The following is a 137,284-nucleotide window of genomic DNA, read 5'->3' as shown; positions in this document are numbered from 1 at the left end:
CTTCATGGCGTCTGCCTGACTCTGCTTTCTTTCCCCCAGCATCCTGTTCTGTATACTCCACCTATCTGAATTCTGTCCTATCAAAAGCCAAGCAGTTTATTTATTAACCAATGAAAGTAACACATAGACAGATGATCCTCCTACATCAGACATCAAAATATCAAATGTTTTAATTGTAGTAGACTAGGACATCTGAGAAGGGATTGTAGATAAGGAATTCCTAGGAATAATATCTCCTCTGGGAATGGCAAGAATAGGAGAACTCAGCCTTCAGGTATATGTAGGAAGTGTGACAAAAGCTGACATTGGACCAATGAATATAGGTCAACAAAAGATAGACAAGGCAACACAATACCATTGGGAAATTCCTTGGAGGGAGCCTCTCACAGGTCCCCATGATGAACGTGGTTCAGTCATTCCCAGTTACTGTGGAAAACGTGTCTCACCAGGAAAATTAAAAAAATCCAGTGCCAGGACACAGTAAACAAGACAAAATGACAGCCTACAGAATGGGAAGAGATCTTCACTATCCCCACATGAGACAGAGGTCTGATCTCCAAAATATACAAAGAACTCAAGGAATTGGACACCAAAAGATCACATAATCCAATAAAAAAAAAATGGAGTAAAGACCTAAACAGAGAACTCTCAGCAGAGGAATCTAAAATGGCTGAAAGACACTTAAGGAAATGTTCAACATCCTTAATCATCAGTGAAATGCAAATCAAAACAACTCTGAGATTCCATCTTAACACCTGAAAGAATGGCCAAGATCAAAAACACTGGTGACAACTTATGCTGGAGAGGTTGTGGGGAAAAAGGAACACTTCTGCATTGCTGGTGGGAATGCAGGCTGATACAACCCCCTTGGATGTCAGTGTGGCGATTTCTCAGAAACTTAGGAAACAACCTTCCTCAAGACCCAGTAATTCCACTTTTGGGTATATATATCCAAAGGATGCTCAATCGTGCCACAAAGAAAGACACATGCTCAACTATGTTCATAGCAGGTTTGTTTGTCATAGCCAGAACCTGGAAACAACCTAAATGGCCCTCGACCGAAGAATGGATAAGGAAAATGTGGTACATTTACACAATGGAGTACTACACAGCAGAAAAAATAATATCAGCTTGAATTTTGCAGGAAAATGGATGGAGCTAGAAAACATTATTTTGAGTGAGGTAACCCAGACACAGAAAAACAATTATCACATGTGCTCACTCATAGGTGGTTTATAAACATAAAGCAAAGAAAGCCAGTCTACAAACCACAATCCCAGAGAACTTGACAACAATGAGGACAGTAAGAGAGACATACATAGATCTAATCTACATGTGAAGTAGAAAGTAGAAAAAGACAAGATCTCCTGAGTAAATTGGGAGCATGGGAACTTTGGGGGAGGATTGAAGAGGGAAGGGGAGAGGCAAGGAGGGAGCAGAGAAAAATTAGAGCTCAATAAATATATATAAAAAAAATCCAGTGTCAGCCTGGTCTACAAGAGCTAGTTCTAGGACAGTCTCTAAAGCTACAGAAAAACCCTGTCTCCAAAAACAAAAACAAAAACAAAACAAACCAAAAAATCTAGTGCCTACTGTAAAAAACCATACTGGTCTGGATGATGGAATAGATGTGGAAGATGAATCAAAACCTCCAGTAGGACATAGGAAACATATATTCTGGCAGACTTCTATGAATGACCAAAGCTAAGAGTGTGTATAAATGGCATTGTTATTGAAGGCTTGCTAGACACGAGTGTGGATGTATCATTACTCCTGAATCTTGGCATCCAAATCGGCCTCTTCAAGAGGCAGATGTTCAGTTCCTAGAAATTTAAACCCTTGAGATAGGGTTCCATCATTTAGGGGTTGTTGATTATTACTTGTTTAAGGTAGAGAGTTGGGGTGGAAACTATGTAGGTTCAGAGTTTAAAAAAATAAAAAGAAAAAATTGAATGGGATAATAGATAATTTAGTGTGATTAAGTTTACACTACTAATAATAGTGAGTAATAGAGTGAATACTTGTGAGCTATTATTTATGGATAATCTACATTGGTATAGTTTTTATATATTGATACAAGTTAAAATTATATTTGTTATTTCTGTTTATAATATTTTTACACCTATGCCAAGTTATTCTACCAGATTGTATACATGCATGTTTCTACCTCTGTTTAGGACATCTTGTATATTGATACAACTTTTAGGATATATATATATATATATATATATATATATATATATATATATATATATGTTTTTTGAGACAGGGTTTCTCTGTAGCTTTAGAGCCTGTCCTGGAACTAGGTCTTGTAGCCCAGGCTGGCCTCGAACTCACAGAGATCCGCCTGCCTCTGCCTCCCGAGTGCTGGGATTAAAGGCGTGTGCTACCACCACCCAGCACAGGATATATTTTCATATTGCATTATATATTATTCTTACCTCTGATCAAGATACTTATAGATTGTTTACATTTTGATGTCATTGTCCTCATTTGCTGCACATTTGTTTACAGATTATTTAATATTCTGACATGATGTCTTTAAGTGATACAGGTATTAAATATTATAGGTCAATAGTTGTTCATCTTTGTTATACATATAGTCAGATTATAGATTCTTTAGATACAGAGAGATTGTATTCTGCCTAGATAGGTAACCACTTCAAGGATCTGTAGAACATGGCATTTAAATAATTTAGGTTTCTATTGACATGAGACATGATTGCTTCTGACAGCACCAGTCTATTCCTGAGAGAATGTTGAGCACCGAAGACACTCTACTCAGAGTTTGTTTTCTTCTTGGCACAATTGGCCTTTGAGCAAGGAACTGCCCATGCATCGACCACTAACAAAGTACATAGTATCCGGACTGGACAAGCAGGATACAGGGAAAGGGACTGCCAAACCTTGCCAAGACAGGGTAAGATGGTTCTGAAAAATTCCCTGCCTTTGAAAATGGTCTGTCAGTTATTCTAGGCCTTAGCCAAAGTTGGTTGCTTCAACATTGCAAAGGAGACTTTGGGTGATTGCTCAGATAGCCAGTTGTCTCCGTCATATACAGCTCGACTCCAGTAATTTTTTTTTAATTATGTATAGTGTTCTGCCTGCATGTATGCCTGAGGGCCAGAAGAGGGAGCCAGATCTCAATACAGATGGTTGTGAGCCACCATGTAGTTGCTGGGAATTGAACTCAGGACCTCTGGAAGGGCAGCCAGTGTTCTTAACCATTGAGCCATCTCTCCAGCCCTCGACTCCAGTAATATGATCTCCCTTCTCAGGCCTTCGAAGGGGTTGAAGATTAGATAGTCATGGTTACCTTCCTCTTATGATTTAGCCAAGCCTATTTCCAATGCAGGACTTAGACTCTGGAATAGAATGTCTATTAAAACATTTGTCATGTGTTCCTTGCTTAATATTGTTCGTTTATTGTAATTTTATACTTGATATCTATTCCTACTGTATATAGGTTTGTATTGGGTTTGGATTACTCTTGTTTAGCCAAAACGGGGAGGTGATGGGGAATCTTTGTCAACCAATTATCTTTAAGAGGTAGGATAAAGTTAGTGTGTGGCTTTCTGATACCAGGAGAAAAACAGGCACGTGGCCCAGGTGCGCTCTCTCTGTATGGTTCCCTCACAACACAGCTGAGCTTGGACTTCTCATTCTTGTTTCGTGACTTTTTCCCTCATAATAAATAAAAATATAATTGTTTTATCTTTTAGCTAGCCTGGTTATTTCCCAAATCGAGCTTCAACACCTATCATGGTGGGAAGCATGGCAGTGTGAAGGCAGATGTGCCAGCTACATCTTGGTTTGTAGGGAAGAAGTTCACTGAAACACTGGGCCGTATCCTAAGCATAGGCAACCTCAAAGCCTGCCCTCAAAGCCTGCACACTTCTTCCAAAAAGCTCATACCCGTTTTAACAGAGCCACACCTCCTAATAGTGCCACTCTCCATGAGATTATGGGCACCAGTTTCATTCAGACTACTGTTGGAGGAGGCCACTTATTGGATCCTGGCTGCCCACAGTTTGTAATCCCAGCTCTTCAGAGGTGGCTGTAGAAGGTCCAGCCAGAGAGATGGCCTAGCAGTTAAGAACTCTGGCTGCTCTTCCAGAGAATTCAGGTTTGATTCCCAGCACCCAGTGGCAGCTCACAGCTGTCTGTAACTCCAGTCTCCAATTCCCTTCTCTGACCTCCATGGACAGAAGGCATGCCCGCGGCCTACAGACATTTGACTAAGATTGACTCCAATAGGCTCATATATTTATTTGAATGCTTGGTCATTATAAAGTGGCACTATTAGGAGGTGTGGCATTGTTGCTCCTTGTTGGTCACTGGGGTGAGTTTTGAGGTTTCAGATGCTCAAGCCATGCCCAGTGTATTTCTCTTCCTACTGCCTTTGGATCCTTCTCCAGCACCATATCTGCCTACATGCCACCATGCTTCATGAAATGATGATAATGGACTAAATCTTTAAATCTGTAATGTAGTTCTTTTTTTTTTAATCTTTGCTTTTTTGGGGCCCACCACCATACCCAGCTCCCAAATAAATACAAAGAGGTTTATTCTTTCTTATAAACGCCTGATCTTAGCTTGAATTCTTTCTTTCTTTCTTTCTTTCTTTCTTTCTTTCTTTCTTTCTTTCTTTTTTCTTTTTCCTTTTTGATTCTTTGAGACAGGGTTTCTCTGTAGCTTTGGAACCTGTCCTGGCATTCTCTTATAGACCAGGCTGCCCTCGAACTCACAGAGATCTGCCTGCCCCTGTCTCCCGAGTGCTGGGATTAAAGGCTGTGCCACCACCGCCTGGCATGTGCCCCCACCGCCTGGCCGCCTGACTTGTTTCTTGCCAGCTTCTCTTAACTATCCTGTTATGCCTCTTGGCTTTTACCTTTTGCTATTTGTGTGTATTTTTTTCCTTTTTATTTTATGTCTGGCTGGGTGAGTGGCCCCTGGCATCCTCCTCTCCTCCTTTCTTTCTTGCTTCTCCTTTCACAATCTTCTTCTATTTATTTATTTAAGCTAGAGGAGTTGGGGTGGGGGCTGGAGAGATGGCTCAGCAGTTAAGAGCACAGCACTTGCTGCTCTTCCAGAGGATATGGGTCCAATTCCCAGCATCCACATGACAGCTCACAGCTGTCTATAACTCCTGTTTCAGGGTATCTGATTCCCACATACAGACAAACTTGCAGGCAAAACACCAATGCATATAAAATAAAAATAAATTTTATATAAAAAAACAAAAACATGCAGCATAAACAAATGAAACACATTTTGACATTGTTAAAGTAATATTTCACAACAGCACACCCCACCAAGTGTGGCGGTGTTAAGCATTAAGCAGTTCTAGGAGTTACAAATCATGAGTTTGTTTGCTGACTTTGAGACAGGGCCTTCCAGTGTAATCCAGGCTTCCCTTGAACATGGAAAGCTTCTTCCTCAGCCTCCTGAGGGCAGGGTGACATGTGTGTGCCACCAGGAATGGCTATAGGAATTTCACTTTAGTTTTTCTTCTTTGGTACTCTTGGGGTACTTCCGTGCCTACCCAGACTGGCACTGTTCTACCACTGTACTCTTGGGGTACTTCAGTGCCTACCCAGACTGGCACTGTTCTACCACTGTACTCATCTCTGGTCCTTTTCTAATAGTCTGGCATTTAGAAACCTCTTGCCTCATTTCCTGAGGACCTTGGATTATAGAACTAAACAGCAGAGTCATCCCCAGGAGTTTGATCTTTGGAAAGGAATGGAAGTGGGGGCTGAAAACTGCTCACAGTTAAGAACACTTGCTGCTCTTGCAAAGAACTCGGTTCAGTTGCCAGCATCCACATCAGGTGGCTCACAATGGTCTGTAACTCCAATTTGTGGGATCTGACACCTTTTTCTGGACCTCCAAGGACACATTCAGGCAAAATACCTATACACATAAGATTGAAAACAAGTTTCAAAGAGTAGAAGTGGACACTGAGAATCCCGTGGCTTTAAAAACAAGGTTTAATTTATTTCCCGTGAGGACGTGTTTTGCCTCACGTACATATGTACACTGTATTCATGCCTAATGCCTTTGGAGCCAGAGAGGCTGCTGGTTCCTAGAACTGGAGTCCCTGGAGCAGCTGGTTGCTCTGGGAATTAAACGTGGGTCCTCTGCAACAGCAGCAAGTGCTGAGTGTCCCTCCAATTCCAGAATGATTTCTTTTGTGCTTCTTTCTTTTCCTTTTTCTTTTTTCCCCTTTCTTTCAAGACACGGTTTCTCTGCGTAGGCCTGGCTGTGCTGGAACTTATTATGTAGACCAGGCTGGCCTCAAACTCAGAGATCCTCCTGTCTCTGTACTGGGATTAAAGGTGTGCACCACCACTGCCCAACTCCCAGAGTGATTTCTACTTCAACCAATGAACATCTCAGTATTAACACAGAAAGTGTTTCATGACTTCCTTGTGTGTGTGTGTGTGGTGGTGGGATATTGTAAAAGAGGTTCTCACTACATAGTCCAGGCTATCCTTGTGTGTGTGTGTGTGTGGTGGGATATTGTAAAAGAGGTTCTCACTACATAGTCCAGGCTATCCTTGTGTGTGTGTGGTGGGATATTGTAAAAGAGGTTCTCACTACATAGTCCAGGCTATCCTTGTGTGTGTGGTGGGATATTGTAAAAGAGGTTCTCACTACATAGTCCAGGCTATCCTTGTGTGTGGTGGTGGGATATTGTAAAAGAGGTTCTCACTACATAGTCCAGGCTATCCTTGTGTGTGTGGTGGTGGGATATTGTAAAAGAGGTTCTCACTACATAGTCCAGGCTATCCTTGAACTTTTTTTGTTATTGTTTCTGTTTTCGAGACAGGGTTTCTCTGTGTAGCTTTTGGAGCCTGTCCTGGAACTCTGTCTGTAGCCCAGGCTGGCCTCGAGCTCACAGAGATCCGCCTGCTTCTTCCTCTGGAGTGCTGAGATTAAAGTGTGTGCCACCACTTGAACTAGTCCAGCTACCCTTGAACTTTTTTTAAAAATGTATTTATTTTATTCTTGTACATTTGTGAACTTCTGCATATTGAAGTCAGGAATCCAGGCCGGAACAAGCGCCTTTACCTACTCATACATCTCTTGGAACAGGGGCTCATGTGCTCCAGACTGGCTTTGAGTCCTCCTGGTCCTCTTGCCTCCAGTGTCCACCACCACACATGGTTGCACGCAATGCCTTACATCAAGAACCTTATTTCTTGTCAGTTGAAATAATAAGGGGGAAACACTTTATAAACTACTCATTGGAAGGTTATATTAGATACTTGAACTATTCCCAAGATTAAGCTACTAGAGGCATCTTTCTGCATTTTAAATTATGATTTATTACATCTTACTGTTTGTTACCAATATTTACTGCAGTGCTTCCAACATAGATATTCAGTAAACGTTTATTTATTGAATAAGTGAATATAAAAATAAAGATGCACTGTAGCCAAGAGTATGATGAGAACATTTATTTTAAAATGTTTTTCTTTTGAGATAGGATCTTAACATGTTGCCTAGTATGACTTCAAATTCTCCAGTTTATCTGAACCCCTGGGCTCCTTCCTGGGTCATTGCACCACCTGCATGCATGACTATGCCTGCCTTAGATTATTTAACTTTTTCACTTGATTCTGAGGATGTGGTTCCCAGCCAGGGATGTGTGTAGGGTTTATAAACCACTCACTTTCTATAGCAGAGTAACACAGCAGGGTGGATTAGAATCATTGCTTTTACAGCTGGGTGAAAACCTGTGCTTCTGGTCCAAAGATGAAAGAGAAGAACAGACAGATGGAGCGACAGTTTTTCACTGTTGCTGGAGAACAAAATTAAACCCGTGTCCTGGCAGTGAGGAACTGATGACATTTACCTTTATTGAGGATTAGACAAATGTACAGCTACAGTTTCCTAAAAGTGCCAGACATGGTCGTGGCTAATGCCTGTCATCTCAGTACCTGACTGCCTGAGACAGGGGAGTTACTGTGCATTTGGGGCCATTGCTGAGTTCAGTCTAGACGGGACTAGAGTGAGAACTTGTCACAAAAGGAAACACAGCAGACAAGGCAGTGGCTTGGCAGAATATTTCTCTTGTTTGCATGAATCCCAGGGTCTGGTCTCCAGCACCACATAAATGGGGCACGACGGCAAGCATCTAGGATCCTAGCGCTTGGAAGGCAACAACAGGGAAATGGATATTCTGCCTCTTCCAGCCTGCACTCTCTTTCTATCTCTCTCCCGAAAAGATAACTTCTCCTCTCTCTCTATTTCTTCCCCTTCCCTCCCCCTTCCTTTCCATAACCCACTGAATAAACTCTATACTCACTCTGCATGATGTATCTATCTCCCCCTGCCAAGGTGATACACCATGGCCTCAGGGGACTCGGAGGCCTTGACCTCTGGTCACCCGCAATTACCCCTCGTGGGACCAGCCTTCCCCCGCTTATAGCTTTAAAAAAGAATAACAATCCCTACATAGGGAATTTGAGATAGGCTAGAGACCCTATTTAAAAAGCAAACAAAAGTAAAGCATGAATTCTAATTGGTCTTAAATAATAAAAACCCAAAGTCAGATACAGGGGTTAGTGCTGAAAATCATAGGAACAGAGAGGCCAGCCACTAGAGAGTTCTTTTACCTCACCAATGACCAGACCAAAGGGGCGATCCTGTCCTCAGACTGCATCTGTCTCCACCAAACCTCAGGCTGCACTGAGGTTCTGTCTCCTCTCACCTCATATTCCTCTCTCCATCCAGTCCTATCACTCCTGTCTCCACCTCCCTAGTGCTGGGATTAAAGGTATGTGATTCAAAGTGCTGGGATCACCTTTGTGTGAGCTCTGTTTCTCTGCCTTGAACTAATGAAGATCCCTTTGCCTGTCTTCAGAGTCCTGGGATTAAAGGTGTGTGTCCCCATTGCCTGGCCTCTAGTAGCTTAGCTCTGCACTCTGATCTTCAGGCAAGTTTTATTTGTTAAAACATAAATGAAATATCACTACACAAAAGAGCATGAAGTTTATTCTCAATGGTAGAGTACTCGCTTTTTAGTTTCTACAAATCCCTGGTTCGATCTACAACACTAACAAAATCATTTTATAAGCAGGGCATGATGACCCCTTGTAAGTTTGGGCTGCATAGCAGGGACCCCATTTTAAAACAAAAAGGTTTTATGCTGGATTGATCAATTATCTCATGAGTCCAAATATATTGATGTGGGAAGCAGAATAGTGGTTCCTAAAGGCATCACGTCTGGGTCCCCTGTGAACAAGACTTGCAGAGCAAAAGATTCTGTATGGGGAGATGATCCTGTATTATCCAGGTGGGTCTGACACAGAGGGTCCTTGTAAGATCAAGCAAGTCCTATGGGTCAGAGTCAGAGGGAGACCATGCTGCTGGCTGTGAAGACGGAGACAAGAATGCCGTGAAGAAGAAAGGCTGTAGACTGACTCTGCTGCCTCTGGGGACACTGTGACCTTACTAATATCTTCTTGTTTGCTTGTTTGTTTTGGGATAGAATGTAACTATATAGTCCAGGCTGGCCAGGAACTAGCTGTTGTATAGACTGGAATAGCCTCCTTCCAAGTTTCAGGATTAAGGTGTGATACAGGTGTGAGTAGAACATGTGTGCAGGTTGGAGGTCACCACACCTGACCTCTTACTAATATCTTAATTTCACCAAGTAAATATTTGGATTTTGTTTCCAGAATGACAAGATAATACATTTGTGTTGGATTCTGGGTGTGGTAGCATATACCTTTAATTCCAGCACTTGGGAGGCAGAGACAGTCAGATTTCTGTGAATTCAATGCTAGCCAAATCCTGTCTTGAAAAAACAAAACAAAAAAAGCCTGTATAGGAGATAACCATTTTTCCCTTCCTCTCTTCTTTCCCACCCTTTTCCTCCCTTTGAAATAGAAACTCATTGTGGTCTCACTTTGAAGTCCAGGCTGGACTCAAATTTGAGGCAATCTTTTGCTTCGGGCTTTCTTCCAAGCAGTGGGATGACAGGAATGTGCCACATGTCCAGCTTTATGCAACATTTCAAATTGAGTACAGAAGTAGGCAAAGTGTGAGGAGGGCTGTGTGCAGGGGAGATCTGCTGCCTCTGTAGATGTGGGACCATGTGACAACAGCATGGAATGCCAGCCAACAAGACAACTGTTTAATATGTGATCTCAAGGAACCGACCAACAATCTGACTCAGATGAGGAGGCAGTCCAACCCACACATGGACTTTGGCTTTATGATGATTCCCAGGTAGATGCAGGAGGCCAGCCATTCTCTTTTGACCCCCAGAGACAGATAATAAATGGGTGTTGCTTTCAAATGTTAAATCTGTGATGATTGATTATGGCAACAATAGTAAATGGTATAATTATTAATAATACATTGGCATCATGTGCATGTCATTACAGCTGAGATTCTTGCAAAACATATATCACCCCATGAAAACAAACAAGCAAGAAATATTGGAAAAACCCCAAAGTATGAGGCATTCTACCAAATGAAGAGCAGTACTCTCCAGAGTGATGAGTTAGAAAGACAGGAAGGACTGAGTCACTGGGGCTCAGAGGACATGAGTGTGTGAGTGTGAGACTGATGACGTCCTGAACTCTTCCTCTTGCCTCCACTTGCCAAAGGCTGGGATTATGGAGACAGCTTATGTGCCCAGCAAGGTAGTTTGATTTTGGAAGAGATCAAGAATCTCCAAAATCAAGAAAAAAAAAAGAGTAAATGTTCTAATATTTGGTCATTATCCCTGGTCCCTCACAGATTTCTGAAAGCTCTTGGAATTCATGGGTCAAAGAAGTATCTTTCTAATAAGTGGCTCTTGACCTTCTCCCAAACACCTTCAGAATGAGTGGTGACCAGAAAGACCAAACCTTGGTCAGAGGCCTGAAACCATCATTGCCTACCCCATGGCCCCAGGAAAGGAAAAGGGAATTAATAATTAAGCATGTCTACGTGACTACCCTCCATTAGTACTCCACATTCCAGGATGGAGAACACAAACCGAAGCTCAGAGGGTGGTGTGTCCAGAGAAGTCATGGAAACCCTGGGCCTCCTGGGCCCTTCTGAAGTGCACTGCCCAGCTTGCTCTTGCGTCTGGTGTCCGGTACACCAGGACCGTCCCTGTCTGTATCAGTGGTTCTGGTGTCCGGTACACCAGGACCGTCCCTGTCTGTATCAGCATCAGGACTGTCCCTGTCTGTATCAGCGGTTCTGGTGTCCGGTACACCAGGACCGTCCCTGTCTGTATCAGCGGTTCTGGTGTCCGGTACACCAGGACTGTCCCTGTCTGTATCAGCGGTTCTGGTGTCCGGTACATCAGGACTGTCCCTGTCTGTATCAGCAGTTCTGGCAAATCCTCAGTCTAGAAGAAGTGGTACCCCTGACTCTGTGGCCACGAGGGACAGAAGTGTGGGTCGCCTGGGACCTGGTGCTTGTGCCTTAAGTGAGGGTTATCTTGTGGAACTGAGTCACTAAACCTGCGGGATCTGATGACAGCTTTTGGTAACTAGTGTCACAGTGTCACTTTTGAGTGAGCTGCAGGACACCATTATATCCAGAGAACTGAGAAACCAGCCCAAGTCCAGAACATGTTTACATGTTGTTACACTTGTTCTCGCCACCTCCCACTGCCACTCTGACCACAAACTCTGGGTCTTACTCTACTGTCCAGACTGACTTCAAACTTGGGTGCTAGAGAAGTTGGGACACACACACACACCAACCAACAAGCAAAGAAACAAAGAACAACAACAACAACAACAACAACAAAAAACAGAGAAAAGAATCTTTCACTTTTGTTGTTGCTTTTGTGGGAGACCCAGGTTCCTTCCCAGCACCCACATGTCTGTTTACAACTAAATAACTTTAGCCTCAGGATCCAGCTCTCTCTTCTGGTCTTTAAGGGTACCAACACTTACATACATGCAGGTAAAACAAACACATAAATATATCTTTAAAGAATCTTACATTTTTCAGCTGGGTGATGGTGGCACACACCTTTAATCCCAGTCTCAGGAGGCAGGTAGATCTTTGTGAATTCGAGGCCACCCTGGTCTACAGAGCTAGTGCCAGGACAGCCAGGGCTGTTACACAGAGAAACCCTGTCTCAAAAAAAAAAAAAAAAAACTTACATTTTTTCTCATCTCAGCTAAGATAGTTCTAGAAGCAAAAGAGAATACATATTGGAACACATATGAACTCTATGTACATATATATACACATATGAACTCTATGTACATATATATACATTTGATCAGAACAGAAACTCCTTTCTAACAAGAAAGAAAAAGAAAGAAATGAAGGAAGGAAGGAAGAATAAAAGACAAATGGCCTGAGAGAATAGTTACATGGTATTTCTTAGAATGAGTTTAAGGCCACCCTGGTCTACAGAGTGAGTTCCAGGACAGGCTCCAAAGCTACACAGAGAAACTCTGTCTCGAAAATCCAAAGGGGTGGGGGGAGAGCTGTCTCTTGAATTCTCTGCAATTCTATTTACTATCTCCCCAACGCCCCCCCCCCCCCCCAACATGGTCTGGAACACAGGCTGGCCTTAGACTTTGTAACTGAGGATGTCCTTGAACTTCTGCTCTTTCCTGCATTAGCAGCTGGGATTATAAGTGTGTACTGCTGCATACTTACTCAGTGCTGGGGACTGAACCTAGGGTTTTCTGCATGCTAGTAAACACCACCAACAGAACAGAGCATCAGCCTGCGTCGGCCTCTTTGGTCTGGGATATGCGTGTGCACTGCCATGCTTGACTGAGATAAACTAATACAGAGGTAGACACACACTTACTTATGACAGCTCATCTCACCATTGGGTGTATAAAGCACTCAGGTTCATTGCTCTTCGATTTTATTTATTTTTATTTTATGACTATGGGTATTTTGCCTATATGGATGTCTGTGTACCACATGCATGCCTGGTACCCACAAAGGCCAGAAGAGGGTTTGATCCCTGGAACTGGAATTTACAGATGGCTGTACATCACCACAGGGGTGCTGGGAATTGAATCCAGGTCTACTGGAAGAGCAGTTGGTGTTTTTAATTGCTGGGCCAACTTTTCAGCCCTGCTCTTAAATTTTAGGTAGCAGGAGCCAAAGAGATGGCTCACAGGTTAAGAGCACTGGCTGCTCTTCCAGAGGTCCTGAGTTTAAATCCCAGCAACCACATGCTGGCTCCCAACCATCTATAATGAGAGCTGGTATCCTCTTCTGGTGTGTACATATTAGTAGAACATTGTATGCATAATAAATAAATCTTTAAATAATTTTAGGTTGTTTTAGTTGGGCATAGGTGCACATGTCTCTGACTGCAGTATTAGTCAGGTTAAATTGGGAGGTTACTCTGATGTTGAGGTCAGCCTGGACTGCATAGTGTGTATGAGGCTACAGAGCAATACAGAGAATATGATCTTGTTTCATAAACAGAAACAAGTACAATTTAAGTAACAGTTCTCCCTCCCTCCTCAATATAGACAGTAATTGTGCTGATATATTTTTTATGTTTTAACAAATAAAACTTGCCTGAAGATCAGAGTGCAGAGCTAAGCTACTAGAGGCCAGGCAATAGGGACACACACCTTTAATCCCAGGACTCGGGAGACAGAGGCAGATGGATCTGTGTTAAGTTTAAGGCCACCCTGAGCTACGCAGGATTGAATCTGTCTGAAAGAGAGACAGAGCTCACACAAAGGTGATCCCAGCAGTAGGGAGGTGGAGACAGGAGTGATATGGCGCTCAGTGCAGTCTGCAGTCTGAGGACAGGGTGAGCTCTGGTGGAGGTGAGACCTCTGGGGCCAGCTGCACTGATTCTCTGACCCTCAGCTTTCACCCCCTGGTGTCTGACTCCAACTTTTTATTACTAAGAATAGTTAGAAGTCGTGTTACACACAGTGGCTACCATTTGGCTGAAGCTGCCTAACGGCCTTCCCTGACACTGATGTCAACACCATCCTGTACAGGCGACAGGAAGCATCTGCACATCTGCCCACAAACGGAGCTAATCCATTATTGCAACATTTGAAGGATAAACTCTGTTCGCATTAGTCTACATAACTGCTCTTAATACATTTAAAATAGACACACAACTTCTGTGAAAGTAGAAATGGTTTATAACTATGAGAATATTTAGTTTTTTTTTCCCCAGTTGAAAGATTGGTCGTCGTCCCCACCCCCGCCACCACAATGACTTAAAGGAAAGTTGTATAATGAAAGATATTCTTACAAATATTTTGTTAGGGTATAGAACCATCTATATTGACAGAAAAACTCAGGGAAAAAAAGAAAAAGGAAGGTTAATGTTTAAATCAATTTCCATTTATGCCATTTTTTAAAATAAACTATGTATGGGGCTGGGTGTGGTGTTGTGCCTTTAATCCCAGCACTCAGGAGGTGGAGGCAGGTGAATCTCTGTAAGTTCCAGGACAACCAGAGCTGTTACACAGAGAAACCCTGTCTGGAAAACACACACACACACACACACACACACACACACACACTGTAGGATTGGAACTTGCTGCATGAAAAATGCTTTGTTTTGGACTGGGGCTATGGCTCTGCTGGAAAAGCTCTCTTCTAGCAGTATAAGTCTTGTGTTCTGTCATCAGGCCTGTATAAACTGAGGATGCTGGTTTATGTCTGCAGTGCCAGGATGCTAGAAGTCAAGGAAAAAGGATCAAAAGTTCAAGGCTATCCTTAGCTACAAAGAGTTCTAGGCTGTCTTGGGGTGGGGTATATAAACCCCTGGCTCAAATAAAACAAAACCAAAAACTCAACACCTTTGTCCCTCTCCCCCCTCTTCCCTTGTCCTTTCTTTCTTACACCATTCTCTTTAGATCCAAATATCTTTTTGACTCACAGATAAACAACATTCAGGGAATCATAATGCAGCTGTGGTAAGACTTCCATTGAAGGGCCACATATCTGAAAGAAACAACTTAAAGGGTGGGCAGATTTATTTTGGTTTATTTATTTACTGTTTCAGAGGTTTTGAGGCCTCGGTTTGGCAGAGCATCATGGCAGACAAGTATGGCGTCAAGTTGCTTACCTTCAGACAACCAGGAAGACCGAGAAGGGCAGCTGGGGACAAGAGAGGTCTCTCAAAATGCACACCTCAGTGGCCTACTTCATTCACAAAGTCAGAGCTCCCTCAAGGATCTAACCCTTTCCTACAAGTGTAGTGCAAATTCTAATTTCAGATATTGAGGGGGGGGTGAAAGTTGAAAAATCAGAGAAGCAGAGGAGCCAGCCACTAATTCTTCCCTCTCTGAATGCTTAGACCGAATAGGCAAGATGCCGTCTCTACAAGTCCCCAGACTAAAAGCCCTGAGCTCCTGTCTCCTTCGCTTTATATCCCTCTCTGCCCAGCCATATCCCTTTCTGCTCTGCCTCCCTAGGATTAAAGGTGTGAGCCACCCTGCTTTACCCTGTTCCTCTTTTAGACTGATTAACTTGAGTGTATCCCAGAGTGGCCTTGAACTCACAGAGATCCTGCCTCTAGTTCCCCAGTGCTGGGATTAAAGGTGTGTGCCACCACTGCCTGGCTTCTATCTTCAGGCAAGCTTTATTTGTTAAAGCACAAACAAAATACCACCATCAGTTGGGAAATAAACCCTGTGTACACGATAGGGGTGGCGTTCCCATTCAAATCCTAAACCCCATTTTACTTCTTTTTCCACAAGAGAAGCCTTTGCATTGCCAGTTTTTGTTTGTTTGTTTGTTTTTTAATGACAACACAATGATCCCAAATGCATCTTGTCTGGCTCCTTTGTGTCTGCAAAGCAGGGTGACCTAAACTGCACGGACACTACATTTTCATGAGATGCTCTAGCCAGGGTGACATGTGTTAATTAGTCAACAAATTTCCCATGGATGTGTGTTTAGCTCTGCCAGTGACTGTGTGTGTGTGGGCGTGTGTGGGTGCATAATTTAAAATTGGTAATCTCAAGTTTTTCCTCAGATTCCATCATTCCTGTGTATTTAAATGTAAATCAAGAATGGGGCACATCTATCTATCCATCTACCCACCCACCTGTACCGTCCATGTTACTATGTGTACCATAGTACCATGCCTGCACTACGTGTTTGCGAGATGGGCAAGGGCCTGGAGATTTAAACACACAAAGACACAGAGACACGGGTCATCCTTGAAACAAGAATTCCCCCTTTACTGTGCTCAGGGGCAGCTTATATAGGGCTCTGGCCACGCCCCAGCTCTCGGGATCTTTTAGCTGCAGGGCCACCAGAAACCACTCCCCCGCCATCAGGGTCTCATGCTCAGAGCAGAGGAAAACAAGTTGTTTACAGGAAATTCAGGGTCTGGTGGTCCACAGTCCCCAACATCCACCCAGCTATCATCCATCCATCCATCTACCCACCCATCTATTATCTCTATCTGTTCGTCTGCCTGTCTGTCTGTCCGTCCACCCTCTATTATCTCTGTCTGTCTGTCTATCCGCCCATCCATCCACCCACCCATCTATTATCTCTGTCTGTCTGCCTGTCTGTCCACCCTCTATTATCTCTGTCTATCTGTCCATCCATCCACCCACCCATCTATTATCTCTGTCTGTCTGTCTGTCTGTCTATCTATCTATCTGTCTGTCTGTCTGTCTGTCCGTCCACCCACCCACCTTTCTTGCTCACTGTTCAGTGACAGAAGATGACATACATTCCACCTTTAAAAACACAGCAGCAGTGTTTCACTTCACGGTTTTTGGTTCCAGTCCAGGGACACACCCATACACCCATGTTATATGTTAATTTTCCCCCCCTCTAATGCTGGGGACCAAACTCTAGGCCTTGGCTATGCCAGGTGACGTTCTGCCATGGGGCCTCACACCAGAGACAAAGACACCACAATAAGGGGCAAAAAAGTGCCGGCAAATAGGAGGGCAAGGTAAATTTTACCTGCTTTTGTCTCATTCCTTTTTTTTAAATTATATTTTATTTTTATTTTATGTGCATTGGTATTTTGCCTGTATGTATGTCTGTGTGAGGACAGCAGATCTTGGAGTTACATACCATTATGAGCTGCCCTGTAGGGGAATTGAACCCAGGTCCTCTGGAAGAGCAGTCAGTACTCTTAACCACTGAGGCATCTCTCCAACCCCTGCCCACGTCTTTCTTATTCTGACTTGAAAGGGATTATTTGCTATCTGTGTGGTGGAGGAAGTGGCTGACTGTGCAGGTGTGAAGCTAGGGGAAAGCTCTGTGGAGCCCGTTCACTCCTCCTACCTCAGGGTGTGGCCCAAGGGAGAGAAGCTAGGTTACCCAGGAAGTATCTTTCTCTGCTGAGCCATGGCACTGGCCCTCCGTCTGGTTTTAAGTCTAAAACACAGTCATATATGGTGGGTAATGCCTATATCATAACACTTCAAATGCTGGGACTGAAAGATTGCCATAATTTCCCGGCCAGTCTGGTTTACACAGTTAATCCCAGGCTAGTTTGAGAGGCAGTGTCTCTCAATAGAGAAAAAACAAGAATAAAACAAAATGCAAATGTCTATAAGATCACGTGACACCCAGGAGCTGCAAAGCATACGGAGTAAAGATAAATATTCTAATTTGAGTCACAGAGTTTTCTTTTTCTTCTGCACTACAACCATTCTGTCTCTGACAGTCTTCTCCACTGAGCTTGTGCACAACCGCCCTTCTTCCTTTTATCCTGAGCGAGTGGATTTGCTCCTGCACTGTCCCCGCCTGACTCTGAACTCTGGCAGTCTATCAGAATGGCATGCTGAGGACTCAGGAGCGCAGGTCTAAACTGATTAGTGGCTGTGCTCCACAACGTCCCTAAATTACTTGTCGGCAACCCGGAACTTAGTTTCTCATGAAAATCATGATTACATTCCTAGTGGGTCTACAAAAGCTTGTTTAGCTAGGAATGCTGCAGAAATGAACACTGTCACCATGTGCTAAACCATGCTTATTATTCTGAGGTCTCAAGGGATTTCTTTCTTTACCACATTTCACTAACCATCACTTTGGGGACACTTCTTTTTCCCCATTGTAAATTACAGAAAAGGTTGAGTATCATTGCTAATTCTACCTGGATCCAATCTCTAATCCTGCTTTGAAGCTTTTTTTTTTAAACTAATGATCCCTTACATTGTGACTTGTGGTGGAGAGTTATTTTCCTGTCCCCCAATGTCTACAGTTGAGGCTACATTGTCACCTACATTCTCTGTCTGTAGCTTGAAGAGGGCCACAAAGTCTTGGCCTACTATCAGCCCAGCCACTGACTATCTGGGTCTTGAAGGGTATCTTTGGACTTTGAAACGAGACCCACAAAAAATGAACAGCCTCCTCCCTCCAGAACTCTCAAATTCCTTTCTCGATTTGTAGCATAAAACCAGTTAACAGTTCTCAGACCTGAGTGGTCCTGGGTAAGAGTTATAATTTACATTATCTAGTTAATGCTTATGTATACTTTGACCATGCTTAAATGGATATACATATATATGTATATACACATATACATGAGAGAGAGAAACACACACACACACACACACACAGAGAGAGAGACAGAGAGACAGAGAGAGACAGAGAGAGACAGAGAGTGCAAGTGAGATTCACTAAATAGTCCTGGCTGTCCTGGAACTACATAGACCAGGCTGGCCTTGAACTTGAAGAGATCTTCTTGCCTCTGCCTACCAAGTTGCTGAGATTAAAAGGCATGTGCTACCATGCCTAGCTTAAACTCATATATATATACATATATATATATATATATATATATACACACACATATATTTACAGAAATTTCACACTGAAATAATCTAAGGCTTTGTGTCTGCTCTGTACAATGGGTTATCAGACCGTTTCTTTTTCTTTCCCTGTTTACTTCTCTCATTGAGTACACACACACACACACACACACACACACACACACATCTCAAAACATAGATTGTATTTTATATTCTATATAGACTATATAACATATAGAATTATTTATTCTATATATAATATTTTGATATATATCAATGAATGAGATAGCTTCTTTCAAGACCCAGTAACCACAGTAAAACCCAGTCTTTGTTTTAGGTAGAAATATTATCAATGGCTGTTTCTAAAACAGGCTTAGAATGAAAAAAAAAAACTGCTTGTCTGTGGTCACTGTTAGGCACACTGTACCTGGCATTTACACACTCCAGGGTCTTAGGATCCGCTCCAGTAGATACTGATTATCTGCAGTAGACATTGATTATCTGCAGAAGATATTGATTATCTGCAGAAGATATTGAGGCACAGCCCCACAGCAGCTAGGAGCTGGCTCAGCTTAGTGCTGCCCAGCCTCTGCAATAACTGCAACACTGTGTTGCAACATTCATCCATGCAAGCAAGGTCTCTGGATCTGTCTGTTCATCCTCCTGCCTGGCATTAGCTCCCAAGGCAGTGTTTGGCATGGAGCCTGCCCTTAGTGTTTAAATAGGCTGGATGTGGTGTATATGTCCGTGATCCCAGCACTTCAAAGGAGGGAGGAGGAGAATCAGCTATACAGTTTGAGGCTAGCCTAGGGCACATGAGACCCTTTCTCAAAAAAAGAATAAAACCCAAGTGACCCATAAAACAAGCTCCCTCCAAATCAAACAAAAGTCTTAGCAAAACTGAGTAACAATGTCTATTGTCAGCAGATTCTTCCTTTAATGAAAAAAAAAAGAGTTGATGATTCTGTCATCAAACATTTGCCAGGGAAGGGATGGCTTTTTTATTTATGGCACACATGAATCTTTTACTTTAAATCTACAATCTCTAAATGAGATTTTTGAGACTAATTTTTAGTAAGCAAACAAAATAGTGGATATTGTTGTAGTTCCATACATATATATATATCATCATATAAAGGAGAACTTTTAAGGACAGGATATAATTGTCATTGTCTTAATAACTTCATTGTAATATTCACAATCAGGTTTATGTGTGTGTTTTGCCTGCATGTATGTAGATATACAACATGCATTTCTGATGCCCACTGAGGTCAGAAGAGAACATTGAATTCCCCAGAATTTGAGATATACATGTTTGGGGCCTACTGTATGAGTGTGAGGAACTGAACCTGGGTCCTCTGAAAGAGCAGTAGCCATCTCTTCAGCCAAGCACTCAATTTTTACAAAACTAAAATCATTAGCAGCAAAAGGCAGATCCAGCAAGATATCTTGGTGTATATAACTTTAACACTTTAGAGGCTGTGGTAAAAGGATTATGAATTCAAGACTACCTTGGGCCACAAAGGGAGTTCAAGGCCATCCTGGACTACAGGGAAAGACCCTTCCTCAAAAAGGGGAGAAGACAGTGGTATATACATTTAATTCCAGCAGGTAAAAGGGAAGTTCTGTGAATTCAAGGCCAGTGTGATCTACAGAGTGAGTTTTAGACCAGCCTGGTCTAAAACATAGTGGAACAATCTCAAACTAAACCAAACTCAAAACAGCAAATAAATAACACATACATTGAAGTGTCTAGCCAGGTGGCGGTGGTGCACGCAGATCCCAGCATTCTGGAGACAGAGGCAGGTGGATCTCTGAGTTCGAGACCAGTCTGGTCTACAGTGTGAGTTCCAGGACAGTTAGGGATACACAGAGAAACCATGTCTCGAAAAACCAGTAAAGTAAATAAACAGAAATGAAGCATCTAGAAAGGTTCCCAAGGTCTATCAGCTAAATTTGAGTAGAAGATTTCACTGGGGAAAACAAGGACTCCTCAATTGTTATAATTTGTATTTGCACCCACAGTTCCTGGGAATCACACTGGGATGCTTTTTCTACCAAACCTGATGACCTGAGTTTGATCCCTGAGATGGATCAATGGTGAAGGAGTGAAATGACTCCCACAGACTGTCTTCTGACCTCCACTTGAGGAACTCAGGGCCTCTCCACATACTAAATCTAACAAATCTTCACAACTAACTTCTCCAATAGTAGATCTAGTGGGATTTCTTCCTTCTTGGCTGAACTGTAATCCCCCAAATTTTGCCGAGCTGGGATGATGGGGTAAACATGGGTTATGACAATGTAAAGTAAAACCCGGGGCACAAAAAAGCAATGAAATCCTAAAGTCAAGCACCACGGCCTTTGCTGGTCACACAAGCGGGTCTGCGGCGACGAGAGGGCTGATTACATACTGGCTGAACACAAAGGTGCTTCAGCACATGGCATGCTAGGACCATCATCTATATAAAGTTAAGGCACACGTAGGTTTGCACACGGCCGGCAACTGTGCTTTCCAGTCCCAACTGTGGTCTCAGTTGTTGAAACTCACTATCTCGTAACAACCACTGGGCTTTGTGTCCACGTGATAAAGAACAAATACTGGGCTGGGTGGTGTGGTATGTGACTAATACTAGCGCTTGAGAGGCAGGGGGGATTGCTAGGAGTTCTATGCAGGTCTGAACTACACATTGAGTTCAGGGCCAGCTTGGGTTATACAGCAAGATCCTATCTCAAAACAAAGCAAAAGAAACAATAAAATTGTAAATATAACACAACTTCACAAGTAAGGTTTCCAAGGTGTGAGAAACTGGCAAATTGTAATGCCTATAGTCCTCCCATCAAAGGAGGGAAAACTCTCAGAAGACATCACATGCAAATTTAGAAAATAAGTTCCACAAAGAGTATCTGAATTAATCTTAAAGTGGTAACTCAAAAGTAGGCATTTTAAACTGGAGTTATCAGTTACTCCTAAATGATTTGTAATGAATTTAAATGAGAATTCCTGACTCCCTTGGAACATACGAACAGCCTGGTCATCTCCTACAGCGCTCCTCAAGCCACAACAAGTGATCCTCCACTAAGGTGGAGTAAAAGCCAGCACATGGCACCTCAACGCCACCTCCACACGGGACAGTTTAACTTTGATATTCTTTATGTACTAAAGTTTGCTCTTAAGGAAAAAGAAAAAGAAAAAGAAAAAAAAAGGAAATTCTGGGGCTGGAGAGATGACTTAGTGGTTAAGAGCACTGGCTTCTCTTCCAGAGGACCCAGGTTCAATTCCCAGTACCTACATGGCAGCTCACAGCTGTCTGTAACTCCAGTTTCAGGGGATCCCACACTTTCACACAGACACACATGCAGGTAAAACACTAATGCACGTAAAATAAAAATAAATAAATCATTTTTTTAAAAAAGCAAATTTAATCCCTGACTTCAAACTCTACTACAGAGCTACAGTACTGAAAACAGCCTGGTATTGGCATAAGAACAGACATGAGGACCAATGGAACCAAATAGAAGACCCGGATATTAATCCACACATCTTCGAACACCTTATTTTTGGCAAGGAAGTGAAAAAATATCAAATGGAAAAAAGAAAGCATATTTTAACAAGTGGTGCTGGCATAACTGGATATCAACTTGTAGAATAATGAAAATAGACCCATATCTATCACCATGCACAAAACTCAAGTCCAAATGATCAAAGACTTCAACATAATGCCAGCCACACTGAACCTTATAGAAGAGAAACTGGGAAATACACTTGAACTCATTGGCACAGGAAACCTCTTCCTAAATATAACCCCAGCAGCACAGACACTGAGAAAAACAATTAATAAATGGGACCTCCTGAAACTGAAAATCTTCAGTAAAGCAAAGGACACGGTCAACAAGACAAAATGACACCTTATAAAATGGGAAAAGATCTTTACTAACCCCACCTCAGACAGAGGTCTGACCTCCAAAATATACAAAGAACTCAAGAAACTGGACACCAAAAGATCACATAATCCAATAAAAATGGAGTACAGATCTAAACAGAGAACTCTCAACAGAGGAATCTAAAAGACACTTAAGGCAATGCTCAACATCCTTAGCCATCAGAGAGATGCAAATCAAAACAACACTGAGATTCCATCTTACACTTATAAGAATGGCTAAGATCAAAATACTGATGACAACTTATGCTGGAGAGGTTGTGGGGTAAAGGGAACACTACTGCATTGCTGGTGGGAGTGCAAGCTGGTACAGCCCCTTTGAATATCAGTGTGGCGATTTCTCAGAAAATTAGGAAACAACCTTCCTCAAGACCCAGTAATGCCACTTTTGGGTATATATCCAAAGGATGCCCAATTGTGCCACAAGGACATGTGCTCAACTATGTTCATAGCAGCTTTGTTTGTCATAGCCAGAACCTGGAAACAACTTAAATGCCTCTCGACCAAAGAATGGATAAGGAAAATGTGGTACATTTACACAATGGAGTACTACACAGCAGAAAAAAGTAACGACATCTTGAATTTTGCAGGAAAATGGATGGTGCTAGAAAACATTATTTTGAGTGAGGTAACCCAGACACAGAAAGACAGTTATCACATGTACTCACTCATAGGTGGTTTTTAAACATAAAGCAAAGAAAGCCAGCCTACAAACCACAATCCCAGAGAACCTAGACAACAAAGAGGACCCTAAGACAGACATACATAGATTTAATCTACATGGGAAGTAGAAAGTAGAAAAAGACAACAAGATCTCCTGAGTAAATTGGGAGCATGGAGACCTTGGAGGAGGAGAGGCAGGGAGGGAGCAGGGAAAAATGAAGAGCTCAATAACTATCCAAAAAAAAAAAAAAGACCTCTCTGGCCCCTGTCAGTCTGACCTAGTCATACTGTCTTTGTCATTGCCTTCCTTCCATTCCAGCTCATTGAAATCAGCAGGTCACCAGAGAGGTGGGGGTGGGAGGGTGGGGGGCCAGAGACACAGATGTTAAAATATGAAGTCAAGGACCAGGTCTACCTCATTTTGTGTTGAGTCCCAGCACCTAAAAAAAAGTAAATTAATAGCCCGGTGGTGGTGGCATAAGCCTTTAATCCCAACACTTGGAGACAGAGGTAGGCGGATCTCTGTGAGCTCGGGGTCAGCCTGGTCTACAAGAGCTAGTTCCAGGACAGGTTCCAAAGCTACAGAGAAACCCGGACTCAAAAAACCAAAAGTAAATTCATGACATCTTTGCAGCCTATAAAGTTACTCAACAGGCTGGCACTACACTTGAAGTCCTGAACATTTCAACACTAGGAAGACAAACGCACCCTTCAGTTCTGTGTTAGAGAGGCAAACAGCACTATACGTAATGCACCAAAGCCTTGAACGTTAAATTATCTATACAAACTGGAAGAAAGTAACACAAATGAAATCCTAGATGTAATTCTTAATAAATAATTTTACTTAAAGAAAATCCAAAGCGTCTTTCAATCTACTGCTAGGTTTAGTGGAGTAATCTTTCTTCTTGGGCAGACAGACCATCACAGGCGTGGTCTGCTGTAGGACGCTTTAAATACACGATACTTTTATTTGCACTGTGAAAAATAAACAGCTCTCTTAAGTCTTTCTGGACAGTCAATAGGTTTTACTTACATCGCTTTGAGAGAAGACAAAAGACACCTCTTTACAATTGACTTGCAGCACCCTCAGTTTCGTGGACACCAAGACCACAAAATCTTAACTATAACATGAAAACATAAGCAGGCATACATACAATATAAACGGGCAACAAAATAAATACGATAAAGTGGCCTTTAAGTCTCTCAGGTGTCAATTTACAGACTGACCACCACATACAGAACTCGGGCCTGCCACAGAGAAAAATCTTAATTAGTCTGAAAAAAAAATTAAGCTACTGTCACCACCAGGGAAAAAATTAAAATGGAAAACAATAATATCGTAAAACCCGCGTCTTGTAAAAATTTCTTTCCATCAGAGGTGCAGAAACATTTCCCCCCTTCCCCCAACGGAGAGAATGAACTTGCTTGTTTTCTTCCCTGCTTTTCAGACCCCTAGGCGCCGGTGTAGACCGCGAGTGTGGACTTTTTCCAGAGAGGAGAGGTAGAAATTTGTACTTTATCCGAAGACGGTGCACTTTTCCCCTTGTCTCCTCTTTGCTCTGCCTCCAAGATGGTAGGAAAGTTGTCGTTTAGGAGGGCAGAGGAGCTGCTCTGTGGTGTCATGTCCTCGCGGTGCCTGTAGTGGTGCTGTAGGAGGCTGCTGCCCCTGTCAGAGCAGGCGGGCAGCCCTGCCTTCTTGGCTGGAGAGTACATTCAGGGATTTCCCCTTAATGATCACCGACCCTGGGAGCACGTTTTAGTTTCCAAAATAAAAATATGATCCTCACCCCTCTTGTTCGACAGGGAAAGACTCTCGCTGAAGCCCAGGGAGAGAGCAGTAGCAGCCGAGCTTCCTAGTCCGCCGCCAGCGCCTCTCTGATCTGTCAGCCCAGTAGAGGGAAGGGCGGGGGAGGGAGGGGAGGAGGAGGAGAAAAAAAAAAAAAAAACAGAAAAAAAAAAAAAAGGCTGCTGAAAGGTAAGCAGAGGCGGCCCCAGGCCCGGCCCACATCCCCGGGCTCCCGTAGGGCGGCGGGCTGGGCCGCGCAGGCAGGGCGGGCGGCGGGCGCGCTTACGTGAGGCCGGGGATTCGCCGGCCCACGCCAGGCCGCGGGCGGAGAATGAAAGGGTGAGTGGGGCCGGCGCTAGGGTGGCGGGGGCCAGGGGACTGGGGGCCTCGGGGACGCCCGCAGGCAGCTACGGCGGGGGTTCCGGCGGCGGACTGAGCGCGGCCTGCGCGGGCCGGGCCTGGGGAGTGTTGCGGAGGTGGGGGGGCGCCCTAGGCCTTGGGCCCCGCGGCGGCCGCGCCCTGCCCCCGCGCCACAGGCCTCCCGCGCCCCTGGGGTCCCCCGGGGCCTCGGGACGGGCGGGCGGGCGGGCGGCGGGCTGCATCCTGCGCCGGCCCCAGGCTCTTCCGCGGGGCGGAAGGCCGGGCGGCGGGGACCCGGGCGGTGGGGCCTCGGAGCGCAGAGTGTGCGGCAGCCCCGTCCCTGAGCACTGCGCTACGGACGGGCCCGGGATTCCGGTAACTGTTGGGTTTATTTATTCCCCCGCCTCGGCGGCGCTCCGGACGGCCTGGCCGGGGCGGGGCGGGCGGCCTGGCGGGCGTAGGGTGGAGGGGCGGCGAGAAGTCAGGTGCAGCCGCGGCCCGGAAAGTTTCCTTGTAGGCCCGAATTGGGGGTTGCCTTCTCTCCGGGGAGCCCCGGTCCTAGCGCCGGGGACCCCCCGAGGGCGTGCGGGAGAGCACTCGGCTGGCTCGAAACTCTTTGCCAGTTCCTGTCCATTCAAGGTACTCCGCCCCTGCACCCCTCGCCCGCGCCCCACCCCACTCCCCGCGATCACCCTCGGGGCTGCCAACTCCCCCCCATTCCCCACGAGCTCGCAGGCCCGGGGAGAAGCCTTCTCTTCCGGTTTGGAAAAGTTTTCAAGGGGTTTTTCTTAGCGTTATTAGTTAGTGACTGGGCTTCGGGGGGTAGGAAGGGAGGAGGTAGGTTCAGGTGCTGTTTCCACTGCACAGTCTTTGCCCGTCGGCCTCCCCCACTTTTTTATATCCCGTACCCCACGGAACAGCCGTGAGGGTGTCACTTGTTCATTTATTACTCCCACCTTTTTTCCCGGACTCCTTTGGGTCTCCCAATTCCCCCGTTCTGGACAGCTCCGGGCAGAAAGATAGTAAGTAGGGGCAGAGAGCAAACTGTCAGGGCGAGGGGCAGGACCAGGCAGCCTTCTGAGCAGTCCCCGGCCCCCCAGTTGTAGGAGATTCCCCTTCTGATTTGGTCATCGTCCGGTAAAACCAACGCAGAAACTGAAGCCATGGGGGACCTCGCTGACAGACGTTGCAGAACATTCAAAATTGGGAGGAAGGAACTGCAGAGCAGGGCTGCTTTTGAAGCATGGTCTACTTGCAGTTTAAGGAGCAGTGATTGGTTTGTTCTGATAATAACCATTTAGCCTTGTGTGATACCCTTAGATGTCTGTCTAGAATTAGAGAAAAGGGGGTTTTAAGACACTGAAAGTTGTGATTGCTACAGCTCAGGGGTCTGTGGAGGAGCCCTGGGAACTGAACATAGACGTTGGCTTTGGCCTACCCTATAAACGAACTCGATTTTGGTTCTGGTTTTGGTGCCATCAACTCTGAAACTTTTTTCCCTTCTTTTTTCTTTCATGTAGTAAACTTAAATTTCAAAACCTAGATTTCCTTCTTTTCAAGGATAGGCTGGCTACAGCTGACTGCCTTCTGGTTGTTGTTTAGTGTTGGAATTGTAGTGTGCATGACCCGGCCACCTCCAGTCCCATCCCTTTTATTAGTTCTTTTTTTTCTTCTTCACTCTTCTTTTCTCAGAGATTTGGTCAGTGTGTGTGTGTGTGTGTGTGTGTGTGTTTGTTTGCATGTTGGAGATTGCTGGCAGAGGCAATCCATGTTCTGATCACTCAGTGGTAGAGAAAAACTGCCTGTCAATTGTAGAAGCACGGGGTAATCCATGACTTGGTCTGACTTCTTTCGGGCATCACAGTGAGGCTCCTTACATGGTTCTTACCAAGGATCCTTTGCTTTTGTTGGGCTAAAATAGAGCTCTGCTTTCTCACAGTGTTAGATGACCAGCCATTTAGACTTGTGCCTAAGAAAGTCTTGATATTTCTAGATGGTATGGATTTGGTATTAAAATGCAAATTACATGTAATGGTTGTTTTACATTATTGATTAATTGAAATTGCTTATTGACTATGGCATTTCATGTATGTGTATAGCAAAGCCATTATTCCTGTTATGGCCCTTACTTTTAGAGCAAACCGTATAGAAGAAAACTCATTTTCAGTCCCCCTTCCCAGGATATTTTAAAAGTTGAAGGAAATGTTAATATTTCGTAATATGTTTTTGTGTTCATTTGTTGTGTTGTTTGTTTTTCGAGACAGGGTCTCTGTTGTCCTGAGGGTCTCTTAGACCCGGCTGGCCTCAAACTGAGAGATCCTTGTATTTAATGCTTATCTTCAGCTTCGTGTTCTTTAGAGTTTCAAACACTGTATGTGTACAAATACTAAAAGTTTTATGGTTTTTTTCCTCCACATTCTGTCCCAAACATTTTAATTCCTTGTTGTAACCCATTCATGGGCTGTTTTATTCCTAAAGAAGTGGTAGATTTGTTGTCTTCAAAGTTAATTTTATTTCAAACTAATAAGAGACTTTCTGGGAACATGCTGAATTGTTTTAATTGAAAAGGACTGTCTTTTTCACTATGAGTTGTTTTGTTTAAAAAGTAGATGTTTAATTTATAACTCAACTTTTCTCTAAAAGATTTTATAAAGAAATTTGAGGAGCCCATCTCCATTTATTTTCTTTCCAGAAAATCATATTGCTGCTATTTTTAAAAGTTTATTTTATTTTTGTGTTAGGGTGTTTTGCCTGCAGGTGTGTCTGTGTACCATGTGGGTGTTGTGCTTGAGGAGGCCAGAAGAGGGTGTCAGATCCCCTGGAACTGGAGTTCCAGATACTTGTGCTGGGGATGAACCCTGGGTCACCTGACAGAGCAACCCACGCTCTTGACTTCTGAGCCCTCAGTCTGGCTTCCATGGCTGCTAAGTTTAGAGGATAGAAAATTTGTATTTAGATAGATAGTCTGAAGTGTGAGCTCTTAAAAGTGTTAGTTCAACTAAACACTTTCTTTCCCTTTCGCTAAGATCTTTTGGGCTAGCTCCCGGTATCTCAGTTTGAGGATTTTAGACAGCCTGGCCGTTTGTGTCTAAAGACAGCTTCTTTCCACACCTGATCCTTTGTGAAGCAGTAGGTGAGACTGGCTCAGGGCTGTATTGTAGGGTGAAGACAGCTGTGTTCCCAAAGTGGTCCAAGAGTCGGCCTCTCACTGCGACAGGCATGAGTGGCGTATCCCAGGGGCCCGTTAAGGCTGGCTTTAGGCAGTGCTCCTGGCCATTTTGAGATTTGGGAGAAACAGAAGTTAAAATGTTATGCCTCCTGCCCTGCTTTTCCTCCCCCGATTTCAGGTGACAGACCACTTGGTTCTAATTCTTTCACATAATGTGATTTACCTTATTTATTTATATTTATTTTGGAGACAGGGTCTCAACCTGACACTTACCACTTAGACCAGGCTGGCCGTGGCCTCACAGGTGTCTCCCTGCGTCTGAGTGCTGGCCTTCCAGATGTGTGCTACCATCCCAGCTGTGATTTGTGCTTAAAACTAACCCTTAGCCGGGGGTTGATCAGTGCAAGCCTGTGTTCCAGGACCAGAGGACCTCAGGTTCAAAGCCAGCCTGGCTATATAGCTAACAGCCCACCCCATCCCTCTTTGGAAAAACTCCTTTTTTGGTGGGCTCTGTGTATCATGCCATCATCCAGTTGTATGTGGTTGGAGCAGGCTTTGGGTTGTGCTCTGTTCTGGTCCCATTGCTTCTTAATCTTTGGTGTCTGTAACAGGACAGGGAAATAAAATTCCTTGCTATAAGGATTAGATGCTTCTTCTAACCTACCCTATGTTCTTTAGTAACACCGTCTAAGTAACATCTTGTTTGTTTGCTTTTTCCCTTACCAAAAATAGTACATACTCATACTAGATTTGGAGAGTAGCTCTATCCATCCCGCTCAGGATGGTAGCATTTTAGTGCCTTCTGGTGTTGTGTGAGGGTGCATACAGCTTAAGCTTAGACCCCTGCAGGTAATAGTTATGTACTTTTTTAAAAAAAATATTTATTTATTTATTATGTATACAATATTCTGTCTGTGTGTCTGCTGCCTGCAGGCCAGAAGAGGGCATCAGATCTCATTTCAGATGGTTGTGAGCCACCATGTGGCTGCTGGGAATTGAACTCAGGACCTTTGGAAGAGCAGGCAATGCTCTTAACCGCTGAGCCATCTCTCTAGCCCCCGTTATGTACTTTTGTATTGGCTCAAAGTTTGGGCTTTAGAATCAAATTGGTCTTTAATCCTAGTGTTATGTAACCTTACAATTAAAATGAATATTTCTAATGTAATTGTATTTTATTTGTTTGTGTGTATGTGTGCTTATGCATGTGGGGGTCAGAAGACAACTTACAGGAGTCAATCTTTCTGATTCCACAAAGTTGGTCCCACGGACTGAGCTCAGACCGTCAGGATTGGCAACAGATGCCTTCACCAGCTGAGCCATCCTGGCAACCTTTCAAACTAATCTTATTATTCAAATCAAAAGAAACACTAAGCTGGACAATGGTGGTGCACACTTTTAATCCTAGGGAGGCAGAGGCAGGTGGATCTCTGCATTTGAGCCCAGTCTAGTGTATATAGTGAGTTCTAGGGCTCCATGGGGAGAACTTTTTTTTATAATAATAATCACAACAGCAATAATTACTACTTTTATTTTAAAAGGCAAGCTGGAGAGATTGTTCAGTGTTTAAGAGCGTTTGCTGCTCTTGCAGAGAACTGTTTGGTTCCCAGCACCCACACTGGGTGGCTCCCAATGGCCTGCTGGCCTGCTGCAGGTGACCCCATGCCCTCCTGGACTCCCGAGAGTACCAACACTCAAGAGTTCGTATATCTGCACGTAGACAATCACAATAAAGCGGGGGCCACAGAGATGGCTCAGTGCTTAAGAGTGAGTGCTGCTCCTAGGGGACCCAGGTTCTAGTCTCAGCATGACATTTAATTGCTCATGACTTCAGATTCTGGGACTCAGACACTCCTGAGGTGCGCAAACCCACGCAGACCATACATACTCTCATGATTAGTAATAAAAATATTTTAAAAATTAAAAATTGATTTTATTTTTTAAATTTTATTTAGTTTTTATTTTATGTGCATATGGTGTTTTGCCTGCATGTATATGTCTGTGTGAAGGTGTCAGATCTTAGAGTTACAGGCTGTTGTGAGCTGCCATGTGGGTGCTAGGAATTGAACCTGGGACTTCTGAAAGAACAGCATGTGCTCTTAACTGCTGAGCCATCTCTCCAGCTCCCTAAAAGTGACTTTATTAATAATCTTAGCTTCAGACTGGAACTGGTAGCTTACCTGTAAACTTGAGAGGCTGAGACAGGAGGATCATGAGTTTAATGTCAGTCAGAGCTGTGTTTAGGGCCAGAGTGAGGCTTTGTCTCAGAGAAGTAAAGCTAGTCTCAATTTCTCCGTCAGTCAGCTAAGCATTGGTATCACCTGTTCTGTGTACGGCTGTGGACAACAAAGCTCTGGGCCTTAGAATGGTGAAGGAACGCGTGAGGCTGGTTTGCTTCTTTTAATTTTTTTTTTCCCAAGACAGGGTTTCACTGTAGCTTTGGCGCCTGTCCTGGAACTACAGAGCTCTATAGACCAGACTGGCCTCGAACTCACAGAGATCTGCCTGTCCCTGCTTCCCAAGTGCTGGATTAAAGGTGTGCACCACCACTGCCCGGCTAAGTTTTCATTTTCTTGTGGTACTGGCCACTGAACCCAGGGCCTTGCAGCCTCTACTACTGAAGTGAATTTGAACTTGACATCCTCCATTCCTGCCTATCCGCCCTTAAGATTTAGAGTTCCTTTAGTGACTTTGAGGGCCTGGGTAGGTTGTGGCCTTGGTAGGCTGTGCTGGAGTGACCTGAGAAGGTGACAGGAGTCACTGACTCTGTGTTCATTTATTCCTCTAACAGATCAGCTGTCTTGTGTCAGCACCTAGCCAGGCAATACAAAAACTTTTTGTTTCTTTGTTTGCTTGTTTCAGTTTAAAAAGAAAGACAGAGTCTCCTGCAGGAAGTATGACCTTGAACTTCGGAGTAGAGATTTTAGGCACATACCGTTATTTCTGAGGTGCTGTTTATTGATTATTGAACCCAGGACTTCTGGCTGTTGGTGAACAACTCTACCAAACAACCAAGCCATAGCTCTAGGTAGCTCTTCCTCCCCTCCTCCCCATCATAGAATTTTAGTCTGGTGGAGAAGAAACTTAGAAAACTGATATTTACAGCATTGAATGATACAAAATGGGTAAAACTGGAGGAAGGAAACCTATTTTTCTACTCTGGCATTGCAAGTCCCTAGGAGGGCTTTGCATCAGAGGTTTCTGCCCTAAGCAAATGGGAGCAGTTAGGTATTTCAGGAGGTGGGACCTGCAAGTATGAATAAATGCCTAGGGACAATAGAGTGTTCTGTGTTGCAAATTGTGGCTCTTTGTGGCCTTGGACCAGGGGAGTGGAGACTTAGTGGAGGCTCAAGTTCCTCAGCTGGGGTAAGGAGTATGGATTTCTTTAAAACTTAGAAGATCTCAGGGTCTTTGGTCAAGTATATTACTTAAAATATAGTAGATTGGAGTAGTATAAAGTGTAGGTAAAATAAAGGGGGGCAAGACTGTATGGAATTCCAGTAAGGCGGTTCCCCAGAAGACAGAGGGTTTGAACTAAGGTAGCTGTGAGCCAGAGAACTGACTGTGGCTAAGGCCTCTTAGAGGGTAAGAGGCCCCGGAAGTGTGGAAGTGTGGCTGCGTGGAGGCGCTGGCGGGTGGGATGGAAGGACTAGGCGGCTTTGATAGTGACTGTCGGGAATGAAATAGATTTGTGTGCATGGACGGTCTGCACACTGGTTTGAAATCCTGGAGTCAGATACACATTAAAAATGGCAGTAAGTGCCCTGAAAATGCTCTGTGTGACTTAGACTTTTGTGTGTAACTTGGTGACTTTGTAGGAACAGATTATAAGGTAATTCGGCTTTGGATGTTTAGAAATCTCAACCGGCTGCTGACCGGAAAATGTTAAATTCTGAGAGAAATCTTAAATCCTGGAAACCTGGAAGGTCTGGATGTAGGACTGGATTTCAGTTCTTAGTTTCTTTGTTGTATTAAGAAAAGGTCTCAGTTGGGCAGTGGTGGCACACACCTTTAATTCCAACACTCAGGAGGCAGAAGCAGGCGGATCTCTTGAGTTCGAGGCCAGCCTGGTGGTCTTTAGAGCGAGTTCCAGGACTGACTTCATAGCTTCTGAGAAAACTTGTCTCGAAAAATCTAAAGAAAGAAAGAAGGAAAGAAAAAAGAAAGAATTAAGGAAGGAAGGAGAACGTGTCTCCCGCAGTTCAGGGTGGCCTTGAACTGGTAGCCAGTTTCCCACCCAGCTGGTTTTCTTTTTTCAGACAGTGTTTCACACTAGTTCTAGATGACCTGGAATTCACAGACTTGAATTTACAGCAATCCTCCTGCCTCAACCTCTCTAACGTTGTAGATTACAGGTATGAGTCTCCACATCCTGTGAGGTCTGTTTTTTTGTTTTGTTTTTTTTTTTATTCAGTAACTTGCTGAAACTTGTTTGACTTTGAGCCTTCAGAAGAGCAGTTTGCTGAAGTCTGCTTGTAGCCCATGTCTGCCCCCATAGGCCTTTCATCAAGGGCCATATACAAAGAAGCTTGGCCCGCAGTGCCTGCTGGGCGGGAAGGCAGGGGGCACAGACTGCTGAGGCCAGGAGAGAGAGGTTTCCAAGAAACAGTGGGCTCGAGTGTCACGTGCTCCAGAGAATTCTAGTAGAGAAGGAAGGGAGAGTGGATGGACTCGGTAGTGGAAGAGCCATTAAGTCTCGGATTCTTAGAAAAAAAAAAGGCGGGGGATGGGGTCTGAGTTCAGCTGCAACTTACTTTTTCTCCTTTCTGGTCCTGCAGTGCAGGATTTCCTGAAGCAGTCATGACCGGGGCCCCAGGATCCAGTAAGCATTTGTTGTAAGGAATTACTAACTGGCACTGATGACTGTTCTAATCAATCAGCTGTGTGCGTGTACTCCAGAGTTACCAGGGACTCACACCTATGCTCTCCGTGTGTGGGAAGAAGCAGTGCCCCAAGCCCCAGACACCGTGCCACTTGTTAGTTTTGTTTTTTTTGAGACAGTTTCACTGTGTAGCCCTGGGTGCCCTGGAAATTACCATGTAGACCAGGCTGGCTTTAAATTCACAGAAAGGCACCTGCCTCTGCCTCTGTTAGTGTTTTCTATCTGAAGAAAATCAGTCCCTAAGTGCTCTTTACAGATGTAGAAAGCAGTTTTTGGATCTAGGTTTCTAGTGTGGATCGCAGGAGAAACTTCTCAGTGTACTCTGTAACTCTAGCCCAAGGAGGCAGGAGGGCTTGAGTTAGTGGAGAATTCCACTGTACCGTTCAGAAAACCACTAGCGGCTGGAAGAGGGCATTTTCGCCCTGCAGACTGGAGATGAAAATGATAATACTAATAAACTACCACTTACTGCTTCTAATAGCAGTTAGCATTAAGTGATTACTATGTGCTGGGTACCATGCTAAGCATGGGTTCTTGAAATACCTAATTTAATTCTGCTAAGCAACTCAATGGGTACATACAATTATCTTCCCTTTACAGATGAGAAAATTGACCAGATTTGAGCCCCAACCCTGATCCTTCCAGAGGCAATGAGTGATTTCTCTGCTGCTTAAACTGCCTTTAACCTTTCTCATAAGTCAGGTAAGGCCATTTAATTTAAATTCATAATGTGAATTTATTTGTACACTTACCTTTTAAGGAGTCTTGGGCACATGCTAGATATTTGATAAACACTTCTTTTTAAATTATTTTGGCTCGCACTTGATTATGACTATTTTTGGGAGAAGGACAGTTTTCTTTTTTAGTCATATCAGTTGATATATTTTTGTCTTCAGTCAAATTTTACTACATTTTACACTGATGTGTGGACTTTAGGTTTTAAAAATTAGTATATTTTAAATTAGTTAGATTTATTTTATTTTTTCTTGTTCAAATTACACTCAAATTCATTTTATTTTATTACTTTTTAAATTGTTTTAATGTGCATTGGTATTTGTCCGTGTGAAGATGTCAGATCTCCTGGAACTGGAGTTACAGACAGTTGCGAGCTGCCAGGTTGGTGCTGGGAATTGAACCTGGGTCCTCTAGGAAAACAGCCAGTGCTCTTAACTGCTAAGCCATGTCTCCAGCCCTTTAAATTCATTTCTAAAAGATGAAGTGAAAGAAAACCCTGACGTTTGAGTAGAGACTGAGTTAGCGGCGGCTGCCCCTGGATAAGCAGATGTTCTCATCTGCCTTCATTTGTTAGAATTACAGTGGCAGCTGGAGAAAGGTGCTGTGGCCCTGGAGAAAGCACATTTTTGAAACAGAATTAAAAGAATGGCAGTGACTTGGAGAGGGACACATGAGTGAGGCATGTGTCCCAAAGACAATAAATAGTGTTCAGATTTTTTTGTTGTTTGTATTTTGAGACAGAGTCTCTGTGTAGCCCAGGCTGTTCTGGAGCTCACTCTGTAGGCCAGGCTGTCCAGGAACTTGCTCTGTAGACCAGACTGACCTGGAACTCTTGTCCTGTTTTGTGGCTGTATTCCCTAAATACTTGCCCACCTCCTAACTGCTGTATGTGCTTTCTTCTGTGTTTCCAAGAAAGAACTGTGGCAGTGAGCTATGTTTTATTTAGATAATGTCTGTATCTAGATATAATTAATATCATAACATAGCATCCAGAAGGACTTTCTATGTTGTGTCAAGACATATGTAGTCCTGGATGGCCTTGAACTCAACTGAGTAGCCCAGGTTGGCATGTGATTTTGTGACCCTACTGCTTCTGCCTCCTGCTTTGATCCAGGTAGTACAGCCATGCTTGGCAACTTGAAGAAAAAAAAAATTTTACATGTAGCCCCTATTTCTCCCTTCTGAATTCCAGTATTTTGATGTTTTTGTTGTGAAAGGTGACTGTGATCTGCTCTCAGTAGCAGCTCTTTGTGCATTTGGACAATAACTAAGAGTTCATTATTCAGTGTTGATTATTCATTACTTTACATTCTCTCCTTGAAGGAGCAGAGGTCCCTTTATATTCTTCATTTTTAGAATTTAAGTTATTTATTTTTGAGACATGGGCTCAGCATGTAACCTCAGGTGGCCTTGAACTAGCTCTGTAGACCAGGCTTGCCTGGAACCCACAGAATCTCTTTAAATTTGAAGCAAATTATCCATAGCTAAAGATGATGGCCATTAGATCTGTTAGTGACTGATTGATTGGGTCTCCTAGCCCAGGAGTGCCTCTGACGTGCTGTGTACAGGCTGCTGCTGGGGTGACAGCTGTGCCACCTGCCCAGTTTGTTTGTTTGTTCTTTTGTTTTTGTGTTTCAAGGCAGGGTTTCTTTGTGTAGCCCTGGCTGTGCTGGAACTGGCTTTGTAGATAAGGCTGGCCTTGAACTTGGAGATTCTTCTATCTCTGCTCTGTGTTCGGTCAAAGGCATGAACCACCTCTGCCCTCACTTCCCCCAGCTTTTTTAAGAAGTATTTTTTTTATTTTATATGAAACAATAGAGCTTAGTTTTAACTTTTTGTCATCATGAATTAGAAAATCTAGTAGATTTTCTACCCCCACCCCTTTTATTTATTTATTAAGAATTTCCACCTCCTCCCCGCCTCCCTTTTCCCTCCCCACCTCCCCCTTCCTCTCTTGTCCTAAGAGCAGTCAGGGTTCCCTGCCCTGTGGGAAGTCCAAGATCCTCCCCCATCCATCCAGGTCTATAAAGGTGAGCATCCAAACAAACTAGGCTCCCACAGTCAGTCTATGCAGTAGAATCAAAACCCAGTGCCATTGTCCTTGGCTTCTCAGTCAGCCCTCATTGCCAGCCACATTCACAGTGTCCATTTTGATCACATGCTCCATTACTCCCAGTCCAGCTGGCCTTGGTGAGCTCCCATTAGATCAGTCCCACCATCTCAGTGGGTGGACGCACCCCTCGTGGTCCTGACTTCTTTGCTCATGTTCTCCCTCCTTCTGCTCCTCATTCAGACCTTGGGAGCTCAGTCCAGTGCTCCAGTGCCCCCACCCCTTTTGTGAGCCTGGGATTGAACCTATGGCTCTGAATAACCCAGGCAAGTATTATGCCACCAAATTACAGTTCCCCCAACCATTCAAAAACTGCAAAGCTTCCAGTTTATGTAATTTTCTTTGGTGTTTGACTTTGACTGTAAGAAATAATTATATAGATTTTGTGAAGTACCAATTTAGTGCTTTTTAACTTAAATAGAATGTTGTTGGGGTTTCTGTCCTGCTCGGTTCCTGCAATTGCAATTGTTGAGTCCCAAAGAAATCACACAGAGGTCTACATCAACTATAAACTGATCGGCCCATTAACTCAGGCTTCTTATTAACTCTTTTATATACAGTTTTCTGACTGCATGTATGCCTGCAGGCCAGAAGAGGGCACCAGATCTCATTACAGATGGTTGTGAGCCATCATGTGGTTGATGGGAATTGAACTCAGGACCTCTGGAAGAACAGTCAATGCTTTTAACCTTTGAGCCATCTCTCCAGTCTCTTATTAACTCTTATAACTTATATTAGACCATTATTCTTGTCTATGCTAGCCACATGGCTCAGTACCTTTTTCAGCGAGGCAGCCATATCTTGCTTCTTCTGTGGTGGGCTCACAACTGCTGAGGAATTGGCTTCCTCCTTCCCAGAATTCTCCTGTTCTCCTTGACCTGCCTCTACTTCCTGTCTGGTTGTCCTGCCTATACTTCCTGCCTGGCTACTGGCCAATCAGGATTTATTTGAAACATAATTGACAGAAATTAGACCATGGTCCCACACCAATAGAATCTAAGCAAATAATAACTCTTATTTTTCACATTTGTTTTGGGAGGGAGTGCATGTGTATGAATGAAACATGAATGCATGTTTCATTCAGTTTCAATTAAGACTGTATTGGGGACTGGAAGGATGACATAGGAAGTGCAAACCCGAGGACCCTAGTTCAGGTTCCTGGAACCCATGTTAAATACAGACTTGGTGACATGTAGCTGTGATCCAAGTCCTCCCATGCAGAGATGGGAGGCAAAGACAGGAGGCTCCTGCAGGGCTCTCCTGGAAGTTTGCAGGCCAATTGGCCTGGAGCATGATGTGCAGTGGAAAGTGGAGACTGACGCCAGTCTGACTGCCGTGCACATGCTGTGATGTGTGTGCTATGGCACGTGCGCATCCTCACATACACACACACACACATCATGTATACCCAAAGCTACAGAAATAGTTTGATAGAAGTCTCTGCATTAAGTGTGCACTAGTTGGGATTTGCTAATGCTCAGGAGACTTGGCCCTCTGGGAGGTTTCTTCTAGGAAGTAAGGGCAGGATGGGCAGTTTACACAGGGAAGGTGTTGGGTGCCTGAGCTGAGCCACATCAAAGCAATTGACTCAGACTGGTCTAGTCAAGCTGGCCTTGAACTCCCAGAAATGGTTTTGCCTCTGCCTCCTGATTGCTGAGGTTAAAGGCATGTGACACCATGCCTGAACTGTATTTTTCAAGATGGGTTAGTGGGATTGGAGAAATGGCTCAGCAGTTAAGGTTGTGCACGGATCTTGCAGAGGACTGAGCTTAGTTTTCAGTGCTTATGTTGGGTAGTTAACACATTCCTGCACTCCACCTGCACTCACATGTCTATACAAACATACAGACATACATACACATGGCGGGGGTGGGGGGGAGACGGACAGAGAGTTTTTGAAAACCCTAGCCAGTCATGATGTCACACATTGTAGTCCCAACACTTGAGAAGTAGACGCAGGAGGGTCAGAAGTTCAAACTCTTCCTTCATTACTTAGAGAGTTACATGCCAGAATGGTCTATCTATGACCCTCTCTCAAAAAATCAAAATGAAACAAGATGAAATTAGAAAATAGATATCTATTATAAAGTAATTGTGTTGTAAACAAATTGGTTTACATTATAAATATTTTATGATTTTTATTGTTATGGGGTATTAAAATCTTTTTATAACTATGTTTGTGTGTGTGTACGTGTGTGTGGTCCATTCCATGGGGACGGAAGTCACATGGTCGGGCTTTCCCCTGTGCGCCTGCTCAACTCACTGTTCCATTAAGGTGTATTTTACTACACCGATTTTATTTACTTATTTTTATTTATTTATTTATTTATTTTGTTTTCAAGGCAGGGTTTTTCTGTGTAACCCTGGTTCACAGAGATCTGCCTGCCTCTGTATAACCCTGACTGGCCCGGAACTTGCTGTGTAGACCAGGCAGGCCACATATTCACAGACTGCCTCTGCCTCCCAAGTGCTAGGGTCAGCATGTACTCCCACTTCTGGCCTATGCAGATTTTCCTAAAGCTATTTCTGATTAACCATGGTAGTGCACTTATATCTGGCTTTCTCTTCTTTTAAGCAACTGCAGAAACCCACAAGAAGCCCAGAGTGTGTTGACCAGCACTGACTGTAGCTAGGCAGTGTGAGTTAGCGTCTGCATGCAGTGGTCCTGAACCAGATGAGCAGGTGTCCAGTGAGGGAAACAGCTCTCCACCACGGGCCTGGCACAGCCTGAGGACAAAACCAGTAGCGTCATGCTTGCAGTGGCCACGTTGGCTCTGTACGTTGGGCTCTCAGACCAGCAGGGCAGGCGAGGCTTGGCAGTGAATGGCAGCTCCTCCGTTTTGCAGCATATTCAGAGTGAAGGAAAGACTGGCAGCAAGGGGCCACTGGAGAAAAATAGAGCCTAAGTTCCCTTTCCCCAACCTCTGTCATGTGGGAGCTTGTGGGAGGTAGCGAGGCTCCAGGGAAGAGGGTTTGTGATGAACACTTCCAGAGACAGCAGAAAATGAAAACTGTGACCACATAGTTCCCTGTGCTGGGGTGGGAGTGAAGTGCTGCTCTGCAAAGGAGAAAAGATGAGATTAAACTCAAGAAATAGACAGCAGGCAGCAGGGTGGGCTGTCGTCTTAGAGCAAGAATTGAACAGAACTTTGTTGTTGTTTTTCCCAAGACAGGGTCTTAGTAAGTATCTGTGGCTGTCTTAGAACTCACTGTGGAGACCTGGCTGACCACAAGCTCCCAGGTGTCCACCTGCCTTTGCCTGCAAAGCACTGGGACTAAAGGTGTGCACCACCACCTCTGACTGTGAGAGTTCCTCCTAAAGCAGGGGATGATGGGCACAAAGAAGTCTCTGAGGAAGACTAGAGATCCAGGTGGTGATTCATCCTATAATCCTAGTACTTTGGAGGCTGAGGCAGGAGGATTGCATGAGCGTGAAGCCACTGTTGTGGCCTGTACAGTTTCAGGTCAGCCCAGAGGGGAGGAAAAATGGAGACTGCAGTAAACCTAGCTGGTGAACAACTGAATTTGTAAATGGAATAAACCAGGTAGAAAAAGTTAAAAACAAAAAACAAAGCAAGACCAAGCCCCCTTTTTTAGGGCTTGAGAATAGATGGCTCAGTGGTTAGAGCATGTGTTGCTCTTGCCGAGGACCCCCAGGTTCTGTTTCCAGCACCACACGGTGCTCCACAGTCACCTGTAATTCTGGTTTCACTTCTGGTGCTGCTGGGATTACCAGTCTGCAGTGCCGCAACTTCCTGAAAGGGCTTTCCAAAGGTGTGCGGTATGATGGCTCAGGCCTTTTCATTTTGTACGCATCTATACGTGTGTGCATGCTCATGTACACATACTCATGTGAGTGTATGCAGGTGCATACTCAGGTGCATGTGTGATCACAGGAAGACCTCGGGTTTAGGTCCTTACCTAGTTTGAGACAGGGTCTCTTTATTTTCCTTTCCCTCTGCTCGCCAGGTTAACTGAGTTGAATGCTCCCAGAGTTTCCTTCTTCACTCCCATCTCCTGATCAGTGCTGGGATTACAGATGTGTGTTGCTGCACCTGGCTTCTCTGTCTGTCTGTCTGTCTCTCTCTCTCTCTCTCTCTCTCTGTCTCTCTATTTATTTATTTATTTGGTTTTTCGAGACAGGACTTCTCTCTGTAACAGTCCTGGCTGTTCTGGAACTAGGTCTTGTAGACCAGACTCGCCTCAAACTCACAGAGATCCACCTGCCTCTACCTCCTGAGTACTTGGATTAAAGGCGTGGCCACCACCGCCCAGTGTATCTGGCTTTACTGGGGATTTAAACTCAGGTCTTCAGATTTGTATAGGAGGTGCTTTATCCACTGAACCATCATGTTGGCCACGGAAATAACTGAAAATAAGTTTTGTTTTTTTAAAAAAAATACTAACTTATATGTAAGATACATAATACATACATATATATGTGTACACACACATTGGATTTTTGAGGTTGGATTTCTGTATATAGCTCTGGCTATCTTGTAACTAACTTTTTAGACAAGGCTAGCCTCAAACTCACAGACATCCACCTGCCTCTGCCTCCTGAGTGCTGGGATTAAAGGTAAGATACTTTTTTAAAAAGATTTATTTATTTATTATATATACAGTGTCCTGTCTACACATATGCCTGCAGAATAGAAGAGGACACCAGATCTCATTATAGATCTGGTGGTTGCTGGGAATGGAACTCAGAACCTCTGGAAAAACAGCCAGTGCTCTTAACCTCTGAGCCATCTCTCCAGCCCAAGATACTTTTTAAAAATTAAAACAAAAATTATACTGATAGTGTGTGTATTTGCGATGGAAACACATGTGCACGCATTCATGCCACTGCGCAAATGTGGATGCCAGAGGACACCTTGCAAGAGTTCATTCTTTCTCTGTGTGGCTTCCAGGGATGGAACTCAGGTCCTTAGACTTGGTGACTTGTGTCTTTACTTGCTGAGTTATCTCACCAGCCCCAAGGGTAACTTAGAGAAAAAAAAACCAAACCATCAACAGTAGATCTTCAAATAGACTTGAATTAATTTCATCAACGATCCAATGATGGATGAGTGGCACAGAATGTAAACATTCAAAGATTTGCTTTCATATGTGTTCTGTCTTAAGCACCCAGACCTTTAGGGCAAGTAGGTTTTTTTTTTTTTTGGTTTGTTTGTTTGTTTGTTTGTTTTGAGTCAGAGTCTTCTGTCTGCCAGGCTAGCCCATAACTGACGACTGTATAGTTGAGAATGACATTGAACTTCTGGTCCTTCTGCCTTTGCCTTCTGAACGCTGGGATTTCAGGTGTGGACCAGCAGCATATCTGATTCATGCCAGCCCCTGAGACTGATCGACTCCACAGCCTTTTTCCTGGGCAATCATTCCTGATCTGCCTGAACTGCATCCTCATTTTAGGGGCAACTAAATACTTTACTTCAATTCTTCTTCATTTTGCCCTAATAAGGTGAAAAGAAAAAGCCCTTATTTTTGCTGTGCATTTGTGTGTGGTTGTGTCTATTAGTGCATACAGTTGATTAACTATAACAATACTTTGGGCTTTTCTTTGTCTTTGTGAAGTCTGAGAGACCCTGACTCTGCAAAATAGGTCCACTTCATTGTTACAGACTGTACAGGACTTTATAATCTGCATTTGATCCTTCTGTGAGGTGAATGTTCTTCTCCAGGATCATACAGCATCTCTTACTATCACTGGCAGGAGAAAAGACAGTAACATGCCATACAGTTAACATCTGTGAATAATTTCTGTTTCTCCAGAGCTTACTGTGTACTAGTGATGGTCTTAAGCTCAGTGATCCTTAGAACCTAGTGATGTTATAGCTACTGTTATAACAGAACATTAGAATATTAGAAAGGAAGTAGCGTTACATTTTGTGTATGTGTTTATTTATGTGTGAGTGCAGTGGTGGGTATGTGGAGGTCAGGGGATCATTTTCAGGAACTGGTTCTCTCCTCCCACCATGTGGGACTGAACTCAAATTGTCAGATTTGGTCCACTGAGTCACCTGTCAGCCCCTAAATAACATCTTTTTTTTTTATAAAGATTTTATTTATTATGTATACAATACAGTGTGCTGCCTCCATGTATGACTGCAGGCCAGAAGAAGGCACCAGATCTCATTGTAGATGGTTGTGAGCCACCATGTGGTTGCTGGGAATTGAACTCAGGACCCCTGGAAGAACAGTCAGTGTCCTTAACCTCTGAGCCATCTCTCCAGCTCCCCAAATAACATCTTTTAAAAGCAGAATTTGTTCTATTTTAGGTACATGTATGTGTGTGTGTATTTTTTTAATTAACTTTTTCTTTTGGGCATGTGGTGTGTGTGTGCGTGCTCGGCTGATATCAGGTGTCCTCCTCCGTTGATCTTCACCTTATATACTGAGGCAGACTTTCAGTTGAACCTAGAGCTCACCTATACTGCAAGTCTCACTAGCCAGCTTGCCCAGAGATACCCTGTCTGCCATCCAGTTGTAGGGATTACAGGCAGGTTGTCACACTCACCTTGTATCTGTCTGGCTTCTAGATATCTTCCTCATACTTCTATAGCCAGTGCTCTGTCCACTGAGAACTCCCCAACCCGTTTCTCGTGTAGTCTAAGCTGGTCTTGAACTCCCGCTCTTCTGGCCTCTACTCTACAAGAGCTGAGAGCTCGCAGGTGAATACCGTCATGCCTGACTTAGAAGTTTTATTTACTTTTATCATTGTGTATATGATGTGTGTGGGGGCATGTATGCTACAGCATGTATGTGGAGGTCAGAACAACTCTGGGAGTCAGTTCTCTCCCTCCACTTTTATGTGGGTTCCAAGGATTGATTTAGGGAACACAGGTAGCCAGGCTTGTGCCGCAGATGCCTTTACCTCTCCCCAGCCATCTTACTGCCTTCCCTCACCTCCCATCCTCCTTCTCTTTTATTTTTATTACATTTATTTCTTTATTTGTGTTTGTTTGCTTCTGTATACATATATGCCATGGACAAGTGTGGAGATCAGAAGACAACTTGCAGGACTCGGATCTTCCCCTTTCACTGTATTGATCTGGAGGACTGAACTCCAGATCAGGGCATTAACCCTGGCAGCAAGCATCCTTTACCTAGAGCTAGTTTGTTTCTTTGAAATATGCTCTTGCTGGATGGCATGGTTAGAACTCTTTATAGAACAGACTGGTCGTGAACTCAAAGTAAACCTGCTTTACCTTTCCAAATGGTGGGATTATAGGTGTGTGATACCATAAACAACTCTGTTTTGTATTTCTTAGAAACATTTTTTTAGGGGCTGGAGAGATGGCTCCGAGGTTAAGAGCACTGACTGCTCTTCCAGAGGTCCTGAGTTCAATTCCCAGCAACCACATGGTGGCTCACAACCATCTATGAGACCTAGTGCCCTCTTCTGGCGGGCAGGCATACATGCAGACAGAACATTGTATACATAATAAATAAGTAATTTTAAAAAAGAAAAAAACTTTTTTTAACAAATTGCTAAACATTTAGTCAGGGTAGCAAAAAATGTAGTACTTTGTAAAGAAACTATTTTTGAAAATTTTTGTTTGTTTTATGTGTTCGGTATTTTGATTGCATGTATGTGAGTGCACCACGTGGGTGCCTAGTGGAGACCTAGGGGCTGGAGTTAGAGATGGCTGTGAGCCATCCTTTGGGTTCTGGGAATTGAACCCAGGTTCTCTGGAAAAACAGCTCTTGCTCTTAACTGCTGCGCCATTTCTCAGATACTACTCTCCCCAACCTCTCACTTTTTTGGATTTTTGGGACAGGGTTTCTCTGTGTGACAAACAGTTCTGGCTCTCCTGGAACTCACTGTAGACCAGACTGGCCTCAAACTCACAAAGATCCTCTGCTTCCCAAGTGCTGGGATTAAAGGCATGTGTTACCATCGCCCGCCCTCCCCCTCACTTATTTACTGTGTAGCTGAGGATGACTCCTGGTCCTTCTGTCACCTCCAAGTGCTGGAATTACAGGTATAGACAGACCTGGTGGTGTTAGCTGGTGGAAGAGGCTCTAACTCTGAGCCACTTTGAGAGTAAATATGATTTGAGAGTAAATATGATTTGGTTGGATCTTACACTTGGAATATTAGATTCTAGTCATTCCATCACATTAGGAAGGGTGACGTGCAAATATTTAATGTTTTGGATGAGCTCACTTTATTTATCTCTGTTAATGAGGCCTTTGATGTTTTGTAGACAATCTGCTTCCTTTTGATTGAGAGCATTCCAAACTGTGGTCCCCCTGGGCTCTCTTCACATTGCTGTGGTGCAGAAGATTTAAAATCAGGTATGGCTGAGAGGCCCCAAGTCCCTCAGTGAAATTCTCTCCTTGAGTTGGCTTTACACTCTCTGATTTGTTTATCATTTGGGTTTCTTTTTTGTGGTGGCCTTTTAGCTGATGTTCACAAGGAATAGAGTCACGTGATGTATGAAGGGAAACATATACACTTCTCTGAGGTTGACAATAAGCCCTTGTGCTCATATAGCCCCAAACTGTGCAAGCAGCGGCGACTCAACGGTTACGCTTTCTGTATCAGACACGTTCTGGAAGACAAGACTGCCCCCTTCAAGCAATGTGAATATGTGGCCAAGTATAACAGCCAGCGCTGTACCAACCCCATTCCCAAATCAGAGGATCGTAGGTAAGAACCACCTTGGGGCTGGGTGTGGGTCATTAACAGTCTTGGAATTTTGTCTCTCTGATACTGTTTCTTTTCAGTGTGTTAAATTTCAGTGTTGAGTCCTGGGACTGTCCAAGGAAACTTTGGAGTACTCTGGGGGTAAGAAAGAACAATTTCTTTTAAGTGGACCAGTGCATTTTAAGGGTCTTTTAAAGTACGTCTGGGTATTTTCTTCTTTTATTGATATCATAGACTTCTAGATATTTAAGAGTGTCCTCCTCCTCCCTTCCAAAAACTGCTGCTAACTCTTGAAGTGCTGCTCTGTTTGGTGGGTGGCCACTTAAGAAACTGCTGGTCTTCCTGCCCTCTGGCTGCTACAGGGTAGGAACTGGCTAAGCGCTGCCATCAGTATTGATTTGGGTCTTGGGGAAAAAGTGCCTGCATGAAAAGTAATAAAAGATGTAATAGTTGGAAAAGAACTTAAACTAATGAAACAGTCATTAGATTTGCTCCATAACAGATATCGAAGTCATGATTGACATTGTTTTCTACTGTGGCCTTTTATGATTAAATTGTCCCACATGCATTATGTTTATGAAATTGGATTTTCACTTTTTAAAAAATAATTTAATTATCCTCTTTATATTTTTCTAGCATTTTTGAATTTTAACAATTTAATTTTTTTTAAAGATTTATTCATTTATTTACTATGTGTACCTGCACCCCAGAAGAGGGCACTAGATCTCATTACAGATGGTTGTGAGCCACCATGTGGTTGCTGGGAAGTGAACTCATGACCTATGAAAGAAGTGTCAGTGCTCTTAACCGCTGAGCCATCTCTCTAGCCCCCAACAATTATTTTTAGAATCAGAAAAAAGCTAATCCTTATTATCTTACATGTCACAAGATAATGCCACAGAGTGTCAGAGAACAAAACACTCTGGAGGCTCGCTGGAGAATCTGGTCATGGATGCAGGGGTGGAGTGGACCTCATTTTTAAACCGACACTGTCAGCTGTGGCAGATGTTTCTCATAGGTGGTCGCTTACACTGAAGTCTAACACTTAGAACCGTTAGCCAATTGCTCCACAACTACAGATGTTTGTGCCCCCTTTCTGGATGGGGTGTTGGATAACCCTTCTGTCACCAAAAGTCAGTCCCTCAGCCCTGGGGAGGATACTGTTTCCTGTTCTTCAAGAAGACACTGGTGTCCTTCTGGGTCTCCTGTCTCAGGGAGATGCACCTCATAATTTGCCACATACAGTATGTGGCACCTTCTTGGCCCAGATACTGACCACACAGAGCTAAGCCTAGGGTTCAAGAAAGGCTTTAAGAAGCGTTGGTGAGTAGTTGTGCAGCCTGAGGGAGAAGTGATCAGTCCACCAGACTTTGTGATGGATGAGGGACTAGGACAGCCGTGGTCTCTCATCCTCCCTCTCTCATCCCAGCTGCTGGAGCGGGGTGTGTCGACGAGGATGGAGTCTGAGCAGGCCCTTTGCACCTTCTTTTAGGGGTCTCGGTTGATTTCCTCTGCGTCTTAGCAAATGAACATTTTCTACCTCAGTGGAGGTCAGATTCCCAATTTTTTTTCTTCTCTTTGCCCTTACTTATGCTATGGCAGTGGAGAGGTCCCCAGAGCAGTAGGCAGCACTAGACTAGGAGGAAGGGATTTGGCTTCAGGATACCATTCTTGAGACCATTATTAGAGAATAACGACGAGAATCTGGCTGAGGCGGTAGGTAGTGCTGGAGTCACCCCGAAAGCGATGGTCCTCCTGGAAGCGGAGACCCATGTTAGGTCACTGGAGTGCCTTGGAGATGGGCATAGGCAGGACATAGGGACTGGCATCAGCTATGATGGAAAGAGTTTCATTTAGGGTCGGGCTGGCTGTCATGGTAAAAGTAAAAATGCTTCAGATCCCCAAGAGGCTGCAGTGGCAAAAACGCTGCAGGTCCCTAAGCGGCGGCAGTGGGCAGCAGGTCCCGAGAGCAGCCAGTCCCAGGCCCAAGTGGCTGCAGTGGGCTACGAGTCCCACATAGGAAGCCGCATGGTGGGTGAGAAACCTCGATGGGGCAACCAGTCCCACCAGGAGAGACAGACAGATAGATGGTCACGCTATGAGACCGTGCCGCAGGTCTCCCTGGCAAGGAGCCATGCGGCAGGTGAGAGACATGGATAGGCACACCATGCAGAGTGAGGTTGGATATTTATTTAGTGGTTATGGAGGGGGAGAAGAGGAGAGAGAGAGAGAGAGAGAGAGAGAGAGAGAGAGAGAGAGAGAGAGAGAGAAACAGAAGGGAGGGAAGGGAAGAAGTGGGACCAAAACTGCCTCTTAGAGAGAGAGCCAGAAAAAGAGAGAGACTCCTGCAAGCAGGAAGGAAGATCTTCCTGCCCCAGCAGGTGGGTGGAGGGGGGACTACCTCCCTTACCCCCCCAAGAGACAGGACAGATCATTACCATGCACCCCTGTGCCCAGGGTCGGCCGCTGCTGCAGGAGACTCTGGCTCTCTGGGACTCTGCTAGATGCCCAACCTCACCCCCCTTGCTGACTGTGTTTTCACTTTAAGGGCAGACTTTTGCCATTAGAATTTTTGAATTTATTAAGAACATTGTGCTATTTTTTCTCTGCTTTACATTGTGCTTTTTGTTTGTTTAGTTTTATCTTTTTCTAGACAGGGTTTTTCTATGCAGCCCTGGCTACATTGTGCTATTTTTAAGAAATGGGTTGTAATTGATTGTCTTTTACAGTCTTAGGAAAACTTTCACTTATGTCCTTCCTGCTTCTTCCCATCCTCCAGGTTACAGTGATCATGTTGGAACACGGTTTTAGATACTTTGTTGGGTAGAAAATTAATCCTCTTCTTTTCTAACACAGACTCCCTCTGTGTTTATGTGTTGTCCTTGTTTACAGTAGATAAATGTTAACTTGCATAGACTGGCCAAAAAAACCCATATATTCTTTATGTCATAAATTTTGTTGTTTTTTGTTTTGTTTTTGGTTTTTTTTGTTTCTTGGGTTTTTTTTTGTTGTTTTTTTTTGTTTTGTTTTGTTTTGTTTTGCAAGACAAGGTTTCTCTGTAGCTTTGGAGCCTGTCCCAGAACTAGCTTTTGTGGACCAGGCTGGCCTCAAAGTCACAGAGATCTGCCTGCTGTCGTGAGTATTTTTTATTTTCAGTGGGAGTTCACCAGAGTGAGCTTATAGAGAGGTGATTTGGGGGTTCTCTTTTAGAATTTCAGATTACAGAGCCTAAAATTCAGAAACAGGTGCTTAGCGCAGCAAGGAAGAAAACACTGACCTCCTTAATGTGTGCGTGGTTCTTGGGAACTGAGGGGTGATCCCTCACCCGTCTCTAATACCAGCCCTCTCTGGGTCACTCAGGTGCCACTGTAAATGCATCACCGTAGTGCTCAGTTTTGGTTATCATTCATGGCACTTCTCTCCTTGGCTTCCTTTTCATTTGAGCAAAGCGAGTACTATCTTATTAGGGAGATCAGAAGAGAACGCTGATCTTTATTTATTTATTTATTTATTTATTTATTTATTTATTTATTTATTATTTTGGTCTTTTGAGACAGGGTTTCTCTTGTGTAGTCCTGTCTGTCCTGGAACTCACTCTAGACCAGGCTGGCCTCAAACGCACAGAGATCCACCTGCCTCTGCCTCCTGAGTGCTGGGATTAAAGGCATGGGCCACCACCACCCGACTTGAGCTGTTTGTCTTAAAGAGGGACAATTTTTCCTAACTGAACTAGAAGGCTTTGTTCTGTACAACATTTAAAATAAATACACAAAACACAGATTTGACACTCTACCTGGGGAAATGGTTGATTGATTAGGTAGGCTTTTGTGAGCTGCTCAGCATTGGTGTTTGGATCTGGACCCTGCTCCTCATGATTGAGTAGTGAACACTCTTAGCTACCTAGACACCTCTTTCTCCCTGACTTCTAACTTAAAATATAAAATCCTACCTTACCATTCTTTGTCTGGTCCCCTGGAACTGGAGTTACAGAAGAGCTGTGAGCTGCCATGTGGGTGCTGGGAATTGAACCTGGGTCCTCTGGAAGAATAGCTAGTGCTCTAATCACTGAGCCATTTCTCCAGCTCCTCCTAACCCTTTTTTATTTTGAGATAAAATTCTTGCTATGTGTCCCAGGCTGGCCTCAAACTTGTTGTCCTCCTCCCTTGGTATTCTGAGTAGCTGGACTTGTTAGTGTGTGACTGCTGTGTTTCCCTCTTTGACTGTTATGTTTTGATTCTGTGGTTCAAGTCCCCCAGACTGGGCTTGAACTACTTGTATTGAGGAAAGAGTCTGAACTCCTGGTCTTTCTGCCTCTCTCCCTCACAAGTCTTGGATTAAAGGCTGGTATACCAATACTGGTATTCTTCATTCTTCTTCTTTTTAACTTCTTAGTTACTAGTCTTTCCTAACACTGCTTCCCTCACTGTCCAGTCTTAGGACACTGTTTAGTGTAGAATATATGTGGGGTCTGCTCAATGCCGTGTAGAGATGTCACTTGCTTGCTTCAGTAATGGGTTCCTTCTTCAGAGATAGCTTTGGGGAGCACTGACAGACTCCAGGAGGGTGTATCTCCCTCTTGCAGCTTCATAATACATAATTCTTGGAGAAGTTTTTCAGCAGAAACAAGCAACAATAAAATTACTATGTCATTTTGGTTAAGCCACAATTTTCCAAACTAACTTAAGTGTGGGGTACTATTTTGATGGCACACTTGTTAATGTGCTGTGGGAACATGAAGAATACGGATTAGAGAATATTTTGTTCCACAAACTCTTGACAGATTTTCAGTATGGCTAATTGGTATAACAGGTCTTTGTTTTCTCATTATGTACAGGGACTGTATCATTCATGGTATCTAAGTTACAGAGGTAGTCTGCCCGTTGATGAAGTCATCATGAGCTTTAATTTTATTTCAAACCCCATTTTGGTCAGTTTCCCCTGGGGAAGTGGGCAAATTCAGTTTTGTAGATGTAGTGGAGTAATCTGAATCAAGGATCTTATTTCAGTGCCTACTTCAGCTGGGCTGCAGGGGGCAGTCTGTGTTCTTACATCTCTGCCTACTGAAATGCTCATTCCACTAACCATGCTTAGTCCCTGCTCCCTTGTGTGTGTGGGTGTGTATGGGTGTGATGTGTGTGTGGTGTGTGTCAGTGTGTGGTGTCAATGTGTATGTGTTTGTGTTTTGTGTTGGGCATGTGTGTTTGGTGTTTATGAGTGTGTGGGTATGTTTGCTGTGAGTGAGTGGGTGTGAGTGTGCTGTGTGTGTGTTTGATATGTGTGTGGGTATGTTTGGTGTGTGGGACTCTGGGTGTGAGTGTGCTGTGTGTGTGACTGTGTGTGCATGTGTTTGGTGTGTGTGTGTGTGTGTAACTGTGTGGGTGTGTTTGGTGTGTATGAGTATGTTGTGTGTTTGGTGTGTGTAACCTGTCAGGGTTGTGTTACACCATCTTTGTAACTCAGGAACTGAAGTAGCTTTGGAATATAATGTTTTTTCCCCAAGAGACTTTTAGGTGATCTTCAGACTGGATGAGCTCTCTGTGTGCTGTGAGCCCCGAGCACAGCTGTGTGAGACAGTCAGGTTGCTGTCCAGCTGCTCACCAGGGGACAGACCTGCTTTTGTCTGCTGGCCGCTGCGCTGGAGACAGCTGGAGAGGAATGAGAGTTGCTTTTCCATTTTATTTTTTGAGCTAGTGTCTTGCTGTGTGGCCCAGGACTTTGGACTTATGGTCTCCTACCTAACTCTTCTAAGTGTTAGTATTACAGGCTGTGCTACATATTTCTGGCTAGAACTTTGTTGTTTTGTTGATTTTTGAAGACAGGATTTCTTTATGTAGTCCTGGCTGCCCTGGAACTCACTCTGTAGATCAGGCCTCAAACTCAGAGATTCACTCGCCTCTGCCTCTGGAGTGTTGGGTTTAAGAACATGCACCACCACTGCCTGGCTGGCAATATATAACTGTTTTTTTTGTTGTTGTTGTTGTTGTGGTTTCTAGAGATTGGGTCTACAAACTAGCTTTGAACTCTTGTTCCTCTTACACCTTTCAAGTGCTAGGATTAGAGGCCTGTGCTACCACACCTGGCCTGGGCCTTCTGATCTGTAGTATATTAGGATTTAAACTCTGTAGTGTGTACATTTATATGTGTAGATGAAGAGCATTCTCTAACATGTGTCCACTGTTGCAGGTACTGCAACAGCCACTTGCAGGTACTTGGCTTTATCCCGAAAAAAGAGAGGAAGAAAAAGAATGATCCGGTAGATGAGGTGAAGGTCAGGCACCAGATGGACGCCATGGCGTTTAGCCTGACAGTGCCTACGCTGGCCCTGAAGATGCCCAATGGACTGGATAGCTTGTCCCTCTCTCCACCTGGGTCGAGAGTCCCTCTCCACTACCTGGAAACTGAGTTCGAAGACCCCTTTGCTTTCAATGAGGAAGATGATGACCTAAAGAAAGGGGCGACCGTGAAAAAGAAGTTGCAGAGCAAGTTGGCTCAGAACCGGCAGCGCCAGAGAGAGACAGAGATTTTGAAAGTTCGGCAAGAGCACTTTAGCACCCCTCCTGCGCCTCCACAGCAGCAAGCCCACTTGTCACCTCTCTCCACTTCTGTAAAGCCTCCAGCGCCACCGCAGGGCTCAGTCTGCAAGTCACCTCAACCTCAGAACACCAGCCTACCAATGCAGGGAGTGGCCCCCACCACACACTCTATAGCACAAACAAGGCAGGCCTCTAACAAGAGGCCTCTGACCCTCCTTCCATCCAGTCGGGCTCCCATCTCAGATGCCCCCAGGACTGACCGAATTCTCATGAACGCCAGCGCCTTCTCTCCACACTTGTCCTGTATAAGCCGACTGCAGAGACTGGTGAAACTGTGTGCCCAGAAGCATCAGCTGGACGCAGACCTGTTCCCTCACCTAGGTGGGTCGGCCGCTCTCTTACTATCTATTCTGTGTGGCATCTGTCTGTCACAGTTGTGCATTTCAGCAGACCATACACTTAAAGCATGCTTCTGCATGGGAGATACCTGGTGAATAGACACAGGTCTGAATTGACCGTTTAGAATTTCTGTCATAACTTTTGAAAATTAAACTCTTGAAATTCTAAAAATGATTTTTTAACAATTACGTATGAACATATAATGTATTCTCATTATATTTAATCCCCCATTGCTTTTTGTGTCTCCCTCTTCCAGTGAACCCGTTTCTTCTTAACCTAGTTCCTTTTCTGCTGTGCTAAGTTTGATTAGCTTTGCTTTCGTGAGCATGGAGATAATGAAAGCTTTCATTATTATTATAGCCACATATAAAAAATGGTTGTGCTTGGTTGTATTCTCTGTGTATCAGTATCTGTGCGTTCATTGAAGTTGTTGGTATCTTAGGAGGGCCTTGCTGTGTTGCATAGACTGACCAGTTCTTAGCTCAAAGGATGTTTCTGCCTCAGCCTCAGGAGACTTTCCTGCAATCTGTGAACCAGGCACTGTATCACTGTCTACTGTGGGTAACGTCTTTATCTTTGCTCAGAGTTCTTTCCTTTAGACTTTGTGAATAAGCCAGGCAGTGCCACACGACTGTTATCTCAGCACTTGGGAGGCAGAGCAGGAAGATTGTTCCAAGTTGGAGGCCAGCCTAGTCTACTTAGCGAGTTCCAGGACAGTCAAGGTTTTGTAGTGAACCCCAGTCCCCCAAAAACATCATTGAAGAAATGATATTAGTGCTCATGGTAGTTCATATTTATGCTTGAAAAATAAGAAAAGATAAGACTTATTTTACTTTTTACTTTGTGTGTTGTGTGTGTGCACTTGTGTGTTGTGTGTGTGCACTTGTGTGTTGTGTGTGTGCACTTGTGTGTTGTGTGTGTGCACTTGTGTGTTGTCTGTGCACTTGTGTGTTGTGAACACAAGTGGAGGAATCTGGGGATTGAATTCATGTTGAACTGTTTCATAAATGCTTTTACCATTGAGCAAGAGGAAAGTTTTGTTATTTATTTTTTTATTTTACTTGTTTTTCAAGACAGGGTTTCTGTGTAGCCTTAGTTGTTCTGGAACGCTGTAGACTAGGTTGGTCTTGAACTCACAGAGATCCGCCTACCTCTTTTTCCCGAGTGCTGGGATTAAAGGCATGCTCCACTGTCTTTCCCTGAGAATACATATTTTTAAAGATATGTTTTAATTGCCTGTAGATATGTCTGTCTGTATGAGGATTTCTTTGCACTGAAGTGCAGGTACCCACAGAGTTCGGAATTGAATGTTGGATTCCTTGGCTGCTGGGAACTGAATTCAAGTCTTCTGCAAGATCAGTATGTATTATTAACTTCTGAGCCATCTCTTCAGCCCCAAGAACATAGTTTTGAATGTGTTACGAGCTAAAATTCTACCCATAGGAAGAATTCTTTATTTCCTTGATATGGTAGCAATAGAACTGCCAGTAAAGAATATGAATAGCAGAAGGAATATAAGTGCAGGCCAGGCAGTGATGACATGCTCCTTTAATTCCAGCACTTGGGTGCAGAGGCGTACTGATCTCTAAGAGTTCAAGGCCAACCTGGTCTACAGAGGGAGTTCCAGGACAACAAGGGCTTCCTAGAGAAACCCAATCTTGAAAAAGCAAAAAAGAAATATGAGTGGTCAATGGAAACCTTAATTCCCATAGCAGGCTGGGAAATAAAACAATGATTGCCAGACTAGAAAAATCCTCTTGGTGGACATGTGATATTTATACATTGTTGGTGAACAGTGTGACTCTCAGCTAATTATAGAATAAGTAGTTTGGGGCTTCTGATTGCTCGCTGTAGTCTAGCACTTTGGAGATTGAGGCAAGAAAATTAGCTTGAGTTTTAAACCTGTCTTGGCTTTAGAGTGAGTCCCTGTTTCAGAATCAATACGAGGAGCCAGAGAGATGGCTCAGCAGTTAAGAACACTTCTAGTTCCCTCTTCTGGATTCCAAGGGTACCCATAGATAGGTGGCATACTCTTATATACTCTTCTTTTTGAGACAGGGTTTCTCTGTGTAGCTTTGCAGCCTGTCCTGGAACTTGCTCTGTAGACCAGGCAAGAGATCCACCTGTCTCTGCCTCCTGAGTGCTGGGATTAAAGGTGTGCGCCACCACAACCACCCAGTTCTTATATACTCTTAAAAAATAATCTTAAAAAATAAACTTGTGTTCAATTCCCAATACCCACATTGTGGCTTTCAGCTACTTGAGACTCCAGTTACAGATGATCTGGTGCTTTTCCCTGCCCTCCATGGGCACCAGGCATGTACATAGTACACAGATATACATGCAGGCAAAACACTCATACCCATAAAATAGTCAAAACCCAAAAAACTACACATATACAAATACATATGTAATATATGGGATATATATAGTATTTTATATACATAGTTATCAAGTTGAGATTCTACCCTAGCTGTAAATATTGAAATGTATGGATATATATGCAGTGTTTATTGTATAATTGCTTACAGAATTAGCAGTTTGATGCTAACTTGAATGAGTCATGTGCATATATGTTTTATACACTGTGGCACAGCTGTTGTGAAGAGTGAGTCTGACTGGGCTGTATTTAGTGTGACTTACTGGTGGAAGAAAGTCAAGAGGAATTATGTTCTCTTTTGTAAGAACTAGGTAAACAGAAGGAAGTATGCAAGAGCATTAGTATATCCATTGCTCATGTATGTGCATAGATATTTGCCTGTATAGGTGAAATACAGATCCCAGGCTGTTGACATTGCCTACCCATGGGAATGGATTGGGATGGGAGGTTTTATTGTAAATGAGAGTGGTGGGCTTTCTTCTAGACCTCTTAACTTGCTTACCTGGTATTAAATTATTTGAATAAAACTTCTGGATTATAGTAAGTAAAATAATAAGATATCCCCAAGTCTATTAAATATCCATTTGTAAATGACCTTGGTAAATTCTATAAAGTAGGTGAAATTGAGTTCCTTTTATACATACTTAATCAGAACCTTTTTAAAAATCTTGCATAATGTATTTTCAAGTTAATATTTTTTTCATATATAGCATGATTTGTCATGGCTGAATTTAAATTCTTTCCAGTTTGTATTACTTTAAACTATTGTAGATTCATAGATTCGCAGCAAATTAGTATCACATCTTTAATTTTCCCTTAAACTGTATAATGAAAACTAGAGTTGCGTGAATGGTATGGAGGGCAGGGGCCGGAGCCTGTGGTGTGGTGCATGTGTGAGGTCAGAGGACAGCTTTGTTAGTTCTCTCCTGCCTTCACCTGGGTTCCAGAGATGGCGCTGGGCCCGGCTTGTTCCATGAGGATCTTTAACCCCTGAGCCGTCTCGCCGGCCCTCTTCCTTTTTCTGTGTAGTAAGTATATATATATGTGTGTACACGTACATGCAAGATCATATGTGCACATGTGAGTGTGGAAGCCGAGGATGTCTTCCTCCTGCACTCTGCTCTGTCATTCTGTCACACACATCAGTGAAAGGCATTGAGGGCTGTGGACATAGCTCATCTGCTGGGTGCCCACAGGAACCACGTTCCCAAGAGCTGCACAAACCTGGTGTAGGAGGTGGACAGGAACATCAGAAGTTTAAGGTCATCTTTTACCTTAATGGACAGCCAAGGCTACAGGAGACTTTATCTCAAAACTAAGGAAGTCTAAACTAAAACTAAGATAATCTAAACTAAAACTAACCTCAGTGAAACCAAAGCTGGTTATCCAGGCTGCAGCTAAAACGGTCCTCAGTCTCTCCTCACACAGCAGAGGCGCTTCATGGATATTTCATGCTTAGTCACACAGTATGCTAGACAGAACTTGGGGTTGAGATGTAATAAAGTAGATAATTTTTAACAGGTAAGAGCACTTGTACGTAAAACTCCCTGTACCCCTGCCATTTGTGTGCCTTTCCAATGCCGAGAGGCGCCTGTGAAGAACCTGGTGACGATCTGAGTTTGGTGCCGCTGCCTGGATTCCTGGTGAAGAAGCGGCAGCTGCCATTGTTGTGTGCGTCACCCGGGTGTGAGTGCACGCAGTGTCTCAGTCATGCTTGGACACACAAATGTCCTGAGACATTGACAGACAATATTTAATAATATAGTTGAATATTTGTCTACATGTTTTATGAACCAGTATTTATTTTGTATTTATTTCTACCTTTTCATCCATTTTTTATATTGAAGCTTTTACTGATAACTAGAACTATTTAAACAGTTATTATTTTTGTAAAGCCTCCCCTCCCTCCTCACTGTTACTTGTTTTCAAATATCTGTAAGACTCTTTTTTGGATGCCTTTATTGTGTGTGTGTGTGTGTGTGTGTGTGTGTGTGTTTGCGCATGTATGAGAGTCGTGGAGCATGCACTGAGGTCAGACAGTTTGTTCTTTCCAAGGATTGAATTCTGGTCCTTAGCCTTGACTGCAAGTACCCTGATGAGCTGCCAGTTCCTGATTTTTTTGTTTGTTGCTTTCAAGGGCCCCGTGAATGACTGCACTACTGTGCCTGCCTGACTCATTTTTCTTCATTTTTTAAAATAAAGTTTACCAAAAATAATCTAATTTTTTTGTTGTTTGTTTGCTTATTTTGTTGTTGTTTTGGGATAGGATTTCTCTGTAACTGCCCTAGCTGTCCCAGAACTCTCTCTAGACCATGCTGGTCTCCAACTCAAAGAACAGTGTGTTTCTGCCTCCTGAGTACTGAGATTAAAGGTGCATGCCACTGCCAACTGGCTTCCTTTTTTGTGACCTAAGACTAGGGAGAGAGATTGTGATGCACTCTGGCCGCCTTCCACGTCTGCACTTCTAGAGAAAGCCAGACTGGGATTCATATTCCTGGCGATCTGGGCTGCTTCTTTCAGTTAGCTGTTAGAACAGGAGATAGTGAGGCCAAGATCAAGTTTTGCTACAGTGGAGAAACACACCTGTCTTCATGTTGCCCAGGGCCACTTTTGCTGCGTGACTCCATTGACACTTTTTCTTGACTGAACATATAAATTACTTTCTCACTACTCTTCTTGTTTCTTGAGTTAGAGTCTTTGATCATGTAGCCCTGGCTGACCTGGAAGTGAACACGAGATCAGGCTGGCCTCATACCCACAGAGATACACACCTGCCTCTCTGTCTGCCTCTCCCTTCCAGATGCTGAGGTGAAAGGCATGAGCCACCGTCTGGCTTTCCTTGTCCTTTTTACTGTTGTGCTTCTGAGAGCTGAACTCTGGCCCGCCTTTCTTCCATCTTTCAAGGGCTGGGATCACAGGCATGTGCCAGCATACTTGGTTTTAGGTTGTGTTGGGAATTGAACCCAGTACTTTATATATTCTTGTCAGGTGTTGTCCCAATTAGCTGTACTGCCACCTTTGACCTTGATGGTCTTTTCTTTGTTAAAAATATTGTTTTAAAAATATTTTTTAAAAATATTGTTTTAATGATGACAGTTTTTAAATTTAATGTATGGCATTTTGATATTTGAATAATTTTACCCTTTTATGTACTGGGAATTCGGTTTCTTTTGCTTGTGCTGTTTCCAGATGATTAACAAAGCATATAATGAAGTCTATTGTTGGCGTCCAGCACAGCCATACTGTTAAAATGGCATGTTGTTAAAGCTGAGTGGGTTTCGTCATACATCTTTGTAAGAATAAGAATAGAAGGGAAATTCATTTGGAGGGCTTTATGTAGTTTACACTTTTTTTTTTCCAAGACAGGGTTTCTCTGTGTAGCTGTGGTTGTCCTGGAACTCACTCTATAGACCAAGCTGGCCTCGAACTCACAGAGATCCACCTGCCTCTGCCTCCCAAGTGCTGGCATTAAAGACATGTGCCACCACTGCTGGGCTTTAGACAGTGTTTTTGTCAGGGTTTTACTGTTTTTCAGTTTCATTGTGTATTTTTGATGGTGGCAGTGTGGAGGTCTGAGGCCAGCGTGTGGGAGCTGCTGCTCTCCCGTCGTGTGGGTCCCTGGACGCAAACTCAGGTGGTCAGACTTGGCAGTGAGTGCCTTGTGGTTGATGAGCCGTCTCAGCAGTCTTCCTTCCCGCTGTCTGCTGCAGGGTTGGACTGGTCTGAAGAGAGCGGAGAAGAGCCGGAGGACTCAGATCAGGCCTCGCCGTACCAGGTTGCATGGTCCATCCGAGAAACGCTCAGATATGAAAGACACACGTAAGCTTCCCTTTTGTGTTCTTTTGTGGGTGTGTAGCGGTTTGCCTTTCTTCCTGTCTGTGCCAGTGTTTCTATTTAATTTTACTATGCTATAATTAGGTGTAGTTAGGCAAAGTTAGTTCAATTTGGGAAGAAATGGATTATATTGTTTGAACAAAGTTAATTTTGAGACTTTCTTGCTAAATTTGTTTCCCTGTCTTTCCCATTCACTGATGAGTACAGTTTATTATAATAGAACTGAAAGGGATCTTAGAGAGTATCCAATGCAATTTCATCTTATAACAGTGGACCACACACCCAGAGTCCTGCTGTGCTTCTCAGCCAATAGCTAGAAATAGTGCTTTTTGTTTGTTTGCTTATTGTAGATATAACCTTGGCTGACCTTGTATTGAACTCCTGTTTCTGTCTCCTGAGCACTGCCCTGCAAAGCTTTTGTATTCACTCTCTTCTGAGGATTGACCTGTGTGATGCTTTTCTTGTGCTAAGTGCTTCTGGAGGTGACTCTGTTACTTCTGCTCACCTCATCAAAAGCTGGCTCAGTGTTTTTATAAAGAAGGTATTTGTCAAGGGTTTGTGGATAATGATTGTTCATTTTCTTTGTAATAATATTACAAAAATTTAGTGACTACTTTAGCAATATAAAGAGTTCAGTTGGTGCGTTGTGAGCAAATCACATGACATCTTTGTTGGTGGGGCCAGAAAATATTGCTCATGACCTGAGCTAATCATTTAGTTAAAAAATTGGGATTTAGCTGGGTGGTGGTGGTGGTACACGCCTTTGATTCAAGCACTTGGGAGGCAGAGGCGGGTGGATCTCTGTGAGTTTGAGGCCAGCCTGGTCTACAGAGCAAGTTCCAGGACAAGCTCCAAAGACACAGAAAACCTTGTCTCGAAAAACAAAACAAAACAAAAATTTGGGATTTACATAAATAAAATAGAGGCCCCTCATTTGACATCAGACACTGATCTTGTAGGTGAATTTTTCTGTCCCTCCTGTTAGCTCCCAAATCCTGACATGGAGACTTTTATTAACTATGAAAGCTCTGCTAATAGCTTAGGCTTATTTTTAACTAGCCCTTATAACTTAAATGAACCCATTTCTATTAATTTTTGTGATTATAACTTAACCCATTTCCATTTATTTACATGCTGCCATGTGGCTCATGGCTTGTTACCTCATCTGCATATCCTGCTTCTTCTGTATCTCTGGCTGTTGACTCTCTGTGTCTCTGCCCTACTCCCCTGCATCCTCTCTGCCCCCAAAATCCTGACTATTAGCTGTCAGCTTTTCACAAAACCAATCCTAGTGACAAATCTATTGTACAAAAAGATTGTTCCACAACATTTCCTCCCTTTTGTCTAAATAGAAAGGAAAGGTTTTTTGTTTTTTTTTTTTTAAACTCTAGCATAACGAAACTATAAATACTAAGAACAATTATCAGGTAAGAATTATATTTATGGTATCCAGTCTATTTGTATTTGGCATAGTTGAAGAAAATATTTCATTATTTATTTTATCTTGATGAGTCCAAAGCTCTGTACCTAATTTACCTTCTATTATAACTAAGGAAATTTATAACTAAGACTGTCTAGTCTTCAACTCCATCAAAGACCCCAGAAGGATATGATATTACCTTAGTAAACAGGAAGTGCTCTGCAAACAACTTCCAACACTGAAAGAAATGACAGAGACATCTGGCTGCCTGTTCAGTCACCCCAGAGTTCCTCTGCAATGTTGTGGTATCCATTTTTGGCCTAGAGGCCTAGAATATCTGACAGACTATTTTGAGAAGCAGGAATTTTGAAGGACTACCCTACCTTGTCTTGGCAAACTTTGGCAGTCACCTTTTGTATCCTGTTTGTTCAATTTGCACAGCATACTGTCAACATTTGAGGCAAGGGCAGTTTCTTGCCCAGTAGCTGACTTTGCCACACACACACACAAAAGCAAACTCCATATGGAGGATCTTCAGTGCCCATTATCCACACACACACAAAAGCAAACTCCATATGGAGGGTCTTCAGTGCCCATTATCCACACACACACAAAAGCAAACTCCATATGGAGGGTCTTCAGTGCCCATTATCCTTTTTGAAGTAAATTGGTGCTGCTAGAAGCATATGTATCTCATTGTCATGTAAAGCTTTGTTATTAAAACATTTTAGTTTTTAAAAATATATTTATTTATTATATATACAATGCTTTACCTGCATGCCAGAAGAGGGCACCAGATCTCATTACAGATGGTTGTGAGCCACCATGTGGTTGCTGGGAACTGAACTCAGAACCTCTGGAAGAGTAGCCAGTGCTCTTAAGCTCTGAGCCATCTCTCCAGCCCATTAAAACATTTTAAATGTCATATTCTGGAGGTCTTTGAAGTGTTTGAAGATGACCTGTCTATCTAAAATGTATCTCTATTTGACCTTGAAAACATACCTTACATGACTTTGTTTGATAGTTATAACTATTAACCTGTATTTCTTTTCCTAAATAGCTTTCAAAGACTAAAATTTTACGTAACCTTATTCAGTGAACTGCATAGGTATAATACCTTAAACAAGAATAGACAGCCTGGTCTACAGAGTGAGTTCCAGAACAGGCCCCAAAACTCACAAAGAAACCCTGACTCAAAAAACAAACAAACAAGCTAACTAAAAAGAACAAACAAATAAAAAACAAAAAAACTCCAAGAATAGAAACATGCATACAGTATAACAAAAATACCTTAAAATTTGTATCGATATGCAAAACTCTATACCAGTGTAAAATATTTGATACTAATGCTTGCTTAAAAGTAGACTCGATAATCCATATAATATTTTTATAATGTATCCTCCCTTTTTCCTTCAGAAAAGAGATCCTTAAGTCTAACTCCTTTGTTTAGCTTTTTTCCTTACTATGCTAAATAACAACTTGTAACCAACCTCCCTAAAGGATGACAGACATCTGTAACCCATCAAATGACCAATACTCCACCTCTTAGGAATGTGGACATTGTTTTCTCTAGACTGCTTCTTGTTGTCTGTCTGGGGTGCTGGCATCTTTAGACCCTGGGAAGAATGGGATAATGGTTCAGTCCTAGGAGAGTTAACTGTTCTATTATTTGTTGTCCAGTCTCTGTGCAATGGTAAAGTGCAAGGCTTATCTGAAGTCTTGGCTAGAGTAGTCTGTGAGACTGGACCATCTCAACCAGCAGCCTTGAAGCTGTTCTGGATACAGAACTCTGAGAAAAGTACAACAGAGACACTGAGAGGATGGATCACCTGGGCCACCTGTGTCTGTTCCCCTGCACTAAAAACACATAAACTTTCAAAAGTAGCATACAGCCCGGTGGTGGTGGCTCACACCTTTAATCCCATCACCGGGAGGCAGAGGCAGGCAGATCTCTGTGAGTTCGAGGCCAGCCTGGTCTACAAGAGCTAGTTTCAGGACAGGCTCCAAAGCTACAGAGATACTTTGTCTTGAAAAACCTAAAAACCTAAAAAAAAAAAAAAGTAGCATACATATCTACAGTAACACAAGTATGGAACGTGTGGTGTGTACAAATCAGTTAAAGGCATCTGTGAACTTTATGTTTGGACTGTATAATCAAACTGTAATATAAATCTCTATCTATGCCATATGAAAAGATGGCATGTAATAATAAGTCCCGAGGACTCTGTAGTCAACAAGATTTATCATGTCTTGTCCGGTCTCAGAGCTGTTCCCGTGCCAAGGGAAGAGCTTACATGTCACCTGTCCTGTAGTCCTTTGGGCTTCTCCCCTCTCCCATATCTGTAGCCAAGATATTCTTGGAAGGAAGTCTTCTCCTGTCAAATCTGATCTCTATTATCAGGAAGAAATCCACACAGCCTTTTGTTCCCTGTGGAAACAAAAGCATAACCTCTACCCCAACACAACACATTGACTTTAAAAATTTATAGGTTAGTTTAACTTAGTAGTTTCTATAATCCAGTATCTCTCAGAAGCTATTGTTTTTCGTTCATTAGCATTTAAAAAATTCAGAGTTAACAAGACACCATGTAGGATCCAGACTCCCTGTGTATTTTCTTTCCTTAATGGCTCATTTTTTAAAAATTACATTTCTCTTTCTTTGAAGACTTTGTCATTTTTTAACTATTTTTTCCTGTGGCTGTTTATACCCATTTGTTTTCCTTAAGCCTGTGCACATTGTTAAACACACTGTAACCTGCTTGGAGGTTTTTCTGTCTGAACCTGCTTTACTATGTCTCTGTATGTCTCTGGTTGTCAACAAGTTCCAGCAGTTACCTGTTTACACACAGTAGGGTTATGGTTATGTACATACCCATTTCTTTCTGTTTGTTTGTTTGGGTTTTTTTTTGTTTGTTTGTTTGTTTGAGACAGAGTTTCTTTGTAGTTTTGGGACCTGTCCTGGAACTTGCTTTGTAGACCAGGCTGGCCTCAGATTCACAGAGTCCGCCTGCCTCTGCCTCCCGAGTGGTGGGATTAAAGATGTGTACCACCACCACCCAGTCCCATACCCATTTTTTTAAAAAAAAGATTTCTTTATTTTGTTGTATGAGTGTTTTGCCTGCATGTTTGTACCTATATCTACCACATACATACCTGATACCCGAAGAGATACCCTGAAGCTGGAGCTATGACTAGTTGAGAGTTACTCCGTGAGTGTTGGGAATGAAAACCAGGTCCTCTGCAAGAACAAAACATTGTCTTACTCAACTGCCCACAAAGGGTTCTAGAGTCCACACTTGTCCTCCTGCGTACACAGTGAGTGCTCTTACCGCTGACTGTCTCTCTAGCCCATCGGTAACCATTTTCTTTGTTTGTTGAGACAGGGTCTCAGTACATAGCCCTGGCTGTCCTGGAACTCACTCTGTAGACCAGACTGACCTCAAACTCAGAGAGATCCTCCTGCCTCAGCTTCCTGAGAAACTGAGTGCTGGCATTAAAGGCAAGGACCACCAAAAGTTTAACTGTCCCCACGCTCTCCTTTTCCTGGTAGTCGAACCTCTTAAACACTAGGCAAAAGTTTTACTGCTGACTATATGTCAGACCTTTTCTTTACTTAATTTTGAGACAAGGTCTTGCTAAATTGCCCATCCTAGACCAGAATTTGCTCTACAGGTCAAGCTGGACTTGAACTTGTGATCCTCCTATTTCAGTCTCTTGAGTAGCTGGAATTATAGGACTGTTCCATCAGCCTTGGCATTAAATTAACTTTCTTCTTTCCTCCCTCCCTCCCTCTCTCCCTCCTTCCCTTCCTCTCTCCATTCCTCTCTGTCTCTCTCTTTCTCTCTTTCTTTTTTCCTTTTTTGAGATAGGATTTCTCTGTATAGCCCTGACTGTCCTAGAACTCACTCTGTTGACCAGGCTGGCCTCGAACTCACCTCTCAGAAATCTGCCTGCCTCTCCTCCTGAGTGCTGGGATTGAAGGTGTGTGCCACCACTGGCCAGCTGCAGTAAACTTTTAACTTGGCATTTAGGTTTGGAAAATTTCGCTGTCCTCAGTCCCTCTACTCCGTACCCTCTTAGTCCCAGTTGCTTAACCCTTGCGTTTGCCGTCCTGTCTCCGTAGTGTTTGATGTTTGTGAGCTCTCTTGCTCCCATCCTTAACATGGATACTTCCTTCAAGGTTAGCTCTGCTGCTGTCTCCTTTGCAGACTGAGCCTTTTGCCCAACAGTGAGCATCGGTGACACTTTCTGCCTCACCGTGGGCTCACGGTTGTCGTGCTCATACATAGGAGGATGTTTATAGCGCAATTGGCCCGACTAGAATGCTAAATTATAGACCTACTACGACACTCCAAGAAACAATTAAAAAATTTGCTGTTCTTAGACTTTACCTCATTAACATCCTGACCCAGTAGATCTGGAGTAAGTCCTGGGAATCTGAAATTTTAAGATGCTCTTAGATTTTTCCCTTCCCAGATGCACTCTCACTAGGCACCTGTGACTAGCTTGGAAATCACTGAGTATAATCTAAGATAACATTGAATTTGGAATTGCAAGCTTGTGCCACTGTGCCTCTTTTTGAGACAAGGCTCACCACGAATCCCCCAGCCTAGGCTTGGATCCAAGGTAATACCCCTGCTTCTGCCTCCTGGATATTGAGCGTACACTTTCGGTTGTTACCCCTGTGTTAGCTATGTGAAGCCTGGGTCTGTCTTCCCCACTGTGTTAGTCACTGATTCTCGTCTCTTTGGCGTTATTCCATCTGGGAGTGTATTTATCGTGTGTAAGTCATCATAAACCCTTTTCACTTTGCTCTCCTTTGGCGATTAGCATAATAGACCACAGTAGATGCCGAAGTATGAGCCTTTAATTTGTGTATTTATAGTAGAAGCTATACTGTAAAGGACGTGTTTCTAGGAGATATTCTAAATGGAAGTGCATGGAGTAGCTTGCTGTGGGCTGGTAGGAAATAAAGCACTGACCTAAAACAAAACAAAAGCAAACCGGAGGCTAAAGATAAGCAGCCTTGACTACAGTCTCTGGGAGTGCCTGTCTCACACTGACTTACAGTAGAAGAGAAAGAAGATCAAGTAACACCAGTCCTTATGTGATGTGCATTGTTCCAAACAATAAAGAATAAAGTCAAATTTGTTCTGTAGAAAAGTTGCCATTTTTGCCATTGGCGGTGGTAGGCAATACCAACCCTGTGAGCGTAGATGTACCGTCTGTCAGCAGTCCATTAGCATGGTTGGAAGCTGTGTCACCTGGCCTGTGAAAGCTGGTCAGATGCCTCTGTGGCAACAATGGCCATCCCATGGTTCCTGCACCACATGCTCTCTGAGGAGATTTACGCCAGAATGTGTAAGGCAAAGCTCTCAGGAAGTGTTGGTCGAGGGGACTCCGGTGTTTCTGGGGTGGCTGTTTCTCATGAAGGTACTACATCTGTATCCTTGAAGTGTGCAAAGATCAGGAACTGCTTGTCCTTCCCTGCTCTGGTGCTGAAGGCATGCTGAGCTGAGTACTGCAGCCCAGCTGACAACTGAATTTTCCACTTGTCTTCAGGGCTGCGGGGATCTCTCTAGCTTACTAAGTTGCTGTTCAGATGCCACAGAAGTTGTAAACCTGTGCGTTCACCAACCCACACTCATTTCCACTTCCTCTTCCTTATATGAACTTCCCTGTAATCAGTTTCCACCTTTCTCTCTGCACTTCAGGTCGGATGACGAGGACGTGGAGAGCAGGAGCTCCAGGGTGACCCAACTTTGCACTTATTTTCAGCAGAAATACAAGCACCTCTGCCGCCTGGAGCGGGCAGAGTCTCGACAAAAGAAATGCCGGCACACTTTCAGAAAGGCGCTGCTGCAGGCAGCCAGCAAAGAGCCCGAGTGCACTGGCCAGTTGATCCAAGAACTGCGAAGAGCTGCGTGCAGTCGAGCCAGGTTAGAGCCACGGTTCCCAGGTTCCCAGGCTTCCCAGGCCTTGTCTCCTTCTGTTTTCTTTTATATAAGCTTTGAGGAATTGTTTAGGCTGTGTGAGGCGAACATCTAAGTCCCACGTAGCTGAGCACTGTGTTTACTGCCTGGGTAGCAGGACTGCACTCTTTGGCCGGCAGTGAAGTGAAGCCTTGACTGCTTCTCTTCTTCCTGGAGTTGCACTAGAATTTATTCATTGAAGATATCTGAGGATGTTATTTCTCTTGCAAATAACTTTGTGAACCAGTGTTACCCAGTCTAGCTTCAAAGCCTGGATCCTCCTGTCTCAGCCTCCTGAGTGTTAGGTTGTAACAGATACCACTTCATCTGGCTAAGAACATTGGCTGTTTTATAAACAAAACAAAATTGAACACTTAACATTTTTCCTGTTATTCAAAGACATAATTATAGTTTTTTAAAAAAATTATATATTTTTAACCTTAAAAGTAAACAGTATTTTCATTTTATAATAAAAATATATTTTTACTTGTGTTATTTATGCCTTTTCCTTTAAATGCTTTCTTTTAATGTATATATTATCTTATATATTCACATAGTTAATTATGTTTCTGTTGTTGTTTGTTTATTGAGACAGGCTCTCACTATACTCTTAGGCTGGCCTTGAATTTATGCTCCCCTTTCTCAGTCTCCTAAGTATTGAGATTTCAGACATGTGCCATTGTATCCAGGAAAACAAGGATATTAGTGACTGTATAATATAGATATCCGCCCTTAGACATTCTCAATTTTATGTATTTAAGATAAAATTGACCTGAATTGTTGAAAAGTTATTTTTTTTAATCTGATATGGTATCATCCACTTGGAATGTCAGCACTGTATAGGCTGAGACAAGCAGGTCATGAGTTCAAGTTCAGCATCAGATTCAGACCACATTATAAAAAAACCAAAGGAAAATCACACAAAGCAAAAAGATCTGTGTCCAGTTTTTTCTTTTGAAAGCATATCTTGGCCACTGTCCTACATTGTTAAAGATTCATTTGGAAATATGGTTTTATAGTACTTGCATAATTTCTTAACTAAAAATCTACATATTAGAATTCAGTTTTTTTAAAAAAAATTTATTTATTTATTATGTATACAATATTCTGTCTATGTGTATGCCTGCAGGCCAGAAGAGGGCGCTAGACCTCATTACAGATGGTTGTAAGCCACCATGTGGTTGCTGGGAATTGAACTCAGGACCTTTGGAAGAGTAGGCAGTGCTCTTAACCGCTGAGCCATCTCTCCAGCACCCTTAGAATTCAGTTTTATGAAGAAATTTAATAAAAATTAGCTAAATACCTTTTAAGAGTAGTTTATATGCCAGGTGGTAGTGACATACACCTTTAATACCAGCACTGGGGAGGTAGAGACTGGTGGATCTCTGAGTTTGAGGCCAGCCTAGCCTACAGAGTGAGTTTCAGTACAGCTGGGATTACACAGAGAAACCCTATCTCAAAAAACAAAAAAGCAAAAATGTTATTTTTAACCCAAAAAAGGTAGATTAAATTTTCTGATCTTATTTATGCATAATTCTCAAATATATGTATGTATTGTGGTTATAACTGTTTTTTAGTTTTATCTGAAATATGCGTTTAAAGCATTGAATTGAGTTAAACCTCTTGCTTTAAGGAAATGTCTTTCTTTCCCTTTTCTTCTGTGGGGGGGGCAGTCTTGTCATGTAGCCTTGTCTGGCTTGGAGCTTGTTATATCGAGCAGTCTGGTCTCAAGCTCACAGTAAACCGTCTCACTTCTGCAGGAGCTGCAGGCGTGTGCCCCTGCTACTTCACCGGCTATGATATGTAGCTCCTCACTTTCTCTTTTTAGTTTTTATACTTCCAGATGATACCTTTAAGTGCATATATGTAGGAAAAAGTAAGTTTACATACAAAAAAATGTGTCACTGATTGGACTATTGGGTGTTGAAAAGTATTAGTTTATGTAGTCTTAATGAAGTCTCCTGCTGTAGATAGTCATTTCCGTGGATGCAGAAGCAAGTGTATGTAGTTCTGAGACTGCCAGTGGGTGAGCGGGTGAGCAGAACACAGTGTGCACAGGTCTGTTCTCTGCTCCTTCAGCAGTTCATAAAATAATGGTGTCTAGCATTTTATGACCAAAAGCTGTCACCTGTATAATCGGTGAAATTCTATCTCTAGCAGAAAGCAATTTCTGTACATAGGCATTGTATACCTCAGTCCTAATACATGATGATAATCTTGTCAAAGGTGTGGGGGTCTGCAAATTGACTTTGAGGCAGTTTGGTGGTGTGGAAAACTGTAGTTATGACTTTTCTTTTGGGTGGTTCTGTGAGTTTAATCCAGGTATGATAATGCAGTAGCTTTCAGAACACCTCCTAAACCAGCTTTAGTGATTTTTTTTTAAATTAATGATAAATGTTCTCAAAAGATAAAATACCAAGTTGGACTGCTGGGGAATGTGGCGCAGTGGCTGAGTGCTTGACCAGGATGTGTGAAGTTCTGAGTTCAGGTCCCAGTATAGGTGCACAAACCAGCAAACAGCTTTCAAACTGACTGGCGTCATTTGGCATCGGTCATGCCAACTATGATTAATGAAGCAGTAGTAATTTTCTTTACTTTTTTAGTTCTATTTGGATGACACTGTTATTTAATAGCTTGTCTGTAGAGTCTGGGTTTATGAGAGAGATTGGTAAACTGAACCGTAAGGTGACTATTAAAAGTGAAGCTAGTGAGATGGCCCAGCAGGGAGAGCTGTGTGCCCATAAATTCATAGACTCCACTTCACAAATTGTCCTCTGATCTCCATGTTTGTGTCATGACATGCTCGTCTCCCCCATCATGTATGTGTGTGTGCGTGTGCACACACACAGGAGAGAAAGAGAGAAGCTTGTAATCCTAGAATTTAGGAAGTAGGCCTCAGGAATTCATGGTCATTCTTAGCTACTTAATGAACTTGAACTTAAAAGCAGCCTAGACTACATGAGACCCCAAAAAATAAAGGAAGAAATGAGGAAATATGTTGCACATTAGGCTTGGTAGATAGCTCAGATTATTTAAGTGTTTAGAGAAATGATCTGTTTTATATTGAGTACCATGTTGTATAAAAATCTAGACCAAGTAGTTTGGATTATATAGCTTAGCTGCTAATATAATACAGCTTTCCTTATGAAAAATTAATACATTGTTTTTAATGGGCTAAAGTTAATAGTGTAATTGTCTTTTAGGGGCACTGTGTTAATATTTTGAGTATGAGCTGAAGGTGTGGCTCGGTCATCGACGGTTTGTCTGTGTGCATGCGGTCTTAGTGCCAGTCCCTGCACCACTGGAAAAGAAACTGAATATTCTTCTTGTTTGTTTGTTTTGAGACAGGGTCTTACTATGTAGCCTTGGCTGGTCTGGAATTCTTGATGTAGACCAGACTGGCCTCAAATTTACAGAGAATCTCCTGCCTCTACCTCCTGACTGTTGGAATTAAGACCCATGTCACCCATCTCAGCAAGATATTTAATATTCCAATGATTTACTTTTCTACCTTTGTGAGGTCTTTTTCTGTTTTTAAATTTTGTGTGTGTGTGTGTGTGTGTGTGTGTGTGTGTGTGTGTGTGTGTGTGTGTGTGTCTTTACGTGCTCACGTGCGTCTGTAAGTTGAAGGTGCCAGTTCTCTCCTTTTACCATGTGTGTTTTGGGGACAGAACTCAGGTAGCAGATTTTGCAGATTTGGTGCAAGCATGTTTACCTACTAAGCCATCTTGCTGGTGCTTACAATTCTTCTTTAGTTTTTTGAGAGACTCTCATAGCCAAGGCTCCTCCAGTGCTCCCAGACCTGCTCCCAGCACCTTCCTAGTGCTGCTATTGTGGGCTTGCATCACAGTGCCTGGCTTATGTAGTGCTGATGACTGAATGGAAGGCCTACTGCAGACATTGCCTACTGATAGAGTATAGGTTAAAACATTTAGATGCCAAGTGATCAAAGTGAAGATAGCGTTTAAATAATGAAGCATGGAGTTACAAAATGTAGCAAGCTTTAGGATAGGTTCCAGGTAAGCACATTTTGAAGGATGTATATGTAGCTTAACCATTTCTGCATGTTCACATTCCTTTTCCCAGTTAGGTGCTCAGGCGCCTTTGTAGACTTACTGTGTTTTGGCACTAGGTGGCCCAGTGGTCGTGATAACAGTAGAGACTGAAAACCAACTCAGTGGATTACTGTGTGCCCTGTTCTCTGTGGTGTTATAGGTGTGTCACATCTCTCTATTCATGGCAGCCCTGGCAACTAATGGTACCTTTGATCTCTGCTTCGATGAGGCTTAGGAGAATCTGTGTAAGATGTCAGTAGTGAAGAGGCTCTGTCCACTTCATGATCTTTACTCAGTGACAACAGAAAACCCACGAGCTGAGCATATGGTTTATGCCTGTGATGTGATTTATACACTGGGGAATTTGAAGCAGCATTGCTGTGAGTTTGAGACCAGTCTGAGCTACATAAAGAGACCCTGTCTCCAAAGAAACCAAAAACCTAAAAATAATAAAAATCAACCAAATCAAAAAACAAGGTAGAATGTCTAGGTCATATATACAATCCTAGCACTCAGGAGGTGAAGGCAGAAAGTCTGTCTCAGAAAACAAGATAAAACCAAACAACCAGATAGGTGTATTTGAAAACCACTGTGATGTAGCTGTTTGCTTTGAATGTTAGTGGGTCAGCTAAATAACACATTTGATAATTGTAATACCTGCTTTCTTAATTCATACTTGTATTTAATGACTGTGCATAGTAAAGATAGTTACAGTATGGGTGTTGCAGAAACATAGTGGTGAATGCTTATCCTGGGGGCCAAAGGAGATGGGCAATGGGTAAAGGTGCTTGCCATCCAGCCTACTGACTTGTCTTTGATCCCCAGAACGTATGTGGTAGAAAGAGAGACCCAACTCCCTGGAGTTGTCCTCTGACCTCCACAGGTTTGCTGTGACTTGTGCTTGTTCATGCACACACATATACATAATAAGATAAACGTTTAAAAGAAAAACATTACCCTGGATTGTTAGAGCACTGAAAATGAATTTTGCATTTTTCCTTCTTTAGCTGCAGCCAGACCAAGTTGAAGGAGGTGGAGCCAGCAGCATGCAGCGGAACAGTGAAGGGTGAACAGTGCTCTAACAAGGCCCTTCCCTTCACCAGACATTGTTTCCAGCGTATCCTTTTTAACTACATTAAGCAGGCATTGGCGTTACTAACTCCTTTGGGGCTATGTGCTTTTTAGTTTTGTTTTGTTTGTGAACTCATTCTTAGAACAGGCTGGGATCTCTCTGCCTTTGCCATCCCCGCCCCCATTAAAGGCGTGCACTACCACTGCCTTGCATGGGGCTTTGTGCTTTCAACCCTGTGGTATTGGGAGTTGAAGTCGAGTCTTCCACATGCTATTCAGCTGCTCTCCCACTGTACTTCATTTTACAATCAAGCGGGTGCTCCCTGCTGTGCTTCTTCGTGAGGTGGTTTCACTGTAGAGGTGAAGTTCGTCTTAAACGCAGGAGTCTCCTGCCTCAGTGTCATCACTGTTGAGATTCCAGGTGTCCACAACTACCCTGTCTGACAGAAAACAAAACAAACAAAAACCCTTGTGAAATAAAAGCTATTCCATGTTTAGAATAATTTCTCATTTTCATATAGTCCTGAACAATTTTCTGGTTCTGTCATTGTGCTTACTCTTTAAATTTGTCTATACTTCAGCGTATTCTCATTACACTGTTTGGAAAGGCAAGACTTGTAAGTGCACAGACTTGAGCTCTTTCTTTGTCTCACAGGAGGAGGGACCGGGGTCTGTGCTAGAGTTGAAGGTCTGCCTGCTAAGCAGAGCAGCAAAGCAGGTTGAAGTAGTTCTTATTAGAATGGAATGGGATGCTGGGCCTTTAGGGACATTCACCCTGAAACTATAATGATTGTTGATGGGGGAAGTCAAATCACTTCTTTTATTGTTTGTTTTTCAAGACAGGGTTTCTCTGTATAGTTCTGGCTATCCTGGAACTCGCTCTGTAGACCAGGCTGGCCTCAAACTGAGGCTCTGCCTCCTAAGTGCTGAGATTAAGGACATGTACCTGGCACTCTATTCTATTTTTTAATTTATTTATTTACTTATTTATTTATCTGCTTATCTCTATCTGTGTGTGTGTCTGTCTGTCTATCTATCTATCTATCCATCTCTATCTATCATCTATCTCTCTATCTCTATTCATCCTTCCATCCATCTCTATCTATCTCTATCTCTCTGTCTATCCATCTATCCATCTCTATCTATCTATCTATCTATCTATCTATCTATCTATCTATCTATCTATCTATCTATCTATCTATCACCTATCTCTCTGTCTCCATCCATCCATCCATCCATCCATCCATCCATCCATCCATCCATCCATCATCTATGGACAGGGTTTCTGTAGCTCCAGTTGCCCTTGAACTCACAGTGTAACACATTATTTCTTTCTTCTCACCTTTATGTGTGTTCTGTGGATTGAACTGAGGATGTCAGTCTTGCAGAGAAAGTCCCTTAACTCACTGAGTCGTCTCACTTGGTCAGTAAATATTTTTATTAACTATTGAAAACTGAGTAGCATTTAAAATGCTTATTTTTGCTTTCTTCAGACAAGGTCTTGCTATCCATCCCTGATTGCCAGTGAACTTGTGGTGGTCATTTCTTGACCTGAGTGCTGACGTCACAGTCTTGTGTCATCACACCCAGCTGAAAGTATTCCATACTAGCAACCGCTCTAATTTGCAATCTTCCTTTTGTATTTATGTATTTGAGATACCATTACTTAGGTTATAACCCCGCCATGTCAGTATGTAACTAAGCCTGGCTGGCCTGAAATTTGATTCACTCCCCTGGATACTGGGATGACTTATGTGTAATGGTGTCCCTGAATGTCCTTGTAGTTCAACAGGACCTTATTTCAGTTCCCAGAATCCACATGGTAGCTTAGAACCATCCGTTCCAGTGTGGTTGGCATACAAACATTCAATCAAAACACTCATACATAAATAAAATAAAATACCTAAGAAAATTAAGTGCTGCTTTCGGAACAATCTTTTTAGCAGGGATTTTAGGAGTGTGTTAACAAGAAAATGATCTTGTTCATTCAAGTTACAGAAATTAGTTCAGAATGGCCATAACGGAGACTTGCCTGAGAACCTGCTAGCTAAGTAGACTCCTTCAGAAGTGTCAGTTAATGAATAAATAATGATGATATCATTATTATCATTTTCCTGTCAGTGGTTGAATGGGAACATTAACTTTGCAGACAGTGCAATTCTTGCTAATAAAACACAAGTAAGGAAAGTAGCAAGCTTTAATTCAGATGCTAAGAGTTGAACAATTCGGTGTGCTTTCTCCTGACTGCAAACCCCAGACATCCTCTTGAACCGCTCTCAGCAGCTCTTCTCCAGCTGCACTGCCAAGTTTGCAGACGGACAGCAGTGCTCTGTGCCAGTGTTTGACATTACACACCAGACGCCCCTGTGTGAAGAACATGCCAAAAAAATGGTAAGTTTAGAGTTTGCCTAAGTTCTGTAGTTAGGGCTGTCAAAACTGTTGATGGCTATTCCTACTGGGAAATAAAAACTATTGGGATGTATAATGATATCATTAAGGAAGTACTATAAAAACAGCGATTTTTTTTTTTTACTCTGTGTTGTGTTGCCATTGACCAAAAAATTTCAAAATGTTGTGTTTTGAATTTGAGGCCCTTTTTATAACAAAACCAAACCCCCACAGTTTGAGGGGATATTTAGTAGAGTCTCTAATTCAATGCCTCCCCCCAAGTCTTTAATTCAAAAGGTTCTAAGAAGATATATTACACACAAAAAATACAGGTTTTGGAGCCTTCCAAATTATGGTTTTAAGATTTCTAGAGGAAGATTCCATATGCAAATTCCATACAAATATTCAAGAAACTCAAACCACTGGTGGTCCCTCAATGCTTCAGATGAAGAACACTAACTCTGTAATTACTCAAATAAATTATTTTTAAAAACTATCAGTCCATACTCCTCATGTCTCACATCCACAATGTAGTAAAGATAGATTTTCTGATACAAAGCAAATTTTTTGAGCTCTGTCTTTGCCTTCAGTTTTTCTTTTTTATATGCAGTTCTGGGAGTGATCTGGATGATCAGTAAAATTCAGGCAAAATACCAAGCTTTTCTATAATTTTGTTGAACTTAATTATTGTTTTAGTTAATGTTGGCATCATGAATGCTAATTAATTTAGAATAATTTGGAGGAAAAAAACATTTGAATTAGTCAAATATTTGAATTATGAAATTATTTGCAATGATTTGGTGTGAAGTTAGCTTAGCAGTTGCATACTTGCCTGTCAGGAACAAGATTCTGGGTTGGTGCCACCCTAGAGCAAACAAGCCCCTCAAAGTGGAGTTACCTGTGCCCGCCCATCAAGCTGCTCCGGGGTGCTGTGCCGGGTACCAGCTTGACCACATGGCTGAGGAAGGGCCTTGTGTTCTCTGCAGGTTCATGAGTGCGTCAGTACCATGGACTGGGTGGTGGGTTTGTGGTTCTGACTTTGTCATTAGCTAGTCCAGTTAGGCGGTGAAGCCACCTTCCTGCTCTGTCCCCTTGTTAGCAAATTGACTTTACCAAGAACTTCTGCTGTGTGTGGTTCCTTGTTAGGATCATGTTTTGAGAAATTTGAGTATTAAACTTCATATAGAAATATTGAGTTTGTTTCCCTAGTTAATTAAAATACATTTAAAGTATGGGCTTTTGTTTTGTTTTTTTCTGTGAAATGGTCCTGCCTGTCCTGGTACTCACTCTGTACCAGACCAGGCTGGCCTTGAATTCAGAGATCCACCTGCCTCTGCCTCTCTAAAGGTATGCACCACTGCTGCCTGGCTAAGTGTGGGCACTTTTTCTAAGTTTATTCAGACTTTATGTGAATGAAGGGTGTTTTTGTGGTGTGTGTGTTTCTTCTGTGTTTTTGTTTTTTTTTTTTTTTGAGCCAGGATTTCTATACTCAAACCAACCCAGAACTCATGTATTCTGTGCCTCAGCCACCTGAGTAAGATTACAAGTGTGAGACCTGCCACACCCAGCTTCCTGTATGCTTTTGAGTATGCGTATGCCTGTTCATGGGTGTATGCACTTGCGTGTGTAGGTGCCAGATTGATAACGGGTGTCTGTCCTTTTCACCCTTATCTCATACTGAGCCTGGAGCTTAACTGGCTGACTGCCTGGCCAGCTCCAGAGATGAGTGCGTCTCTGCCTCCCCAGTGCTGGGATCATAGATGCCTGGTGCTGTGCCTAGCTCTGTATGGGGATGCTGGCAGTCTGAACGCAGCTCCTCATGCTTGAGCATTATGAAGCAGACCATTTCTCTAAGCCTCTGCTTCTGAACCCTCTTGTGGACCTTGGTTGATGATTCCAGAGATCCTTGTTGATGAGGCCCTGAGGTTTTCACAGCAGTCTAGGAGGACCCAGCTGTCTGTGTTGATGTCATTCCCACATACATCCAAGACCAGGATCTCTATTAATGACTTAACAGGAGTTAATGTGAGCTTTTCTTCTTTCTTTATTTTTTTCTTTCTCTTTTGCCTGGTGGTGGGGTTTGAGATAGTATCTTCTATATCCCAGACTAGCCTTGATCTTGGCATGCAGCTGAGGATGACAAATTTCTGATCTTCCATCCTGCACCTCCTAAGTGCTGAGATAACAGGCACACATCGTTACCCCTGGGCCTCCAGCATCAGCAAACACTCTGCCATATCCTCAGCACTATTTTTAAAAATAAATCTGTGAGGGGCTGGAGAGATGGCTCGGTGGTTAAGAGCATTGCTGGCTCTTCCAAAGGTCCTGAGTTCAATTCCCGGCAACCACATGGTGGCTCACAACCATCTGTAACGAGGTCTGGTGCCCTCTTCTGGCCTGCAGACATACACACAGACAGAATATTGTATACATAATAAATAAATAAATATTTAAAAAAAAATAAATCTGTGAGTTAAGAGTCTATACCCAAGCCCTGAGCAGTGGTGGCACACGCCTTTAACCCTGCACTCAGGAGGCAGAGGCAGGTAGATTTCTGTGACTTTCAGATCAGCCTGGTCTACAGAGAGTTCCATGATAGCCAGGGCTACACAGAAAAACTCGATTTTGAAAAAACCAGAAAAACAAAAATAAAACAGAAAACAAGAGTCTATACATAGGTTTACATGAAATATTCCTTTCAGAATTCTTGATTTCCTTGTCTTTTTCCCTGATTTGATGATAATGGTGTTCATCTCCGAACTTTATTGTCTGCAGCTTCTTGGCTATTTAGTTCAGAGCTGTTCCAGGATCTGTAGGATGAGGAGTGGTGTCAGCTGTTTAAACACTGTCTTATATATCATCAGGAAAAAAATGTTCTAGTTGTAGATACAATGCTTTTTGATAAGTTGGAGTTTTTGTTTTCTAGCTATAAAGAACTACTGAATTCTTAGATGGAGATTTTAACCTTCCTCCTAGTCTCAGATGTATTATTGGCAAAAGGCAGTGCTTTATTTGTTTTGAAACTAAAATACAACTTAATCTACTTTGTTCTTTGTTTTCCTTTCTCACTGGGTTGTTGCTTTGAGAAGAAAGCTTGTGATTTGTTCTTCAATAATGAGTATTTGTAGCCGGGTGGTGTTGGCACACGCCTTTAATCACAATACTCGAGAGGCAGAGGCAGGCAGTTCTCTGTGAATTTGAGGCTAGCCTGATCTACAGAGCTACTTCCAGAACAGCTAGGGCTGTTACACAGAGGAACCCTGCTTGGGGTCGGTGGGAGGAGAGTATTTGTTTCACTAACATCAATTTTATGCCCTGCTATTTTTACCCTGCTACTCCTAGTGCCTTTCTGGTACACATTTTTGTGTTGTTTTTACCTAACCTATAGCAACAGTGTGTATAACTTAATTCAAGCAATATGAACTGTAACTATGTTTGATGTGTATGTAGGTAATGCTGCGTGTGACCATCATATGGCTGACAGCAATTATGAAACACTCCTCAGTTGCAGAGATCTTAGGACTTCTGGAATACAGTGTCTTGGTTCAGGTGGCTCTTTCAGAGCACTACAGGGTGGCTGCCTTATAAACAACCAAGCTCCCATCATACACCTAGCAGATACCAGGGCTCCAAAGACCAAGTGTGAAGAATAAATGACGGAGATGTAGACTCGAGGTTGTGGGACTTGCTCTCTTTTTCTTCACATTTCTTTCTTTGCTTGGCATATGTGCACATGTGTGGGCACATAGACAGCGTGCAGAGGTCTGTTCTTCTTCCACCACGTGGGTCCTGGAGGCTGAGCTCCAGCAGGCTTGATGGAAAGGGCCTTTGCGCAGCAGGCTCACGTGTGGGCCGCCGTCCAGCTCCCGTCATGACTCGGGATTTACTGTTAGTTTTGAATGTTTGTCCCACTAGCTCTTATAACTTAATTTAACCTGTTTTACTTCATCTATGTTTTGTCTTGGGACTTTTAACCTTTCTTTCACTCTGTATGCTCCATGTCTGTCTGGCAGCTGCCTGGCCCTAGATGTCTCCCTCTCCTGTTCTCCCTCCTCTTCTTTGAAGCCTAGATTCCTCCTCCTACTTACTCTCTCTGCCTACCAACCCTGCCTGTCCCTCGCTTGCCTTGCTGTTGGTCATTCATCTTTTTTTTAGACAAATCCGGTGCCTTAGACAGGCAAAACAACACATCTTTACATTGTTAACAAATGCAGCATAAACAAATTAGCACATCTTTGCCTAAAGTAATAATCCGCAACACCTTTTACCTGATAAAAATCTGGCTTTTCCCCATAGAGTTTGCAGAGGGCCCAACCAGCTTCTGTCTTGTATCACTTTTATATGAGCAATAATCCGATTTCATGAGGTCTCTGACTAAAGGCCCTACTTCCTGATGTCATCACATTGAGGGTTAGGAACTCAACAAACGAACTCTAGGGCAACACAAATATCAAGCCTGTTTCATATGATAGGTAGAATTAAAGACTCTGAAAGCTGAGAGAGAGCACAATTGTCAGTTTCTGATTCCTTGGCAGTTAGTTCTCTTCCCTTGCCTCTTTACACAGCCTTGTCCTTATGTTCCTCTTTGTTTGTTTCCTATATCTCTTCCTCCCTCCCTCCCTCCCTCCCTCCCTTCTTTCTTTCTTTTCTTTCACAATGTTCTTCCTGCTTGTATGCCTGCAGGCCAAAAAGAGCATGAGATCTCATTATGAATGATTGTGAACCGCCATGTGGTTGCTGGGAATTGAACTCAGGACCCCTAGAAGAGCAGCCATTCTTAACCATTGATCCTTCTCTCCAGCCCCCAATTTTTGTTTGATTTCGTTTTGTTTAAGACGGGGTTTCTCAGTGTAACATTGCTGACAGTCCTGGAATTAAATTGTATACCCAGTTGGCCTGAACTCTCTGAGATTCGCCTGCCTCTTCCTCCCAAGAACTGGGATTAAAGGTGTGTACCACCACTGCCTCCATATACATTTCTTAAAGGACTCTTACTATACTGTGAATCCCTCAAGTCTGCACCTCCAGCCCTTTCCTTTGGGTCTCTAGAAATGTCATATCTCAAATTGTATGTCCTGAATTTGCAGCTTCAGTTGTATGAGTTAGTGAAGGAAGTGGGTCCCAGCAACCTAACAAATTTGTAGGCCGGTGTCAAGTTGCAATTTCAAGCGTTTTGAACAAGCACTGAACTAATGGTAATTGTCATTAAACAGTTAACTCAACTAGAATCTCTAGAGGTCTTTTAGTTTCATATTCCTCTTAACCTCACCATATCCAAGGAGCTACCAGAGCGTGTAACTCAATGTGCTTAGCATGTCTGAAGCCTTGGGTTCAATTTCCAGCAGCAAAACAAAACTAATTCAAATTGAGGGATGCAGGAGGCTCAATGGATAAGAGCAGTTAACTTTGCAATCACAAGGACTGGAGTTCTGTACCCACAGAGCAAGCTGGGCACCTCCCAGATGCCTGGAACCAGCTCCTAGAAATCCACTACTCTCTTCTGACCTTGACATGTGCACATACCTGCGCAAACATGTCCATATATATCGTGTAGATGTACACACAAATAAATACATAATGAAATAAAAAGAATTTCAATTTGATGAGTGCTCACTTTTTTACTTGTTCATTTTCTTGACTGTTGAGATGGCTGGCCCTCTGGAGGGAACACCGCCCTCCACTGCTGCCAGGCCAGCTTCTCAGAAATAACTCCTGCGTGGAGAAGAGTCTCAGCGCATATTTAAGTGTAAAACAGATATTCAGAATCGTATGCTCTATCCCTAAGCTTCTTCACCAAGTAGTTTTTTCTTGTTTGTGTGCTTTCCTTTAGCCTAGATGATCTTCCTTACCCATCCATGTCTTTTAAGATCTACTATTTGTAGTGATGGGTGTGCGTGCACGTGTGTGTGTGTGTGTGTGTGTGTGTGTGTGCATGTGTATGCATGAAAGAGATGAATTAAGGTAATTTTTTGTACTTTTTTATTGTATATAGCTTTAGGCATTATATAAATTTATTAAGAGAAGTTTGTGATAGTTAAGATTTTCCTGATAATCTGGTTTTTTTTTAGATAATTATTTTCATGTATATGGTGTTTGCCTGTGTGTATGTGGATTACATGTGTGCTTAATCATGTCTGTAGAGTCTAGAAAAAGGTGTCAAGTCCCTTGGGACTGGAGTTACAGACAATGTGGGTGTTGGGAATGGGACTCCAGTCCTAGAAGAGCAGACAGTGCCCTTAACCACTGAGACTTGTCTTCAACCCTAGATAAGTTTATTTTAACTTGTACACAAAATTATGAATGAAATAATGTGATGTTTCAATATTATACAATATTTAAACTGGATAAAACAGAGCTTTCAAATACTTAACTTTTTCCTTCGGAGACAGGGTCTTGTATTGACTTTGAATTTCTGACCCTCCAGCCACCACCGGCCAAGTGCCTGGATTCCTGATATGCACCACCATACTGTCATGGTCCTGTGCCAGCCCGGACCCTAAATTATTTCTCTGGACCAGAGGGAGGTGTGGGAATAATGGAGAGAACTCACATGGCTTTATCGGGAGGGAAATTCTCAGTGATCCCTCATGAAATCCTGAGTTCACATCCTGAAAATTCCTCCATTTATTCTCCAAACAGCTTTTATACCAAAATATAAACTGAGGGGGAAATTCATTAGCATTCTGTTTCCTAGATAACCAGGCAAATGTCTCTGGTCACGTCCACACCTTTGACCACACCTTTCTATGCCCATTTTGTCATGTCTCCCTATCTTCCTGCTCTGTATGCCAGCTCTGCATGGTAGACTGAATTAGCATCTCTTTTCAGGCATCCTCCAAATTACAAAGAAGGAGCAGAACAACAACCTGACCCTTTGTTAGGGAGATGACCACCTCCTGTGTGCAGGTGCAAACTGTGACCTGAGATTCTGACCACCATACCATGTAGAAATAGGACCTACACCACATCTGGCTTTAGGTGGTACTGGAGAGCTGACTCAGGGCTCTGGACATGCCAGGTGGGCACAGTACCCAGTTAGCTACATTCCCAGCTCCTCACCTCTCTGTGGTGAAAACTGAGCTTTCTTCTAGTTTTGAGATGGACGAGGCTTGCCAGCCCGTAATCACCTTGTTGTGCACTATTGTGCCAGGAGTGAGGGGTGGAGTAGTTTTTTTTAAAAAAAAATCTTGTGTTCATTTCACAGGATAACTTCTTGAGAGGAGATAGCTCCCGTAGAGTTCAGCACCAGCAGCCGAGGAAACCTAGGAAAAAAACGAAGCCCCCTGCACTTACCAAAAAACACAAGAAGAAGAGAAGGCGTGGACCTCGTCGGCCCCAGAAACCCATTCCCCCTGCAGTGCCCCAAGGGAACCTCAGCATGCCCACCAGCGTCTCACTGCCAGTGGAGGCCTCGCAGATCCGGTCAGTGGGGGCAGTAGGTTTGCTTTCCTCAGGGGTGTGGCTGTCCCAGCCTCCACCTCCCTACCCTTCAGTTGTCTTTGACAGATTTACTGGTGGCTGGCTAAGTGCAGTACACTGTCATTGATGTCAGTTTTTATTATGGCAAGGAAAATAGATGCAGAAATTGAGATTGTAACTATATACTCTCAGGGTTTTCTGTTTTAACAGAAATTATACACGTTATAATAGATGTATGTAATTTAGAAATATGACTTTTTTAAGCTTTGACAGACTTAAAACATTTTGATCAGATGAATTTCAGTTCAATCTTGCCCGTTTATTTCATTTTTAAAGTTATTATCTTGATCAGATTTGAAATTTTGCTAGAATATAGATATACTAAATGGTGATCCATGCTAGTGATTTGAAGTGATCACCTTCATGGGTAAAGGCTGTAGGAATTTGTGACTATGTGGTGAGGTGTCTCTTTCTGCAGCGTTTTGCTTTTACATTTTCTCTTGAAGGGAGGAGAAATCATTTTTATTTATTTGTTTGTTTGGAGATAGAGTCTCATGTATTCCTAGACATCCTCATCTCACTGGTGTTTCCGTCTCCCGTGTTTGTACTGAATGTCTGTGGACCCTGGAGCGTGTAGTGAGGGGCGGTGGGGGCAGCCTGTGTAACTGTGTTGTCTTTGTAGTAGCCCTTCCACGCCAGAGCTGAGTGCCGATGAGTTGCCGGATGACATTGCCAACGAGATCAGTGACATTCCGCATGACTTAGAATTGAGCCATGAAGACTTTGCGGATGTCCTGCCACGGTTGCCCGATGACTTACAGGATTTTGATTTTTTTGAAGGTATGATTGATTTTGAAATGGTTCATAAGAAGGGAAATAAGTTTTATTTTATTTTTGGCTTTTGAGACAAGCTCTTAACCATTTAGAATTAGCAATGCCCCTGTCTCAGCTCTGGAGTCCTGTGATTATGCCTAGTGTCACCAAATTCATCCTAGAAATACTAATAACTTTTATTATTATCGTTGCTGAGCACATGATGTTTGTGTATGTTTGCACAGCGCACATGAATGTGGAGGGTAGAGGCTAGCTGGGGAGAGCATTCTCCCACTTTCCCATGATCTCCAGGGATTAGACTCAGATTGTTGGGCATGTGGGGCATGCACCCTTACCCACAGAGCCATTTACTGGCCAGTTTATTATGAATTTTTTTAATAAAATAACCTTTTGCAGTATATCTGAAATGTTTTTCCTGACAGAAAATGTCTGTCACTATAAATGGAAAATACCATCACTAAAGTTGTTTTCAGAAGGTGAGAAATACATAATTAATTTAATCATATTATATATTTAGTAGATTTATACTTCAGTAACTGTAATTTTGTTCCATTAAAGTGAGTACTTTTCCTTAATGTTTTGACAGTGCCGTTCAACATAGCAATTTACTAAAGTCTTTTGCAGCTTGACCTGTCTTTGGAGCCAGGCATGGTGGTGTTTATCTGTGACCTAGCAAGTGCTGGGATTAAGGTGTGCACCACCATGCCTGGTCAGGGAGGTAGCACTCACCGTTCCAGGGGCTGGAGAGGATGCTCGGTGTCAATGGTAAGAGTAGCTGTACTCTTCCAGAGGACATGAGTTTGTTTATTTATTTATTTATTGGTTTTCTTTTTTTTTTAGATTACCATGTTTTATTTTTTTATTACTTTAAAAAAATACCAATTCAAATTCCCACTTCCTCCCCTATTTATTGGTTTTTTGAGACAGAGTTTCTCTGTGTAACTTTGGAGCCTGTCCTGGCACTCACTCTAGACCAGGCTGGCCTCAGACTCACAGGGATATTCCTGCCTCTGCCTCCCAAGTGCTCAGATTAAAGGCTTGCACCACCATCACCCAGCTAGGACCTGAGTTTAATTTACAGCACCTATATTGGGCAACTTACTATTGCTTATAACTTCAGACCCAGAATCCAACACCCTGGCCTCCACAGGCACCCACCACATGTGACAGAAGTTCACACAGATACACTTAGTCATAAGTAAACATCAAAAGAATTTAACAGAGCCAGGCTTGATGCTACACACCTTTAATCTCACACTTGGGAGGCAGAGACAGGCAGATCTGTATGAGTTTGAGGTCAACCAGGTTTATATGGTAAGTTTTTTGGCTAGCCAAGGCTACAAAGTGAAATCATGTCTGAAAACGAACCAAAAAATAAATAAGTAAATAAATAAAAACCATTTCTTATGGTAGATTTCTGAGAAAAATAAAGATGGTCATTGAGATTCCAAGAACGCTGACATCTGAGACCTGTGCTGCAGACCATCAGTATTTTCTTTTTTTTCTAATCCCAGTAGAAGAAACTTTTTTCCTCTGGGTGGTGGTAGAGCAGGCTTTTAGTCCCAGCACTCTGGAGACAGAGGCAGGTGGATCTCTGTAAGTTCAAGGCCAGTCTGGTCTACAGAGAGAGTTCCAGGACAGCCAGGGCTACACAGAGAAACTCTGTCTCTAAAAAGAAACTTGTTTTCTTTTCACAAAGGTCTTTGTTTTTTCTTTCTCTGAGACAGAGTCTCAGTATGCAGCCCTAGCTGGCCAGGAACTTGTCATGTAGACATGGCTCAGCTAGAACTCACAGACATCCATTGGCCTCTGCCTCCTAAGTTCTAGGATTAAAGGTGTGCACCACCAAGCCTGGTAAGGACTCTTTCATGATACATTAGTGTTAAATACTCAGACGTGTGACTTTTACTTTGTGAGTCTTCTCTCGGCTTTGCTGATGCTGCTGGCTTTGGTTAATGCAGGAAAGAACGGAGACCTCCTCCCGACCACCGAAGAAGCTGAGGAACTTGAGCGGGCCTTGCAAGCTGTAACTTCTCTCGAGTGCCTGAGTACAATTGGGGTACTTACCCAGTCAGACGGTGTGCCAGTTCAGGGGTTGTCAGATAGAGGAATGGGGGTGTTCTCCGCGGGTACTGATGCTTCGGGAATCCAGTCCTTGAGTCGAGAAGTAAACACGGACCTAGGGGAGCTGCTGAACGGACGCATAGTACACGATAGCTTTTCTAGTCTGGAGCTGGACGAGAACCTCCTCCGTTCTGCTAGCCTGTCTGACCCACCCACACCCCTGGCAGGGCAGATCCAGGGGCAGTTCTCTGCCCCAGCCAGCGTTGGCCTTACTTCTGCCACTCTGCTCAGCCAGAGTGCACTTGGGGAGAGAGCCTTCCCAGGACAGTTTCATGGACTTCATGATGGCAGCCATGCCTCCCAGAGGCCACACCCTGCCCAGCTGCTGAGCAAGGCAGATGACCTAATCACCTCACGACAGCAATACAGCAGTGATCATTCACACTCCTCACCCCATGGAAGCCATTATGACAGCGAGCACGTGCCGTCGCCCTACAGCGACCATATCACCTCTCCCCACACATCTTACTCTGGTGATAATATGGCAGCTACCTTTTCAGCAGAGATGCCCATCATGGCACAGCACTTGCTCCCCACCCAACTTGAGGTGCCACTTGGAGGAGTGGTCAACCCCAGAACTCACTGGGGGAATCTCCCCGTTAACCTTGGCGATCCCTCTGCATTTAGCAACCTCCTTGGCGCGGATGGACACCTTCTTTCCACCTCCCTCTCCACGCCACCCACCACGTCCAACTCAGAGACCACACAGCCTGCCTTCGCCACCGTTACCCCGAGCAGTTCCAGTGTGCTTCCGGGGTTACCGCAGACCAGCTTTAGTGGCATGGGGCCTTCCGCTGAACTAATGGCCTCGACCTCTCCCAAGCAGCAGCTCCCGCAGTTCAGTGCAGCCTTCGGCCACCAGCTGAGTTCTCACAGTGGCATTCCTAAGGACCTGCAGCCCAGCCACAGCTCCATAGCCCCTCCTACAGGCTTCACAGTAACAGGTGCCACGGCTACAAGTACCAATAATGCATCTCCCCCTTTCCCCACCCCTGACTGAGCGAGCAAGTCTGTGTGCTTTCAGGCAGGTGGGACCTGGTATTTTCTATCTCTGTTTCCTCTTTTGCACCCCTCTCCTCTTTTCCTACAGAAGATTTAGAAACAAGAGTGGGGATTAGCAGGACCCCCCCCCCCCCCAATCAGCAAGTGGCCGCGCGGCGACCTGTGTCAGTGTTCACGTGTGCTCCTTTGCACTGGTGCTCCTCCCTCCTGGCGGGTCCTCTCGGCCTGGTGGCTTCTCTGGTGGCGCAGCACAGTGACTGGATAGGATTGATTTCTTTTTCAGCAAGTCCTAGAAGTGGAAGATACCTCAGATTACCAGTGCCCTTTACTATTTCCTAGTGTTGAGATCAATGCTTTCCCTTCTCTAGCCAGGTTTTTACATAGGTTGTTGTAGATGGAGTGGCCTATTGAGATCCTGTGTAGCAGGTGGTTGTGGAGGCAAATCAAAACTCTGACTTAGCCCCAACTGCCAAACGCCACAGTGAGGCCTGGGTGCCATTCCTAACTGTGACGTGGCTGACTGAAAAGAGCCTTGTCTCCTGACTGCCTGCGAACGCGTCCTCACCCCGTGTGTTTCGTGCAGCACAGGGAGTAGCTCTCATGGTTTTGTTTGTTTTGTTTCGTTTTTGTCTTTTTGGTTTTTGTCTTTTTCTCTCAGATACGCTTACGGCTCTTTTTTCCCTCCTTCCGTCTCATACCTAGCATCGTTTCTGACTGAGTTGACTAAAGCATCTGAATGGGGGGTGGGGGAGTGGCATGGTGGTGGTAACACAGCCCTTTGTCACTAATGATCAGCCTATGAAGAGAGGAGCCACGAAAGGCTGAGTTCACGTCAGTGACAGGGAGTGTCATGACAACTACCCCGCGTGGCTCGGGCTTCAGGTCTAGAGCCTCACAGTCACTTTGCCTTTTCCATGTGTATTTGTTTCAAAATCCCTTACTCTTGGAATACATTTGCAAGTTGTAATTAAAAAATGTTTTGATGTGAACAAGCAGGCTAGACTGGATAAACTTGAAAGGCGACATCTGTGCCCTGCCTGGCCTGTCATTCGCTCCTAGTTTTTACATGTTTACAGTTGTGATTCTTTGGTGAGATTTGTGAACTGTTGAGGACACGTGTAGAGTCCGTGTACCAGTTGTGAAGTGATGTGTAATATTGGAAGGACACACATTTTAAAATTTCTTTCAAAGCAGAAAATGGAAACTAGACATAAATTTGACTTACCTTAGATACTTTTAAAATAATTTAAATACTTAAGGTGAAGTAAATTTGGAAATCTTTTAAAGTATCAAGGTTTTAGGGTGAACATCTTGTTGATTAGTGTGGTAAGTTGGTGACTATGGAGTGATGTGTGGGGTCTCTTCTTGCTTGCCTTGCCCTCCAGAGAAGGGTGGAACTTCACTTTCTGATCTGTTTGCTGAGGTTTCACTGTCCCTTTGGATACCATTGGGTATTCACATCTGAGTTCAATTTAATTTACATATGTATATTTTTTAAAACAAGACAACATATCTGTTAATGATGTGGTACAGTAATTCTTGGGTCAGGGACTGTTTGATCCTGATTTCTTCCTTCCTAACAAGTAAAGGTTGGGGCATTTCCTCCTTCTGTGTGTTTTCCTCATGCTGTGCCAGTGCTAACAGCCCCTTCTGCTGAAGGCTTTTTCTCTCTGCCTTATAAAGGAGTGATGGTGAGCAGCAGGCATTATGCAGACACCATGTGCCTGAGCTTTCGGAGGGAAAGTCACATGACTGTATGAAATCACGATATGCCCTATCTTATATTTATTGAATTTGGGGAGGGCAAAATATGTTTGTAATGTATTTCTTTTTTAAAAAAATTATGTTAATTGCAACATTTAAGGTATTAGCTTTGCCATTTTTCATATTGAGAAACTTCTAAATTATAAATTATGTCACAAAGAAATTCTGTGTAGTGTCACCATGAGCTTCTCCTAGACGGGGAGGATTGGCTTCACGCCCGTTCCTGGCCTGTGGCCTTCTGTCCGCAGCTTGTTCATGTTAGTGCACTGTGCTGAGATGAGGAGTGGCCACCTCACCTCCAGAGTGTCGTGTCCTTCTGTGAGCTGTTCTCACATCCCGTTAGAATCATCACTAGATAACTGTGCATCCTCAGAAAGTTATTTTGTCTCCACTGTGTCTCAGTTGAAGACTGAAGCAGAGCAGCACTGGGCTTCCTTATCAAGCTCCTGTTTGGCCGCGAGAAGTCAGCTTGGACTGTTAGTGGCTGTTTGCCCCGCATTCGCTGCTCAAAGTTCTTTAGTTGTCGAGACTGCAACTGTAGGTTGCACCTTTTTATTGTTTGCAGTTTTCTGGTTTTTTCTCAAATTTTTAGATGTTATACATATATTTACATATTTAACAAGTTTGTGTACTTGACAGAACTCCAGCATAACAGCCCATAACATCTAGAAACATCTGAGTCGAGTCCAAAGCAGGTAGAGCACAGGCTCCGTTAAGGTGGTTGAGGATCCGAATCCCATACAGGCTTAAGGCTGAAAACCAGTGTTCTGATGGGTTGCCCCTTAAGAAAAGGCTATATACAAACCTTTATTTTAACATTTAAAAGAAAACTACATATTCATTCCAACAGCTTTCCCAGGCCTGGCGGCCCAATAAGTTACACACACACTCAGGCACTTGAAGGCTACGACACAGGTGACTACGGGGGAGGTGGCCAGAGTGAGAACTTTCCCATGGTGAGACCCCACAAGGACACTTTGGGGTCACAGGCCATGGGAAGAGCTGCAGTGGAACCTTCCTCCAGATTACTGAACCAGGAGAAGCAGCATGGCTCTTGGGGCTCAGGTGGGGCTTCCTGGATGCAAGGCCAGGGACTGCCTGCTTAGCAGGGTATGAGGGGGCAGTGATGATGCTCTGGGAGGTCTTGATGGAGCATTTCTCACAGCTGCAGGGGCCATGGCGCTGAATTCTCTCAGATGATTTGCTAGTTAGCTCTTTGGTTTTTTTGGCCGGAATTTGCTGTGATCCAGGGGTACTCAAGGACTTCCGCTAGTGTTAGCCTCTGGCTTGCATTGTGCTTTAACAGTCTTGAAATGAGGTACCTGGCTCCTTCAGTCACAAAGTCGGGGAATGTGAATTCAACCCGTGATATCCCTCTGTAGGTCTCCTGGTAGGTCTGTGCCTCAAAGGGGGGCATCCCAACTAGGAACTCATAGCAGAGGATACCCAGGCTCCAGAGGTCCACCTTCTCCTCGTGCATCCGGCCCTCAGTCATCTCGGGGGGCAGGTAGTCCAGGGTACCACACAGTATGGTTCTCCTGGAAGATGTAGCATGCACAGACCACCCAAAGTCTCCATTTGGCCCAAGAAACAGGTTCTCTGGCTTAATGTCTCTGTGGATGACTCTCTTTGAATGACAGTAAGGCAGAGCGTTTGCCTGCTCTGGAGCTTTCTATAGATGGTCCCAAGGGGTGTGTGCTCTAGAATTAGATAAACTCTGCTGGCATCGTGGAAATATCCACACAGCCTGAGGCTGTCGGGGTGCCGCAGTGGGACTGTATCTCCACTTCTCTTCGAGCTGGTGCTCCACCCTGGCTTTCTCCAGCTGGGTTTTAAACAGCACCTTCAGGGCCAGGATAAACTTGCTTTGCATCCCTTGCCAAGTAAACATTTCCGAACTTTCCTTTACCCAGGAGGTGGCCAATGTCAGAATCCTCCAGAGTCCACTGCCTTTTCTTCGCGTCTTCAGTTTTCTCTCTGTTCCTTTTCAGAATTATTTCCAGAGGCTGTAGGCTGGGGCTGCTCACTCTTCTGGGGGTTGCTGAGCTGGGAGACAGGTCGAGGAACGCTGGCAGCTGGCAACTGCTTTGGCACTGGCTTCTGACATGAGGCCAGTTTCTGTGCTTGTGAAGGGACACGGTGTGAGGAGTTGGAAGGACACAAGACCCTCTGGGCCTGGCCACTGATAGCCAATCCTAGGTTCTGAGGAGGAATCTACTTTGTCACCAAGACTCGTTTTGGACCAAAGGGAGCTGTGGTCTTAGCAGGCCTGAAAGCACAGTTTTCTGTACATCTGTCCATGTCACCCACGGGCAGGATCCTGCCTCTGACCCAAGCCTTCAGTGACCCCTGGAGCCCCACAGTTTTCTGTCTTATGTGCATTTAGATGCCCTTCTTTGCTTTTGATTAAGAAGGCATGAAGTGATCAGGAATGTTGCCAGTTAAAGCTTCACGCCAAAAATCTTGAGTAAACTCTCTTTTGTTTAGCCGCCCGTGACGATAGCTGGAGAGAGGATAGTCTTAGAAAGTACTGGTGTAGAATTGAATAATTAGCAAAAGGCACACATTTCTGATATTTCAGAACTAACATCCAAGCCTATAGTTTGTTTTCCTTGTGCATCTCCTGTTGGAAGAGTATTTATTCACAAGCCCAGCGGTGCCCACTTTGTTTCTTCTCTAGTTTTTTGAAGCAGTTCTAATCTCTCAATAGTAGGTGGGGCATTAATATGCAAAGAAAAAGAGCATCTTTTATAATACTTACATGAAGACAGCACTTGTATTATGGTAAGGCAATACTGGAATCAAAAACAAACCTGACCCAAGGTCTTAGTAGGGTAGACGCTAGCTTTTGCTGTAGTGTTCAGTACATAAGAAACAGCGACAATGAAGGCTCTGTCTGTCTTTGCAGTTCTTTGGGACCATTTCTAAAGGCCAGTTAGATCGTGTTACTGTGATTTAATTTTTGAAGTTGCTGCAATTAATGAATGCATTCTGTGCTCTGAGAATCTGTTATTCAGCAATCGTAATCTCTGGTATCTGAAGAGAAAAAGGGCTTTCTCTCCCTTAATTGTTAATGTTATTTTAGTAAAGTACTTAAGATATTGTTTGTTTCCTCTGTAAAAATGGCTTAGCAATGTCCGCACCTGGGTAGGGTGCACAGCTAGTAAACAATCCAGGATGGTGACTGCAGTTCCAGGTAGACACCAGGTGACAGACTGTGCAGTGGAAACAGCTGCCGAGAAGCAAGGGTTGTTTTCTCTAGTGAGCGAACCATGTGAGCCATCCCTGCTTCATAGATGAGAGCAGTTCCATGTTGGCAGGCAGTGTAGTGTGTCTAGTGTCCCTCTATGAGAGGATTATGGTTTAATGAGAATCAGATAGTCATTGGACATGGAGTTGGAAAGTGGTTGTTTTATATTCTTTAAAGTTGTTGTTACCATTTTTAGTGCTGTAAGGCTAAGGACAGCTAATACTTTATCTTTGCCAAATAACTATTGATAAGATTAATCTTTTGAAGTAAACCAGACTCTCGCCTGAAGGTTAGGGATCATCCCCTCTGTGGGTCACACTAAAACTTTTCCAAAGCTCATTCTCAGTCCGTGCTCACAGTCCACACAGCGGAGTCAATTCTTTGTTTAAGAAGGAAACCATGTCCACGCTAGATAGAGGTGTCCTTGGCATACAAAAGAACTTAGATTTCTGGTGGCCTGTTGCATGGCGTCTTATGAACTGGCATTAGAGTTGCATCACACAGAAGTGAAGCCCTTACTGTGTGTCCCTGGAGTCTGGCCTAGAGTCTCCACTGCACTTTGGCATCCTGGGCAGCGGTGGGGGTGGGAGCTTCATTCGCTCACCTCTGAAGTCACTGCCTCCCTCTCGCTGAGTTCCAAGCATGGGTGTTCAGAGCGTGAGGAGATTAACACTAAACTATTCAATAGGCTTGGAATTCATAGTAAAAGTATTTACTTTTTAGACTTTTCATCTTAGACTTTAAAAAGATTAAATTCTGTTCTTTGGCTGACTTGTGTAGGATAATCTAATAGAATGAGTTGTTGAAAGGTCAATACAACTTTGCAGTGTAATGAGGAAATTTAGAAACGCCGGTGAGTTTAGTTGGAATGACTCCTCACTTGTACTTCTCTTATTACTGCTCTCCCACACTGTTCTAAAGGTCTCTTCTGTTAAAATTATTTCATGGGGATAGTCACTCATGAAAAGTTATGTATTTCCTCCCCCCTTTCAGTAACTTGAAAATCTTCCGTGGAATTATGTAGAAAAGAAAAATAATGATTGCTTAATATTTTGGCTTCTTTAAGCTTCCCTGTGTTATGCTGGTGGGAACCAAAATCACACTTTAATTAGAGTAGTATTTTAAATGCTGTCTTTCACATGTGTGTAATGTGGTCTCTGTGAAATGCATAGATGGAGATCTGCTAAGCAGTCTCCCTAGCCGGCAAGTTAAGAGGAACTTCTGGATGTTCATCATGGCTTTTCCAACAGCCAGTGTCATTAACCCTGCAGTTGTAGGTTAAGTTAGGGAGTCATTTATTGTTTTACTTGGCTCCTTTTTCTCAGTTAGCTTTCCCCTCTGCACTGTACAAGTGTACAAGGAACAAGTAAAACGAGATGTGGCATTTCAGAGAGAAGTGTTATGACTTTATTGACCCATATTCCAGAGTATCAGTAATTTTTGAATGGCTTGAAGTATAGATCCAAGATGGTCTTTGATTGATCTAAGTTAGGGTGCAGAGCAGTCTTCTAGGATAAAAGCTGGTCGATCCTGGAGGCCAGTGGGACAGCATGTTTTCTTTCCTTCCTCCCTCTGCCTGTTTTGCACGCTCATCCCCGGTGCTGCAGTGTGCACATGCACACACATGAGCCGCACTCACCTTGGCCCAAGAGTGGTAGAATCTTTTTTCGTTGGTTTTTGTTGTTGTTCTATGTGTTTGTTTGTTTGTTTGTTTGTTTGCTTTTTAAGCTGGGGACCACTGACCTAAGCTCTAAATGCACCCCAAGTTCCCCATGGAAAACATTTCAACACACAGGGTGGAAGGCAACAGAATAGCTCAAGGCCACACCATTGCTTTTCCTTGGGGAATAGACTGATTTGCCCCCAAATGACTCCAGCCTGTGTCATTAAGGTTCAGGCGTCTCCAGTGGGGTTAGTGCTAACGCGATAGAGAGTGTGACACCTGCTGACAGCGTGTACCTCTCTTCCAAAGGGTTGGATCAGTTCTCAACAGTGATAGCTCTTCTCACTGTATAGTGTTGAGTATGTCTCAGGGATTCCTTGCGGAAATTAGGGCAGTTTTTAAAATAAGAAAATAGTTTTAAAAGAAACTAAAGGTGACTCATCATTGATGGGAGCTCAAGAAAGAGAAAGCTTTGGTTTCACAGCCCATGGTCGCTCACCGAGGACGATTTCCTTTCTACTTCAGGCTCTCATCTCAGCTTCAGCGGACAGAATCCTTTCCCATCATGCACAGCTTTAAAACTTTTATTTAAAAACTTCCCCATAAGCTTTCAGAATACTTATTGTAGATTTTAAGAGAAAAGGTATATTAATTTATGCTATTAACATCACCTCATAAATTATAAGTTTTATACTAAAGCTGTATTGAGTGTAATGAATTATGTTGCCTATGTGTTTTAATAGCTTAAAAATTATATATGAGCTTCTTTTTATTTTTATTTTTATCTTTAACAAAACAAACTAGTGACGCACCTTTTTACACTGGATCTCGGCCGTGTCAAGGTGTACAGCTGTCCTTTGCTACCTTGCAGATATATAAAGAAAAGAATAACGTGGGGCCTCAAAATGTAGAACACCCTTAGACCACATATCATCCTTCCTAGAGCTGTTGAGAATCATGTTCTGTAGTACATGATCTGTGGTTTACACTTAACGATGGCTAGACGCTTAGTTACAGGGTAAATAGAAGCAAATAGATCCAGTAAAACTCCCACTACTGTAGCTGGAATTTGTAAACTAAGTTTTTAAGACCTCTGTTATTTCCTATGGATTTATTCTTTAATTTACAGTTTATTCTGTAAATTGAGAAGTAAAATTAATAAATCTAGATGTTCTCAGTGTCTCATTCAGGAACGTTTTCCCCTCCTCACTAAAGAATTCCCACTGTGACTTAAAAATAGAAATAAATTACTTGTGTGTGTGTATATGTGTCTGTGTTTTTACACACATGCAAAAATATACATCGGGGGCACTGTGTGAGATATGAATGTGTGCTTGTATAAAACTAGAAAGGTAACCGAATGTATTATAGAAATGTGTTTTATCTAGCTGAGGGTATTACAGCTCCTTTCCCATTGATTCTCTCTTATCAACGTGCCGTATTCTTTGCTATGTTGTGTTCAAAGGCTAGCTCTGATATCATGTGCAGGGCATCTTTAAAGTGACATGAGGAGAAGCAGCCTCTACGGCCAGCCTCGTGCTTACGAGCATAGATAGACCTAGATAACAGCTTGTTTATATTGAGATAATGGGACCACAGATTTGTTGAAACACTTTTATGTCTAATAAATGTTCTTTATATTCCAAGTAATAAAGTATTATGATGTTTCCATGATCAAGTTCAGAAAACTTAGGCCTTGATAAAGAAGCTTTTGAAGCTTTGTTTAAGGAGTTGTTGGGCTCATTTCACTGTGCATATTTCAAAGCTGGTGTGATTTTCATTATTTCCAAAACATTTTTTAAAACTGAATCCTATCATTGGTTATGGAACAGAGCACCACAGCCCTAATCGTTTGGCTGTAGGAAAAACCATGCTACCTTTGATGCCTACCTGATTGACGTGGAGCTAAACAGAAAGACACATTCCTGTACTTTGAGCTTTGTCGTTTGCTGTGCCCCCCTTGAGTGGAACGTCTGATGGTCTGAGACAGTGCTCCACCACGTTTATTCTGATAGAAAGAAAACTCATATACTTAGGGAATATATCAGGACAGCAACTCCTGAGTACATGTTTGAATTGGTAGTTATCTTTGAGGCCTCACTTAATTCATCTTAGTCACAACCTGGGAAAGCTTTCTATGTTTTTTACAATGGTATTTTTGTAACATCTCCCTGTTCCATTCACTCTTACTTTTGGATGTTGAGAAATCTGCATATTTCTTGTATATATGCATGCAAATGAAAGGAGGAAGTTTGTACTGATGCCATTTCTCCCTTCAGTTGCTGGTTAATGGAATTGACTAGAATCAATTTCCCCTTCTTGAAGGGTGAAAACAGACCCTTTGTGTATATCTGTACAGAGATGTGTATATGGGATGTGGTGGCACTTTGCTGAATGTGAACTTGCCTTGTCAATGGGAATATTGAAAAGTATTATGTTTATTTATACATTTGTATAAATCTATATATACACGTATGTATATGTGTGTGTATAGATAAAGCTATATACATATATTTCCCTAACAATGTGTGTGTGTAATAGATTTACAGCCTTTGCTAAGCAAGATTATGCATCTGTGGGGAATTCTGGATTACTCTGCAAGCCTATGGGAGTCAGGACAGTCTAGAGTACATCATCAGCCACACTGAAATAGCTTAGTCACGGGTGACAGATGACATTGGCCACACCAGTTGCACTGCCCGCAGACTGCTAGCTGGTCTCTCTGTACTGACCACTCCCACCGCGCTGAGCTGTCTGTTGTCGGCTGCTGGAGATGGACCTCTGAGAGTGGCCTGGACAGGGCCTGTGCTGAGCCACATCATCCCTCCCTTCCCCTTTCTGACTTAGTTCTTTTGCCGTGGCTGTTGCTTTTACATTCCTCTATAACTGACGGGCCCCCATAGTATACAGCTTTCAGTAATATTTTCTTTGAGAATTGGGTAGTCATGAAAAATAAAAAGCCAACATTAATCAGTTAATTTTGAAATTTCCTAGGCAACTTTGGAGTGTTTTTACTTAAAAGTGAAAAAAAAAACTACAATTATGATTTTATGATTGACATTAGTGCTGGGTATATTTCCACACCTATGATCATTTAAATAGTTTGATTAACTTTGTGCTTTAAATATAAATTTATCCTTTGAATTTTAACAAAGTATACAAAGTCACATGGAAGCCTCTTAAGTCTACAACTGACTCATGCTTCTCATGATGAAATACTCTAATGAGTTCTTGTGTCTTGAATTCTGCTGAATTTCCTTTTGACTTTGCTCACAGTTGTGTCATTCAGTTCTAACTCTGCCACAGCTCTCTAGAAAACTTTCACCCTATATAGCGTGCCTTTAAAGCTCTTATGCACACACAGATCAAAGTGTATATACATACATGTTGGCACATGTGTACACATACTTTGGTATATACTCACACAGTATATCTCCAAGATATATTGTGGGAGTGAACATAGAAATATTCAAAGGCAATGAAATGTTGCTCTCTAGATATATATGTATATAAATAGTGTTGGTATAACTGTACATACACATGTATATGTATGAGTTCTAAATGGCAATCTTTTACATTTAGCAAAATGCTGCCCTACTGGAATATTGCCACTGCAATGGTGGTTGTATGTATGTTTTAAAATACATTATCAAAAGTTATTTAAAGAACATTTAAAGGTCTCATCTAAAGACAGCCATACACTATTTATTTAGCTTCCTATCCATTGTATTGTTGTGTCTGTAACTGAAAGGGAGACTGTCGTTTTGAAAACAGCATCTGCAAATGAGACGAGATCCACCGTGGTGTTCTGTGCATCTCCCTTCTCTGCAGCAGTGGCAACACCACAACCCTGCTTGTTTATTTCAGTTTTAGAGCCATCCTAGCATTGCTATTTGTGTGTGTTATCCACCATCTCCTTGATCAACTTCATTCACCAATCTGCCTCTTCCTTTCATTAATGAATAATGATCATTTTCATCATGTTGCTGGGGGAAGCTGACCCCTCTCTTGCTGCAAGGAAATAGATCATCTAGTCATTTTGCCTTGTTCACAATTCACCTTGGAAAGAAGATGCTTCTCAGGATGCTGTCCTTAGCGTAGTTTATTTTGCAAAGTTTGATTTCTTTAAAGATATTACTTAATTTTTTTAAAAGATCTCTTAACTCTTTGTATATGCATGTACTCGGCATATATTTAATTCTTACTGCTTTTCCCCGCAAGGTATTTTTTTTTTCCCATTTGTCTCTCAGTTTTCTGTATTGAATGCAAGAACATTAAGACAAACTGTTAAATACTGATTTTGTTTGTGATGAGCTGGCAGCAGATTAAACCTTGATAATAGGGGAAGAGAAAGGTAGATGGATAGGTAATCCTAAATGCTATGTTCGCTGGGGAGTGGAGTAAGTGTACTCCTAAGGAAGCAGATTGCACAGAGTAGCTCACTGGAACTGATATCAGAATCAGCCTTTAACACAAAGCCTCTTGGCAGATGTATGGTACTAACCAGAGTGCCCAAGTGTAAATTAAAACCAAGTTGCAGTGGGAAATCAAAGGTGAGGTAGCCATTGGAAACCAGCAAAGGACAGGCAGGCTGGACAGTTTTAAAATGTCTTTTAACAATGGAACTGCACGGTAGCAAGGACTAGCCGTACCGAGAACTCTTCTTTTTCGGTGCTCTCGATCACCTTGGCACACAGTCTGCTTCATATGCCATACATTCAGAGCATAGACAGGAGGGCAGCTGCTTAAAGGGGACTTACAAACCAAGCGTCTTCTCATGTCCGTGTCACGGCACGCACACTGGGAGCAGCTAGTGTCTGCACAGTGTGGAAGAGGAGGCTGGTGATTGGGAAAAGGCCTATCTGTGGCGCTGGCTGAGGTTCTGCTGGGGAGGACACATTTGGGGAGACGAGAGGTTTTGGTTTGTGATTTCCCTTTAAACAGGAAGAGATGGTTCACATTTTCCATATATATATCTCAATGAATGTACTGTATTACTGTTTTAAAAATTTGATGAAATAATAATGGATTGGTCTCCTTTTGTTATCTGGTCCTTGTTTAATTTGTTTAAGGGTTTTTGTATACAAAAGTTTACATTTTTATGTATATTTTTCTTGTGTAAAAACTGATGTAATATGTGTATAAAACACTGTATGTATTATCTGTATATAGTGTGACAAAATGATTTTTCTTTCTTTCTTTTGGATGTATTAATAAATCTTGCTGTGACGTAGCCTTGCTTGTACTAATCATTTCCTTTGCCTATGATGGAGCTCCTGGCGCAGGGTAAGTACTTTTCCTTCTTTGTTTCTGGTCTCCGAGTCAGGGTCTTTTCTGCTTCCCAGATGGCTTATAACTCTGTGTGGGCCAGGCTTTTCTTGGAGTAGCCATTCTCTTGCCTCAACCTCCCACATGTCACTGGAGTTACAGGGATATAAGCCACTGTGCCCAGGTAAGCTTTATTTTTATGAGACAAAATTTTACCAGGTGCCTCTGGCTGGTATGGAACACACTGTAGTTTAAGGTGGCCTTTGATTTTGTGGATGGTCCCTTCTGTCTCTGCCAGCCAAGGACAGGAATAACGGACATATGTCATCGTACTCAGTTTCCCCTATCTTAGATATGCTGTTTTCAGTCTTCTATCAACAATTCTAGGGAGATATATATTCATGATCTTTATGGTTAACCTAACAAGTTAAAACTACATTGACTTCAGCTATATTATTCAAGCTTGAAATCCAGCCACAAGTTGTATGATGCAGTGGTATTGTTGCAGTCCAGGTCTATGTCATTTAACCCAAAGCCGTTTCTCTCAACCCGCCCCCCCCCCCCATCTTTTATGTATCCCAGGTTGGTGATACATGAATGATTTTCCTTACTCAGTTTCCAATGCCACTGTCACAGACTTATACCAACTTGCCTGTCCCTTTTTTCATGTTTACAACTTCAGAAAATATAGTAACAATTTCATGTTTTGTGCCCAATGTTAAAAACAAAATGTAAAAATAACTACTACAGAGACTTAGCTTGTGAAAGCCACTAAATTCAGTCCCCAGTATCACCAAAAAATCCTCAGCCTTGGTACCATCCACAGAACTGAGCAGTCAAGGCTTTTGTAAATTGGAACTTTTCACTGCTTGCTTCATCCTTTGATGCTGAGGGAAGCTGAGCTATTCTGTGGGGCACATAAAGGCTAGGACCAAAGTTCCAAGCAAGAAATAATAACCACCCAGTCACATGTTCACTTCATGGAGGTGCATTGCATGTGTAATTAAAATCTGGCTTCTAATTAATATATGTTAAAGACATTCTGAAGTCTCACTTCCCTAAAAATAGTAAGCTTTTGAGATCAAAAGCACCAGAAGTGCTCAAGGTGTTTGTAAAATAACCAGCATGAGCAAGGAACTCATGTTTGCTCTGCTTTGGGAGTTGCCGTGGCCTAGGGAATTATGCTTAGCAATTAACTGTGCATTTCTTCAGCTGTACGGCTGACTTAAAACTTGCTTTTTGTTTCAGGATGCTTAACTCTGTGTTGCTGGGCTTTGAACCCAGAACTTTCCATGGGCTGGTCAATGCCTCACCGTCAAGCTGTATTTTAGCCCACCTGCTGCTCTTCTGAGTCCTGGAACTAATCTTTGAGATTTGATGTGTCCATTTTTGCATAGATTTAAAGAGAGCTATAGCCATATTAGGCAAGCCTCTAGGGTGGTGTCTGAATTGAGGCCATTGTCTGATGGTAGTGTTGAGATCTTTGGATTTCCAAGTGAAATCAAGACTTGGTGGTGGTGTGGCAGTACTTAGGAGTCTAAGACTGACTGAGTCCAGCCTGAGTGACACTGAGAACTCATCCTTTAAAAAGATTTAAACTGATAATGATGCCAGGGACAAAGCAAAAGTATGGAAAGACTTTCCCACCCAAGAAAACCAGAGTGCACACAGCTTGAGCTGGAACTGATAGAGCAGGGGGCCAAGTGATGGCTGAAGTTTGGTCAGATGAGAGGCCTGAGTTAAGGAGACAGATGGGGAAGTAATGGCGATAGACTTCAAGTTGGCTGTAAGAGATCAGGAATGGCAGGTAAGGATGGCTGTTTTATTTAACTTCATTTAAAAAATAGTAATTTTTTTCTAGCACTTCATGTTCACCCCTAACCCCTCATAGATCCACCCCAACTTTTGCCCCTCTCTCCAAGTACATGACTTTGTTTTAAATAACACATGGATTCTAATTTGTGATGCCCATGTACTCACAGGTGTGGAACAATCCATTGGAATGTGGTCAACTACTAGGAACTACATCCTTAAAGTGCTTTCCTTCCCCCAGAAGCCAGCAACTGTTCTAGTTCCCCAGTTAGGAGTGGTGGCTCATGAGCCCCTTTCCACTCCATGCTAGAAAATTAGCTGACTTGATCCTGTACAGGGTGTTGTCCAGAGGACAGAGTTCCCCTAGTCTTCCCTGACGCCTGCCTCTTACAGTCTCGATGCCATCTCTGGCATTGGCCCCTGAGCTTTGGAGAAGGGGTGTAAGACGTTCCATTTGTGGGTGAACACTTCACTGGCTCTTACCCTCTGCATTTGACTAGAGTTCCTGCTTTGACACCATCCACTGAGCCAAGAACTGTCTCTGATGAGGTCTGGGAGCTGCGTTAATCTGTAAGGAGAAAACTACAAATTTGGAGGGCTGTTTGAAACTCTGTTCAGTTAGCAAAACAATGGATTAAAGATCTCAATCTTGGAGCCAAACCTAGAAGAGTGGGGAATGTACTTCAAGATATAGGCTCAGGTAATCTAGGAGTTTCTGAATGGGACTCTAGTCATTCAGGAAGTAAGCAACCAATAAATGGAACTTGATGAAATTAAAAGTTTCTTTAGTGCAAAGGACATTGCTAATTAGGTGAAGAGGCAACTTGTAGAACAGAGAAACCTTCACAGCTATATACTTTACAGAACTCATGTCTAGAACATGTAAGGCACCAAGAAGACTCAGTGAGAAAGTAGACATGACACTTCAGTTATTTCATTTATAATCCTGAAAATAACTTGAATATCTCCTCAAGTCTTCTGGCTTGTAAATTATGGAGCTGGCATTAAATTCTACCAGGCTGTCTCCCTTTTCCGGCACTCTCATAGAAGTGAAGGTGTTTAAGAAAACACCCCCCTCTTACCCTTGCTTTGGGAAACCTGAGGGCATGTGCTGCCTATTCCCCATACTCCACTGCAATGACCACTTACTTTCTGGACACTGCTCGAGTGTCTGTCCTCAGTCTCAGTGTGCTTGTCTATCGTCTGCACACAGTAAGTGTCACTAGATGGAGGCAGTGTGCTGAGGAAGTTGGTAAACACAAGGACTGCAGACTTGAAGAGACGCAAAGGGGAACCCATAGGAGGTCATATAGCTGTGTTAGGGTTTGAATATGGAACACCCTCCAGAGATGCCTGTGTTCTCCTTGTCCCCAGCTAGTGATGCTATTTGAGAGGTGGTGGAAAACTTGAGGAGGTAAAACCCAGTAAGAGGAAGGTCAGTGGGGTGCCTTGTTATATCTAGCCCCCTAGTCCCAGTTTTGTTCTGCTGCGGTCCAGCTAATCCAAGTGGCTGGCTGTGAATTGAAGGTCCAGTAGCTGCTCAGTCTACAAGGCTGAATGTCTCAGCTGGTCTTCAGTATCCCAAAGAAACAGGCTCTAATACCAATGAAGGAATGGATGTCCAGGCAAGGCAAGGGCAAAGCGTGAACCCTTCCTTCTTTCAGGTACTTACATAGGCTTCCAGCAGAAGGCATGGTCCCAATCAATGTCTCCCCACATCAAGATCTGGGTCAAAGGTGTGTGTCTTCCTACTTCAAAGGTGTCAACTAGAAGTAGATCCACACACTTCAAGCAAAAAAAAAAAAATAATCTCACAGGTGTGCCCCCTCATTTCTGGATTGTAGTTCATTCCAGATGTAATCAAGTTGACAACCAAGAATAGCCGTTAGTTCGTTCTTTCTTGCTATTCTCTTACTCCTTGCTTTTAGAATGGAAATATTTGTCCTGTGCTGTGTTATCTTGGAAATAATAGAACTTTTAAAAAATTTTACAGGGGTTCACAGCTAAGAGTTGGCCTTGAATTTCAGAAGAGACTGAGTTTGGACATTTGAATAACGGGATCATTTCTCTTCTCTCCTGGTTTATGTCTTCTGCTGATTAAACCATGCAACTGTTGCTTCACCGCTTTCCCAGTTCCAGTCACTTCCTTCCAGTGTTTTTAGGCTGATTAGATGTTAGAACTCTCTAGTAGACTGATCTCTTCAAGACAGTCCTCAATGAGGCAAAAAGGATCTTGTGATTTCTGAACTGAGCATCCATTAATCCATCTCGTACTGCTACCCTATCAAAAGGTCTCTCCTCTCTCCCCCCTCTCTTTCTTTCTCTCTCTCTTTCTTCCTTCCCCCTTCCTCCCTCCCTCATTTTTTCTCCATCCGTTCCTCCCCCTTCTTTCTTTCTGGCTCTTTCCTTGAACTCACAGGTTACCTGCCTCTGCCTTCCAAGTGCTGAGATTAAGGACGCTTACTGCCAAAGCTGGCTACGGTGTGGTTTTTAAGGACCCCTCCCCTGATAAGATGTCTCTTATCACATCTTTGCATGATCATCATCACAAACATGCTTCCCCTCACACTCCTGTCTTCCAGTTATGCTCCTCTGCATGCACATCCAAATCCACAGCTGCTATGCTCTGTCTGTGGACCTGGGATGATGAGACCTGTGAACAGCTTCCCTTCGCACCTACAGAGACATCATTATTCAAGTCTATGTCTTCCTACTGTAAGAAAACCCCCCTCACCAGATAAGTCCTTAGTCAATTTCTGTAGCAGCATCTACTCTTACTATTTATTCTTTCTTGAGAGCTTATGTTTGTGACTGTTTTCCTTCTCTCTGTGTTGTAGTAAGATTCTTTAAGTATCTCCTGTAATGCTGGATGAGTGGACATGAATTGCTTTACCTTATGTTTATCTTAAAGGTTTTTATTTCCTCACTGACTTTTTTAAACGTTTAAAATATATGTGATGATTTGGAAAGAAATGCCCCTTTCCATAGATTCATGTGTTTGGATGCTTGGTTCATAAGAAGTGGCTCCATTAGGAGGTATGAACTTGTTGGAGTGGGTGTGGCCTTGGAGGAAGTGTGTCACTCTGGAGGCGGGCTTTGGGATCTCATATGCTCAAACCATATGCCCAGTGTGACAGTTTACTTCCTGTTGCCTGCAGATCAAGATGTAAAATTCTCAGCTCTCTCCAGCACCATGCCTGCTTGCAGGCTGCCATGCTTCTTGATATGATGAAAATGAACTTAACCACTGAAACTGTAAGCCAGCCTCAATTAAATGTCTTCCTTTATAAGAGTTGCTGAGGTCATGGTGGCTCTTCACAGCCATAGAAACCTAAGACAACATATATACAAGTAACATATAGATTGAACAGGATACATTTATGTATTTAAGAATATATACATGTACTTGCATACTACATATATGTATGTAGAAGTAATAAAAAAGGCTATAAATTTGAACGAAAGCAAGGAAGGGTATATGAGAGGGATTGGGGGTAAGAAAGGGAAGGGGGAATTATGTAATTATATGGCAATTTCAAGAAATAAAGCATAATTTGTAAAATGTTTATACATAATTCACATACCATAAAGTTCACCCATTTTTAATGTATAATATAACAGTGATATTTTAATATTACAATAGTTTTTAGGTTGTGTTAAGTATAGATATCATAGCTGTTTTTTCATTCAAGTATATATTGTACACTGAGAGTATCCCCAAAGTCATTCCATTCCCCTCCCTCCCTCTTCCCTTCTCCTCCAGTTAGTCTTCTTTGTTCCTGTAGACAGCATTGGGGAGCCATCTTTTGGGGGTGACTTCAGCTATGATCCTAGCCACAGTGGGTAGGAACATGAGGACTAGAAATGTTAGGTAGGGAGAACAGCAGTAGGAAAGAAACAGAGAAAAGAGACAGGATAGTATCGGGAAGACAACTCAATGTCTGAGTTCTCCCACATTTATTTTTTTATACACTTTTATACCCCAATACAAAAGGAGGGAAGAAGGCAAAAGACTGCTTTAACATGATACAAAGGACAACCAGAACAGTCATTTGCTCCAACACTTGGGACATCAAGCCATTCTTGAGAAAAGTATTTGATGTTTGGGCAGTGAATCCACCCTAGACCAAGTATCCTGCAAGCAGCCACTCCTAAAGAAGGAGCAGAAATCTGCTTGAATTCTCCAACCTTTTGTCAGGGTGGAGCAGATCTATCTCTATGGACCATCTTAATGTCTAATACACCAACTAGCCACAACCTAGGTAAGGGTGTGTAGCCACACTTGTCAACAACTTTGAGAGAGCAAAATAAATTCAAACTCTCTGACCTTCAGACAAGGTGGAATAGGCTCACATTTTTGCGTCCCAACAAGACAGCTGAATCTCTGCTTTCATGGAGTCACAAATGAGAATGGCAGAAAATAAATGTTATCTGTTTTCCTGAGACTGGACCTATTTGCTCTATTTCTTATCTGTAGCTACATCCATTTTCCTGCAAATGCTATAACTCTGTTTTTCTTTATTACTATTTATTTTGAGGCAGAATATCCCCGTGTAGCTCAGGATGACCTGCAACTTACAATGTAGCAAGCATCTCTGCAATGTTTACTTAGAGCCCTTTGGTAAATGCTAAAAAGTGCTGTAGCTAAAATGGTAGATCTCTTTCCCGTTTCTAAGAACGCCTTCATACCGCCTTCTGTAGTGGCTGTACCAGTTTACACTCCCGTCAGCAGTGTATGAGAGTTCCCTTTGTTCACATCTTCATCAACATTTGTTGGTTTGTTTTTTAAAAGATTTTTTTTAATTCTGGAGAATTTCTTACATGCATACAATATATTTTGATATTCAACTCCACACTCCTCCCAACTTCTCTGGGACCCACCCCCACATATTCCTCTTTATTTGAAAACATAATCCTCGGAATCAGTTTGTGTTGCCCAAATACGCATTAGTGTGGGGTCCTCCATGGAGCATGGTCAGCCTACCATTCCTTCAAAGAGGATGGATGGTTCCTTCTATGAACCATTAACTGCCAATAAATCCTCACCTTGAGATAGGGCTTGTGAGCCCCTCTCCTCCCGTGCTAAATGTTGACTGGCTTGATCTCACACAGGCTTTTTATAAGCAACAAGCTGCCGTGAGTTCCTGAGTGCAGGGACTGTATCCAGAATCACTGAATCTTTTTCTAGTTGTTTTTCTAGGTTTTTGAGACAGGGTTTCTCTGTGTAGTTCTAACTGTCCTGGAACTCGCTTTGTAGATCAGGCTGGCCTCAAATTCATAGAGATCTGTCTGCTTCTGCCTCCTGAGTGCTAGGACTAAAGGTATGAGTCATCTCCACTTGGCTTAGAAGACAGTTTTGTCTTGGTCTTCCCCAACCACTGGCTCTTCCTTAATGTTCAATGAGCCTTGGGGTAGAGAGTGTGGTGTGGATATTCCTTTTATGGCTGACTACTTCATAGACACTTACTCTGTGCATTTGAAGCAGGTGTGAGTTTTTGTGTTAACCACCTTCCACGCTACAAAGAAACTTCTCTAATGAAGTCTGAGAGCTGCACTAGTAGAGAGATATGTATTTATAGGGCAATTGAACACTGTATCCATTTAGCAAAATACTAGTAGCAGATCATAAGCCCCTAGAGCTTATGATCACCCCAGGCATAAGTTCTTGGTCAGATTTTTTCCTATAGAGTGAACCTGAAATCAATCAAAGAAAGCAGCCGATTATTGCCATAACATTCATGCCACCATGCACCCTTGGGCATATCTTCCCAAGCTGTTGTTGTAGCTCACGGGGTTCACAGCTGGGTGAAACTGTTGGTGATTTTTTTCTCCCTAGAAATCTTCCTACCACCTTTATATTGTGAAAACTAGCCAACAAACAGGAGACTTCCTAGTCAGTACCAACTGCTTTCTTCAAAGTCTATGCTGTTTTCAGCAACAGAGTGGGCAACCAAGAGTAATGGCAACAGCCTGTATTGTTTTGGGGGTCTCTGGGACCACCATGGCCAACAGCTTGAGAGGAATAGTCTCGTGCCTAGCACTAGGCTTTTATCAAACCACACCTGCCACTGGGATTTTTTGTTTCATTTGCTTTTTTTTTTCATGTGTATGGGTGTTTTATTTGCATTTATTTTTGTGCAGACCATGTGTACAGTGCCCACAGAGCCCAGTACAGGAATTCAGATCCTCTGAGTCAGGAATTACAGACCATTGTAAGATACCATGTGGGTGTAGGGGATCAAACCCAGGTTGTCTGGAAGAGCAGCCAGTGCTTCTAATGTCTGAACCATCTCTCCAGGTCAATGCGATTGGAGCTTTTTATGGCTTCTAGGAGGACAATTGTTCCCTCTGTAGATAACTCCAATTTAACTCGTGTGTGTGTGTGTGTGTGTGTGTGTGTTATGAACTATGTAGACTATAGAATAGTAGGTTTCCAAAGGACTCACTCAAAAATTTTCTTAATGTTAGTATCCCCCCAGCCCTCCCTTCTGCCCTCCCTTTCCCTTCCCTTTGTTGTTTTCCTTTCTTTTTGTTTGTTTTTGTTTTTTGAGACAGGGTTTGTCTGTGTAGCTGTAGCTGTTTTGGAACTCGCTCTGTAGACCAGGCTGGCTTTGCAGAGATCTGCTTGCCTCTGCCTCCTAAGTTCTGCTATTAAGGATGGATGCCACCACCCTGTGGCTTGTTGCTTTCTTAATGACTGCTATTCTTATTGGGTGAGATGAAATCTATCTTCACTGATTTCAAAAGGTGGTTTTTTTCTTTTCTTCTTTTTTTTTTTTAGGTGGTTAGTTGACTGATGTGGGATTCCCCTCTGTATGCTATGAATGTTTTATTGCCCTTAGTTAGTAAAGAAGCTGCTTTTGGTCAATGGCTTAATAGAAGATAGCCAGACTAGAAGATATATATATAGAGAGAGAGTAGATGGAGTCAGGGAGAAGCCATGTAGCTGCTGCCAGAGACACACTGGAACCTTTCCAGTAAGCCACAGCCATGTGGAGTTACACTGATTAATAGAAATGGATTAATTTAAGATATAAGAGTTAGCCAGAAATATGCTTAAGCTATTGGCCAAACAGTATTGCAAATAATATGGTTTCTGAGTGAACATTTCAGGTCTGGGCAGCCAGGAACAAATGAGCAGCCTCCCATGACAGTTGGCAGTTATTTACTCTTACAGCTTGAAATACATCATTCTGTGCCTTCATGGCTCTAGGTTTTCTGCTGAGTGAGGTCTAATGTTATTTTGGTGAACTGGACTTTTAATATTGCTGCTTCTTTGTTGTTTAGTCTATACATTTGGGAGGTCATATGACATGGATGGTCTTTCTAGTTATGTCTACTTGGATTCTTTTCCAGGATTCAGGGAAATTGAGGCTGTTATCTTATTGAATAGATTTTCTATATCTTTAGTTTGTATCTTACCTCCTCTACCCCAAGAATTCTTAGGCTTGCTCTTTTTATCATGTCCTAGAGTTTTTTTTCTTTAAAAAATGTAGGTCACGATTGTTTTGTATTAATTTTTATGTGTAGTGTATGTGTATGCACAGTGTATTTCTTTCTTCTTGATGCAGTTTATTGGTTGACACTTTCTGCTGTGATTTCATAATTGAACTTTTAATTTCCAGTATTATTAAGTCTCCTTGCCCCCACCTAATTTCAGTTTCATCTTTGAATTTCCATGTTTTGGACTTTCTGGTTCAGGCAGGTCTTTCAATGAATTCCTTATTTAATTCATCTGCTCATTTGAATTCTCTTTGAGGTTGATGTGGGATTCCCCTCTGTATGCTATGAATATGTTTTATTACCATTGGTTAATAAAGAAGCTGCTTTGGCCTATGGCAGGGCAGAATATAGCCAGGCAGGAAATCTGCACAAAGATATATAGAGAGAGAAAGTAGACAGAGTCAGAGAGATGTCATGTAGCTGCCGAAGGAGAAAAATGCCACAGCCTCATGGTGATACATAGATTAATAGAGATGGGTTAATTTAAGATGTAAAAGCTAGGTATAAATAAGCCTGAGTCATCAGCCAAACAATGTTGTAGTTAATACAGTTTCTGTGTGATTATTTGGGTCTGAGTGGTCTGGAAACGAACCCTCAGTCTCCACTTACATGAGGTCACTAATCGCTTTTTAAATTATTTTATTTTGTGTGTTTTGAGTGCTTTACCTGTAGGTATGTCTGTGCACCCCCTGCGTGTTTGGTACTTATTGAAGCCAGAAGAGGGCATTGGATCCCCTGGGACAAGAGTCATAGACTTTATGGACTAACACATGAGCAGGTGCTGGGAATTGAACCTGGGTAGTCTGGAAGAGTAGTCAGTGCTCTACCACTGAGCCATTTCTCCAACCCTTGACTAGATTTTTCTTCTCATTAGGTTCAGTTACTAAAGAGCTCTTGCTCCTGGTGATGTTCGATTGCCTTAGTTTTTCATAGTTCTCATTTTTCTGCATTGCAATTGAAGATGTTTTGTGAAGAATATATCTTTCAATATGTATTTTGTTTTTCTTTTTCTCCACTTGTTTTATGAGAGTCCTTATCATGGGCCAGCTTTTTTTTGGGTTTATGATCCCCAAAACCACTTTGAGAGGAAGAAGCAGACAACAAAAAGTAACAAAGAGTACAGTATGACAACAAACAAGGTATTATAATAAAATGTAAACTAAGCAATTGAAATCATCAACTGCGTATTACATCCTCAATAAGGTCAGGAAGCAAGTTGCTGGGGCATTCCTAGGACAAACAAGACTTTAGAAATCGGTAGGGCTAAGCTGTAGAAGAGGAAGGCATCAGGTGTAGAAATGTGCATTACCTGTGATCCCAGCATCTACGACTGTCATCCGATTTGAAGCAAATTATAGGCCAGCGTGAGCTACATAGGAAAAATGTCTCAAACACAAACAAGCAAACCAAATAAGCCAAAATGGTGCATGGAAAGGAGAGGAGGCAAGATAACAAGAAGGGAATAGGATGAGCATTTCAGGGACAAGAGCGAAGGAGAACAGGCTAATAGTCCAAGGGACATAACAACCCCAACCAAAGCCAAGCTAAACAATAAAACCTCAAGTCTACGTTTCCTCCCGGCTGAGAAGAACTTGCTTTTCCCCCTGGGCTTATCTTTTGGAGCTTGCTGTGTGGGTGGTATGGATGCTTATCTCTCAGGAGACCCAACAAGTTAGACTAGAAATGACTGTTTGCATCCTGGACCCATCTTCTCTGTCTTTTCAGCAGCTACTGTCACATTATTCATGCCGACTGAAAGGCTGTCTTGAACCTCATTGTTCAGACTGACTCTCCATCTGTACCTGTCAACCAGATTCCCTCTTGACTCTAGCTGGTAAGCTGTACATGTGTCTGAGTATATCTGTATGTGAGATCCTTGAGGGTCCCTGCACATACTAATATTTAGAATTTTATAACTTTCTCCTGTTACCAGAGTTTGTCCTGCTGTGAATGCCTTTTCTTTGCTGCTGTGTGGGCAGACTGTGGGCAGACAAGCAGTCTCATACAAGTCCACAAGGTTGAGTCCACCAGTCTCTCTTGGGCTCACAGTAGTTCTTAGGGTAGAAAGGAAGGAAATCTCTGAGGCTTCAGAATTAAAAGCAAACAAGTCGGGCAGTGGTGATGCACTCCTTTAATCCCAGAACTCACAAGGCAGAGGCAGGCCTGATATCTGTGAGTTCAAGGCCAGCCTGGTCTACAGAGTCTGGTCCCCAGGACAGCCAGGGCTGTCTTGCTTCATCTCCTTTCCTTTCATTTCCAGAGAAACCAAAACCAACTAACCAACCAACCAAACCTTCATTTCCAGAGAAACCAAAACCAACTAACAAACCAACCAAACCAAACCAAAACCAAAACAAACAAACAAAACAACAGCAAAAACAAACCAAAACCCCCCAAACAGACTCTTCTACAGTCTGTAGCTAAGAGGTTTGATTACAGAATTTATCCCAGGATGGCCTCAAACTACTGGGGTCTTCCTATGAACTGGGATTACAGGTGAAAGCTACCATATCAGTTACTGTGTCCATGCGTGTGTGTGTGCACATTTATTTGTGTACAGAGGCATGTATGTATGGCTATGCATGCCATTCATCCTGGTTTTTAAGTTGTTTTTTAGTAATTTTTATTTTTTGTTTGGAGGTGATCATGCACATATGCATATATGGTGGTCACAGGACAGCCCATGGAAATCTGTTCTCTCCTTCTCCCGTGTGGATCCTGGGATCATATTCAGGTTTGGTGCTTCACCCTTTGAGCCTTCTCTCTGGCCCTATCTCCTTCTGTTTGGAGACAGGGTCTGCCGTTGAAGTGGAGCTCACCATGTAGGTTAAGCTGTTTAGCCAGAGCCTCAGGAATCTGCCTGTCTCTATGTTCCAGTGCCAGAATTGAAGGATATACCACTATGCCTGCTTTTTTTTTTAAAAAAAAAACAAAAACAAAAACCAAAAAAAACCAAAAAAAAAAAAAACATGGGTTCAAGAAATTAAACTCATGTCCTTATGCTTGTAAGGCAAATGCCTATCATTTGAGCCATATCCTCGGTCCTACTTATTTTTCATTTTAATTTTAAGACAGTGCTTCACTATGTAGCCTGAATGAATTAGAACTCTTGATGTAGACCAGGACGGCCTTTACCTTCTAATGTTTTGAGATAGGGTCTCTTGTAGCTCCTGTCAGCCTCAAACTTGCTGTGTAGCTGAGAATGTCCTTGAACTCCTGGTCCTTCTGCCTCTGGGTCCCAAGTGCTAGGATTACAGGTGTGTGCCACTAATGCATGACTCATATCAATAATTTTAGTAATTTAAAAAACACATTGGTACCCTTTAAACTTCTTTGCTTAGAGAAGCTTAAGTCATTCTCCATTCTGCTTGCAGTCTTACTGTTCGGGCCATGTTTCCAGACCCACATGCTGGGGCCTCTGGACTTCTGCCCCACTGCAGTGGGCTTTCTGAATCAGCCTCAGATGGTGTTAGATCATCCGTCACTTCCGTTCAGTGTTTTCTTTGGCAAAAACTTATAATTCGGCCACTGGTTGGCATTGGGAAAGTGTTTGGATTGCTTCTAATATTACGAAGAACATTTGGAGCCCAAGTTAATCAATTATTCAAGGATAATTTCCAGTTCTGTTTATTACCCAAGCTCCCAGATTCTCTAATGCCTCCTGTGGGCAACTTATCTTCTGGACTTTGTATGCTGTATAAGTGCATGCACTGCAGTGTATGGGGTGGGGGCTCTCTTCCTTCGGGCACTTCTGATGCTTCACATGATGTTACCGAGCAAGTTCCCAAGTGGCCCTGAGTCTGAATTACTCCAGCCATCCTGACATTGCCCATGTGATAGACTCTAAATAGCTAGGGCAATTCTTCAGATTCAGCTCTATTTGAGAGGCTGAGGAGATAGGTCAGCTGTTGGAAGAGTGCACTTGCAGAGAACCTGAGTTTAATGCCCTGCACCCATTGTCTTAGTCAGGGTGTCTGTGGATGCAACACCATGACCAAAAAGCAAGATGGGGAGGAAAGGGTTCATTCAGTGTACACTTCCACATTACAGCTCATCACCAAATGAAGCCAGGACAGGGACTAGAAGGCAGGAGCTGATGCAGAGGCCATGGAGGGGTGCTGCTTACTGCCTTGTTCCCCATGGCTTGCTCAGGCTGCTCTCTTACAGAACCCAGGACCACCAGCCCAAGGATGGCACTGCCCACCATGAGCTGGGCCCTCCCACATTGATCACTAATTGGGAAATTGCCTTAAAGCTGGATTTCATGAAGGCATTTCCTCAACTGAGGCTCCTTCCTCTCTGATGACTCCAGCTTGTGTCAAATTGACATAAAAACAGCCAGTACAGGGGCTGGAGAGATGGCTCAGAGGTTAAGAGCCTCTCTTAACTGACTGCTCTTCTAGAAGTCCTGAGTTCAATTCCCAGCAATCACATGGTGACTCACAGCCATCTGTAATGAGATCTGGTGCCCTCTTCTGGCCTGCAAGCACACATCCAGACAGAAAACTGCATACATAATAAATAAATAAATAAATAAATAAATAAATAAATAAATCTTAAAAAAAAATAAAACAGCCAGTACACCATGAGTAGGGGAACTCCTAGCCATCCATAACTCCAGTTCCCAGGGATCAGATGCCTCTAGCCTCCGTGGATCCTGTGGTCTTCATGGGTTCTGGCATTCACATCCATACATGCTGACCCCCCACACAGCCATATAATTAAACATAAAATAAATCTTTAAAACTTTATTTGATTTGAAGTATAGAATAGTAGAATTCAGTTGGTATTGTTTTGTTCATTTTCTACTGCTTGCATTCAAACCCAGGCCTTGAACTTGCTGGGCAGGAATGCTAGCCCTGAATTATCCAGCTATGAGACTATGAGAGTCACCTTTTGTGTGTCTGTGGTTTTTTGAAACAGGGTTTCTCAGTGTAGTCCTAGCTGTCCTGAAATTTACTCTATAGACCAGGTTGGCCTCAAATTCACAGAGATCCACCACCTATCTCTGCCTCTCAAGTGCTGGGATTAAAGGTGTGTGCCCCCACCATCCAGCGGGCCCTGTGATTACTTATCAATTCCTAAGTGTGCATATATGTGTGCATGCATGTGTATGTTTGTGTGTGAGAGAAACCAGCCTCTTGTACATATGAGGCACATGCTCTAACACAGAACTTCAGCCCCAGTGCTTCCCCACTCAGTGTTGGAGACAGGATCACATGGAGCCCAGACAGCACTTTGCTAAAAAGGGAGGCCTTGAACTCCCGATCCTTCTACCTATGTCACACAAGTGCTGTGGTTGTAATTCTGTGCCGTTGTACCCAGCTTGATACCTAGTCATTCTTTAAAAATGGCATTCTATGAGATAAAGATAGAAAATATATTATTAAGTCAATTAGACTAGTCAGTGTTGAAGAGAATTCTGTAAAGGAACTCAGACTTTGTGACTGATTTCCATTTTTTCTCTAATGTGCACATTTTTTGCTATAAAAACTGAAGTGTTTTGGTTTGGCTTTTTACAGAGTGGTCAGTGGAAGGAACTGTGTAAGATGGGTGCATCTGTTCTCACTAAGGAGTCTGAAGCAGGAAGATCCCGAGTCTGAGGTCCATTCCATCCCACAGAAAGCCCTTGTTTTGGTTTATATCTACAGATAAGGAATCTTTGTCAGGGACCAGTCTTGACAAAAACACCTCTTGCCAGGATAGGGGTGTGGGGATTTAGAAACATAAGTAAAGAATATGAAAGCCCAAAAAATAATAAAACAGAAAAACATAGAATAGTACTGGGAAGGAGTTCCGGTGAATACTGAAATTGCCCATGTTTAATTTCCAACTGCTTAAAATACCCCAACCCCAAGAGGTAGGAGTAAGATTTAAAAACTGCATGAATATGGTACAAGGAAATGAACAGACTAGTTGAAAGTCACAGGCTGTACCGTAGTTAAACATTCTGTTGCTTGAACAAAACAAGCCATGCTCACACCCTAGACCAAAACCATAGGCAAACCACTCCCTGGGTGGAGTCCAATGCTATCTCCATAAAGGAACTTAGTCAGATCCTTAGACTTTTGTTTGAGATAGAAACATACCTACTTCTCTATTCTTGCAATACAAGGGCTGGCTATTAGCCACGTCTGTTGATAATGACCTTGAGAGAGAAGAACTCTCTGTTCTAAATCTAGGTGGGAACTTTGAGGTAGAAACAGACAATAACCCTGAAGGAATAGAAGTTCCAACTCTCTGACCTTTGGTCAAGGAGGAAATAGGCTCACATTTTTGGGCCTCTACAAAACTTCTCTTTGTAACAGATGATGAACAACCAAATAAAATGCAGACTTATAGAGTCCAGTCCCAATGGATACATCTACAAAACACTCTCACACCTAAGGCTCAGGGAACATGGCAGAAAAGGGGGCGGAGAGCACATAAGAGTCTGAGGATCAGCAGGTTTGCTGTGAGACTGTGCCTTCTAGTAAGGTCAGATGCTACACCCATCAGTCTCACCAGCATGATTACCTGATCATGAGTTGAACAAGGATAACTCCAATAAACATGCCACAATAGATGAGGTAAAACCAAGAGGTCTCAACTCTACATAAAGAACTATAGGCACCTGAGGAAATCTGGGTGTGGAAGAGGTGGTCCTCCCTAAAGAAGTTCACACCAGCTAGTTTTCCAAAACCAAATAAATGGTCAGCCCTAAAACATGCATATAAGTAACATTTTACAGACTCAAATAGGTCACATTTAGGACTATCTATATATACATGTAGGTACACATGAAATAACAATTAGTGAAAAAAAGACCATAAATTTGAAGGAGAGCAGGGAGGGGTAAATGAGAGTTTGGAGGGGGGATAGGGAAGGAAGAAATATTTTTATTAGATAATATTGCCAAAACCTTCTTAGAAAGAGAACAAAAACAAAATACCAAACAAGCCAGGAGTGGTATGTAGGTGAAGATTTTGTCAGGACTGCCAGCTTCCCAGTAACCACACAGAAGCTTAATATTAATTTTAAATGCCCAACTGATAGCTCAGGCTTGTTACTATCTAACTCTTATATTTTAAATTAGCCTGTATTTCTTATGTACCCTCTGCCATATAGTGCTACCCTCTTTCAACATGGCACGTTCATCTCGCTTCTCTCTGCATCTGCTTGTGACTCCTGAGATGCTGCCTGTCTCTTTCCCATTATTCTCTGTGTCTGACTGTCCCCTCTATACCTCCTTCCTAGCTTCTGGCCAGTCAACTCTTATTAAACCAGTTAGAAGGTGCCTTGACAGAGACACATCTTTGTCTACATCTTCACAGTGTACAAAATGATTATTCAGTAACAGTGATAGTATACACTTTTAGTTCTAGCATTGGCAGGTGGAGGGCTGAGGAGGAAGGCAGAAACAGGTGAATCTTGGTGAGTTTGGGGCCAGACTTGTCTTCATAGTGTGTTCCAGGTCAGCCAAGGCGACATAGTGAGACCTGTCTCAGACAGTAGCAATTCTCCGCACAAAAGGTGTATTTATTTTCCTCTCATACTTTCTTCTCTTTCTTAGACCCTCACCTCCTATCCAATCTTTGACAGATACCCTTCCTTCCTGTTTCATTAAAAAATAAAGCAAAGGGAACTTTTACCATCACCCACCATATTGGCCAATGCCAATGTTCTCATTTTTATCATAATTATAAAAAGGGAGCTAAGACACTCTTTCTGATTCATCGACTCAATTCTCAAAATATACTCCAGCTACAATACCAGCTCTCGAGAAACTGAGGCTATAGTCTGAGCTACATAATGAGTTACATGCCGGTCCTATATCAGAAAAACAAGACAAGCAAACAGCATACTCACACACACCCACATACTGGTAGCCATTCACATAATGCTCTAATCACCAGTGACTGGTTGACTCTACTTAACTTCTTCACATTAGTCCAAGCCACTCTCAGTTCTCACATGAATTATAGTGGCCACCTGGTCACCTTTCTCTTGACCTTGGCACAGTTCAGTCTGTTCCCAACACAACAGCCAGAGTGATTCTGCTAAAACACACATCAGACCATGTGAGTCCTTCGTTCAGGAAGCCCGTGGGCTTGGGTGTCCCATCTTGAGTGGTGTGTAAGTGGTTCTCATTTCTCCTCTGATCTTGTCTCCTCCAGGCATCTGCTCATTGGAGCGTACACACTGCATGCCAGGCCTTCAAGGCTTTCTGGTATTTCTGGAATGTGGGTCATGTTTCTGCCTTAGGGTCTTTATACGTTATGCCCTGGTTGTACTGCTCTTTCCTGTGCTAACTAGGTATGTCTTGGCCTTGTGCCTACTCTGGGAACTTTACTTACATTGTTCAGCTTTCCTTGATATTCCTATCATTTCCCTTCCTCTTCTTCTTACCATTTTCTCTACCAATATGCTCTAGTGTACTTGCTTCTTTTGCTTCTTCCCCTCAACTTTAGTTCTCCTTTTTCCATGTTAGGAATTGGAACCAGGACCTTGCATATTCTGAGCAAGCATACCCCATTACCATTTCTTACTTATTTCTCTCTCTCTCTCTCTCTCTGAGTGTGTGTGTGTGTGTGTGTGTGTGTGTGTGTGTGTGTGTAGAGGTAGTCAATTACTACTGAGAGAGAGGGAAAATCAACTCTTTTTTCCAGGGATGATCACCCAGTAGGTTATTAAATCACAAATGGTCAGCCCTAAATACCTGTACATATGAGCAATACTAAATGGACTCAGTAAGTTGTACACACACACACACACACACACACACACACACACACACGTCATAAATTTGAGAGAGGGAGATGGGAGGAGTTGGTGTGACGAGAGTAAGGGGTGGAAACAAGGCGAATATAGTACTCATATATGAATGACATTCTCAGAAAACTTTAAGTAAGCAGGAAGTGTGTCATCATTTCCAGCCTGCAAAGTGTGTGTGAAGTCAGCGTACAAGCAACAGCTTCCAGGTGGGATCCTCATTGTTTCCTGCTTCTCCTTTCTCCACTGTTTCTTCTTGTCCCCATGACCCCCACTTCTACTTCTGTTCCATTATCTTCCCCACCCACCTCCCTTAACACACTCAACCTTTTAATAAAGGAGGGAGAGGTTAAATTCAGGTCCTCATGCTTGCAAAGAAACAAATTTGCTGAGTTACTTCTCTAGCCCAGCTTTTGCTATGAAGCCCAGGCTAGCCTTGAACTTGCACCTCTTCCTCCTGCCTCAGCCTCCTAAATTCTGGTATTACAGGCTTGTATCATTACTTATTCCTCCCTTCAGATAAGATCTCATTTAACACAAGATGACCTTGAATTTCTAATCCTTTTGCTTCCATCCCCCAAGTGCTGGGATTATAGTAAAGTAACATTATGCCTGATTGACACAGATAAACACCACGACCAAAGCGACTTGAGAAGAAAGGTTTTGTATTTGCCTTACACTTCCATTTTGTAGTCCATCATTGAAAGAAGTAAGGACAAAGACTTGAGCCGTGTACTGGCTCACTTTTCGTGCCTTGCTCAGCCTGCTCTCTTATAGAACACAGGACACCTGCCCAGGGATGGCCCCACCCCTAAGGGCCTCAGCCCTACCACAGCAATCACTAGTTAAGAAACTGTCCAGGCTGGAGAGATGGCTTGGCAATTAATCACTGAGTTCATTCCCAGCAACCACATGGTGACTCACAACCATTTATAATGGCTCTGAAACCCTCTCTGGTATGCAGACAGAAACTCATACCTATATATATATATATATATATATATAATTAAATTTATAAATTAAATCGAGAAGAAGAAGAAGAAGAAGAAGAAGAAGAAGAAGAAGAAGAAGAAGAAGAAGAAGAAGAAGAAGAAGAAGAAGAAGAAGAAGAAGAAACAGTAGTAGCTGTCTTACAGGCTTGCCTACAGCCCAATCTTATGGAGGCATTTTCTCAGTTGAGGCTCCCTTCCTTTTCTCCAGGGACTCTAGCTTGTGTCAAGTTGACATGACCTGGTCCGCATACTACTTTTTTGTGCATGTGTGCACTCATACACGTATGTCAGAAGTTGACACTGTGCATCTTGATCCTTCTCCACCTTGTATCTTTTGAGACAGGACTCTGAGTTGCAGCTCACCTATTCAGCTAGATGGTTGACCTCAAGTCCCTAGGGTCCAGCTCCCTCCACACTGCAGTTCTGGGTCCTTTCTCATTGTGCCATCTCCTCAACCCCTAAATACTTCTTTTTAAATGTCTGTGTCTTTACTAAACTGTTTTTTTTTAAAACCAATCTTCTCTCATTTTCCATACAATCCCAGTTCCCTCTCCCTCTTCTCTTCCTCTCCCCTTCCACCCACCCCACCCTACTGAGTTCTTAAATCCTAAAAGAGCAGGATCTTTTCTCCAATGGTGGGGACTGAACTGGGAATTTCCCAGGTTACAGACAGGTGCACTCCCTCTGAGCATCACTGCTCCTGAGAACCTGACGTTGTCTGTAATGCTCTGCTGTGTTTCCGCGTTAGGGAAGCACCTGGCACATACTAGTGCTCATTGACTGAATGATGAAAAACGATTTGCCATTAGTCCTTATCGGTTATTAACACTGGTTAAAATTTGTGTATTTATAGGAAACATTGCCTATATTTTACAAGTTCCGTATTTTCTTACAGAACTAGACAATGCTGGTTAGCAAAAAAAAATGTCTATGATGCCTTTATCTGTAAATAACGTCTATATTCTTTAGCCTATAGGCTTCTAGACTTTTTTGCATATATTTCTGTACTTCTGGATCTTTTCAGAAAGTGGGGTTCACATATATATCTATATATATATGTGTTTACATACACATATTTTCTTTTCTAGTCTGAGCTTTAATTATTTAATATCTCCATCTTGTTTTTTTCTGAAAGAGGGTCTTGCTCCACTACCTGGGTGGATTTAAATTTCTGAACTCAACTGACTTTCTTGCTTTATGATAGGGTCATAGGAATCTACCACTGGGCCCAAATTACCATTATCCTTTTTAATTTTTATTCCTTGGTGATGACAAGGATTGAAGCCAGGGTCTTAAGCCATGTCTGACCCAGTTGGGGTGGAGAGAGCTATCATCTATTATCATTTTGAATGATTCTATATCCATTGGTTGGATATACCACAATTTATTTAATAATGAATCACCTTTCTCTTTATATATACATGGGTTTAAAAGGTGATATAATGGTGTTGGCAGTTTTGAACAGGAAAGATCCAACACAAGCATTCAGGTCAGCTTCTGCATTGATTTTTTTTTGTTTTTGTTTTTGTTTTATTTTTTTGAGACAGGGTTTCTCTGTGTAGTAGCCCTGATTGTCCTGGAACTCTCTCTGTAGACCAGGCTGGCATCAAACTCACAGAGATTCAAATGCCTCTACCTCTTGATGCTGGGATTAAAAGTGTGTGCCACCACTACTTCGCTATTTTTTCTTCAATGATTAAACTAATAGGGATGACAAGTATTTTGCATGGCTCTGGAAAGTGTGCTCAGCTGAGTGGATGAAGATAATGAGGCAAATTTCAACATCATGGAAATAACATTGCAATATTTCTTAAAAATAAATGAGGATGTCTGGTTGGGATAGGAAATTCTTTCTGGAAGTTTTCAAGGAAGGCTGGCTGTCCTTGTTTCAGAAGAAACTGCAGCTTTGAAAGGGGCTAGAGAGAACTCTATAGTATCCAGAAGCAAAGCTGGAGAACTTCAGAATGACAGTCATGCTGGCTTCTTGGTGCTGAACGTTTCAAGCCTCCTCTTTTTTTTAATTAATATTTTTTGAACTCTACATTTTTCTCTGCTCCCCTCCCAGCCTCTCCCCTCCCATATTCAACCCTTCCCCAAGGTCCCCATGCTCCCAATTTACTCAGGAGATCTTGTCTTATTCTACTTTCTATTTCCCATGTAGATTAGATCTTTGCAAGTCTCTCTTAGTGTCCTCATTGTTGTCTAGGTTCTCTGGGATTGTGGTTTGTAGGGTGACTTTCTTTGCTTTATGTTTAAAACCACCTATGAGTGAGTACATGTGATAATTGTCTTTCTGTATCTGGGTTACCTCACTCAAAATAATGTTTTCTCGCTTCATCCATTTTCCTGCAAAATTCAAGCTGTCGTTATTTTCTGCTGTGTAGTACTCCATTGTGTAAATGTACCACATTTTCCTTATCCATTCTTTGATCAAGGGGCATTTAGGTTGTTTCCAGGTTCTGACTATGACAAACAAAGCTGCTATGAACATAGTTGAGCACATGTCCCTGTGGCATGATTGAGAATCCTTTGTATATATACACAAAAGTGATATTACTGGGTCTTGAGGAAGGTTGTTTCCTAATTTTCTTAGAAATTGCCACACTGATATCCAGAGGGGTTATACCAGCTTGCATTCCCACCAGCAATGCAGAAGTGTTTCTTTTCCCCCACAACCTCTCCAACATAAGTTGTCATCAGTGTTTTTGATCTTGGCCATTCTTATAGGTGTAAGATGGAATCTCAGTGTTGTTTTGATTTGCATTTCTCTGATGACTAAGGATGTTGAACATTTCCTTAAGTGTCTTTCAGTCATTTTATATTCTTCTGTTGAGAGTTCTCTGTTTAGGTCTGCACTCCATTTTTTTTTATTGGATTGTGTATTCTTTTGGTGTCCAATTTCTTGAGTTCTGTGCATATTTTGGAGTTCAGACCTCTGTCTGGTGTGGGGTTTTGAAGATATTTTCCCATTCTGTAGGCTGTTATTTTGTCTTGTTGACTGTGTCCTTTGCTTTACAGAAGATTTTCAGTTTCAGGAGGTCCCATTTATTAGTTGTTTCTCTCAGTGTCAGTGCTGCTGAAGTTATATTTAGGAAGTGGTTCCCTGTGCCAATGCGTTCAAGTATAATTCCCATTTTCTCTTCTAAAAGGTTTAGTGTGGCTGGCTTTATGTTGAGGTCTTTGATCATTTGGACTTGAGTTTTATGCATGGTGATAGATATGGGTCTATTTTTATCTTTCTACATTTTGATATCCAGTTATTCCAGCACCACTTGCTAAATATGCCTTCTTTTTTCCATTTGATATTTTTTGCTTCTTTGCCAAAAATCAGGTGTTCGAAGATGTGTGGATTGATATCTGGGTCTTCTATTCGGCTCCATTGGTCCTCCTGTCTTTTCTTATGCCAATACCAGGCTGTTTTCAGTACTGTAACTCTGTAGTAGAGTTTGAAGTCAGGGATTGTGATGCCTCCAGAAGTTCTTTTACTGTACAGGATTGTTTTGGCTATCCTGGGTCTTTTGCTTTTCCATGTGAAGTTGAGTACTGTTCTTTCAAGGTCTTTGAAGAATTTTGCTGGGATTTTGATGGGAATTGCATTGAATCTGTAGATTGTTTTCAGTAAGATTGCCATTTTTACTATGTTAACTCTGCCTACTCAAAAGCATGGGAGATCTTTCCACTTTCTGGTGTTTTCTTCAATTTCTTTCTTCAAAGATTTAAAGTTTTTGTCATACAAATCTTCCACTTGTTTGGTTAGAGTTACTCTAAGATAGTTTATGCTATTTGTGGCTGTTGTGAAGGGTGTTGATTCTCTGATTTCTTCCCCAGCCCTTTTATTGTCTGTGTACAGGAGGGCTACTGATTTTTTTTAGTTAATCTTGTATCCTGCTACATTGCTGAAAGTGTTTATGAGTTGTAGAAGTTCCATGGTAGAATTTTTGGGATCACTTATGTAAACTATCATATCTTCAGCAAACAGTGAGAGTTTGACTTCTTCTCTTCTAATTTGTATCCCCTTGATCTTTTTGTGTCTTATTGCTCTAGCTAGGACCTTGAGAACTATGTTGAATAGATATGGAGAGAGTGGACAACCTTGTCTTGTTTCTGATTTCAGTGGAATCGCTGGGAGTTTCTCTCCATTTAGTTCGATTTTGGCTTTGGCTTGCTGTTTATTGCCTTAATTATGTTTAGGTATATTCCTTGTATCCCTGCTCTCTCCAAGACCTTTATCATGAAGGGATGTTGTATTTTGTCAAAAGCTTTTTCGGCATCTAATGAGATGATCATGTGGTTTTTATTTTTCAGTTTGTTTATATGGTAGATTACATTGACAGATTTTTGTATGTTGAACCATCCCTGCATTTGTGGGATAAAGCCAACTTGATCATGGTGGATGATGGTTCAGATGTGTTCTTAGATTCGACTTGCTAGTATTTTATTTAGTATGTTTGCTTCAATGTTCATGAGTGAGTTTGGTCTGTAATTTTCTTTCTTAGTAATGTCTTTCTGTGGTTTGGGTATCAAGGTAATTATAGCCTCATAAAAAGAGTTTGACAATATTCCTTCTGTTTCTATTGTGTGGAATAATTTGAGGAGAATTAGTATTAGTTCTTCTTTGAAAGTCTTATAGAATTCTGAGCTGAAACCATCTGGTCCTGGACTTTTTTTGGTTGGGAGAGTTTTGATGACTGTTTTTATTTCTTCAGCAGTTATAGGTCTGTTTAGTTTGCTTATCTGGTCTTGATTTAATTTTGGTAAGTGATATTAATCCAGAAAGTTGTCCATTTCTTTTAAGTTTTCCAATTTTGTGGAGTACAGGTTTTTGAATTATGACCTGATGATTCTCTGTATTTCCTCCATGTCTGTTGTTATGTCCCTCTTTTCATTTCTGATTTTGTTAATTTGGATATTCTCTCTCTGCTTTTTGGTTAGTTTGGATAAAGGTTTCTATTTTCTTGATTTTCTCAAAGAACCAGCTCTTTGTCTCATTGATTATTTGGATTGTTTTCTTCATTTCTATTTTGTTGATTTCAGCTCTCAATTTGATTATTTCTTGCTGTCTAGTTCTCTTAGGTGAGTTTGCTTTTTTGTTTGAAAGTTTTCAAATTATATGTTAATTCACTAGTGTGAATTTTTTCCAGCTTCTTTATGTAGGCATTTAGTGCTATGAACTTGCCTCTTAACACTGTTTTCATTGTGTCCCATAAATTTGGGTATGTTTTGTGGTCATTTTCATTCTATTTTAGGAAGTCTTTAATTTCTCCCTTTATTTCTTCCTTGACCCATTGATGATTCAGGTGAGCATTGTGTAATTTCCATGTGTTTGTGCGTTTTCTGGAATTAGTATTGCTGTTGACTTTCAGTTTTATACCATGGTGATCTAAAAGGGTACATTGTGTTATTCCAATTTTTTTTGTACTTGTTGAAGTTTGTTTTGTTACTGAGTATGTGGTCAATTTTTGATAAGGTTCCATGAGGTGCTGAGAAGAAGGTATATTCTTTTTTATTTGGATGGAATATTCTAGTCTGTTAAGTCCATTTGAGTCACAACATCTGTTCTCTTATTTGTTCATTTTTTGTCTGCTTGACCTGTCCAGTGGTGAGAGGGGAGTGCTGAAGTCTCCCACTATTAGTGTGTGGGATTTAATGTATGATTTAAGCTTTAGAAGTGTTTCTTTGACATATGAGGGTGCCCTTGTATTTGGGGCATAGATGTTCAGTATTGAAATTTCCTCTTGATGGATTTTTCCTGTGACTAATATGAAATGACCTTTTTTGTCTCTTTTGACTGATTTTAGCTTGAAGTTTATTTTGTTAGATATTAGGATAGCTACACACGCTTTTTTCTTAGGTCCATTTGATTGTTATGTTTTTTCCTAACCCTTTACTCTGAGAAGATGTCTGCCTTTGAGGTTGAGATGTATTTCTTGCATGCAGAAGAAAGATGGATTCTGTTTTAGTATCAAATCTGTTAGCCTGTGCCTTTTTATAGGTGAGTTGAGTCCATTTACATTAAGGGATATTAATCACCAGTGATTGCTATCTCCTGTTAATTTAGTTTTCATTTTTGATGATATTAATTTGTGCCTTTTTTTCTTCTTTGGGATTTGCTATTATGAGATTATCAATTGTCTGTGATTTTGTTGGTGTAGCTATCTTCTTTGGGTTGTAGTTTTCCATCTAGTATTTTGTGTAGGGCTGGATTTCTGACTAGATATTGGTGAAATCTAGATGTGTCATGGAATATCTTGTTTTGTCCTTCTATGGTGGTCGACAGTTTTGCTGGGTATAGTAGTCTGGGCTGACATTTGTGAGCTCTTAATGTCGGCATAATGCTTGACCATGACCTTCTGGCTTTCATCGTCTCCAATGAGAAGTCAGATGTAATTCTGATAGGTCTACCTTTATATGTTACTTGGCCCTTTTCCTTTGCAGCTATTAATATTCTTTCTTTACTCTGTGTATTTTGTGTTTTGTTTATTATGTGGTGAGAGGACTTTTAGTTGGATCCAGTCTGTTTGGTGTTCTGTAAATTCTTATGTCTTTATAGACATATCTTTCTTTAGGTAGGGAAGTTTTCTTCTATGATTTTATTAAATAAATTTTCTGTGCCTTTGAGTTGAACTTCTCCTTCTTCTATGCCTATTATTCTAAGATTTGGCCTTTTAATGATGTCCCATATTTCCTGAATATTTTGAGTTAAGCTTTTGTTAGATTTAATGTTTTCTTTAACTGATGAGTCTATTTCCTGTATTGTATCTTCAGCGCTTGAGAGTCTCTCTTCCACCTCTTGTATCCTGTTGTTCGTGCTTGTGTTTGTGGTTTCTGATCTTTTTCTCATGATTTCTGTTTCTGTAATTCCCTCGGCTTATGTTTTCTTTATTGTTTCTATTTCAGTTTTCAAGTCCTGAATAGTTTCTTTCATATGTTTGATTTCTTTTTCTTGGTTTTCTTTAAGTGGTTTGCTGGTATCTTTCAATTTTTTGTTTGTCTTTCCATCAACTTCTTTAAGGAAATTTCTCATTTCATATTTAAGAATTTCAAACATTCTCTTGAAGCTATTTTTTAGGTCATTTTCTTCTGGTTCATCCAATTTTGTTTTTTCAGGTCTTACTGTTGTAGGGTCTTTAGGTTTTACTGGTGTTGTGTTGCTCTTTGTGGTGTAGCATGTGATCTTACCTTTTCTATTCATCTTTTCCTCTAATAGGTGTGATTGGGGCTGTCTGAGATTCTGTTGATTAATCTTCTAGGTGCCAGTGAATCCAAAGCTCAGATGGTTGTTCCTAGTGGTACAGTCAGTGTCACAGTTCTAGTTATTCCATTGGTTACTCCTGTTCCTGGAGATAGCTCAGTGTTCCTGCACCTTGTTCTGGCTCACTTGCAGTTTGCTGTCTTGGGCCGACTTGGCTTAGGTTGCTGGCTTTGCCCTGTTTCTGTAAATCCTGGTCTGGATCTCCTCCTGCAGAAGTACCTGGCTTGGGGTTGAACCTGTTCTGGTTGAGATCGCTGACTTTGGGTCAGGTTGCTGGCTCAATCCTGGTTCGCCAGTGTTCCAGGACTGGGTTGGCTTCCTAGACTTGATTTGCTCCTGGCTTCTGCTCTTCAAGCCTCCTCTTGAGGAGGCAAAAGCAAGGGACACAAGTCCTCCCACTTTATGGGCTCCTGTAAAGCTTGAGGATGGAGAACCAGACAGTAAGAAATCAAACCTTAGATGTCAGCTCCGACCTTCCTTTCTGCTTATTTTTACCTTTAAAAACCTATTTTTGGCTAATGTTTATTTATGGTGCACATTAATGATCCCTGCTTCATTTTGCCGCTGGATTTTTACTTTAATTACTTTTATCCTTTCACTCTCTGACTTAATTGTTGGCTCTAAGTTCAGGCTACATGACTGGTGAATTTGGCCAGACACTGCTATGAGCGTCAGACCTGGGGAAGTCTTTAAGTGGCTCCAGGGGTCTCTTGTTCTCAACTAGATCAACCATCCCTCATTTCTAAATGGAACCTTCCTTCTCCTTTTCAATTATGCCTTGAAAGTAGAAAACCTCAATTTTTTCCTTGGGCCTTCATACCCTTTCTGGTAGAATTAACAAAAATGAACCAGGAAAACAACCATAATTATCTGTGTGTTGGCTATTTTGGGGTGTGACTGGATATGGATGCTGGAGTCACTCAAGGAAGCCTAGAACTGGGCTGTTTGTCAAGAGCCTCTGGCTTTAGGGGACAACTGAGTAATGAAACATGGTTAGTTGGAATTGAGTCTCACTTTAAGGGCAAAACAGGTGCCAGATTTCAAATGGTTAATATAAAAAATAATTAAAATCCATGAATCACATTTTGAACTATTAAGTTAAATGAAAGACACAGATCAGCGGCAGAGTACTTGCCTTATACACTTGAAGCTTGTTTTAGTCAGGGCTTCTTTTGCTGTGAAGAGACACCGTGACCATGGCAACTCTTATAAAAAAAAACTTTTAATTGAGGTGGTAGCTTACAGTTTAGAGGTTCAGTCCATTGCCATCATGGTGACACATGGCAGCAAGCAGGTAGATATGATGCTGAAGAAGTAACTGAGTAACTGAGATGAGGGTTCTACATCTTGCAAGCAATAGGATGTGATCTGTCTATAACACTGAGTGAAGTTTGAACAGAAGAGAACTCAAAGCCCACCCCCATAGTGACCCACTTCCTCCTAAAAGGCCTTACCTACTTCAACAAGTCCACACCTTTTAATAGTGCTCCTCCCTTTGGGATTATGGAAGCAAATTCATTCAAACTACCACATCCTGCTTCCTGACCCTCATAAACTTGTAACAGTATCCTAATGTACTTAATTTAAGTTCAAAAGTTCCCATAGTCTTTAACAGTTCCAATTTATTTAAAAATCTAAAGTTTATAAAGTCTCTTCTGAGACTCATGGTAAGCTCTTAACTGTAATCCCTCTGTAATATCAAAATTAATAAACAGATTCATACTTCCAACATATAATGGCACATGATATAAATTACCATTCCAAAACATAGGAGAGGTAGTACAGTGAGGAAACACTGGACCAAAGCAAGTCTGAAAGCCAGATAGGCAAACTCCAAACTGCATCTCCAAGTATGATGTTAAAATGCTTTGCATATCTCCACCTCTATCCAGCTTTGTTGACTGCAACACACTCCTTTTTCCTGGACTAGTTCCACTCCCTGTTAGCAGCTCTCCCCAGCAGGTATCCCAGGGCTCTGGAATCTCCAGCATCTTGGGGTCTCCAGATTTTACCTTCAGAGCTTCGCACATGGACTCTCTAGGCCTCCATTCAAGGACACCCTTGACACACGCCTGACCTCAGCAGCTTTCCTTAGTCTCAGAGCTGAATTCCATAACCCCTTTCTTCTCTCCTTAACTTTAAAGCTGAAACCAAGTTCTGCTGCTTGGTGGGGCTGTCACATGGCCCCCGAGCCCAGTTATATCTTCACCAACTTTCTGTTCTTCATGGTTTCTTTCACTTCCTAAGCTTTTCTGCTCTGAAACTGGATCTGTAGACAAGGCTGGCCTCAAGCTCAGAGCAGCCAGTCTCTGCCTTCCAAGTGCTGCGATTAAAGGTGTACACCACCACACAAGTTGGACATTTAGCTGAGTGGGATCTTGCCCTGAGATCACCACTCCCTTTATTCCATTTCTTTATCTGTTTGTCTCCTTGAACACAGGACTTAGCTCTGTTCCACTTTCTGGTGCCCCTTTTCTCAATCTGTACATTTTGTATTTTTATTTGCTCAACTTGCTCCTTTTCATTATAAATCTTCATTAGAGTTACCACTAATAACCCCAGAACAGAGTCTGTCCTAGGCTCTTTTGAGATTTCCTCTGCCAATGGAATTAATCCAGAACTCTTCATTTTAGCCTCAGGCGGACTCTTCAGACAAGAGCAAAAAGCAGCCACATTCTTCACCAAAATATCACAAGACTGATTTCTAGGTAACATACTGAAATTCTTCTCTCCTGAAACCTCTTGAAGTACCCCACAGCTCAGCACAGCACACTCAGCACCACTGCCTTCCATGCTCCTGCTAGTGTGGCCTGTTAAGCAGTGTGTAAAGGTGCCAAGCTCACTTGCTAGCACTACAAGGGATTTAAAAAATTGTATTTCTTTCTGTAAGAACCCAAATTACATTTTAAGTTTTAATTACTATGCCTAAGATATCCATGAAACAAAAATGTCTCTTATCTGCAAGTCCCTTGTTCAAGGGCAGATAGTTCCTGAAATGCTGGAGGCTGTTGTTCATGGGAGATGTTTTTCACTTGGTCGCATGTTGGTGGGAGGTTTACAGGCAGGAATTATGTCAGGACGTACTCTTGCCGCTGATTGGATGTAGGCTGGAGGTCCATCAGGATGTGTGTGTACGCTTGATTAGACCTGATGGGAAATGCAATGAATTATGGGGTTTCCTTTATAAGCTGCTGCAAACTGTGATTCTGGGCCATTTCTTGGGAACTTGGGTATGGACCTGGCCAGAGCCCATTCACTTGGTCAGTATTTAATTAAAGCTTGCTTCACGCTGGAGGGTGATGACACACACCTTTAATCAGTGAGGAGGCAAAGGCAGGAAGACCTCTGAGTTCGAGGCCAGCCTGTGCTTTAGCAAGGCCTTCTCTCAACACACATGCACACACAATGCAAATTGGGATTATGAATGTGTGTGTTTGTGTGTGTGTCTGCGTGTCTCTGTGTGTGTGTTTGTGTGTGTGTGTCTGTGTGTCTGTGTGTGTGTGTCTGTGTGTGGGGGGTGTCAGAGGTCCTCACTGAATGTCTTTCTTTATCCCTTTTGTCTTAGTTAGGGTTTGTATTTCTGTGAAGAGACACCATGATTTCAGCAACTCTTATAAAGGAAAACATTTAATTGGAGCTTGTTTACAGTTCAGAGGTTTAGTTCCATGATCACCATGGTAGGAAATATGGTGGCATGCAGGCAGACATGGTGCCAGGGAATTAGTTGGGAGTTCTACATCCAGATCCATAGGCAGCACAAAGGGAGAGTAACAGTCACCACCAGTGACACACTTTCTCCAAAAAGGCCACACCCACTCCAGCAAGGCCACACTTCCTAATAGTGCTATTCCCTATAAGGCTATGGAGGGCATTTTTATTGAGACCACCACATGTCTCCACCATATATTTTGGTGGCAGAGTCTCAGACTGAACCTGGAGCTTCCTGGTTTGGCCAGACTGGCCAGAGAGCCTCGGAGACCCTGCTGCTGTCACTGTCTCCCCAGCGCTGGAATTACAGAAATGCATGGCCGGGCCTGGACTTTTCACGAGTGTTGGGGACTCAGCTCAGGTCCTCGCGGCGCGCTCACAGCAAACACTTTACTGCCCAGGCCATCTCCCTACCTCCCAGATGTGCATGTTAACCAGCTGCTGAGGGGAGCAATGCAGAAACCCGTGAGAGGTACCTTAGTGGGGGGTTCTGTCTGCTGACAGTGCTGCACTCCAGCATGGCCACTGCACTGTGGCGAGCTACACAGCAGGTGAAGTGTTTGTGAGCTGCAGCTGCTGCAGCTGTTTGCACTCTCCTTGGGTCAGGAGGCGGGGGCGGGGCGGGGAGTGGAAGAGGAGAGCATGCGGCGGCGTGGGAGACAGAGAAGTGTAGGGAAAGACAAAGTTCCTGTTTGTGCACTGCAGTTAATGGTTAACTGAATGTTGACGCAGGAGCTGTTCGGACTGTGGACTTTACTTCTGACCCCTTTTCTCAAAAATTTTTGTTCATGGCTTAATCACCTCTTGGAGAATTACAGACAATGGGAAAAGATTTAGATCTTGAATACCAAAGCCTCATGGACAAGAAGATTAGACCAGATAAAGATCTGTACTTTTCATTTGGTTCTCTCTCTCCCTCTCCTTCTCCCTCCCTCCCTCCCTCTCTCTCTCTCTCTCTCTCTCTCTCTCTCTCTCTCTTTCTCTCTCCCCACCCCCCCAGTTTTCAAGACAGGGTTTCTCTGTGTTGTCCTGCCTGTTCTGAAACTCACTGTGTAGACCAGGCTTGCCTTGACCTCAAAGATCTGTCTGTCTCTGCCTTCCAAGTGCTAGTATTAAAGGTGTGGCCTCCATTGACTGGCCTTTTAGACACTTTAAAAACCATTAGAAAGAGGGAAGGAGGGAGGGGGAGAATGAATACAGGAGAAGTGAGTGATATTGAGCCTTCCGGAGATGGCGCTGCTCAGACATTTGTACCCCTCCTCGTTTCTTTGGTCTATGAATGCTGGAAATAATGAGAAATTCCTAGCCTTGGATTCCTGGGTTGTTTGTCAGAAATCTGTTGTTGGGCTCTGCCTTGGCTGGTCATTACTTCTTGTTCACTCCTTAACAGTGCAAAGTAAGTTTGGGCAGGTACACAGTCTAGTGGCACCTGCATAGCACCTGCCAGGCATGCAGATAGATTCTCTACACAGCTGTTTGGAAAGAAGGTTTAAAAATGGTTAACAGACTTTTTCGTCCAGGAGAGTGAGATAATAAAACACCCAGAAATCTTAAGGAGAACGTGACATTCGTGGTGCTGTCCATGGTGGGCAGGCTCCGGGACCAGACTGTAGAACCTTGTATTTTTCTGTGTGTCTAGTGCTCCGTTCCTTCCCACTCTCTCCCTCCCAAGAACTGCTGAGAATAAAATATTGCTTTTCTGCCTCCCGTAGCTAATAGAAAAGAAGTGGAAACTATAGGCAGACTTGGCCGACTTCTGAGATTCCCTTTTCACAGTGCTAAAGATGAGTCAGGCTGTTTCCCCTTTTATTTCCTATGAGTCAAGCTCAGTGAACTAACGCTTGCTGGTCTGATCTATAGAGGTAGATTTATCCTGTAGCTTTTGTGACCCATTCCCACTCACCTTCCTGGGCTTCATTTCCTTTGAAATTGTAGGGGATGTCTAATTACTGTGAAGGTTTGATAAGGTATATTCACACACAGTGAAGGTGTCCTGCTGTGTCTGGAGCTTTAATGACTTTGTATTGCACATCTAAATCAGTAGTCTTTCTATTGATTATTGAAAAGAAAACATATTTGTAGTTAAAAAATTCTCTGAAGGTATGACTCTAAAATAGCTGGATGGGTCCTGGTGACAGTGGTAGTGCGCGCCTTTAACTCCAGCACTTGGGAGGCAGAAGCAGGTGGATCTCTGTGAGTTTGAGGTCAGCCTGGTCTACAGAGTAAGTTTCAGGCCACTCAGGGCTACACAGGGGAGACCTTATCTCGAACCCCCACTCTTCTCCCCTCAAATAGCTGACGACTTTGAAGGAAAGAAATGTTCTTGAATGGTTGCATCCAGTGTCTTTCTGTTTCTTTTCCTCTTGACACTCCATGATTTTCTCCTTCCTAACCACACCCTGCCCTTTCCTCAGTAGTGTGCACCCTGGCCACAGACCTCTGTGCGTACATGGACATACATGTACGTGCGATGTGGGATCCCCTCTGCGTGCTGTGAATATGTTTTACTACCATTGGTTAATAAAGAAGCTATTTTGGCTTATGGCAGGACAGAATGTAGGTAGGCAGGAAAACTAAACTGAATACAGGGAGAAAGAAGGTGGAATCAGGCAGATGCCATGTTGCTGCCAAAGGAGAAAGACATTAAAACCTTACCCATAAGCCACAGCCTCATGGCAATACACAGATTAATAGAAATGGGTTAATTTAAGATGTAAGAGTTAGTTAGGAATATGCCTGAACCATTAGCCAGTGTTGTAATTAATACAGCTTCTGTGTGATTATTTGGGCCTGGGTGGCTGGATCTCCGTTTACATACATACATGCACACACAACCGGCTTGCAGGCTTGTGTTTGCCATCTGACCTGCAGAATGACACACAAGGTGTGTTTCAAAGCTGAGGTTTTATCTAGAGAAGGGGGAAGCAGATAGGAATGGTGGAAACAGCCACTTCCTTTGGCATATGCAGATGGTCACCTGTGGCAGCCCTAGGGCAGGACTTGACTTCCGGGCTCTCTATATGCCTGGAGGATGTTTTAATTATTGATAAGAAAGAAAGTGTGGTGGCAGAAAGAACTGGGCATGAGTTTCATTTTGTTCTTACTCCCTTGCTCTTGCCCTCATTCTCTTTGGATTTTCAAGACAGGTCTCGCTCAGTAGCCCAGCCTGTGTGTACATTTCCATTACTAAGAATTCACCACGTGGCCTAGAGGAAGCAGTCTTGAACTCACAGGCGATTCTCTTGTGTCAGCCTCCTGAAAGCTGAGCTCTTACACCCAGTTGGATTCCTTTCTCATTTTGGCTTTATTTTGGGTATGTTAGTGTTCTTCTTTAGTTGGTACTAACTGTTCATTTTGCTGACGCGAAGCCACCATTGAGTGCTATGAACTAAGTAGAATTTAGTATCAGTAGTTGTGGGGGCTCTGAGTGTTATCATCCCTTTTTGTTATCTGGTTTCATTTGGTACCAAAGCATTTCAGATCTTGCCACCTGTTCCGGCCAGTTCTCAGATGTCACTGTGTCTGTATGCATTGGCTTTGCCAAACACTTAAAAATGCTCTTCTAGCGTGCCTTTCCCTTAGAGTGTTGACCCCTTCTCTCTGTTTGTTCTTTCTCAGCTCTCTTTGCTCTTCCCTCTAACGCTATCCACAACCTGCGTGATTCCTCTATTGTACCTGACTTTTCAGAAACTTGGCTTTGGAGTTGACAACCCAAGATTTGAACCAGGGACTTATCACAGTCTTATAAGTCTGTAAGCTAATCATTCTGTCTGCCTGTCTGTCTGCCTATCTGTATATCTATCTATCTATCTATCTATCTATCTATCTATCTATCTATCTATCTATCTATCCATCCATCATCTACCTTCTACTTACCTGAAATAGAATGTGTGTGTATATACATGTTTGTATATTTACATGTACAAATATTTATATTCCTGTGTATTTATTTATATTACTAATTTCTATAGAAAATTTCAAAACCTGGCTACTGTGAATTTCCCATAAAGCAACATTTGGGCTCAGCTGAATAGTTGCTGTCTTTTAGGTGATGTGGTTTTGTCCCCACCCCTGTAACAGGGAAGCTTTTGATGGAAGCTGTCCTTGGCAGGGATCCATAAGGTTCTTTTTAAAGACTTTTTTTTTTTTGGCAGGGGTGGGTTGGTGCTCATGATTAAGAGCACTGACTGCTCTTCCAGAAGACCAAGGTTCACTTCTCAGCACTTCATGGCAGCTCACAACTGTCTGTAACTACAATTCTAGAGGACCTGACACTCTTATACAGGCAAAACACCAATACACATAAAAATAAGTAAATATCAAATATAACAAAAAGCCAAAACTTTTTTAAGATTTATTTTATTATTTTTTAATGTGTACAAATATTTTGCCTGCATGTATGTATACTACATGTGCGACTGATGTTCATGGAGATCAGAAAAGGTGCTGGGTTACACATGGTTAGGAGCTAAGGTCTTCTCTAAGAGCAGTAAGTGCTCTTAACTGCTGAGCCAACTCTTCAGCCCTACATATGGTTCTTACCCTGCTTTAATCCTTCTCTGAAGAGAAGCCCTACCTTGCTGGTTAAGATGTTACTGTGTCTTTTCTGTCGATTCATGGAACTCAGACATGTAATGACTTGGGTAACATTGCACTTTAATTCTATGAATATGTCTGCCCCAAATATGTAAGAGCCCCACCCACATTATTCCTGCCCATTGCTTTTCTCTTCCTGTAAAACCTTTGCACCCATAAGTTCCCTACAGTGCAGCTTTGAGGCAGTAGGGCTTCTATCATTTCAAGATGGCCTTGAGTAAGCCTGATTCCTTTCTTCCAATTCTCGTGAACTGAAGAGCGAGCTGCCTTTGAGTAGCAGATATCCAGGATGCTTAGTTCTGGGAACACATTGACCTGGGCCATTAGTTTTTAATTGTTGGCTTCTCTGAGTTGTTCTGAGAGCCCTGGGAGCTTAGCTGTTCTCTGACGCCCTGCTCAGCTGCAGCCAACAATTCCTAAGGAAGGGCAAACGGGAGGGGAGATAGCAGACCTGGCCCTGAGGAGCACTGCCACGGGCCTTTCCTACCAGCCTGTCTTTCACGTCCTGATTCTCCTCTCCTGCTGTACCTTTGGCCAGGACTGTCCTATGTCAGGAGAGCAGACAGTGAGATCAAAATCAGAATATATATATAAAAAAAGCACCTTGGAAATTCCCCCCAGTCAGGCCAGCAAGGTAACAGAACATGTACAGAAAAAGTGTGTGGAACAAACAGGGCACAAAGGTCCCACTCTTCAGGGCACCAAGCACCTTTGAACTTCATTCTGTGCCAATTCTGGCCCACCTCCTTACTGGAAGTGCTGTCTCTTCTGTCTAATTTCTTGTTCTGGACACAAAAACCTGGGAATTCTGGCAGGTGCCCACCAGACTTTATACTGGGCACTGGACTACTACTTCTTAATTCTTTACCTAAGAAGTCTTTCTTCCTTCCATGCTGGGGATCGACAATGCACACCACTGCCTTGGGTCTTTCCCCAGATAATCCGCAGTACTGAGGCACCACACTCTGATGGTGCCTGTGCTTTTGTTGAACACTGACCTGTCTTTACATGCCTGCCTTCCCTGGTCTGCTTCCTTTCTTCAGATCACCACCTTTCTCTTGACTCTATCAAAGCTGAACTGAACTGCAACTCTTCAGGAAAATTCAATTTTCTGTTTCCATATTTTTTAAAAAAGATTTATTTATTTACTTAATGTGTATGAGTACTCTATTTTCATGTACACCTGTGCACCAGAAGAGGGAATCAGAACCAACTGTGGATGGTTATGAGTCACCATGTCGTTGCTGGAAATTGAACTCAGGACCACTGGAAGAGTAACTGGTGTTCTTAAATGCTGAGCCATCTCTCCAGCCCCCTGTTTTCATATTATTAAGTGAGAAATCAACTCATATAGAAGTATATTTGTTGAAGGGCACGGAACTGCACAATGGGAGGAGCATGCTAAATTCGACTTCCTAACTCACTGTTTTCACAATGCCTGGCACACCACGACTGAAGGAGGAGGAAATGAGGTGTCCAGAGCTGAGACTCTTTGTCACTCCTCCTCTGAACAAGCATGGTAAGTACCTACCAGAGTGGATTCTGTGCTGCCTGTGAAGGAGCATTCTCCAGATGTTCCCAGTTGTTCCTGCAGTTGATAAACATCGAGAACCACCTTTTTAGGGTGACTTCTGCCATGATCCTAGCCGCAGCAGGTTTACACATTCCAGGGTAGGGGTGTGAGGATTAGAAAAGTTGGGTAGGATGAACATAGATAAGAGAGAAACACAGAGACACAGGATAGTAGCAGAAGGGCTACTCAGAGAATACTGAATGCTGAATTTTTCTTCTGAGTTCTGAGTTTGCCCATGTTTAATTTTCCGTACACTTTAATACCCCAATACAAAAGGGGGAAAGATGGCAAAAGACTGCTTTAGCATGATACAAAGGACAGCTGGAACAGTTACTTGCCCCAAGACTTGAGACATCAAGTCATTATGTCTTGAGAAAAGCATTCTGTTGTTTAAGCAGTGGACCCACCCTGGACCAAGTCTCCTGAAGGCAGTCACTTCCTAGGTCAAACCTCCTATTTCAAAAGAAGGAGCAGAAGTATGCTCGAATTCTCTGACCTTTTGTATGGGCCACCTTAATGTCCAAAACACCAAGTCACCATACCCTAGGTCAGGGTACGTAGCCAGTTGTTGGCTGCATGATTCTGATCTTGTATCTTTCTATGAGTGGCCTGTTCCACAAAGAGAGATGGAAGGAGCTGGAAGACTTCTAGTGATGAGTCGCTAGGTCCCTGTGTAAAGGTCTGTCCTGTCTCTTTAAGAGACAAGCCACACCCACTCCCTCCCCTGTCCACTGAGGCAGGCTGATCTTCAGCTTCCAGCCTGAGCTCCTCCTCTTTTCCATCTCCCTCTCCCTCTCCCTCTCTACTCTTCTCCCCTCCCTTCCATAACCACTAAATAAATATACAACCTCACTCTGCATGGCCTGCCTACCTGTCTGTCTTTCCCCTGCCACTGCCACATGGCTTGCTGCAGGGGATCAGCCACCTTTGGAGACCTGCTGCAAGTCTCTGCCTGGGAATGGCTGCTCTTGGGACCTGCTTTCCCCTACCTGCCGCCACATGGCTGCTGCCTGCCACCATTTGGGGACCTGCAGCATTTCTGCTGCCTGCCGCCGTTGGGGATCCTGCAGCATTTTTAATTAATCCGTTACACACTGTGCCTCTGCTGGGCAGATGGATTCAGGAATCAGCACCTATAGACTTTTAGCAATGAGTCGCTAGGACACTGTGCCTCTGCGGGGCAGTTGAATTCAGGATGCATCTTTCATTTTTCAGAGACTGTTTCACATTCATCCTACTTCAACTTTTTATTCAAATGCTGTTCAGACGGAAGAGGTTTTCACCCTGGCGAATGGCAGGCTACAAGACTTTCTTCCTGACGCTCTGTATTCCTGCCTTATAGTTGAGTGGCAGATAAATGAGAAAGAGGAACTGGAAGAGGACTTGAAGAGTCCAGCAGAGAAAGAGATCGCTCCTGACTGGTGCGGTTCAAAGCCGTGCATGAAAGTGAGCTTCTTATTTCGTGTGAATCATGTGGCGGGCTGGCCTTGCACAAGGAGGTCATTTATCATGTCTTCAGTTTTAGGAAACTGACCCATTAGCCTACGACCTGTTAGGGGTTAGATTGGACCCCAATTCCACAAAATTGATATGTTGAATTCTCAGTACTCAGAATGAGATCTTTTAAGAGATAAAGTCATGGGTATAATTGATTGGGGTGAGGTTGCATTGAAGTAGAGTGGACGTCTTCGTCAAATGCGGTTGGTGTCCTAAAAAAGGGCAGTTTGAACATAGGACAGGGATGCCTACAGGGAAATATTAAAGAGAAAAATTGAGTGACTCAGGGAGGAGAGGAGGGAGGATAATTGCAAGTTTGAGGCCATCCTGGGCTACATAGCAAGTTCTAGGCCAGCCAGGGATACTTAATGCTGTCTCAAAAACAGACAAACAGAACTAGGGATGAGACTTGCTTGTAATCGAGCAGTGGACTTCGTTAAGGGAGAAAAGGCTTAGGAACTAATTTCAGAGTCTTCTGGGATGGGTGAGAAATTGGGTTCAACTCAGATTGCAGCATGGGTAAGGTTTTTGTTTTGTGTTTTGAGGAGAAAGCCTTGCAGAAGGGACCTGTGGTGTAAGACAGCACTGGGTCACTTGTTCTTTTGTTTGTTGTCCCCTCTTTCTAACAAAACACCTGCTAAGTCAATTTGGCAAAACCTTCCTATGTTTCATATCTGGCCATCCTAGCTATTGATTGGGTCACTTTTTGTCTTCAACTGTCTCTTCACTCAGCTATCTTAGCAAGAAACACATTTTTCCTGATACCCAGAATCCTCTTATCCAGATATTTCTGTAGTGGTTTTCATCCTTCACCTTCCGCCCTGTTCCTCAACTTCAGTCCCCTCTTGGTGCAATCTGAGCTGGACCTGCTCTCTCTCTCACCCTTTAGACCCCTGAAGTTTGGGCTGTTGTATGACTTAAATGAAATAAATCACCAAGTGAAACATGAGCATTAGCTGATAACCTCGTGTTTCTCAAGGAAATTTCTCGAAATATCTTTCCCATCAGCCTACTGACCTCTGAGCCCTTCCTATTGTGTACTTACACCTCATGGAACCCTTCTGCCCAGATGACCTTGGATAACAGGTGAATGGTTTATCTAAAGTTAGAGTTCTTAAAATCTGGCTATGTGGACTGGTGGTCTCTGCCATCACTGCCACCTGGGGACTTGTGAAGAAGACAGACACCGAGTCTGGATCTACCAAGACTCTGTGCCTGAGGTGTTGTAGGTGGGCCTAGTTACCTGTGAGAGTGACCCGTGAGATTGACCTGTGCTCAGTGTGAACCACAGACATAAGGTGGTCATAGTCATCTTCCTTCTCCTCAGGGTGGTATCCCCAAATGCTTCCTTTCCTGAGAAGGAGTCTCAATTTCCAGATCTGACTGGTTCAGCACTTACTATATGTCTTAGGGTTTCTATTGCTGTGACCACAGCAACTTGCAATTCAGAGGTTCAGTCCATTATCATTATGGCTGGGACCATGGTGTTGTGCAGGCAGACATGTTGCTGGCTATGTCTTGATCAGAAGGCAACAGGAAGCGACCTAAGACTCTGGATGATATCATGAGCATATATAAGACCGCAAGGCACACTTCCTTCCTCCAACAAGACCGTACCTACTCCAACAAAGTTACACATCCTAATAGTACTACTTCCTTTGGGGGCCATTTTCTTTCAAACCACCACACTGCCAGGCTGGCCTCAGACTCTGGGCAATCCTCTTTATCTCAGCCCCCTTAATGCTGGGATTGTAGATGTATGTCACTATACTTGACTCTTAGACTTAAAAAGGACTAACAGCTTTTGAGGGAATTATAATCCATACACCATAATGTTCATCTTTTCACCATATACAGTTTGGTGTGTGTGTGTGTGTGTGTGTGTGTGTGTGTGTGTGTGTAACTCTTTATAGTTCTGAGAAAGGTTTTTACTATGTAGCCTAGGTTGACATCAGACTCATGGCCCTCTTCCTTTTCCTTCCTGAGTGCTAGAATTTAATGGGTTAAAAAATCACATTCATAGAGTTTTCAAGGACTACGACCATCAATTTTAGAACATATCACCATCCCCAAAAGAAACCTTCCCTGTTGGTACTCAGGCTTTTCCCGGCTCTTCGAGACGCTATGCAGGGCTGTATCTCCTAGCAGTCAAGCTTCCTGTCATCTCCTCTGCTCGCTCCACCTCCACCAGCTAGGGGAATTAGCATAAGAGAGCTTTGTCCTCTATTGACATGGTAATTCCACCTGCAAGCAAAGGTCCTCGCAGCGGCTAGGCATCCCCTGCTCGGCACCTCCTGTCACTGGCGCTGGGCGCCTGACACCCCGATTTCACTCCAGGGTGGGAGGGGGTTCTTGTCCTTTGACCCCTAAGTATTTAAACCTGAAATTTCGCTGAATAAAGTTGACATTTACCCTTTGGGCAAATGATCCTGGTCTCTGTGTGTGTGTGTGTGTGTGTGTGTGTGTTTAACTCCTAGGATATTGATCCAGACTCGCGGTTCGATACGGGAAGCGTGCACCCGTATCGAAGAGTAGGATTTCGCAGATTTGGGCTCCACACTTCCCCCCTTCTCCACTGTTCTTCTGAAGAGGTAGGACTTTGCCTGTCTCCATCTCCTTCTCTCTCCCCACCACTCTCTCTCCCGCCTTCTCTCTCTCTCCCTCTGTCTCTCTGCCTCTCTCTCATTTTCTCTTCCCTCACTTTTAATAAATCTCCATACTCAAGCTCTCTCTACATGGTGTATTCTGCCACCTGCAGCAGTTTGGGCCTAATCCAATATGGGATGACATAAAGGTCCCTCTTGCGCGGTATCTTAGCAGCAGGGGGAGTTGAATATGCTCAACATTCATTATGTATATGTATGAAACTATTGCAATGAAGCTCATTGTCATGTATAATTAATTTATGCTAATAAAAACATTTAGGCAAAATCGGGGCATGGTGGTGTGTGTGTGTGTGGTCATTTCAATGTTGAGGAGGCAGAAACAGAAGGGTCTCCAGGACCCTATGACCAGCCACCCTAGCCTAGTCAGTGAGCTTCAGGTCAATGAGAGACCCTGCTTCAAAAATAAAGTGGATGGGGTTCTTGAGGACAAAAATCCTAGGTTGAGTTTTGGCTTCTACACACACACACACACACACACACACACACACACACACACACACACAGTCTCAAACTCACATGTATTCCACAACGTGCTTGCTTTTGAAGATC

The 137,284-nt window shown here is 42.8% G+C and overlaps 1 protein-coding gene, 1 long non-coding RNA gene and 1 pseudogene across 8 annotated transcripts; 1 reads left to right on the top strand and 2 right to left on the bottom strand.

The window, feature by feature from the left end:
* Positions 1-24,133: 24,133 nt before the first annotated feature.
* On the bottom strand, positions 24,134-26,684 carry LOC146896200 (uncharacterized). The gene is made up of 2 exons (XR_015005081.2): positions 26,417-26,684; positions 24,134-25,194 (listed from the first exon to the last, which is right to left on the bottom strand). It is a non-coding gene; the product is annotated as an uncharacterized LOC146896200 (long non-coding RNA).
* Ino80d (INO80 complex subunit D) lies at positions 25,241-96,350 on the top strand. Of its 7 annotated transcripts, XM_085699238.2 has the most exons (13): positions 25,322-25,439; positions 34,109-34,210; positions 44,567-44,657; positions 44,857-45,012; positions 45,090-45,150; positions 51,193-51,923; positions 58,032-58,140; positions 65,290-65,514; positions 70,610-70,719; positions 72,931-73,064; positions 80,266-80,483; positions 81,163-81,320; positions 83,276-96,350. In XM_085699238.2, the coding sequence occupies exons 6-13, from the start codon at positions 51,290-51,292 to the stop codon at positions 84,436-84,438; spliced, it is 2,751 nt and encodes a 916-aa protein (XP_085555364.1). In that variant the 5' UTR covers positions 25,322-25,439; positions 34,109-34,210; positions 44,567-44,657; positions 44,857-45,012; positions 45,090-45,150; positions 51,193-51,289; the 3' UTR covers positions 84,439-96,350. The 7 variants fall into 7 exon arrangements, with proteins under 7 accessions (XP_085555330.1, XP_085555364.1, XP_085555360.1 ...); XM_085699204.2 differs by lacking the exons at positions 25,322-25,439; positions 45,090-45,150 and adding an exon at positions 25,241-25,289 and having other exon boundaries at positions 44,766-45,012; XM_085699234.2 differs by lacking the exon at positions 45,090-45,150.
* Positions 84,613-88,517, bottom strand: LOC125416412 (aurora kinase A pseudogene; annotated as a pseudogene).
* Positions 96,351-137,284: the final 40,934 nt, after the last annotated feature.

Source organism: Myodes glareolus, chromosome 1 (assembly GCF_982192425.1).
Source record: "Myodes glareolus chromosome 1, mMyoGla1.1, whole genome shotgun sequence".
In the NCBI taxonomy this organism is placed as follows: domain Eukaryota; kingdom Metazoa; phylum Chordata; class Mammalia; order Rodentia; family Cricetidae; genus Myodes; species Myodes glareolus.
Note: the sequence above shows the minus strand (reverse complement) of the source record. Positions and strands in the feature narration are given on the sequence as shown.

What these genes read in the sequence shown, in the direction of transcription:
- Ino80d (XM_085699204.2), top strand. Translation starts at nt 44,795, where the DNA reads ATGTATGAAGGGAAACATATACACTTCTCTGAGGTTGACAATAAGCCC. An exon ending in AAGAACATGCCAAAAAAATG is followed by an intron (nt 73,065 to 80,265) that starts GTAAGTTTAGAG and finishes TTCATTTCACAG; the next exon opens with GATAACTTCTTGAGAGGAGA. An exon ending in GGATTTTGATTTTTTTGAAG is followed by an intron (nt 81,321 to 83,275) that starts GTATGATTGATT and finishes TGGTTAATGCAG; the next exon opens with GAAAGAACGGAGACCTCCTC.